Genomic DNA, 121,150 nt, shown 5'->3' with positions numbered 1-121,150 from the left:
GAGAGGTGAGCAGGGTCTGGACTTTGAAGGGTCTGACTGGTACACAAGGAGGGCGGGGCATGATCATACAGGTGCTGGGGGGTCACAGAAGGTGTCTGAGCCGGGAAGGCCCAGGACTATGAATGGCCTAAGGAGACATCCCTCAGTTGGCCAGAGTGTGGATTTAGGGAAGGACTACAGGGGCCTTGGAGAGGAAAGTTGAAGAGGTCCTCAAGGAGAGATGATTATGGGTCAGAGAGTAAGGAGAGGATCAAAGGAGAGGTCCACTCCGTGGTCACAAGCACGTCCTACAAGAAACTGGGGACCTTCGTTTATGTATCTATTTCTCTTCATTTATTTCCTTGGAGAAGGCAATGGCACCCCACTCCAGTACTCTTGCCTGGAAAATCCCATGGACGGAGGAGCCTGGTGGGCTGCAGTCCATGGGGTCACGAAGAGTCGGACACGACTGAGCGACTTCACTTCATTCATTCATTCACTCTTGGCTGTGATGGGCCTTCGCTGCCGCGTGCGGGCGCTCTGGCTGCAGCAAGCAGGAGCTCCTCTCCTTTGAGGTGTGTGTGCTTCTCACGGCGGGGGCTTCTCTTGTTGGCGAGCACAGGCCCCAGGGTACTTGGGCTTCAGCAGTCACAGTGCATGGACTTAGCTACCCTGTGATGGACTTAGCTACCCTGTGGCATGTGAAATCTTCCCAGACCAGGGACTGAACCCATGTTCCCTGCGTTGGCAGGCAGATTCTTAACCACTGGACCACCAGGGAAGTTCCAGTTAAGAAATTTTAGACCAAAAAAAAAGAGAGAGACGATCCAGAAGGGACACAAGAGCTGGCCCCCCTCAATTACTCCTTGAACCCAAACTCTACCTCCCTCACTTACGAGTTGGTGACCCTGGGCAAGTTAGAAATCAACACCTCTGAGCTTCAGTTTCCTCTTTGGGAGGGTAAGGATGCTTTGGGTTACCAGGGGCAGAAACCCAACCCAGACCATCTTAAGCGATAATGGTCTTTAATGGACTCATGAACTGGGAGATCTCAGAGGTGGGGCTGCCTGTAGGCAAGATCCACCATCACAACAGTTTCCAAGGACCCAGTATTTCCATCCTTCCACTTGGCCTCTAAGGCTGACTTGCCTTGCAGTCCTGCAAGAAATGCCTCCGGTTCCTGGGTTGACAGCCTTGCTGGCTCCCAAAGAAAGACTCTGACCCAGCAAATGTTCTGAGAGTCATTCTGATTGGACCAACCCAGGTCACATGTCCTCCCCAGAGCCAATCCCTGCAGCCAAGGGAAGGGTGTGTGTGGATTGGTCGGCCTGGGTCACCCGCTCCGTCCTCCAGAGCCAGGACACAGAATTGGCTTCCCGAGAACCACATAGAGCTCCCTTGGGAGTCCAGGGGCAGCCAGGGAGGGAGGGAGGGAGGAAGGGATGCTGGGAGGTATCAGCAAGTGGCCACCGAGGGTCACTGATACCCATCAGGCAGGGTCATCATGGGGGTTCCAGATAACACGTATGAAGCATGTAACACCCAGCAGGTGCTCCTTCAGAGGCAATCCTTCTTCTTGCTATTACATACAAAAGACCTCCATGAGAAAAAGGAATGAGTCTAATTTGTGGTCCCAAAGGATAAAACTAGCAACCATCGATGTTTTGAAATCCCAGAGAGTTGGGTTTTCATTCACTCTAAGAATTTTCTAATAACTAGCATTGTCCTCAACGGGCCTCCCATCACTGGAGGGGAACAAGCAGGGATTAAGATCTCAGCTTGGGGTCGCTACAGGAGGAGGTGAGCAGCAGATGCCTCTGAGGTCAGTAGGATTCCAGGATTCTCTCTCTAATGGTGGTCTAGAAGGCAGAACCAGGAAAAATGAGGTCATTATCTCTTAGAAGAAGTGTTTAAACTAAAGCATCAGAAGCTTGTGAGAAAAGAGAATTAAGAGCTTAAAACTCCCTGAGCCCCTGACAAGCTGGTCCCCAGGGCGAGAGGCCAAGACACAGACACATCCAGGAACAGACAGCTCAGGGCCCTACGTGGGCTCGACCGAGATGCTGGCTCCCACCGCAGGCGAGTGGCGGGGACAGAGAAGGGATGCTCACGCTGACGGTCCCTCCCTGGGGCTTCTCGCCGCAGTCTCCAGCCCACAAGCTGAGCCCCAGGAATGCGGGGAGAGAAGGCTGGTCACACAGGTGAGGGGCAGCCCCAGGCAGCCTGAGGAGAGGGGAAGCCAGCCCACGCAGGGGACACAGCAGTGGCCAGCAGGGAAGACGAGGTCAGGGTCCCCCACACCTAGCCCCTTCCGCGCCTGGTCCTTACAACCAGCCACCTGTTCCCTTTGCCCGGGCTTTGCTCTGCAGCCTGCCTGCCCCCTCCTGACTCCTCCCCACCCCAACTCAAACTTCCTGCCTTCCCAAGCTTCTCTGTCCTTCAAGGCTCTTTTCAAATGTCAGCTTCCCCCAAGGTCTTCCTTGGTCACTACATTGACCAGCTGTCTCCCTAAACTCTGAAGCCCCCACCCACAGCACACCACAGTGCTCCCAGACCCCAACCTACATGAAATTGTTCCCCTCCACCAGCTTTCCAGGCACAGTGCTCTGGGTCTCACTGCACAGAAGGTCACATTCCAGGGGTGAGCTGTGTGGGGCTGGGGACATTTCATAGTCTCTTTGAGTCTCCTTTATTCCTATCTGGGACCCAGCCCAGCCCAGGGATCAAACTCCAGTCTCTTACATCTCCTGCATTGGCAGGTGGGTTCTTTACCCCTGGCACTACCTGGGAAGCCCATGGACACTGGGGTATAAGAAGGAAACACAGCCTTGTTTTGTCCCTGACAGTTCTGGTGATGCAGATCTGTAATGGTTGGCATTTACTGTGTACCTACTATATGTACTGAGGGCTTCCCGGGGGCTCAGTGATAAAGAACCTGCCTGCCAATCAATGCAGGAGCCGCAAGAGACGCGGGTTCAGTCTCTGGGTTGGGAAGATCCCCTGGAGGAGGGCATGGCAACCCACTCCAGTATTCTTGCCTGGAGAATCCCCATGGACAGAGGGGCCTGGCAGGCTAGAGTCCATGGGGTTGCAAAGAGTCAAACGAGACTGAAGCAACTTAGCACGCACCCACCCACAGTAGCAACGCTGGGATTGAAACCAAGATCTCAGATTCCACATCTGTGTTCTCAGGGGACCTCTGGAAAACAAGGAGGAAACTCATTTGTTTCACCCAAGCAAGGTTTATTCACAAGCATTTATGTGCCTGGCTGTACTCAGAGATAACAGAGAGGCCAGGGACTCAAGTTCCGGGAGAATCTGGGGATGAGACTCTGACACGCGGACAGCGAGTGAGCGAGGCCGGGCGGCACTTTCTGAGCTCCCATCCTCCCCTCGCTGACCCCCACCCAGCCCACCAGCAGGCATCCCTTCACCGGGAGTCAGCAGCCAGCACCTGCAGGAACCCACCGTGACCACCAGATGGCGGCTGCAGGCTGCCAAGCCAGTAGGTCACCTTGGGTCGTTTTCTAGAATGGGGTACGGCACCTGGCAAGCTAAACCGCTCGAGGGAAAGGAACAAAGGGCAAATGTACCTAGGCATCCATCACTAGGTGGGTAAAGATGGCCAGGACGCAGAGAACCTTGGAGGGACAGTCAATCAGAGACCAGGGCCAGGTGGTAACGGGTGAGGGTGGCTTCCCGGCAACCACCTGGAATCCATCTGGAGTTGCACACGCAAGTCCCCTGGCCTCTATCTCCCGACGCTGAGGCCCACGTCCCAGAGGGCAGACAGTGGGGCACTAGTCCTTCCGCATGGTGTAGCCCTGAATCATGCTGTTGAAGTAGGCCGGCGTGTTACGCTCCGGGTAGAAGAGAATCATGTAACACTTGGGACCGAAGTAGCCCAGGCTGATGCCCAGGAGGTTGAGCACGGTGACCAAGAGGTCTAGGATGGTGACCAGCACCCCGTTGTAGACAGCCATGAAGGTACAGAGGAAGACGGAGGAGGAGAAGTAGAAGAACATGCAGAAGGTGATGAACTTGGCCTCGTTGTAGTTGGTGGGCAGCTCCTTGCCCGTGTAGGCGAAGCCGAAGCCCAGCACGGACAGGAGCAGGTCCAGGCTGGTGTTGATCAGCAGCCCCCGGTGGTAGTTGGGGTTGCAGGACAAGATCATGATCTTGGGGTCATCGGGGTCCAGGCGGGTGGTGGGCATGGTGGTCGTGGCCAGCATGTTGCTGGCCACAATGATCATCTTGAGCATCACAACAGACGCCACGAAGACGTAGGGCCCGTGGTAGCGGCCCCAGCAGCTGTAGGCACGTGGGAGGCGTCTGGCCATCTTGAAGACGCAGACAATCTGGAAGGAGCGCACGGTGATGCAGGAGATGCAGATGGTGAAGCAGAGCGTGAAGAAGGCCTGGCGGAAGAGGCAGGAGGACACCGTGGGTGGCCCCACGTACACGGGGACCGCCATGTACGCCAGCAGCAGCGGCGCCAGCATCAGGAAGCACATGGGCCCGCCCGCCGAGCGGACCACGGGCGTCTGAACGTGCCTCCAGAAGATGATCACGATGGCCAGGGTGCTGAGGAAGCCCAGGGCAGCCAGCATGACCACGACGATGGTGGGGGCCTCGTCCCATTCGAGGAAGGCCAGCTTCCGCTTGAAGCAGGAGGTGTCCTTCCTGTGGGACCACTCGGAACTTGGGCAGGGCTGGCAGTCAAATTCATCTGCAAGAGCCCAGGGCAGCTCCGGTCAGCTAAACCCGCCTTCTCAGCGTCCACCTTCTCCAGGGCTGCACCGGGCCAGGTCCGCATCAGAGGGAGACAGAGGTACAGGCCACCAGCGCTCACTGAGTCCCTCACACACCCCGGTTCATCAACCCCTCACAGCAATCCCATTTCACAGATGAGGAAGCTGAGGGTCAGCCAGTTAAAGCCACAGAGCCAGGAAGTTACAGAGGCAGGATTTGAACCAAGGTCTCCCTGACTAGCTCAGTTGGTAAAGAATCCACCTGCAGTGCAGGAGACCCCAGTTCAATTCCTGGGTGGGGAAGATCTGCTGAAGAAGGGATAGGCTACCCACTCCAGTATTCTTGGGCTTCCCTGTTTGCTCAGCTGGTAAAGAATCCGCCTGCAATGCAGGAGACCTGGGTCCGATCCCTGGGTTGGGAAGATCCCCTGGAGAAGGGACAGGCTACCCACTCCAGTATCCTGGCCTGGAGAATTCCATGGACTGTATAGTCTATGGGGTCGCAGAGAGTTGGACACGATTGAGCGACTCTCACTGACTCCTTGACTCAGAGCCTAACTGTAATCCTTTCTTTCCAAGATCTCATCCTCTGGCGGGAAATATATAATCCTCAGTCCTTGGACACTTATGGTCCCCTGGGAGACTGCCAAGACCCTGCAAAGGTGAAAGGCCTGAGGGAGACCCCTTTGGGGCAGGGCAGATGCAGGGCATGCATGTGGGCCCTGGAGTCATACCTAAGGTTTGGTTGAAGAAGGTGCCTGGGAGGCAGTCAATACACTCGAAGCAGCAGGGGTGGAGGCCCACGGGTCTTTTCTTCTGCCCAGGTTGGCAGTTCTTGGAACACATAGACACAGGGATCTGGGAGGAGGAAGACGAAAGACCCTGAGTCCTCTTTCCCGCTCTCTGGGGACCCCTCCTCTCCCCGTCTCATCCCCAGCAGGATGCTCCAAGGGGGGAAACTGGCCCCTGTTGGGGAGGGCAGGCACCAGGACTGCCGTTGGAACTGGACCTTTGTAGAGACGCTCTTAGCTTTGCCCAACAAAGACCTAATCTACCTTCTTCGCGAGACAGCACTCAGCTGTTGAGGTGGAGAACTTCTGAGGTTGCTGAGTGAACAGTGTGTGACTCTGGAGCTCCTAGCAGTCCTCTCATTTCCGGGGGGTTGGGGTGGGGGGTGAGGACACGCCTGAGGAAGGATCTGGGAGATGGAGAGAATGAGACCCTGGATCCAGCCTTGCCTGAAGCCTCATGGACAGCCCTGGAGTCTTCCATGATGTGAGGCAATAAGTTAGCTTTTTATTTCTATCACATTCCGTCACTTGCCACCAGGAGTCCTACTAAACGCAGCCTTTATGGAGGGGCAGGGCTGTCGAGTGAACGAGAGCCAGCAGGCAGTGGCCACGTCTATAGGTTTCACTGCTGTATTCCTTAGACCGGGGAGGCCTCCAGTGACTGTTTATTAAGTGAATGAGTTACAAGTGGAGGAAACAGTAAGAGCAAGGGGGTGGAGGAGAGGCTGGGGATGGCATTTTCAGAAAGAGGGCATGTCTCAGCCTGGCTGAAGCCAGGATGCTCTGGGAGAGGGTGGGGAGGGGGCAGGCTGGACCGAGACACTGGGAATGCGGGGGCAGGGGCCTCAGCATGCACGCTTCTTGAGCGGGGAGCGGCCTGATTAGATTCGGGTCGTATGAAAATTATCCTGATAACCAATCACGGTGGTATCGCAAGAGGAGACAGGTAGGGACATTCCGGCGGTCCGCTGGTTAAGACTCCACACTTCCCCTGCAGGGGACATGGGTCCAATCCCTAGTCAGGGAACTAAGATCCCGCATGAGATCTTTTTTAATTAAAAAAAAAAAAAGAGCACACAGACAAAGGAGCAGGGGCACAGACAACGGGAGCCACAGTACGGCGGCCCGGCCCCAGAGCCCTGTGCCTCTTGCCTCTCGGAGTCTGTCTCCAGCCTTCCCATTCCACTCCTCTCCTCCCTCTTCACAGGCATCAGGTGCTTCCAGATGTCTTATTCTGCTCCCTGAATCTTCTTCATGGAGGAACCTCAGGGACTCTCCAGCAGCCAAAATTAAGTCTGATCCCTTGCCAGCTTTTCCAGGTCCTTTGAGATCTTTTCTGCCTCCCAGGGGACCACACACATGTTCAAGCATGTACACACACACACACACACACACACACGCGCGCGCGCGCCTTGTCCAGACCTACACCCCATCATTCCCTTGCCACGTCTCCTTCTCCCTCCCTCCAAACTCATCTCTTCATGAATCTCAAGCCCCTAAGTAACCAAATTCATCCTACCTCTTACCCATGGAGTCTCAACCTGATGTTCACTCACTGATTCATTCATTCAAAAAGGTAATGCGTAGATTCTGACACCAGGCACTGGAGATATAGCAGTGAACCAAAGGAAGCAAAGTCTCTGATCTTATGAAATGAATGTTTTCATGGGGAAGACTTAGACAACACACATATACATTTGTGATACAAGAGATGATGATAAATATCACGAAGGAAAATAAAGCCATGCAAGGGAGATGGAAAATGATGGAGGAGCTGACCGTCACTTCAGATGCGGTGAGAGGGCAAGGAAGTCCTCACCCAGCAGGTGACATAGGAGCAAAGATGTAAAGGCTGGGAGGGAGAAGGCCACGAAGATATCTGTTCAGGCAGAGGGGGCAGCATGTGCAAAGGCCCTGTGGCTGGGAGACTTGGCATAGCCGAGGAGCCGCAAGGCCACTGTGGCTCAAACAGAATGAGCAAGAGGAAGGATGACGGGTCTGTTTAAAGAGGTGAAGTCAAAACACTCTGGCTTTTACTCTGAGTGAAATGAAACATTGCTGGAGGATCCCAAGCAGAGGAGGGACAGGATCTGACTTTGTTTCGATAAGACTGCCCTGTTTTCTGGGCTGAGTATAGATGGTGAGGGGTAAGGTCACAGCAAGAGATCAGGCAGGATGCCACTCTAAGAGCCCAGCTGAGAAATGGTGATGGTTCTGACTAATGAGAGAGCCATGGAAGAGGTGAGAAGTGGTCACATTCTGTACGTGTTCTGAAGGTAACTGGACAAGGTTTACTGCTGGATTGGATGAGAAACAAAGGCATCAAGGACAATTCTGGTGTTTTGGGTCAAATAACAGAAAGGTGGTGTTGCATTTTACTGGAATGGGAACACCTTGGGAGAGCAAGTTTGAGTAGGTAGGTGAATATTTGAATTAAAGTTGAAGGGAGAAGACCATTCTGAAGATATAAAATTAGAAGTTATAAACCTATGGATGATATCTCCAGCCATGTAGACAGAGAAGAGAATAAGTCCAATGACTGAACTTGGTAACCTCCCAGTTTTAAAAGTCAAAGGGATAAGGAGGGTTGAGGAAAGGAGACCTAAAAGGAATGGTCGTGGTTACAGGCGAGCGAAGATAAGAGATTGGCCCAGAATTTGAGTCAAGGTATTGTTTCCAAAGAGCAGTAGTAGTCAAGGTGTCAGATCTGTTCACGGGCTCACTACGATGCCGACGGCCAGATTGGCAATATCCAGGCATCAGTGACATTTACAAAAGCAACTTCAGAAAAGTGGTGTGGGTGAAACCCTCATTGACACAGGTTCAAGAGAGACTGGGAGACCTCTGGTTTCTGATCTGGCATGTAAGGGACTGTGGAAGTCATCACCTCCAACCTCACAACAATAAACAGCTGAACAAACTAAAAATTAACAACTCTTCTTAGGCCCATCAGAGAAGTGAGGTCATGAGACAAACTACAGATCCCCAGACTGGAGGGACCGGTGAACACAGCATCACAGCTTAGCAAGAGCAGGGAACGCCGCTGGAGGCAGCAACTGGTAGGAGCACCTACAGAGTAAATGACCAGTCGCTGGAGACTGAACCCAGACCAGCTTGGGAGAGACTCCTGTGGAAGGATCCTTAACCTCAGGAGCCCTACCAGCTTCTCAGCGCGAAGGCTGCTCTCCAGCAAGAGGAGAGGAAAAAGTAGCCATTCTGAAATGCACCCAGAGCATTCTGTTCTCCCTAACAAACGCCTGCCCTCAAGGGAAACTGTTTTACCAGAGCTGAACTGGCAGAGGGGAAGGGAGGTACCCAGCTCCAGCCACCTCTAGGCTTCTTGTCTCATCTAAGGGGGGGAGAGCTGAGAGGCACTTGTGAAGGACTCAGCCCAGCGCACAAGCTCACTGAAAGAGTAACAGCTGGTCACAGATCATTCTAGAATGTGTCCCCTCCTCCCACATTTTTGTTGTTGTTGTTGTTGCTCCGTCGCTCAGTCCTGTCCGACCCTCTGCGACCCCGTGGACGGCAGCTCGCCAGGCTCCTCTGTCCTCTGCTGTCTCCCAGAGTTTGCTCAAACTCATGTCCATGGAGTTGGTGACGCTTTCGAGCCATCTATGTCGTCCCCTTCTCCTCTCGCCTTCAATCTTTCCCAGCATCAGGGTCTTTTCCGGTGAATCAGCTCTTTGCATCACGTGGCCAAAGTATTGAAGCTTCAGCTTCAGCATCAGTCCTTCCAATGAGTACCACATCATTCAGGCTCCTGTATCATAACAGGGGCTTGCAACCAAAAGAACCATAAGGCTCGGATTCCATTTAAAAATAAGCCTCTAGGGAAAGCCAAAGCCAGCAGGGATGACCAAAGAGGCGGACCTTAGAAGCCCACGTCCAGTGAATACTGAGCCTATACTCACTAGAACCCACACTTTACAATCAGAGAAGCCCGTATGCCACAACCAGAGAAAGCCTGTGGCCACAACGAAGAGCCATGTGCTGCAACAAAGACTCAGCACATCTCAGCCAAAAAGGATTTTTTTTAATTAATAAGAAAAAGACCACCTTTGTTGAGTTCATCAGTAGACTGGACATGGCTGAGGAAAGAACCAGTGAACTTGAAGATCTATCAATAGAAATATCCCAAACTGAAAAACAAAGAAAAAAAGGTGAGAAAAAAAAACAAAACAGAATACCTAAGAATTAATAGAACAATTGCAAAATATGTAACACATCATAAGAATACGCAAAGGAGGAGACAGAGAGAAAGGGAAGAAAAAAATATTTGAAGGAATAAAGGCTGAGAATTTTCCAATTATTAATGACAGACAGCAAGGCACAGATTCAGGAAGCTCAGAAAACAAAATGGGATAGACACTTTTAAAAAATTTCACTTAGGTATGCAATATTCAGGAGCTCAGCAAGCTCCGAGACTTGGTGAGGGACAGGGAGGCCTGGCGTGCTGCAGTCCATGGGGTCGCAAAGAGTCGGACACTACTGAGCGACTGAACTGAACTGATTCAGGGGCTTCCCTGGTGGCTCAGTGGTAAAGAATCTGCCTGCGATGCACAAGCCACACGGAGACACGGGTTCGATCCCTGGGTCAGGAAGATCCCCTGGAGAAGCACTCCAGGCAACTCACTCAGTTTTCTTGCCTGGAGAATCCCCATGGACAGAGGAGCCTGGCGGGCTACAGTCCACGGGGTCAACAAAGAGTCAGACATGACTGAAGCGACCCAGCGCACACACGCACACATGCAATAGTCAAGCTGCTACATATATTCAAACTACTACAAATATTCAAATAAAAAAGATCAAATCTCCAAGGAAACCAGAGGGGGGAGAATACCAACAAAAATGTTTACTAGGCGACAGAAGGAGATTTATAACAATAAAAGAGTCAATTCATCAAGAAGATATAATAATTATAAACCTAGATGCACCTAACAAGACAGCTGCAAACGACAGGGGCAATAGGACCATCGCAGAGGTGACTGGCTGAGATGACGTCATACTGGAAGAGGGTGGAGATCAACTCCAACATGACTGATGTCTTTACAAAAAGGGGTGACTTGGAGACAGACAGGCCCATGGGGAGAACGCCACCTGAAGACAAAGACAGAGATGGAGGAGGAGCCCATCCGGCAGGAGCCCAGGAAAGCCAGCAGAGACCAGCAAATCACCAGCAGCCAGACGAGAGGCTTGGGACAGAAGGAATCAACCCTCTAACACCTCGATCTGGGACCTCTGGCTTCCGGAACCGGGAGACGACACATTTCTGTGGGTTAAGCCCCTAATTTGTGGTCCTTTGTGATGGCAGTCCCGGCAAGTGAATAAAGACATCAACCCAATGTGCTCCATGAAAATCCCCGAGAAGCTCAGGAACTAGCACCACGCAAAGTCTCTGGAAAGGGGGCCGGGTGGGGGTGGGAGAGTGACGAGGACTCTGCAGAGCTTTTAGATGCCCTCCATCACCCCACAGGGCTCGCCTCTACCCTCTCCACCCTAGCATCGTTCTGACAGCTTCTTATAGAAAGAGGGTAAAACAAAAGAGTTTAGACTGGCAGATGTCAGCCACGGCGGAGAGCAGAACTATCATGGCCAGAAGGTCAGGACTCCTTGATAAGGTGTGACTGACTGCTGTATAGAGAGACACGGGCAAGCTGTGTGGCTTTAGGCAGGTCAGGCAACCACTCTGTGCCTTCAGTTTTCTAACACATAAAACAGAGAAGAGTAGGAGAAGCGGACGACAGAGGATGAGATGGCTGGATGGCGTCACCGACTCAGGGGACATGACTTTGAGCGAGCTCCGGGAGCTGGGGATGGACCGGGAAGCCCGGCGAGCTGCAGTCCATGGGGTCGCGAAGAGTCGGACACGACTGAGCGACTGAACAGCAACAGCATCTATTTTCCGGGGGTGGCGTGAGAGTCGCGGTCTTTAATACACACACGTCCTGAGCCCCTTGGCCCTGAGGAGCCAGAAAGCCCTGAACTTGGGCAGTTCTCCGTCAGGGGAAGAAGGCCAGGACCTCAGACGATACACCCACACATAGGGACGCCCCCACTTATCAATAATGAACCCAGGTCAAAGGGCCCTCCCACGGCAGCACTAGCCCTGGTGCCCAGCCCCAGGACCCCCAGGCCCCGCCCCAGGCCTCGCCCCCAGGCCCCGCCCCAGGCCTCGCCCCCAGGCCCGCCCTAGGCCCCGCCTCCAGGCCCCCTGAGGCTGACCGTGTTGTTGGGGGTGCTCCAGAAGATGTCATGGACGTGCTTCAGCCGCCGCTTGGACGGCTGGTAGGAGGCGACGCTCCGGAAAGGGTTCTGGCTCAGGTCCCATTGCCACTGGATGATCTCCAGGTGCAGGGACAGGTCCCCTTGCTCGTTGAAGAAGATTTGGTGGCCCAGGAGGGTGAAGTTGACCTTCCAGATCTCCGGAAGCAGCTAGAGGGGCCCGAGAGAAGGGAAATGGAGCTGGCATCAGAGGTCAGACCAGACCCGGGAAAAATTCTACCAGCCCGTGGGCCTTGATTCCGTATCTGTAAAATGGGGCTGATAAAACTTTGATAATGTGGCGGTCTGGAGGCAGTGGCTGAGAGATCTGACTTTAGAGCTGGATACACCCGGGTTTTTGCAGCCCATCTACCTCCTGATGTGAGGCCTTGGACTTGTCACTTAACCTCCATAAACCCCAGATTCCTCTCTGGCAAAGCAGGAGTCAGAAAAGCCTGATCTTCCGGGCTCTGAAGCAATCAGTGAGTGAATCTGCATTAGAGGCTCAGAACAGTGCCTGGAAAATAGTCAGCACTCACCTCCTATGAGCCGTCAATAAGATTCCTTTTCCCTGGAAGTCACTTTGGCCATCCCTCTGTGACCCAATACCTGGGGTTCAGAGTCCACTGCCTCTCCCACCTGCCGAGATCTTCCCTGCCTCCCGGGTCCGGCCTGCCACCCCACACTTTGGAGCTAACTCTCGTTTCAGTCTCTCCCTACCCCAACCCCCTTCATTCTCACCGAGCAAAAGCTGGTATGAACTAAATACGCTTTGCACTGGGCATCCTTTGGCCTGAATTCCAGCCCTAACTCTGTCCTCAATTTGCTGTGTGACTTCGAGTTAGTCACTGAACCTCTCTGAGCTGATCCCAATAGGGCTTCCAGCTCAGATATCCCATCCGTCTGGCTCCTAGAGCTTTCTTCCATAAATGAGAGAGTCTATTGGATCACATCTCGGAGTTCACCCCACCTCGGGAATTGCCAGACACATAGCTGAAGGAGTTGGTCCCTAGCCTTCTCCCTGCCCTGCCAGGAGAGTGAGGTCCTGGCTCCGGAAGTCTTAAATATGCACTGGTTGCTGGGCCCAAGGGCAATGGCCCGGGGAACTGAGCAGGGAGGCCTGAGGGTGATGGTCAGGATGGCAGCGGCCCTGGGGAGCCAGCGCAGGGGTCCATGCCCCACCCCTAAGGTGACCTGGCAAAGCTGGGCTGAGCAACCTGGATTCCAGGGGTCCAAGGCGCGGGATCAGAAAGCACTTCCCTGCAATCCTCCTGAGTGGGTGGGGCTTATTGCTGTCAGGGGCCTGGGCCTCTCCGCACTCCCCTTTGGGGCCCGGCCCTTGTATCCCCTGGGGTTTCCCCCATGGCTCAGCAGTAAAGAATCCACCTGCAATGCAGGAGACGTGGGTTCAATCCCTGGGTCGGGAAGATCCTGTGGAGGAGGAAATGGTAACCCACTCCGCTCCAGTATTCTTGCCTGGAAAAAATCCCATGGACGGAGGAGCCTGGCGGGCGACAATCCACAGGGCTCGCAAAGAGTCAGACAGGACTGAGCCTAAGCACTTGTTTCCCCTTCCTCATCTAGCTCCACCCCCAGCCACATCAGTGGGGCTGCCCCAGGCCCCACTCTCTCTCCTAAGGCCAGACCCTAGTGTTAGAAACAGGAGGAGACACTCAGCTTCTACTCTGCACCAAGTAAGGTACATGCATTACTGTTAATCCTTCCAATAACTCAGCAGCAAACATATTACTCCTTGTGTCTAAGAAATGAGAAAACTGGGGCTCAGAGATATCAAATAACTTGCCCATAGTTGCACAGCTAGTGGTGGTAGAGCTGGGACTCGAACTCAGGCCTGCCTGATTCCGAAGCTCTGCTCCGTTCATTACCACCCGCCTCCCCACAGGTGGACTGTATGAGATGTGCCTGAGGGCTGTCAGGAGAGGATAAAGAGGAGTGGCAGGTGGCTGAGCAAGAGTGGGGAGAGATTCCAAACTATGAAAAAGCCAGTGGACTGTTTAAGCAGAGATGTCTGGCAGTGGGCAGAAAGTGTACATCTCTGGTCTATATCTCCTCTGCTCCTCAAGGTCCTCAGTGAAACCTCTGCCTTCCCAAGGGGCAAGGTAGGATGCGCGTATGCGCATGCATAAACCAGGAACGCACAGCTCTCATTTCCAGGTCTGAATCAAAGCGAGATAGATCTGGAACAACAAGAAGATCAATAAACCTGAGAGCTGATGGGACTCTAGGAGCCCAGCCTCAGCGCCTTCACCCTGGTGAGGCTGTGTGGGGAACTGGGGCTCCCGCTGCCTGCAGAGATTCCTGCTAGAGAATTTCACCCAAATCTTGGTCCCAGGACAGATTCTCATGGATGGGGATGATTAAATTAATTCTTAACAAAGGTACTCTGTTTTGTTAGGACTCCTAATGAAGGACTCCTATGTGCCTGGAGGCAGAGCGTGCACCGTCGTCTCCTCCACTTGCTTGCCCAGAACCCACCGAGGGACGGTGAGGCCAGAGCTGAGCGCTGAGCGCTAGGTGGTCTCCATGGCAACCACGGACGCTGTGCCTGCTCCCTGAGGCCCTTGGTACCCCCGCGGGCTGGACCTCACCTGCCAAGGGTAGACCACATCCTTGCGGCAGCCGGTCTGGTTGCAGCCCAGGAGACTGTGTAGCGCGTGCGCCACGGCATAGACCGCGGAGTACACGCTGTAGACCACGCGCTCGCCAGAGAGCGTGAGGATGCTGTTGAAGGACTCGGTGGTGTTCAGACAGGCGTCACACTCCTGGTTGCAGTTGGCCCCCCCGCTGCTCCGGTTGAGCGCGGGCCGGCCGAGCTGGGAGCGGCGCACGCGGAACTCGCTGAAGCCCGGGATGGGCACACTCTGGGTGGTGATGCCCAGGAAGGTACCGGCGCGCTGCAGCTCGGTGAGGTTGTGCAGGACCGGGTCGATGGCCCAGGACTCGGAAGCGATCCACACGGCGCCCGTGAAGTTCTGGCGCAGCACCTCGCGGAAGAAGTTGTGCAGGGCCAGCTCTGGCGAGAACACCACCACGACGCGCGCCGTGCTATGCTGCAGCTTGCCCACGATGGCCTCCAGACGCTCCTGGTCCTGCGGCGTCATCGTCTGGTTGGGCTGCGGTGTGGGCAGCGTCTCCTGGAAGGCGATGCAGATGTCCCGGTGCGCCAGGCGCTGGCTGAGCAGGTGGCTGTTCTCGCGGCCGTAGTCGTCGCTGCTGGCCAGCACGATGATCCAGTTCCAGCGGAAGTGCAGCATCATCTGCACCATGGCCTCCATCTGGTGATCCGCGCCCGCCACGGTGCGCAGCACCGCGGGGAACCTGCCCTTGTTGCCCAACTCGTCGTTGATGGCGCTGTAGGTGATCTGCAGAGCGGAGGGTCCTCGGCATTAGCGGGAGGGGGATGGGGAGTGGGGGGGAGCTCCCCAGGCAAAGCTCCCTTCCTCCTTCACCTCCCTTAAGCCTCCATCCAGTCTCCCCTCCCCCGCTTCACTTGCCACCCCCCCCCCACCATCCCCAACGTGGCCCACCTCCCTTAACTTTGACTTGACTTTCTCTGACTTCCCTGGTGGCTCAGAGGGTAAAGCGTCTGCCTACAATGTGGGAGACCCGGGTTCAATCCCTGGGTGGGGAAGATCTCCTGGAGAAGGAAATGGCAACCCACTCCAGTGTTCTTGCCGGGAAAATCCCATGGACGGAGGAGCCTGGTAGGCTACAGACCATGGGGTCACAAAGAGTCGGATGTGACTGAACGACCAACACCCACACAGTAATTCTATAGCACTTTTCTGAGGACCTGCTATGGGGCAGACTCCATGCTAGGAAACTATGCAGAGTGGTATGGAGCACTCTCTGAGCTTTCATTCTCATGCAAGATGCTTTACACAACAACGGTAGCATTATTGACTACCTACTGCATGCTAGAAATTCTTACCTAGGTTGAATGCTTTAATCTTCAGACAGTCCAAAGATAGGACAAAGATAAGAGTCCTTTCCATGTTAGAGATGCAGAAACTGAGGCTTGGGAGAGTTAAGAGATTGGCTCGGGGTCTCACAATGGCCAAGACTCAGAGGCAAGGTGCACACCCAGGTCTGTCTGCCTTCAAAGCCTGAACTCTTAATCAATAGTCTGGCTGCCTGCCAGGGCTGGGGTGGACGTCTTGACCTTGCTTCCACTCCCCCAGGTATCCCCTCTAGACACTGGTTGGGGCGGTGAGCCCTCTGGACAAGCCCTCCTCCCCAGTCCCTTCTCCCAGGGCCCCGGGGCCTCACCTGTGGAAGGAGGAAGAGGGAGAGGAAGTTGGCCACGGTCTTGGTGGACTCGGAGTTGTCAGGACCTATGATGGCCACCACACGGGGCACATAGTGGCTGTAGTCCTCCTGGATGGGCAGGAAGTAGTCATCCTGTGACAGGAAGTAGAGCGCGGGCTGGACATTGTTGGACATGTAGCAGGTGTCCACCATCTCGTAGCCCAGAAGCACATCGGGGAGCAGGCTGCTGTCATTGTTGATCTCCTCCACCGCAAAGCGCATGGCCTGCATGAGGTTGTAGCCCAGCACCTTCATCTCGTACCTGGAGGGACCGCCGTGGGCAGAGTGGGCAACAGGTCCAGAGTGGGAAGGGGAGGGGAGGACAGTGGTGGGGTGAGCCAGCCTGTCCCTCCTGCCTGCAGTGGGAAAACCAAAGCATCGCCCAAGAAGGAACCACTCCAAAGGGTTCTGGCATTTTTACCACATCATTTTCACCACCCCGCAGTTCTGAGATCACCATCATCCCTATGACCACCTCTGACACTAGGATCTCTGTGGCCACCATCAGTCACTTACCACTGCCACCAGTAACACCATCCCTATGGCCTATATCATCACTCTATCAATGTCCATCAATGTGACCATCATTACCTACCATAGCCTCCATCATCGCCATCACCACCATGACCATCATCACCTACTATTTCTGTTGTGGATATCATCACCATCGCCATCATGGTCACCCCATGTCTGACACCATCATTATCAATACCACTATCATTACCACCATCACCATCACCACCACCATCGCCATCACCATCACCACCACCCACTATCATCACCACCACCCCCTCCATCACCACCACCATCGCCATCACCACCATCACCACCACCCCCTCCATCACCACCACCATCGCCATCACCACCATCACCACCACCCCCTCCATCACCACCACCATCACCATCACCACTATCATCACCATCACCACCACCCACTGTCATCACCACCCTGCCACCACCACTGCTTCCAGCCTTATGCTGGAGACTCACTCTTTGCACTTGGGCACCTTCAGGTAGTTGAGGTGGACAATGCCCTTCACGTTGGCATGGAGGGTGAAGAGGCCACCCAGGAGGTAATCACCAGGCAGGTAGAACTCCGAGTTCTCTGCCGGCTCAGCCAGGGCTTGCAGCAGGAAGAGCAGGGAGCAGGCTGCCCTGACCTGGGGTCCCATGGCTGGGAAATGGAGGTCTCAGAGGTGGCTCTGCCTCCCTGGAGAGCTGACAACCTGACACAGGGGATTTGCACAGACATTTACATACTGGTCCTGTTGCTGTCCATGGGGCAGGAAGGCACCTGGGACAGGCAGAGAGGTGTGTGGGCTCTGGGGAAAGAGGAGGCTGGAATTAGGATGAGCCTTCTGTCACTTGGATGAGGTCACATCTTCCTAATGTTTCAAACATTTGGGAGTGAAGGACATTCAGTTCAGTTCAGTCGCTCAGTTGTGTCCGACTCTCTGTGACCCCATGGACTGCAGCACACCAGGCTTCCCTGTCCATCACCAACTCCCAGAGTTTACTCAAACTCATGTCCATCCAGTCGGTGATGCCATCCAACCATCTCATCCTCTGTCGTCCCCTTCTCCTCCTGCCTTCAATGTTTCCCAGCATCAGGGGCTTTTCTAGTGAGTCAGTTCTTCACATCAGGTGGCCAAAGTATTGGAGCTTCAGCTTCAGCATCAGTCCTTCCAATGAATATTCAAGACTGATTTCCTTTAGAATGGACTGGTTTGATCTTGCAGTCCAGGGGACTCTCAAGAGTCTTCTCCAGCACCACAGTCCAAAGCTGTGAAGGACATAGATGCTCGCATTAGGAGACAGAGCAGGGGGGCGACGGAGCCTGCACCTGAGCCTGGCCCAGCTGGGGGTGGCACGTGGGCATGTGTCCCACATCCAACCCATCGTGGTTGTTCTAAAACAGCAGCCCTGATACCAAGAGTCAGGCACCACCCTGAGAGCTCGTTATCCACCACCTCATTCACTGCTCACAATAACTGGGACCGTTACCAACCCCATTTCACAGATGAGGAAACTGAGGCACAGAGAAGTTAAGAAACTCACTGTCAGTTGCACAACCAAGAGAGCTGGGGTTCAAACCCTAAAGGCCTGGCTCTTAACCGCCATGCCATGTTACATCGAAAGGGCCTTGCTTTAAAAAATATATATATATATATATTTATTTATTTATTTGGTTGTCTTGGGTCTTGGTTGTAGCAGGTGGGACCTTCGCCGAGCCGTGTGCAATCTTTGAATCTTTCCTTGCAGCGCCAGACTCTCTGGTTGCGGTGGGGGGGCTCCGTGTGGCACTCCAGCTTAGTTGCTCTGCGGCATGTGGGATCTGAGATCCCCGACTAGGGATCAAACCCATGTACCCCGTATTGCAAGGTGGATTCTTAACCACTGGACCACCAGGGACATCCTGAGAGCCTGGCTTTTGATAAAAGCAGCACAACAGCAGGCAAGAGATTGGGGGGATGAGGGGGTGGGCCTCTGTCAGCCCAGCAGTCCACCAGTCAGCTCTGCAGAGGGCCCCTCCTGGGGGTCCCCCTCTCCATCCAGCTCCCAGGGGCAGGCATTGTGGCAGAAAGGAAAGTTAAAAATTCCTAACATTGAAGATGACTCCCCTCAAGGAATAAGATGGACAGAGACAGCTCCAGCAAACTGGGAACCTGTTTGGATTAGAGATCCTTGTCTACCGAGTGCTGTTTTGCTCCTTTCTAGTCCCAACAGTGCACAAGTCCCTTAAGGGGCTGCTCTATAATGCCCAGATGGGGCAGGTCTGTCACAGGCCCGAACCCTGCTCCTGGCCCCAGGGTCATGGGGGGAGGAGGCTCCAAGGGACAAAGAGGGGATTGGAGACACAGGACTGTCCCCCTGCGCACCCCTGCCAAGTCCTGCTGCTCCTTCCACAGTCAGTTGGAGCCTCGCCTCCTCCTAGAAGCCTTTCCTGGCTCCCGTTCACAGACACTGCTTCTGCTCTGCCCTGCAGTGCCCCTCCCGTCTGGATCAGCTCTGAGCCCCCAGGAGCAGACCTATGTCCTTGACCAGCTCCTGCTGCTGCACATGTCTACACTCCGGGAACCTTGAGGCAACATGACTCCAGCCGGCCTGGACGGGACATCAGCTCTGTGTGCTGTGTGACTATGGGCAGGTTACTTAACCTCTCTGAGTCTCTGTTTCCTACCGAAATAGGAATGATAATTCTAGCCTAATGAGATCAGTGTGGGAATTAAGTAAAATGGTGTATGTGACCTGCAGGGTGCACAGCAAACCCTGGGGAAAAGTGAACTGGCCAGAAGTGTGAGATTGTCCTTTCTTGTAATGAAGTGAGCTGCCACTGAGCCCAGCTGAAAGAGCCCAAAGCTTGCCGAAGTTACCCTGAAAGATGCTGGCTGTACCTTTAGCGGTTCCAGAGGGACCACCCCCTCCTGCACCCCTGACCTCCCCTGGGGTAGAGTCAACCACAGACATTGAAAACAACAGGAAGAGGCCCCCTGGCGCTGTGGGAAGACGCAGGATTTTCTGGGTGACTTGGGGCCTGTCCCTCACCTTCTCTGGTCAACCCGTGGGCGGAGGGGGAGACCTGAGCCATAGAATGAAAGGAAGAGTCTGGAGGTGTGGGTTCTGGGCCTGGCTCTGCCCTCGTTCTGGCCTCAGCATCCTCGTCTGTATAATGGGGAGGGCCTCTTTGGACTGCCCATATCCACCCTGCACGTCAGCAGCCAAAGCCCCAGCACCCATGCACCCTGTGGATGGCGAAAATGAACCCGAGTTATTTCTGTGGTTAACACGTTTGGAGGGCTCGCTCCACACCAGGGACGGTGCTGAGCCCCCGTGACACTGCCGTTCTGTCTTATTCTCACCACTTTTCAAGGTGTTCCTGTGAGCTCTCCATTTTTCAGAGGAGGAGTCTGAGGTTCAGAGAGGAACAGTAACTTATTCAAAGCCACATGGCAAATTTGTGGATTGGAGGAATCCAGGACCCTCATGGGGCTCATGGGAGTGGTGGTGACCGAGGGGCTCCAGGGAGGAAGGAACGATGGGGTCCCCTTGCTTAGTGTGGGCTGTCGGTCTGGATGGATGATCCTCTCTGAAGACCGAAATCTGCAGAAGGAGCCCTGGACAGAGAGTCAGAATTCCTGGCTTCCGGGTTAGTTCTGCCCCTATCTGGAGGGTACCCTTGGACCAGTGGCTTCCATTCTCTGGGCCTCAGCCTCCTCATCTGTAAAATGGACTCAGTCCTTCTCAATATTTCAGAGGTAAGGATCCTTTTGAGATCCTGATGAAAGTGCTGGACACCAAGGCATATACCCACAAATGCAGCCGTGCACCCAGAATGTCACGTGGCTCAGGCCATGATTCCTGAGATGCCCTGGGCTAGATGATCTCCAAGGTCCCCTCTGACCTTGACATCACCTCAGAGGGGCGAGTGGGTGAGGCTTGGGTGCTGGCTGTCCTGAGGACAAATGCCAGGGAACTCCAAGGCTGCGGTGTTCCTTCAGGACTGCATACACCACACATGCCGCGTGGTGACCCAGGCCACCCTCATGGGCCGGTCCGGGGCCCGCGGTCCCCATGCTCACACCTGTGTGGGCACTGGTTGCCAAAGCGATGGAGAACCATGACCAACTTATGCAAAGTCCACGGGGCAGGGGCCTGCCGTGGAAATGGGGGCCCAGGAGAGGATGCCCATTTGCCTTGCATCTGCTTCCCAGGGTGCTTGCGGAAAGGAATTGGCCGTGCTCACTCTGTGCTGGAGGGGGCTGCCCTGAACTTCCTTCCTCCCCCATCATGGAGGTTGGAGAGGGGCTGGAACACAGGGGGACCCCACAAGGGGCCTGACCCCGGGAACCGGGAGGGCCGCACCGGCTGCTCTCCCCGACCCCACCCTTGCGTATCCTCTGCTTGCTTCTCTGCCCACCTCCCCTCCTTTTCCCTCTGTCTCTCTGCTGTCAGTACGACCTCCTCCAGGACCTAGTGGGGCAGTGGGAAACCTGGCTCCAGTTCAGCTGAGGGTAGGCAGGGGTTGACAGGCAGGGATTCCCCAAGGATCCTCTAAGCCTCTGCTTGGTTCAGAGACACCTTGGAACAGGGCTGCATACACCTGTGCATACTCTGAGCAGGGCCTCAGAGCTGGTTCGCAAAGTGGCCAGCCTCACCAGTCATGCCTCTGAGAGTTCAGATGTCAAAAGTGGAATGGGCAGGATGATCCCTAGAAGCTGGGGACCAAGGAGTCAGCGAAGGCCTGAAGGAGGAATTCTGCTGTGCTGGGGACACCTTCTTGAGTACAGAGATCCATTCAAGCCCCCTTTCTGAACTTTGGTGGGTGACCTCAAGCAGGCTCAATCTCATCCAGAAAACGATCCAAAGATCCCAAATGACCTCAAGCCCACTGAGAGCCAGAAAGGTGGTCGTCACTAGAGGGAGTGTGAAGGGCTGGGGTGGGGAAGAGGGCTGGTCTTGTTCTGTGCTGCTCCAGAGGGCCCAGCCTGCAGCAGCGGGGCCACCCAGCAGGCTCTGATTCCACTCAGCTTCCTCACCTGTGAAATGGGCACAGCCACCCTCCACGGCGGGCGATTAAATGAGATGCATACCAAGCACCTGCTTGGTAAATGATAGTGAATATTACACCGCAGTGTTGATGGCTTTGGTCCTAGCGTGGAGCTGGCATGGGACCCTCGATTCCAGTCCCGATGAAGGCCTGGGGTCTGTGACTCTGTAGGACTCTCCTTCCTAAGACTCAGATCTGACCAACCTGGGTTCCAGTCCTGGCTCTGCCACTTACTGGCGGTGTAACCTCTTCCGGGCATTTCTCTCCCCATGACTCTCCTTCTGATGCCGATTGCCCGGATGCACGTGTACCCCAGCAGAACATCAGCTCCCTCGCTTCACCCCAGCCTCTGTGCCCCAATGCTTGCGAAGCTGAGGGGTGCCTGCCCGTCACCTGAGGCCTGGAGAGAGGGCATGGCAGAGCTCCGGAAGAGAATGCTGATGTACCCCGGGCACCTGAGGGTCATATGGCACCTGCTCCACCATCCAGGGTGGCTGTCATCAACCCCGGGAAGGGGCACAAGACTGGCTGCCTGTCTCTGGAGCCAGCGTCAGCCATGCCTCCTCCCATCCCCTGGCTGGATAGCTCCCGCCCAGAGGCCACTGGATTCCTGTGAGGGGCCAGGACAAGGGGCTGCTGGTATAGCCATTGGGAACAAGTTCTGCTCTAGCCTCTGCCCCTGCCCTTTACTGAGCAGGTCTCCCTGAGCCTCAGTTTCCTCATCTGTGACATGGGGCCAAAATGACACCACCTCCCTCCCAGGCTGGTGTGGTCCAAGATAATTAGCAGGAGCACCGGCCCATGGATAGGGAAGCCCGGCTTCAACTCCTTTCTGAGCACAAGTATCAGGACGATGGTGTTGAGAGAGTGGGTGAGGGTATGTTCTCCTTCACTGAGCGCCTCCCTCTGGGCAGGTCATGGGGCCTGGTGTGCGTGCGTGTTCAGTCGCTTCAGTCGTGTCTGACTCTGCAGCCCTGTTGGCTGTAGCCCCCCAGGCTCCTCTGTCCATGGAATTCTGCAGGCAAGAATACTGGGGTGGGTTGCCATGCCCGCCTCCAGGGGATCTTCCCGACCTGGGGGTTGAACCCTCATCTCCTGCGTTTTCTGCATTGCAGGCAGATTCCTTCTTTACCTGCTGAGCCACTGGGGAAGCCCATGGGACCTGGCACTTGGTTCTAAAACTCGTCCTTTGATCCTCAGCTCCTGGAGAAGCTGGGGATGGAGAGGCCACGGCACAGGTAAGGGGGCTGAGGTGGGACGTTAGCGCTGTGCTCAGCGGCCAGGCAGGCAGAGGTGGGGAACAGCAACCCAGGCGGCCACCTCCTCCGGGTGTCTTAGTTACCTCACCCATCCGTTCCTCAGTCCCCCCATCTGTAAAACAGGACCAGTGGAACACATCTTCAGGGGTTCCACTGAGGATCTGAGCGTCTGATGTCTAGAGCGTTGAGCACAATGCCTGTGTTCAGTAATGACGGCTCTTACTATTTCCTGTGCTGCCTCTAGACAGAGAACATACGTGAACCATGATGATGGATGCAAGGGTGGGTGAATTAATAAAAATGAGGATGTGACTCTGTTGAGAGGGTGGGTCTGCACCCTGCCGCTTCCCCCCAGAGCCCCACTCCCCACAGGGGCTTCAGGCCTGCCCGGTGACCGGGGCACAGGTGGCCCCTAATTTCCTTAGCTTGCACGCCCCGCTGGCAGCCCATGGGCAGCGGTGGTGGGGACATCCGGCCTCAGTCAAATGGTTCACGCCCCAGCCCAGACCTGCGGCAGGGCTCAGGCCGCAGTAGGGAAATGAAGAGGCTCCTTGGGCCACCGTGGACACGGGGACTTAACAGTGGTGAGCATGCAGAGGCCTCGGACACGCGGGTGGGCACCGGGCCCTTGGGAGCCGCCAGCCCCAAGCCTGGGAGACGAGGGCAGAGAAAGCGGAGCGAGCAGCGAGCCACCCCCTGCCCTCATCCAGTGGAGTCAATGGCACTGGGCGGGGAGGAGATAGGACAAAACATCCTTACAGGCACAGCTGGGAGTCAGGGGCCTGACCGACCAGGTGGTAGGGGGATGGGTGTGGCTTCCATAGCCCGGGGTTCAAACTCAGAGCTTTCCCGCCCAGCTGTGTGACCTTGAGCTCCTCATTCTACCCGACGTCCATAGGCCTGCCACAGACTGTTGTTACTAGTTACCTGGTAAGGTCAATGTCAAGGCTCTACTAAAGCTAGATAGGAGAAGTCCTTGGGCAGTGATCAGCCAGCTCTGCAGCTGTCTCAGTGTGCCCTTGAAGAAGTCACTCCATTTGTTCAGAAACCTTAGCAGGGCCTCTGTATTCCCCTCCTAAAAATGCAGCTGCCTCCACTTCCTGAGCTCCAGCTTTGTCCCTGACTCCCCTCCCCCACTCTCCCGACCCCCCTCCCCCCAGTTTCCCCCCGACTCCCCTCCCCCCACTGTTTCCCCCCCCACTCCCCTCCCCCGACTCTCTCCTGACTCCAGCTCCCCTGGTAACAGCCCTGAGTGAGCCAGGGTGGGTGCTCTGCCCAGGGTGGAGTCCCTTCCCCTCCCTCCAGCTCTAAGATCCTGGGACCAACAGAGCCTGGGGGGAGGGCGATGTCTATGAGGTTCAGAAACACCTCCTTTTCCATCATCTAGGGGTGAAGACAGGCCTGGACGCACCCGTCTTACCCTACAAGTCAGCTGGCTCAGGTGGAGTTCGGACCCGTGGATTCCGGGCTCAAGCTGACCGACCACAGTTGCACTCCGTCACATCACCTGGCCAGCAGGTGGATTCTTTCTTTACCTGCTGAGCCATCAGGGAAGCCCATGGGACCTGGTACTTGGTTCTAAAACGTCATTTGATCCTCAGCTCCTGGAGAAGCCTCAGATCTGAGGATGGAGAGGCCACGGCACAGGTAAGGGGGGTTTGGTGGGACGTTAGCGCTGTGCTCAGGGCGTCTGCAGCCATGTGGACAACTGGGTGGAGGGGAGAAGGTGGGTTTTGGAACCAGACAGACCTGGGTTTCCTGCCTGGTGATGCCATACCTTGGCAAGTCCCTTCACTTTTCTGCACCTGTGTCCTCATCTGCAACATGTGGGCAAGGCAGCACTTCTTTCATAAGATGGTTGTGAGTGGAGAACAGATGCACAGGCTTTGGCACATGTGAGTCTGGGTTCTGAAGAAAAGCAGAACCTCTAGGAAGCAGCGCAGAGTCAGACACAGAGAAAGCTTTACTGTAAGGAACGAGCCCACACGATCATGGAGGCTGGAAAGTCCAAAGTGTATTGTTGGCCAGGAGGCCAGAAACATGGGGAGTAGCTGCTGAGTCCAAAGGCAGCCACTGGCAGAATTCCTTCTTGCTCAGGCGAATGTATGCAGGGGGGAGGCCAGTCTTTGTTCTGTTCAGGCCTTCAACTAATTGGATACGGCCCACTCACGTTATGGACAGTAATCTGCTTTCCTCAAAGTCCACAGATTTAAATGTTGTACGTGCGTGCCAAGTCGCTTCAGTCGTGTTTGACTGTGCGACCCCATGGACTGTAGCCTGCCAGGCTCTTCTGTCCATGGGATTCTCCAGGCAGGAATACTGGAGTGGGTTACCACGCTCTCCTCCAGGGGATCTTCCTGACCCAGGGATCAAACCTGTGCCTCTTATATCTCCTGTTAATCTCATCCAAAAAACACCTCCATGGAAACATCCAGAATAATGTTTAAGTAGAGCACTTATTCAAAATTTGGCACTTATTGCCAAATTCAGACTTAAATTGAAGAAAGTAGGGAAAACCACTAGACTATTCAGGTATGACCTAGATCAAATCCCTTATGATTATACAGTGGAAGTGACAAATAGATTTAAGGGACTAGACCTGATAGACAGAGTGCCTGATGAACTATGGACAGAGGTTCGTGACATTGTACAGGAGACAGGGATCAAGAAAATCCCCATGGAAAAGAAATGCAAAAAAGCAAAATGGCTGTCTGAGGAGGCCTTACAGATAGCTGGGAAGAGAAGAGAAGCGAAAAGCAAAGGAGAAAAGGAAAGATATTCTCATCTGAATGCAGAGTTCCAAAGAATAGTAAGGAGAGATAAGAAAGCCTTCCTCAGTGATCAGTGCAAACAAATAGAGGAAAACAACAGATTGGGAAAGACCAGAGACCTCTTCAAGAAAATTAGAGATACCAAAGGAACATTTCATGCAAAGATAGGCTCGATAAAGGACAGAAATGGTATGGACCTAACAGAAGCAGAAGATATTAAGAAGAGGTGGCAAGAATACACAGAAGAACTGTACAAAAAAGATCTTCATGACCCAGATAATCACGATGGTGTGATCACTCACCTAGAGCCAGACATCCTGGAATGTGAAGTCAAGTGGGCCTTAGAAAGCATCACTATGAACAAAGCTAGTGGAGGTGATGGAATTCCAGTTGAGCTATTTCAAATCCTCAAAGGTGATGCTGTGAAAGTGCTGCACTCGAAATGCCAGCAAATCTGGAAAACTCAGCAGTGGCCACAGGACTGGAAAAGGTCAGTTTTCGTTCCAATCCCAAAGAAAGGCAATGCCAAAGAATGCTCAAACTACCGCACAATTGCACTCATCTCACATGCTAGTAAAGTAATGCTCAAAATTCTCCAAGCCAGGCTTCAGCAATACGTGAACCGTGAACTTCCAGATGTTCAAGCTGGTTTTAGAAAAGGCAGAGGAACCAGAGATCAAATTGCCAATATCCGCTGGATCATCGAAAAAGCAAGAGAGTTCCAGAAAAACATCTATTTCTGCTTTATTGACTATGCCAAAGCCTTTGACTGTGTGGATCACAATAAACTGTGGACAATTCTGAAAGAGATGGGAATACCAGACCATCTGACCTGTCTCTTGAGAAACCTGTATGCAGGTCAGGAAGCAACAGTTACAACTGGACATGGAACAACAGACTGGTTCCAAATAGGAAAAGGAGTACATCAAGGCTGTATATTGTCACCCTGCTTATTTAACTTCTATGCAGAGTACATCATGAGAAACACTGGGCTGGAAGAAACACAAGCTGGAATCAAGATTGCCGGGAGAAATATCAATAACCTCAGATATGCGGATGACACCACCCTTATGGCAGAAAGTGAAGAAGAACTAAAGAGCCTCTTGATGAAGGTGAAGGAGGAGAGTGAAAAAGTTGGCTTAAAGCTCAACGTTCAGAAAACTAAGATCATGGCATCTGGTCCCATCACTCCATGGGAAATAGATGGGGAAACAGTGGAAACAGTGTCAGACTTTACTTTTTTGGGCTCCAGAATCACTGCTGATGGTGACTGCAGCCATGAAATTAAAAGACGCTTACTCCTTGGAAGGAAGGTTATGGCCAACCTAGATAGCATGTTTAAAAGCAGAGACATTACTTTGCCAACAAAAGTCCGTCTAGTCAAGGCTATGGTTTTTCCAGTGGTCATGTATGGATGTGAGAGTTGGACGGTGAAGAAAGCTGAGCGCCGCAGAATTGATGCTTTTGAACTGTGGTGTTGGAGAAGACTCTTGAGAGTCCCTTGGACTGCAAGGAGATCCAATCAATCCATCCTAAAAGAGATCAATCCTGGGTGTTCATTGGAAGGACTGATGTTGAAGCTGAAGCTCCAATACTTTGGCCACCTCATGTGAAGGGTTGACTCATTGGAAAAGACCCTAATGCTGGGTAGGATTGGGGGCGGGAGGAGAAGGGGACGACAGAGGATGAGATGGTTGGATGGCATCACCGACTCGATGAACATGGGTTTGGGTAGACTCCGGGAGTTGGTGATGGACAGAGAGGCCTGGTGTGCTACAATTCATGGGGTCGCAGAGAGTCGGACAGGACTGAGCGACTGAACTGAACTGAACTGAGAGCACTTATGTGAATTAACTCATTGAATTCTCAAGACAGTGTGTGTGTGTGTGGTTATTTCCATCTATGAAGAGGCAGAGTCAGAGACGATTGCCCAACTTTTCAGAGTTGGGATTTGAACTCAGGCCCTCTGGTTCCAGGGTTCCCGCCACTCACATAGGACTTCCTGCCGTCAGGGCTCACCCTTCCTTCCATCACATCAGGGGTACTGTGCCCCTGACACCTAGTGACACGTTGGCAATCTCACCGGACTTAGAAGGTGACCAGACCCCACCGCTCCCACCAGAAAGACCAGTTCGGTTAAGGAAGAGGCATTTTATTAGGTGGCATCAGGGCAAATCCCACTGCCACCTCACAGTGCAGAACTAGTAGAACCAGGAACACTTCTGGCCTGCCCACCGCCTGTCCTGGCCCCCCCGTGAGAAACAACCCCATTGGCATCAGGACCACCCCTGACCGCGGGCCACGGTGTGTGACCGTGCACTGGGGGAACGGCCACTCCAGCCCCACGGGGGCACCACACCAGCCGTGCTTGAGGAGGGCCCCCTAAAAACTGTCCCCGGAGTCGCCACTTATAATTCCATGACCACCCAGAATCCACCCAGGATGCATCTGAGTGTCCCCCAATTAGCTGCATCGAGGAACAGGTCTCCAAGGGGCCAGTCCACACACAGCCACGAACGTTCCAAGGAGGGACAATTCTATAGGTAAGCCTCAGCCAGGCCAGACGGGGACCCAAGGTGAAGTGTTGGGGCGCTGGGGAAGGTAGGGGCAACATCAACCTGGGCCAGTGGGCCCTGAGCTCCTGCAGGAAGCCCCAGGCCAACTGAGGCTCTCGAGGCAGGACTCAAGAGCTAAGGAAGTGGCAGGAAAGGCCCCCCAAGGTCTGCCAACCTCACAGGCCCAACAGGAAGGATCGGCACCTTGGCAGGTGGACTGTAGTAGTCCCCCAGTCCCACCACCTGGAGACCGCCAGGAATCTGGGGGCCTCCGTGAGCTCAGGCACTCCGGAGCAAGGCACACGCGGTCTAAGGTGTTTGGTTGGGTGCAGGTACCTGCTGACACAGGCGGGTGCCTGCTGGCACAGGTGGGTCTGGGCAAAGAGCTATTGAGCAGCACGAACCAAGCAAGGCAAGGCCAGCTGGTGCCCCTACGACCTATGACCACAACATGGCAGCCCTGCAGGCCACCCTGGTCACCCCTAACCCTGGAGACCCAGAGAAGCCAGGGGCCCCTGTGGGTGCGGCGTGCCAGGGCACCCAGAGCTGCCTCCTTCTCCTGCAGACCCACGAGCTACTCCACCACCACGCCCCAGGCCCCTGAGCCCCTGGGCCCAGCGGAGAGGAGCGGGAAGGGGACTGATGGAGAACCAGTCAGGCACCAAGGTCACACCCACCAGGCGGAATTTCTGGGACGCTCTTTGGGGGCAGGGGTGGCAGCCCTATCCCTCCCCACAGCGTGATCTCAACCCAGAGCCCCACACCTGACTCTAAGGGGTGGGACAGGCCAGGACACAGGCCGGTGCGGGGCAGGGCGCAGGACTCGGGCCTAGAAAGAGGGTCGCCCCATGGCGAGCAGGCTGGAAGCATGGGGCGCGGTCAGTGCACTGAGGTCAGTCGTCTGGACGGAAGGACAGGCGGACAGCGGAGGCGCCGAGTGGGGCTCACTGCATGTACGGGTAGCGCCAGTCCCCCAGAGGCCCGCGCGTCTCCTTGATGACCTGGGGTGACGTCCACCGCAGGACATAGTGGGGGCCGCCTGGCTTGTCGTTGGTCCCTGTGGAAAAGACAGCTCTGTTTGTTTCCCAAAAGGTACAGCAGCTCTGGGTAGGAGGGGGAAGGGGTGCGGAGGAGCAGATGGAATGAACGGGGCAGCAAACAGCTAAGCAAACCCCGACATGGCTGCCAGGGCTTCCCGAGCGCCTCTGGGCAGAGGGCACTCAGCCGGCGGTCGGGGGGCAGGAGCCGGCGAGCAGACAGGACGCCCAGGCTCCCCAGCTCCCTGCACCCCACCCGCAAGGCGTGTCCGAGAAGCAGGAAAGCACTGTGGAGGGCGCTGGACTGGGAGTGGGGAGGCCTAGGTTCTGGCCCCGGCTCTGCCACCAGGCACCGGGACCTCTGGCAAGTCACTGCCCCTCGCCAAGCCTCAGTTTCCCCATTTGTAGACAGGAGGGGGTTGGACTGCAATGGCCTGGAATACGGTAAGTCGTGTTTAGTTGCTAAGTCGTGTACGACTCTTTCTGACCCCATGGACTAAGAGCTAGCCTCCTCCGTCCATGGGATTTCCCAGGCAAGAATACTGGAACGAGTTGCCGTTTCCTCCTCCAGGGGATCTTCCTGGCCCAGGGATCGAACCCGCATCTCCTGCATTGGCAGGCAGATTCTTTACCACTGAGCCACCCGGGAAGCCAAGATGTGGATGCTGGGACCCAAATCCTGGCTCCACCACTTCCTAGCCACGCGCCCTTGGGCCACTCACTTCAGCTGCCCGGGCCTCAGTTTCCCCCTCTGTAAAGCGGGGAGAGGAAGGCAGCACAAGGGGAGGCTGTCGGTAGGACACCGGGCCTGGCCCTCGGTGCCCTGTCACTGATGCTCCTCCTGTTCCTCTTAACATCCTTGAGACGACGCAGCAAGGGTCTCCTCCAGGAACTCAGCCCCCTTCTAGAAAGGAGGACCCACTCACCCGAGGCTCGGGCCCCCCCAAAGGGCTGCTGGCCCACCACTGAGCCGGTGGACTTGTCGTTGATGTAGAAGTTGCCAGCAGCGTTCCTCAGCATCTCTGTGGCCTCCCGGAGAACATCCCTACAAGGCAAGGCGGCCAGCTCACCCTCGCTCCCGCCCTAGGGCCGATCCTCCAGCAGCCCTCCCCAGCTCACACAGGCCGCCCAGTGAGCGCGGGGCCAGCCGCCAGCCCTGGGCCCCTGCCCTCGGCAACTCAGGAACCCCCAGAGCCCCAGCCTGCTCCTCAGGTTCCAACCCTGCCTTCCCCTCTTAGAGGCAGATGCAGGGAGGCAACCAGTGCCATGGAGAGAAGACAGGGCAAAGCCTCAGGTCCAGTGTCACGGCGCCTAGGGGGGCACCGTGCCTCCGCCAGACAAGTGGAGCCCCTGGGCCCAGACTCCGCCTTCCGCCCTGAGCCCCATCAGACCGGGCAGCGGGTCACAGGCGGTGATTGCCCGGCCCCAACCCTAGAGACCTGGCTTCAGCAGCCAACAGTGCGGCCCCAGAATCAACGCTTTAACAAGGAGCCTGCGGCCTCTGTCTACCTGCCAGCCGGGGCGGAGCTGAAGGGAATGGAGAGCAGCGAGGGCACGTTATTGCCGGGATCTGCGTCCGGGAGGGGGCCGTCTCTGGGGACGGGAGGGCATCAGGACTAGCGTGGAGGGGCCACGGCCACTCACCTATCCTGGGCAAACACTGCCCCCGTGAGGCCGTAGCTGCTGGTGCTGTCCACCAGCCGCAGCGTCTCCTTGTACTCCTCATCCGGGTAGACGTACACGGTCAGCACGGGGCCGAAGATCTCCTGGGGAGAAGCCCCAGGGTTGGGCCCCGCCTGGACCCGTCCCCGAGGCCTCCACTGCCCCCGACCCCCTTCTCAGCCCAACAGCCTGGGCCAGGCCTTGCCTCCTGCGGGGTTCTCTCCGGGACGGCTCCTGCCCTGCCCACCCCACCCCACCCCACCCGGCAGAAGATCCAAGGACCCTCTGGCCTCCCTGCCAGCCAGACCCACCCCCAGAGCCAGGGGTCCAGGCCCTTGGAAGGGGGACACTTCTGGCAACAGCCAGCCAGGGGACTGCCCCGTGACATCGCTCGGGCGGCTGGGGGAAGACCCCCCACCCCTTGCGCTGTCATCCAGGGCAAGTGCCCTGACTTCTCAAACCTCAGTTTCTATCTGTAAAATGGGAACGATATGCCAAACCTCATCTCCACCAACTTGCTGGCCCACACTTAAGACTCTACAGATATTAGGAGCTGAGAGAGCTGTAGGGGCCTCCGGGGCAGCAGGCAGTCCGAGTGCCGTGGTGTCGGCCTGGCCAGCAGCATCAAGGATCTGGAGTCAGGAGGCCTGCGCTCCAGGCCTGGCTCTGCTCCCCCCGGGGGTGAGGCAGTCCCCTGGCAGGACCGCACCGTCCTCAGCTGTGAGATGGGATGATGCCCCGGGAAGCACCTGGGGGATGCTGCCTCCTCCCAGCCCCACCCGCCTCCTGCCGTCACCTCCTTCATGATGGGGTCCTGGGGGTCCTTGCTCTCGACGATGCATGGCTCCACAAAGTAGCCCACGGAGTCGTCACACTGGCCCCCGGCCAGGATGGTGAGGCTGGGCGAGGAGCGCGCGTGCTCCAGCCACTTCCGGATGCGGCCGAAGGACTGTGGGATGGGGCGCGGGGGGTCAAGGGCCGGCTGGAGGCCGTTCCCAGAAGGAGCCCCCAACACATCGGCCCCAGATTCTGAAGGGTGGCTGAGAGCAAAGGCCAGGGCCTGGCTGAGCAGAGCAGAGACAGGAGTGGATGTGCAGGCTCGTGTGTATGTGTGTGTTAGAACACGTACAGAAAGAAAAAGAAAGAAATGGAAGTCGCTCAGCCGCGTCCGACTCTCTGCGACCCCGTGGACTGTAGCCCACCAGGCTCCTCCATCCATGGGATTCTCCAGGCAAGAGCACTGGAGTGGGTTGCCATTTCCTTCTCTAGAGGATCTTCCCGACCCAGGGATCGAACCCGGGTCTCCTGCATTGTAGGCAGATGCTTTACCGTCTGAGCCACCAGGGAAGTCCAACAACATGTATACTTACATGCAAACATACATATATATAAATGAGTCTTTAGGTTTAAGACCATGAGTCTTTAAGTTTAGGGATGTAAGTACACATATGCCTGCATTATATGTTTCTGCAATGCAGACCCACACATGTACCTATACACGTGTGCATACATGTTGCCAGATTTGTCTATGTATGGAGAGGTGTGTGGGGTTGCATGTGTTTACATGGGTGGATCTACGAGCATGACCCCACACAGAGGTCTGCATGCATGAGTGCACGGCTATGCGGATACCTGTATTCAGGTTGTATGCGTGCCGGCGTGCATGCCTATGTGTAAATGTGCGTGTGAACGCGGGCACTTAAACGGGGCCTGGTGGCAGGGTGTGCAGGAGGCAAGCTCCTCTCTGGGTAGGGATGCTTCTATGCCTTCCAGGGCTGGCGGGGGCGGCGGGGCTGTGTGCGTGGCTCTCAGGCTACCCCGCCTAAAGCAGCAGATCTGGGTCGCTCTTCCTGCCCCCCACCCAGCCCAGGCCTGGCACCCCCCGGAACACCCTTACCTTGGCATCAATGACGGCAGAGAAGAAGGTCCCAAAATCCTCTGCAGGCTGGAGGCAAGGGAGACACGGATGGAGAGGCGGCAGCCGACACCGCGGCCCCCCTGCAGCCAAGCCCATCAGCCCCCCGCTGGGCCGCGGCAGGAGGCCGCGCCACTCACGTTGCCCACTTTGATCCCGCGGAGCTCCTCCAGCAGCCGCCCTTTGATCTGCGGCCACAGCGAGCGGGGCGCGTAGAGGCGGGAGCAGGCCGAGCACTTCTGGCCGCCGTACTCGAAGGCCGAGCGCAGGGTCCCGCTCACCACGCTGTCCACGTCGGCCGAGCGGTGCACGAAGTGGAAGTTCTTGCCCCCGCACTCTACGGGGCGGGAAGGGAGGGGGCGTGCGTGGGGGAGCGGGCCCTCGGGCCAGCCCCGGGGCCCAACACACTGCCGACGCCTGCGCACAGGGCCCCGCGACCAACCCCCGGGACGGGCGGACGAGGCCGTGAGAAGCCGCACGTCCTGGACACTGACCAGCCAGGCTTGTCCTCCCACCTACAGACGGGAAAACGGAGGCCCAGGCACGGGCGAAGGGCACCTGGGGGTGTCAGGACCAGCTTTCCCATTTCACAGACGAAAAACTGAGCCTGGGGATGGGCACACTGTCCAACATAAATAAGGCAGAGGGAGGGCCAGAACCCAAGGCTCCCCAAAGCGTGGCCACTCCCAGCAGCGGGCACAGCTTCCTTTGAGCCTTCCCCTGACCCCCACCCGGGTCCACGGCCAGGGCTGTCTCCTCTCCGCTCCCCATGGCGGGGACACCCCTCCCTGGCCCCTTTGGTGTGAGGGAGCCCAGGGAATCACTCCACCATCCAGGCCTTATTAGCTTCTTCATTCAGTTAAACATCAGCCCACAGCAGCTCGTGTTACCAAGCACTCACTACCTGCCAGGCTCAGTTCAAAGCACTCCGTGCCCCTTTTCACTGAAGCCTCACAGCAACCTCCCATTATGATCCCATTTTAAAGACAAGAAAACTGAGGCACATACTCAAGGTTGGGAAGTGGTGGAGTAAGCAGCGGTCTCTCTCCCTCAGGGAGACAGTGGGAAGGGGACTGAACTGACAACCACGGACAGCTGACCCGAGGGACTCACTGTGTCCCGGCTACGCAGGCTGGACTGGGGCGTGCTGAGAGGCTGGGAGTTAGAGATGCTACGGCTGGCCCTGAGAAGACTCACCTACCCTGACACCCCTAACAAAGCTCCACCAGCCTAAGAAGCAAACTATTACATATAGGAAGGATAAGCAACAAGGTCTCCAGCACAGGGAACTATATTCAATATCCCATAACAAGCCACAGTGAAAAAGAGCATGACAATATATATATGTATAACTGAATCATTGTGCTATATAGCTGAAATTAACCCAATACTGTAAATCAACCCAATCTGTAAATATACTGTAGCCCAATACTGTAAATCAACCATACTTCAATAAGAATTCTTTAAAAAGCTCCCACCAGCTAAGGAGTGGGGTCTAGTCTCCCTGTGGGTCCCACTTCACTTCCAGGAGCAAAAAGGCTAAACTGCCAGCCCCAGCTCTGCCATTACTGCACTGCGACCCGTTGGGGCCTCTGTCAAAACAGGGTTCTGTACCCTAAAGAGTTTCAGAAACACTACACATCAACCCTGGCTCTTGAAGATAAGTAATGCCCATTAGCGGATTAAAGGCTCTGAGAAGTCCTGCTAAGGAATCCGTTTTGCTTTAAACACAGTGAACGCCAAATGTCCTTGACCACAAAACTGTGGGAAAATTATTATTTCAAAGAGACCCAACCCTGCTGACCCCTCAGCCCCACCTCCTGCCCCACCCCAGGGGCCTTTCCCAGCTACAAGGGCCTTGTCTCCTCAAACACAAGCTCATTCCCCCATCGTGGTCTCTCCGTTTCCTTGGCCTAGATCTGGGCGATGCAACCTGATGCAACATGGTAGTCACGAGCCCCGTGCGGCCATTTACATTCAAATGAATTAAAACTAAACATTACTTTCACCTCCTCAGTCATGCAAGCCACGTTTCAAGCGCGCTGTGGCCACATGTGGCGAGTGGCTACCCTACGGGACTGCATGGAGCAGCCCACATCCACCATCACGAAAGGTCCGCTGGACAGCGTCCGAACCGGCGATGGTCTGTTCTCCAGGCTCTGCGAGGCCCGTTTCTCTTCACTGTTCAGGTTTCCGCTCGAATGTTCCCTCCTTGAAGAGGCTCCCCACCCTGGAGTCACAGTCGCCCACCACGCCCAGCCTTTGGGCAGCCCTGCCTGTCACCTCTTTGCTCTCCTTTAATTAGCCACAGCCCTCCCCACCCCGCGACATCCTTTATCCAGCTGTTTACTGCCCGCCTCCCACCACTGGAACAGAAGGTGGTGATGGCTGGGTCTCTGGGTCTTATCACCCTTGCATCCCCACTCTCCAAAATGTGCCTCTGCACAAATGGTAATTTGGTTGCTGCATGAGGAATGAAGATATGCGTGCTCTGAGACAGAAGTGCTCTGAACAACCCCCGGGCCCTGCCAGGGCAGGGGCTCCATGCTAGAATGTTCCACCCCTGCAGACCCCCCACCTCTGGGGGCAACCCCTCCGCCACCTCCTCTCCCACGATGGCCAAGGCTGGGGAGGCGGGCCCTTACCTCCGGCCAGGCGGGGGAAGGTTCGGAACCGGTCCAGGTTCTGGGCCACCTGCTTCCACAGGTGTTTGAAGGTGCTGAAAGCAGAGGACAGGGCAGGGATTAGGGCACCTGGTGAGGGGCCCGCTCCCTGCCTGCCCGACCAGAGGCGGGGCGCAGGGTCAGCAGCCCCGCTGGAGGCTGGCAGGGATGACAGCAGCGGCGGTGGAGGTGGTGGGGCACGGAGGAGGAGGGGGCAGCTGGCAACGGGCTGCGTTCAGGGCCTGCGAGGAGGGAGCAGGGGAAGCTTGGCGGCAAGGTAGGGCAGAGAGGGACCATGCTCCGAGGCCAGGGGATGGGGGTTCCAGTCCCGATCTGGGCGCACACAGCTGTGTGATCTTGTGCTCAGTGCTTAACCTCTCTGAGCCTCAAGTTCTACGCCACATCTGGAAGCGGGAAAGAAGAATTCTGCTGGGCAGGGCCTTTTGGGATGGCTCTGATGTGAGTCAAGTGCTGAGGACAGTGTGGGCACACAGCGGGTGCCTGATGGGGTGCAGACACCACTGGGGTCTGCGAGGAGCGCCTCGAGCTCACGCTCGGGCCCTGGGGACCGAGAAGGGTCTGGGGAGAGGCAGCTCAGGCCCCCGCCTCCTCGCCGGGCTCCGAGTGTGACCAACCTCAGCACCACAAAACAATAAAAATGCTAATCACCAGGGAGCTGGCGACACAGTAGCTGATACTAATTTATGACTTTCCCACCTTGGAGCCCGCTGTTCATCAGAGCATGGCAAATGGGGGCTGGGCCCGCTCCGCCTGCTAATAGGCAGGGACCCATGGGGCCCGTGGCTGGCGGAGCGGGCCTTTTGGAAAACCACCCTCCTCAGCAATTCTAATGCTGCCATTGCCACTCGGCAAACCTTGGAAGGGGCGGGTGGGACCCTGAGGTCAGGCAGAGAGGGCACAAAGCCACCACGGGTGAACCCAGGACACCTGGGAGGCCCAGAGTAGAGACCCCGACCTCTCCACCCAGAGGACCCACGGGGACCTCAAACTCGAGGTGACCAGCATCTGGTCCATCTTCTTCCCGAGGCTCCCGGGTGCCCAGCCGTCTGGCGCGCCCACCTTGGTGAAAAATGCCCACCTCCAGCCTCGAGTCTGGATGTTCCCACTGACCCCCCGACCCCACAGACAGGTGATCAAGTCTCCCTGCTACCTCCTCACACGAATCAGCCCATCTCTCCCGGCTCCCACCTCTCCACCCGGGTTCAGGTGTCCGCTCTCCCTCCCCGGATCCTCCTAATCCGTCTCCTGCTCCCAGCCACGAAAGGCTTGTGCTCAGGGCAGCCAGAGCCATCATCTAGGTCACATGCAGGCCCCAGAGGGGTTGAGGTTGTCCAGGCATGCGGAGACCCAAGGCCTGTCGGGATGGCAGGGAACCAGAGACCACCCACCCGCCTCCGGCCAATGGTGACACATGGAAATGCAGGCCCCGTGGGACCGGGTTCTTAAGTGAGGCCCCATTTGTATTTTCACATGAAAATCCCGGTGGTACACGGCCGTCCATCTCTATTAGGAGCCAAAGAACACAGAGCCACTGGTCAGGTCCAACTGGAGAGCGACCATTTCAAACAGAAAAAGGCTGATTAAGCCACTCCCTCTAAAGAATTCGCTTGCAATGCGGGAGACCTGGGATCCATCCCTGTTGGGAAGATCCCCTGGAGAAGGAAAAGGCTACCCATTCCAGCATTCTTGCCTGGAGAGTTCCATGGACAAAAAGCCTGGCGGGCTACAGTCCAAGGGGTTGCAAAGAGTCAGACATGACTGAGCGACGAACGCTGTCACTTTTACTGTCCTGCAAGTAGCCTTCCATGGCTCCTATCACCTTCAGGATAAAGTTCAAACACCTTTGCAGGCTCCCAGGGCCCTACAGTCACAAGTCTAAATCCTTCAAAAGGCATCTTCCTGACGGTCCAGTGATTAAGACTCCACACTCCCAACACAGGGGGCCCGGGCTTGATCCCTGCATGACTCAACTAAGACCCAATGTGGTCAAAACAAAACAAAACAAATCCCCCAGAGGTAGGACCTTGACCACTCCACGTGTTCACTGCCCAGCCTTAGCATCAGCAGAGCCCGGCAAGTACAGCGGCTCAATAAACATCAGCTGAGTGCATGCAAAGGCGGCTGTGATCTAACCACGTCCTGCCCCACCCTCTGACCCTCAGCCCCAAGCTCCACTCCAGCCTCATGGGACTGTGTCCACCTCCCAGAGCACAAGAGCGTCAGCCTTATGCCTCTGCACGTGGGGTTCTCCCTCCTAGACTGCTCTCCTCCACCTCTGCCTGGCTTACTCCTCTGCTTAGATGCCACCTCCTCCAAGAAGCCTTCCTGACTTCAGTTCATTCCAAGCTCCCCTTTGTCCTTTCCAGGGACAGAGGTGGCATCAAACTCCATATCGCCAAATACCTATAGGCTGCTTCCGGCCTGTGAAACTCTTTCCTGTCCACTAACTAGTTTGACCCTCACAATGACTCTGGCAAGGTAGGAATCAGCACCACTGTCATTCAGGTGAAGGCCTGGAGGCTCAGAGAGGTGAAGGGGCTCACCCAAGGGCCACTCAGCGAGGAAGCGGGGCACAGTCAGCGCCTGGCCCGAGTTCACAGCCCCGGTTCCCAGACAGAGGTTGGGAGGCCTGGGGAGCATCCCCAGGCTACCCTGCCCACCCCTCCTCGGGGACTTACGGCACACTGCCTGTGAAGTTGATGCCGCACAGGTGCTCTGAGCTGGTGACAGTGTCCCCAAAGGTAGGCCCGTCGGCTGGCACAAACTGGATGATGTTGGGGGGCAGACCAGCCTCCCTGAGGATGCGGTAGATGGCGTAGCTGGCCAGCATGGCGGTGTCACTGGGCTTCCACAGGACCACGTTGCCCTGTCCGGGAGGCAGGGTGATGGCTCACAAGGCCGGTGGTGGTGGGGGTGCCGCAGACCAATCCCAAACCTCTACCTGTTTCATCATCTATTAGCCATGCAACTCTGACAAATAAGTCACCGGGCACAGAGCAAGCATTCAAAGGTGAGCTGTAATTATCACCATTATTAGCAGCCCCTGCATAATACTAAACCTGCACTGGGCCAGACCTGCCTGGTGTTAAGTCATAACACGGTCTCACTTGCTCTCCCCAACCCTGTAACGTAAACTTTTCTGTTATTTCTATCTTGCAGATGAGGAAATGGCCTCAGAGGAGGGCAGGGGCTCCCCTGGGGTCACCCAGGGAGAGTGGGGCCACGCGGGGACCCAGATCAGCCTCTGACCCCGAAGCGTCTCCACCGCCGCCAGCTGCAGGGCTGGGGCCCAGGGCTCCAACCTGGCCTCCTGACTATTGAGAGGGAAGCGATGACTCGGTCCTGCCACCCCGCAGTCCGCTGTCCACCTCTCACCATCAAGGCCGGAGCCCCTGCCAGGTTGCCGCCGATCGCAGTGAAGTTGAATGGTGAGATGGCCGCCACGAAGCCCTGGGGAAGAAGAGGCGGTGAGGCCAGGCGCAGGGCTTCCCGCGGCTCTCCGCCCGCTCCACCCCGGGGCGGTACCTCCAGCCCCCGGTACTGCACGCTGTTGGTGCTGGGCGGCACGCTGAGGGGCTGCTCGCCTTCCAGCTCCACCGCAAACTTGGCGTTGAAGCGGAAGAAGTCGATGAGTTCGGCCGCGGCGTCGATCTCCGCCTGGATCACCGTCTTCCCCTGCGAGGCGGGAGGGCCCCGGGGTCAGGGGTGGAGGACCGGCCTCCGAGCCCTCTCCCGACGCTGGACCCTGTGCCCGCAGTCACAGGATGTGCACGTGTGTTTGGGAGAAGGAACCAGGGGACCTGTCAGCCGTGCGGAAAGGCCTCCGCGCGGCCGGAGTCGGGCTCTCCGGGACCGGGCGGCCCCTCCCTGCACACGCGGCCTCTGGCGGCTGCCCGCCCTGCCCCGGACGCCCCGCCGGGGAAGCGGGACTGCTCCTGCCTGCCTGTCTGCGCCCTGCTCCGCGCGGCCACCGTGCTTCCTACAAGCTCCTGGGTCTTAGGTCAAATAAAGAGACATCTTCCTTTGGTCCTGGAGTGTGTGTGCCTCTTCCTGCCCAGGCGTGGCTCACCTGGGACCCTCTGGAGACCCAACACCTACTCCAGGGGGCCCGGTTCAATTCGGAGACACTGGGCTGCTAGTGGGGGCGTCGTAGCAGCTCTGTGCAGCAGAGGGCGCTCTCGCTACAGGCTGGCGACCGGGCGGGGCTGTGCGCGGGGCGGGCCGTGGGCGGAGCTGTGGGCGGGGATGCGGGCGGAGCCGGAGCTGTAGGCGGGGCCAAGAGCCTTCCTGTGAAATGAACGCTCTCCCTCGGCTCCTTCCCCGCACTCTGCTCTGAGAGATACCTGCCTGCTCAACAAGCATTCACTCCAAAAGCGCTTATCAGGAGCCTCCGTGACTTCACGCAGACACAGAGCAAGACCCAGAAAGACAGAAAACACTAAATATGTGATTGCTAAGCCCAAAACAGCTGGTAAAGGGGCAGCAAACACATATGACGTCATCACCGCACCCCAAGCGACCTGAGCTGTAACTAAGGAAAGAACAGCATGTCGGGAGGGGCACAAAGGTGGGGCCAATCCTTTTGGACTGGTGAGGTTCTAGAAGTCTCATAGAGGAGGTGTACCTGGGCTAGACCTTGACAGTTAAAAGAGCTCACGGAGTAGGGGATTATTCCTTGGCAGCTCAGTGGTAAAGAATCTGCCTGCCAATGCAGGAGACTCGGGTTGGATCCCTGGTCCGGGAAGATCCCACACGGTGCGGAGCAACTAAGCCCGGGCACCCCAACTACTGAGCCCAGGGCCCTAGAGCCCGTGTACAGAACAAGAGGAGCCACTGCAGTGGGAAGCCTGCGTCCCACAGCTAGAGAGTAGCCCCCGCCCGCTGCAACTGGAGAAAAAGCCCACACGGCAACAAAGAGCCAGCACAGCCAATAAAAAAATAAAATTCAAAAAAAAAAATGTTCACAGGGCAGAGAAGACAGGGAGCATTCTAGCCAGGGGATCTGGGCCAGAGACTGGGGTCGGGATGCCTGCGGTGTCCAGGAGGCTGGCTAGGTCCAGACTGGTGACATCATAGGCAGGATGGCCTGGTGGGGAAGGGCACAGCAGCTAGCCAGCTGGACAGAGGAGGGGATGGAAGGGCTCTGGGGACCGGGCTCAGGACTTGGGACATGACGTCCAGCCAGACAGCGAGGGCTCAGTGGTTCACACACCTGCAGTGACCTGCTGGGGGTGTCACAGAGACCGCTCTGAGGGCTGCAGGGGCCTGACAGCCTGGAGGACCATGTGGGCCACTGTCAGTCCAGGCAAAGCACGACAAGGGCCTGGCCCAGGGCAGGGACAGACGGAGGCGAGGGACTGCTTACAGAGGAGGGCATGCAAGCGCAGTCCAAGTCACCTGGCCTGTAATATATATGGGTCTGTCCTCTCTCCCAGGCCTGGTCCCTCAAGGACACCTCCCAGGCCCCGCACACAGGGTGGGTCCCAGTGACCCACACAGCTGATGTCTGCCGAACTGGACGAGGCGCAACCCCCACAGCCCCCACTGCGCCGGCGGGCGCCTCACCTGCCCCACCATGGTCTTGGCCAGGACCTCGGCCCTGCGCGGCCCACTCAGCAGGTCGGCCGCCTTCAGGAAGACTTGTGCCCGCTCCGCCACAGGCTTCAGGTCCCACTCCTTCCTGGCGGCCAAGGCGGCCCCGATGGCTCTGTGGAGCAGGGCCTGATGAAGAGGGAGAGGTTAGGGGCTTCCTCCCACGGCAGGAAGGGTCCCAGAGACGCGATCTGGAGGTCACTCTCCACCCAGGGAGGACCCCTGCCTCCCTCCCCCCGACAGCGGCAGATGCCGGGTCCCACGGCCAGCTGGGCCGCCCCAGGGACGGGGCCTGCCCCCTCCAGTCAGGAGAATCCCGAGGGGCCTACCAGGTGGGTCCATGTGCCAAGGACTCGCTCCATTTCCCCTCATGGCCTCCCCTGGCTCCTGGAGCCCGGTACTCCCAAACCCACTGTTCGGGGCCTGCACCCCTTGAGGTCAGGACCTGACCTTGTCCTTGTCGGGCCAGAACTGCGGCCAGAGACAGACCCCTGGTGCCGGCACCCCAGCTGCCAACTGCTCTCATCAGCACAGGACGCCAGCACCTCGACCCCGCGCCCTCTCGCTGGCCTTCCCTGATGCCAGGTCTCTGCCTCCCTTTCTCTCTGCGATGCCTCCTGTTTCCCGGGCTCAGCCTTCCAGAATCCCCTCCGTCTCCCCCAATCAGGGCATGCCCCAGCCCTGGCCCAGGCACCTCTCATTAGGCCCACGTGAGCCCTGGAACACCTGGCCTGGCCAAAGATACCTGCCCAGGGACACCCTCAGTGTCAGCACCCACCCCCCAACCCTCCATGGCCCGAGAGGGAAGCAGTAACTGACCTCCACCCCCATGGCAGTAGAGGTCAGCTAACCAGGCAGGTCGCCAGGGACTCACCTTGTCTGCGTAGCAGAACTTGGCCACCTTGTGTCCATGGTTAAAGGGCTGCAAGAAGAGAGCGGGGTGAGGGTGCTGTCCACGAGGCAGGGGCCCTCCACGGCCAGGTGGGGATGGAGCCGGGCTCAGAGCGTGCCTGCCGGGCCAGAGTCCTCCACACACTCGCTCTCTCCCCTCCAATCCCCAGGAGGTCTTCTCCAGTTGCGTGGGGGCAAATGAGGAGCTCACTGACTTGGGCAGACCACTCCCCCACCCCTCAGATGCCCACTGTGCCTCGTGTGGAATCCTCAGGGCTTTGTTCCAAGTGTCCCTGTGGCGTCCTGCATGAGACCTTCCCTGGCCTGCCTGGATACCCACCCGCTGTGGATTCCTCACCATAACCCTCCACCCACCTCCCCATCCCAGCTCCCTGGCGGCCCACAGGCACCTGGCCCTCCCAACCTCTCTGTCCGCACTCACTTCTGCCAAGCCCACACTCTTAACCCCTCCGCCAGCCTAAAATCAGAAAGCATTCTAATAAGCCATGGGCTTTTTCTCAGCTCTCCAGTGGCTTGCTCCTTGGACTCTAGGAAGAAGCTCTGAACCACCACCAAGAATCACACCTGAATGCTCCGGGCCCACCGGCTTCCTCCCTGCTCTGCACCTGTGGACCCCCCGGCTGGCAGGGGGTCCCCAGCCCATCCTCATCCCCGGGGTTCAACTCAGATGTCAGCTCAGAGAGGCCCGTGGACCACCCCACCGTGGTGGCCTTCACATCTCCAGCCCATCACCCGCGCTTCCCACAGCACCTCTCACCGTCTGGAATTCTCTCGTTTGTTCCTTCGCCGACGTGTACACCAACCTCACTCCCCCCAAGGTCGGCTCCGTGAGGGCAGAGCCACCTGTGTTCATCGCTGTGTCCCTGCACCCAGCCCCCTGGGCCGAAGGGGCTTGGATGGATGAATGGGTGGATGGATGGGTTTTATTATCATGATTTATAAGTACCCTCCTGACTCTTTGTGACCCCATGGACTGTAGCCCACCAGGCTCCTCTATCCATGGGATTCTCCAAGCAAAAATACTGGAGTGGGCAGCCATTCCCTTCTCCGGGGGATCTTCCCAACCCAGGGATGGAATCTGGGTCTCTTGCCCTGCAGGCAGATTCTTTACCTAATCTGAGCCACCAGGGAAGCCCCATAAGTACCCTCTCTTCAGTTCAGTTCAGTCGCTCAGTCGTGTCTGACTCTTTGCGACCCCATGAACTGCAGCACGCCAGGCCTCCCTGTCCATCACCAACTCCCGGAGTCTACCCAAATCCATGTCCATCGAGTCGGTGATGGCATCCAACCATCTAATCCTCTGTCGTCCCCTTCTCCTCCTGCCCCCAATACTTCCCAGCATTAGGGTCTTTTCCAATGAGTCAACCCTTCGCATGAGGTGGCCAAAGTATTGGAGCTTCAGCTTCAACATCAGACCTTCCAATGAACACCCAGGACTGATCTCCTTTAGGACGGACTGGTTGGATCTCCTTGCAGTCCAAGGGACTCTCAAGAATCTTCTCCAACACCACAGTTCAAAAGCATCAATTCTTCGGTGCTCAGCTTTCTTTATAGTCCAACTCTCACATCCATACGTGACCGCTGGAAAAACCATAGCCTTGACTAGACGGACCTTTGTTGGCAAAGTAATGTCTCTCCGTTAAATATGCTATCTAGGTTGGTCATAACCTTCCTCCCAAGGAGTAAGCGTCTTTTAATTTCATGGCTGCAATCACCATCAGTAGTGATTTTGGAGCCCAGAAAAATAAAGTCTGACACTGTTTCCACTGTTTCCCCATCTATTTCCCATGAAGTGATGGGACCAGATGCCATGATCTTAGTTTTCTGAACGTTGAGCTTTAAGCCAACTTTTTCACTCTCCTCTTTCACTTTCATCGAGAGGCTCTTTAGTTCTTCTTCACTTTCTGCCATAAGGGTGGTGTCATCCGCATATCTGAGGTTATTGATATTTCTCCCGACGATCTTGATTCCAGCTTGTGTTTCTTCCGGCCCAGCGTTTCTCACGATGTACTCTGCATATAAGTTAAATAAGCAGGGTGACAATACACAGTCTTGCTGCTGCTGCTAAGTCACGTCAGTCATGTCCAACTCTGTGCGACCCCATAGACGGCAGCCCACCAGGCTCCGCGGTCCCTGGGATTCTCCAGGCAAGAACACTGGAGTGGGTTGCCATTTCCTTCTCCAGTGCATGAAAGTGAAAAGTGAAAGTGAAGTCACTCAGTCATGTCTGACTGTTAGCGACCCCATGGATTGCAGCCTACCAGGCTCCTCCATCCATGGGATTTTCCAGGGAAGAGTACTGGAATGGGGTGCCATTGTCTTCTCCATATACAGCCTTGACCTACTCCTTTTCCTATTTGGAACCAGTCTGTTGTTCCATGTCCAGTTCTAACTGTTGCTTCCTGACCTGCATACAGGTTTCTCAAGAGACAGGTCAGATGGTCTGGTATTCCCAACTCTTTCAGAATTTTCCACAGTTTATTGTGATCCACACAGTCAAAGGCTTTGGCATAGTCAATAAAGCAGAAATAGATGTTTTTCTGGAACTCTCTTGCTTTTTCGATGATCCAGTGGATGTTGGCAATTTGATCTCTGGTTCCTCTGCCTTTTCTAAAACCAGCTTGAACATTTGGAAGTTCACGGTTCACGTATTGCTCAAGCCTGGCTTGGAGAATTTTGAGCATTACTTTACTAGCATGTGAGATGAGTGCAATTGTGCGGTAGTTTGAGCATTCTCTGGCATTGCCTTTCTTTGGGATTGGAATGAAAACTGACCTTTTCCAGTCCTGTGGCCACTGCTGAGTTTTCCAGATTTGCTGGCATATCAAGTGCAGCACTTTCACAGCATCGTCTTTCAGGATTTGAAATAGCTCAACTGGAATTCCATCACCTCCACTAGCTTTGTTCGTAGTGATGCTTTCTAAGGCCCACTTGACTTCACATTCCAGGATGTCTGGCTCTAGGTGAGTGATCACACCATCGTGATTATCTGGGTCATGAAGATCTTTTTGGTACAGTTCTTCTGTGTATTCTTGCCACCTCTTCTTAATATCTTCTACTTCTGTTAGGTCCATACCATTTCTGTCTTTTATCGAGCCCATCTTTGCATGAAATGTTCCCTTGGTATCTCTAATTTTCTTGAAGAGATCTCTAAGTCTTTCCCATTCTGTTGTTTTCCTCTTATTTCTTTGCATTGATCGCTGAGGAAGGCTTTCTTATCTCTCCTTGCTATTCTTTGGAACTCTGCATTCAGATGGGAATATCTTTCCTTTTCTCCTTTGCTTTTTGCTTCTCTTCTTTTCACAGCTATTTGTAAGGCCTCCTCAGACAGCCATTTTGCTTTTTTGCATTTCTTTTCCATAGGGATGGTCTTGATCCCTGTCTCCTGTACAATGTCACGAACCTCTGTCCATAGTTCATCAGGCACTCTGTCTATCAGGTCTAGTCCCTTAAATCTATTTGTCACTTCCACTGTATAATCATAAGAGATTTGATTTAGGTCATACCTGAATGGTCTAGTGGTTTTCCCTACTTTCTTCAATTTAAGTCTGAATTTGGCAATAAGGAATTCATGATCTGAGCCACAGTCCGCTCCCAGTCTTGTTTTTGCTGACTGTATAGAGCTTCTCCATCTTTGGCTGCACAGAATATAATCAATCTGATTTCGGTGTTGACCATCTGGTGTTGTCCATGTGTAGAGTCTTCTCTTGTGTTGTTGGAAGAGAGTGTTTGCTATTACCAGTGTGTTCTCTTGGCAAAACTCTATTAGCCTTTGCCCTGCTTGATTCTGTACTCCAAGGCCAAATTTGCCTGTTACTCCAGGTGTTTCCTGACTTCCTACTTTTGCATTCCAGTCCCCTATAATGAAAAGGACATCTTTTTTGGGTGTTAGTTCTAGAAGGTCTTGTAGGTCTTCATAGAACCGTTCAAGTTCAGCTTCTTCAGCGTTACTGGTCAGGGCATAGACTTGGATTACTGTGATATTGAATGGTTTGCCTTGGAAACGAACAGAGATCATTCTGTCATTTTTGAGATTGCATCCAAGTACTGCATTTCGGACTCTTTTGTTGACCACGATGGCTACTCCATTTCTTCTAAGGGATTCCTGCCCACAGTAGTAGATATAATGAGAAAGAGCTAAAGTCACCCTTTTGGAAATTGTCTTCCAGCTTTAAACAGGTTTCTAGCTAATAATGCCAAGGAGTAAACCACTTCATTTACATGCCATGGCACTTTCTTTGCGACTGGCTGCACTGCACAAAGCTGGAACCTCCACGTACACCCATAACATCAAAACGCACATATATGTGTGCTCACATATACACACATTTCACTTTTGTTCGTAGCCAAGGTGGCTATTTGCTTTAAGCCTTTCTGGGCTAAAACTGTCACTGCCGTGGCAAGGGATAAAAATGAACGGAACGGGGCCTCTGCCTGCAGTTGAAGCAGACCCAGGGTTCACCCTTAGGTGAATGCAGACTTCCATTCAGCCATGAATCCTGGGCAAGATCCCAGCTGTCACCAGGGAATGTCATTCTCGCCCTTGAACAGATGGACAGTTGAGGGCACAGTGTGGATGCTATTTCTTAACTGCCAAGCCCAGGGACTTGTTAGCAAGAGCAGGCTGTCTTATCGCAGCCCCGTTTCTAGCAAAATCCCCACTGAGAGGAAGGCTGAAGGAGGGTGCCGGAGGGACATGCAGACCCGCTCCTGCTCTGGCCGGGGCTCCGAGAGGCCCACAAGGGCCAGAGAGGCGAGAGGGCTGAGGGGAGAGGGCTGGGGGTGGTAGGGACCGGGGCGCTGGCGGCTGGGCCCGCACGGAGGCCACTCGTGTGGCCACACCTTCTTTCTCCCAACAGAAGCCAGACGTTTGGATTTATAGACGAAATGGCCCTATCTTTAGGTTTCAGAAACGAAGCTGCCAGCGGCCAACTTGCAGCCAGAGCTCCAGATGGAAAGCGCAGCCCGGTAGTGGACGTGGGGCCTACAGGGTGACCTGTGGGCATGCTCGGGCGCCAGCTTTGATGACGTGCCCGTATGCCAGTGTGCGAGAAGCAGCCCATGAAACATCTGTGCGGGGGATGAGGACGCTGCCCATCACATCACCGTTTCCTTCTGACACCTCCAGGGGAAGTTTCTCTCCGGGCCCAGTCCCAGGAATGGCTGCGCTCCTCCGACTGCACAGCTGGGATGTATTTCAGGGACATTCTGCCTAGGGTTAGTGATGCATTCTCCTCCCCCCTGCGAACCAGGAGGCCTACAAGGAAGTTTGTGGCCATCTCCAGCAAGTGCCCAAGGCCTCACAATTTTGTGACCAGCAGGTCAGAGCAAGAAGACTATCTTGCTGCTGTATATTAATTAGCACGCTGCTTCTAAAGCCCCTTTAGAAACAGTCAGGGTGTGAATGAATTCACGTGAATCAAAATCGAGGGGTTCCGATGGCAGCCCACTGGTTAAGACTCTGCACTTCCACTGCAGGGGACATGGGTTTGATCCCTGGTTGGGGAAAAAGATCCCGCATGCTGTACAGGCATGGCCAAAATATTTTAACAAAAAATGAGTCAAATCAAGGGGATATGGTTCTGGGGAACCTGGATCCATCACCCCCGTTCCATGTCTAACTGTGCCACCCCAGGGCGGCCACTGACGCCGCTGAGCTTCTCCCAATCTGTAACATGGGCGGCTAAGCTCCTGCTCTTCCATCCTCCAAGGGGAATGGCAGGGACTGCAGGAGGAGCTTGCGCACAGAGGACAGGCCCTCACAGGTGTGTCTGTGGATGGAGCCTGGGCTCCAACAGGAGGGCTCCCCGGAGGAGGCAACACGTGGGCATGCCCACGCCCTGGGAGCTCACCTCTGCTGAGCTCATCGTCAGCTAGAACACTGGTTCCCAAAACCAGACCAGGGCTTTGGTGACTGCCTTTCTTTGGAAGCATTATCTTCTTTTTAATTCAAGTATACAGTTTCAGGTGTACAGCAGAGTGATTCAGTTTTATATATGTATATAACTGAATGTATATATACTTTGTCCGATTATTTTCCATTACAGGTTATTACAAGACGCTGAGCATTGTTCCATGTTATACAGTCAATCCTTGTTGCTTGTCTGCTGTAGATATAGTAGCGTGGGTCTGCTGTGTATAGAGTGCGTCTGCTGTACATCGAGTGGCGTGTGTCTGTTGTGTAGCGTAGCGTTGAGTCTGTTGGGTATAGAGCAGCATGTGTCTGCTGTGTATAGAGTGGCGTGTGTCTGCTGTGTATAGAGTAGTGTGTTTTTTGTTCATAGAGTAGCGTGTGTCTGTTAAGTGCAGGATCTGCTTTGATTCTGACTCTGTCCTTGCTTCCTGCTCTCCAGCTGTGGTCAGCTTAGTGGGTCAGCCTTTTAAAGCGAAGCTGGGGGCAGGCGCTGTTTCTAACCTCCCCTTGGCAGGCGTGATGCCGGCACCTTTTATGAGATGCCCGAGGGTGCCTCTGGAAGTTTTACCCCGGTCCACAGAATTCAAAAGCTTGCAGTGGCCTCGAAGCCTCTCTGGAGGCAGAGCCCCCGAGGCGCGTGTTTACATGCCCCGGGAGTCAGGGGAGCGGCCAAGCCCCGCCGGCCCCCGGGACTTACCGACAGCTGGTACCGCACGTCCGAGGTCCACACCTCCTCGTCCCCCACCACGCACGGGATGGCCTCCGTCTGGCCCTTCAGCTCCTTCAGGGCCTGGGGAGAGGATAAGAGGCCAGCGAGCCCTTGCTTCCCTTCTGCTGCCCACCCAAACCCCAAGGCAGGGTCTGCAAAAGTGGCCCCGGAGAGAAGGGGGGGGTGCTGCAAGCAAAGACACGTCCTCCCGACCCGGCCCCCGCCTCGTTACCTCCTGGCCCGCAAGAAGCCAAGGCCAGTGGTGCCAGGTCGTCCCATCAGAGACGAGATTTTAAAAACTGGCTCTGAAATTCACGTGAAATCTCACAATTTTAAAACACTGGCAGTTAGTGGGAGAAATTGTTTTGGCTGTGCCGTGTGGCTGGTGGGATCTCAGTTCCCCAAGCAGGGACGGAACCCACACCTTCAGCAGTGAAAGCACAGTCCTAACCATGGGGCCAGGGGATTCCCCAGAGAATGTTTTCAAGCACAAACTATCTGTAGACTTATGACCCCTGACCTGGGACCCCAGAGGCCCAGGTGGCCACCCTGCCGCTCCCAGGGACCCCCGTCGCCAGTGCACAGCTCTGCCCAGATTCCCGGTTGCTCCCAGGGCTGGGGGCAGGGGCAAGACGGGGTGGGTAGCTCTTGGCACGGACAGGTCTCGTGGGAGCTGCTGAAGGCTGTCTCCACTCGCCCTCCAGCCAGTAGTGGGTGCGCCTCACTGTCCCCCATTACCTTCTGCAGCGCATCTCGCTCGGGACTGCCCCGCGTGAACGCCAAGACGGGCTCGTTGGCCACCTGGAGGGAGGAGACATGCTTCCAACACAGCCTGGTGGGGACAGAGATGCACAGGTCAGCAGTGCCAGCCCCGGCACCCCCACCTCGGACGGGGGGACCTGGCTGGCCCAAAATCTTGAAATGCACACCCGTTATAGAACTGGGGGATGAGAACCAGCCTTGGAGTCCAAAACCAAAGTTCAAGCCCAGGTCCTGTAACTGTGAGTCCTCAGATATTTGACCTGCCTCCTCTGAGCCTAAGTCTCCATCTCCTAAATGAAACTAATCACAGAAACTCACACGGCTGCTCGAAGTTGCAACTCACAGGTGCAGAACCATGCCTTGGTGTTTTGCACGTAGGGGAGGCTTGCTGCTGCTGCTAAGTCGTTTCAATCGTGTCCAACTCTGTGCGACCCCATAGACGGCAGCCCACCAGGCTCCCCCGTCCCTGGGATTCTCCAGGCAAGAATACTGGAGTGGGTGCCATGTCCTTCTCCAGTGCATGAAAGTGAAAAGTGAAAGGGAAGTCGCTCAGTCGTGTCCGACTCTCAGTGACCCCATGGATTGCAGCCTACCAGGCTCCTCCGTCCATGGGATTTTCCAGGCAAGAGTACTGGAGTGGGGTGCCATTGCTTAGTCTCCCTCTATTTCCCCACGAGGCGGACTTTCCCCCAAACAGACCCAAGTTACTTCTTTCTCTAAGTAGAAAAGTCAGCACATCCCACAGCTCAGTCTCATCCTAATGGGGACCAGCTGAGAGTTCCTTGGCACAAAGACCTGAGCTCTGGTGGGGGGCAAGGACATCCGAGAGGAGGGCCGTGAACTTGGAGGGGTGCCCTGAGCTCGGCCTGCAGCCACAGGGAGGGCTGCTGGGGCGTTCAGGGTCGATTCCCGGGGACTGAATGCCAAGAACTCCTTGTTCTGGAGACCCTATTCACTCTCGACCCCCATGACCTCACTGATCGGTGACCACCAGTGGTGCCGTCCCTAATGTGTTTGGGGGTCCCAAGGTAGGTAAGAGGGACAGGTGGGTAAGAGTCAGTCATTCCATTCATGGACCGGAGGACAGGGGGCTAGGGGAGGGCTGAAGAGGGAGGCTGGGGTTAGCAGATGGAGGCTGTTATGTGTGCCTCACGCTCAGCCATTCAGTCGTGTCCGACTCTTTGTGACCCCGTGGACTGTAGCCCACCAGCCTCCTCTAGCCATGGAATTCTCCAGGCAAGAATACTGGAGTGGGGTGCTATTTCCTCCTCCAGGGGATCTTCCTGACCCAGGGATCAACCTAGTATCTCCTGCACAGGCAGGTGGATTCTCTACCACTGAGCCACCAGGAAAGTCCAACCTATTACATATAGAATGGATAAACAAGGTCCTACCGTATAGCACGGGAAACTATATTTAGTATCCTCTGATAAATCATAATGGAAAAGAATATTAAAGAATGTGTATATATATATTATATTGGTGAAAGTGGTATATAAAAAATACCATTTTATATAACATATACTTAAATGAAAAAATATAAACAAAATACATATACAAAATGTTATACAAAATAACATACACTTAAATGAAAAAACTTGGAATAAATACAGCCTTAGAATTTTTCAAAAAAAAAAAAGTCAGTCATTCCAGAGCTGGAGGAACCTCAGCAGCAGGGCTTCCCCCAGGCCTCAGTTTCCCCAGCTGTAAACGAGGACAAGAGTGATGACGAAGGCCTCCGAGGCCACACAGGGTCCGTCAGATTTGGTGACACCATCGTGGCACCGGAAGGCCCTCACCGGTGGCCTGTGACAGAAATACGGTACCTTAGGTCCTAAAGGGAAAAAGACTAGTTCAGGGCCAAGATCAAGAGAAACCTAGATTCGAGTCCAGAAAAACCCAGCTCTGTCGCCCTCTGGGCAACGCCCCACGGGCAGAGCCTGGGAGGAACACGCCTGCAGGTGGACCAGCCGGGTTACCGGTCACACAGGAGGAAGGACAGGAGGAAGGACGCACACGGGAGGGACCGCAGGGGCCACAGGGCCTCCAGGGGTGAGGTGTGAGGGGGAGCCTGTTGCAGGACCGGGGTGACGGCGGCGGCTGATCTGGGGAGGGTTAAGGATGCGGAGGCTGGCTCTGGATCAGCAAGCGCGGCAATTCCACGGTGGGGTGAAAGGTAGCAGTTCCTCCCTGGGCAAGCAGGGGCTGCCTGGTATCAAGGGGTGCATGGAGACCTCTGCTGGACAGTCTGAAGCAGCCTGTCCCGCCCCCCTCACCACAGCTGTCCCCAGGGGCTCCGTCTCTGGAGGGACGGCAGTGACCGGGACAGCGACCCTCTGACTGCACGCAGCCAGCCTCTCGTGCCGGACACGGGCAAGAAGGGAGCACACAGGCTTCCCTGGAGGTCCAGTGGCTAAGACTCGAAGCTCCCACGGCAGAGGGCGCGGCTTCAGTCCTTGGTTGGGGAACGAAGACTCCACATGCCACCTTGGGTGCAGCCAAAGTAATAATAAAAATTTTTAAAAAAGAAGAAACACAACTGTGACTGAAAAAGTAACTCAGCCATGTCTGACTCTTTGTGACCCCGTGGACTGCAGCCCACCAGGCTCCTCTGTTCATGGGATTCTCCAGGCAAGAGGACTGGAGCGGGTAGCCACGCCCTTCTCTAGGGGATCTTCCCAACCCAAGGATCAAACCCAGGTCTCCCACATTGTGGGCAGATTATTTACAGCCTGAGCCACTCAGGAAGCCTGTGACTGAAAGGACAAAAAAATAACTAAGGGGCGGGCTACTTCAGCCGGGGTGGTCAGGTCAGGGAGGGCCTCACAGAGGAGGTGACCTCTGCCGGTGACCTGGAGGAGGTCTGAGAAGAGCTGGGAAGAAAGTTCCAGGCAGGGGGAAGAGCAAGGACAAAGGCCCAGAGCAGTGAGGACAAGTCAGGAAGAGCAGGAAGGGGCCTGTGCAGTGGAAGGCGGGGGGGGGGGGGGGGGGGGGGGGGGGGCTGGTCTCCTAGGACCCCCCCCATGAGCCCTGGGGCTTTCTCCTCCCTCTCCTCCCTGTGAGTCTCAGCTGCAGCCACCACACCCAAGGAAGCTCGAATTCCTCAGGCCCCACCCTGCCCCAAACACAGAAAGAAATTTGATGCAGGGCCAGTTGGGCCTCTGGTGAGCTCTGCAGCCTGGTGCCCGCTCCCTCAGTGTCACGGGGGACCTCCATCTCCTGGGGTTACCCTACAGATCTGGACAGGGAACGGTGCAGAGCTACAGGTCTGCTCCACTAATGGAAATACACTACTGCGTACTGGAAGACTGGAGAGGCTGGAAAATTCCGGCAGCCACAGGCAGGTCTCAACATCCTGGCAGGAAAGAGGAGGGCAGTGTCTCCCCCCTTCCCCACCCTCCACCATCTGGAAGGTTCCAGGCGCCTCTGGGCCTTAGTGGCAGTGTGTGTGCGTGTTAGTCGCTCTTTGTGACCCCATGGACTGTAGACCCCATGGACCGTGGCCCGCCAGGCTCCTCTGTCCATAGGATTCTCCAGGCAAGAATACGGGAGTGGGTTGCAATTTCCTTCTCCAGGGGATCTTCCCAGCCCAGGGATCAAACCCAGGTCTCCTGAATTGCAGGCAGATTCTTTACCGCCTGAGCCACCGGGCACTCAGTAGTAGCAGTGAACCACCACAAAGCAGTGAATCAGATTATCACCTCGTCCTTGTCAAACCAGGAGAGAGCCGCCGTGTGCTGGGCTGGGCACCAGGAGGTGGGCCGCCCAAGCCCTCGTGGAGCCCAGAGCCTGGCGGGTGTGAAAAGCACAGGCTCTGCTGGAGACCTCCCTACACTATTACTCTACATTATAAAAATGCTGCAGGCCTTTGTTTTCTCATCCGAAGAATGGTGACACCATGTTCCTTGCAGGGTCATTGTGAGGATGACAAGCCTTATTTACTCTTCTCGCTGGTGGGTTTTCCTAAGAAACTGTAAAGGTCTTCTAGAATGTTGATTCCACCAGGCCAGGCTTTCTAAGGCAAACTTGTTCCCAGACACTCCCAAGGAGCAGGGGCTGGCCCAGGGGCTCAGCAAACACTGCTGGAGTAAATGTAGCCCTGTGTCCCACCCGGGGCAGAAGCTCAAAAGGTAGCAGCTACCAGTGGTTCCCTCCCTGCTCTCCTGCCCCAGGCAACATCAGAAACAGGGCAAGTCTTCCCCAGGGCAGAGGTCCACGGCAACCTCAGGATCACATGCCCCTGTGGCTTTCTGTCTGTTTGGAAGGTGTCCAGGCCCTGGCCCCACTGTCCATGGGACTGTCCATCCGTCTGAATGTAACGTAGGGAGCAGACACTAGTTCAAAGGTCAGCCTGAGAGCCTGAGTCAACTAAAAGCCAAAAATAATGCAGAGATGCCTGACAAGCCTTTTTTTTTTTCTTGGCTCATGGGCACTTTAGGATAACGTGAGCACCCTTCCACTGGCTCAGGGGAAGGCAGAATGAAGCACTTGTAGGACCCGGGGCTTTTATAAGGATCTGCAAGGCCCTTCCAGGCAAGACTGTGTTCCTCATTTACTCATTCATTCATGCAGTCAGCATACATCTTTCCCACAAGGCAAGAATGCAGAGATAGCTCAGATGAGGTCAAAGGTCTCACCCACCCACATGTTCATCACACCTGGCAGGTGCCTGGCTCTGGGATGCAAAGGCGAGTCCACCCCGACCTTCTTAGAGCAGCTCTCAGCCCTCCCGCTTCAGGAAAGAAACATAAGGCAGAGTCGGGATTTGACTCATTTCCCCTAACCACGTGGGGTGCGCTTCTGCTCACCTGGTGACTTCACGGCCTGGGTCGGAGACCCCAGCTACTCCGACCCACCCTCTGCATGGGATGACCCACCCATCCTTTTAGGATCTGAGCTAAAAAGGCTGCAAGACCAAACATCTCCTGCAACGGGGAATGTTGAGCTCTGAAATTTACAAAGGGAAAATCTGACGGGAATCGGAGGCTTCCAGGTCGCCCCCAGGCCTCCACCCTGGTCCAAGGCACCATGGGCTTCCGCCTGCACAACTGCAATAGCCACTCCGGCTCCACTGACTCCAACCTCCTCTCGAAACCACCGGAATAAACAGCCCTATGTCCCACCCAGGCCAAAAGCTCAAAAGGTGAAAAAAGGCTGTGAAAGTGAAAGTCACTCAGTCGTGTCTGACTCTTTGCGACCGCATGGACTATACAGTCCGTGGAATTCTCCAGGCCAAAATACCAGAGTGGGTAGCCGCTCTGTTTCCCAGGGGACCTTCCCAACTGGGGGATTGAACCCAGGTCTCCCGCATTGCAGGCGGATTCTTTACCAGCTGAGCCACCAGGGAAGCGCAACCAGCCCGTGTCCCACCCAGGGCAGAAGCTCAAAAGGTAGCAGCTACCAGTTTTCATAGTTTTAACATGAAAACATCATCAACACAGAGAGATAACGGGCAAGTGCTCAGCTCAGAACTGCTCACTGGCTTCTTGTTTCTCTACAGTCAAGAATCCAGAGCCCCTACTGAGGCCACCAGGCTCATCCCCCGCCCTGTCAGCCTGCCGTCCCTGCCCTCACCCCCTCTGCAGGGGATACCAGCCTTGCCCAACCTATCAGATGACCTCACAGATGACACCCCTCATTACACAGCTCAGACTGAGTGTGTCCCCACACTGCCCAGACCACAGCGAGCATCTAAGAGACACCCTGAAAACAACGCGCACGCAGGTGGACACCAGGGCCCCAGGACCAGACTCCTGGACGCAGGTCCCCAGGAGCTGGAGTCGGGCGCAGCCAAGGCCAAGCAGAGGACTAGAAAGGAAATCGCCCTTCCTTCCTTCAGCTTCTGGGCTTTTCAGCTGTTATCTGAGACCTGATAAGGCCAATCCTGCTAATCACTGAGATAAGAGGAAGTGCAGAGCCCGGGGGCGGGGGCTGAGCACCTGAAGCTCAGGATCAACTGCCCCGGAAAACTTCAAGGAACTTTTCTGAAGCATTCATGGCATGCCTGGTGTGGTGCCAAGTGACTACCCTACAGATGTATTACCCTGCAAACTATTACTACGTCCATTTGAGGGCGGGTGGAAGGGGTGGGGGGAGGAAGCTGAGGTTCGGAGAGTAACGGCTCGTGGTCACAGCTCACGGACTGACAGTGCAGGACCTGAACCCAGGCTTCCTCCCTCAGGAGACACACCCGGGCAGAAGCGCGCGGGGAGGGCTTCCCTGGCGGCTCAGTGGTAAAGAATCCTCTGCCTGCAGTGCGGGTTGGATTCCTGGCTTGGGAAGATCACCCACTCCAGGATTCTTGGGCTTCCCCTGTGGCTCAGACGGTAAAGAGTCTGCCTGCAGCGCGGGAGACCTGGGTTCAATCCCTGGGTTGGGAAGATCCCCTGGAGGAGGGCACGGCTACCCACTCCAGGATTCTGGCCTGGAGAATCCTATGAACTGAGGAGCCTGGGGGGCTACAGTCCACGGGGTCACAAAAGAGTCGGACACGACTGAGTAAGTTAACAACGACGACGACGTGGACCGTCTCAGAGACCCCTGGGCAGCTGACGGGACAGGTTCCTCCTCTCTCCCCCCTGAGCAAAGAGGCCGCCCCAGGTGGGGAGTGACCTTGGCAAGGTCACACGGGTGTCCACCAGCCCTGCCAGCGCAGCCCAGGGCTTTCAATCCATTGCGATGCCCGCTGGTGGGTGAGGAGATCAAAATAATGCTTGAAGCAACACAAGTGTTCTAGGTGCTGGCACTCTGTTTTTGGCTGTGCCATGTAGCAGGTAGGATCTTAGTTCCCCGAGCAAGGATGGAGCCCAAACCTCCGGCACTGGGAGCACAGAGTCTCAACCACCGGACCACCAGGAAAGTGCCAGGGCTGGCTACTCTTCAAAGTGGGTTTAGCACACGATCACTCACTCTCTAAGACAGTTCTTCAAGGTAGCTGCTATTAATCTTTCTTTTCCACACGAGAACAAGAGACAGCACAGAGAGGTCAAGGAACCTGCCCAGGGCCACACAGCAGCTAACAGGTGGAGCCAGGATCCACCCCGGGCTGCCGAATGGGCCATTCCAAGAGCAACTGTTGAGCACCTGCTGTGTGCCAAGCCAGGTGCAGGAAACCAGAAGCCAAGTCCCCCCAGGTCTGAGTGCTGGTGCTGACTGTGGCCTGAGTGGGGATTTTCACAATTTTAGAAGCAAGTATTCCGATCATTGGAGGTTCCACTTATTCCTTCACTCGATTAATTCACAGAAAACACACTGGGTCCCAGGCCCCCAGCAAGCCGTCTGTCGCTCCATCTCTAATCCTCGGGCTTCGTTGTTGCTGTTCAGGCGCTCAGTCGTGTCAGACTGTTTGCGACTCCATGGACTGCAGCACGCCAGGCCTCCCTGTCCTTCCCTGTCTCCCGGAGTTTGCTCAAACGCATGTCCTTCGCGTCTTGGTGCAACATGGCTGTCAATAGGACCACTCCCGTTTCACAGGCTGGGCAGTGAGCCAAAGGACAGCACGGCCACAAAGCGCTGGGTGAGCGTGGGTTCACCGGAGGAGGACACTCCAGGCAGGAAGCACTGACCTGGGCACTGCTCGGAGAAACGAAAGGGCAGAGTATGTCCAAGGAATGGTGGGAGGTACCAGGCTCCTGGCCAGCACAGCACCGGGCAGGCTGGGACAAGCACTAGGTGGTTTTGAAGTTAGGAAGACTAGGCAGGCAGAAAGGCTGAAAGACAGCCAAAGCCACCAGGATTCCTGCAGGCGAATTCCAGCCTACGAGCCCCCTGACACTGGAGGGCCAGGCTCGAGTCGCCTCTGGACCCCGGCACCCAGTGAGGTCTGAAGCGAGAGTATATAAGGGACAGGTATTCACACTTACTGTAAGCTTCTCAGCTGCCCAGTTTAGTTGTTTTATTTATTAAGTGTACATACAAGTATAAATATGTACCTTGGTTCTTTCCAAAGAGAATTTGCAGAGACTTCCCTAGTGGTCCAGTGGTTAAGAATTCGCCTTCTAATGCAGTGGACGTGGGTTCGATCCCTGGTCAGGGAACGAAGATCCCACAAGGCACAGGGCAACTAAGCCTGAGCACCACAACCAGAAAAGGCCAGAGTGCGCAACGAAGACCCAGCGCAACCAAAACCAAAGCCAAAACTTTACAGCCAAAACCAAAAGTAAAACAAACAGGTTTTGCAGAGGACGCCCGTGACAAAGTTAATGAGAGAGAGAAAAAGGCAGAGAGAAAGGCAGTCAGTTGGGAGCTCTGGTGTTTACCAGCTTAAGACCTTGGACAAGTTTTCCTTAACTGCCGCAGGCCTCAGTTGTTTAGTCTGTGAAATGGGGATAGTAACACATACATCATGGGGCTTCCCTGGTGGCTCAGTCGGTAAAGAACCTGCCTGCCAATGCGGAACACCTGGGTTCGATCCTTGGATTGGGAAAATCCCCTGGTGGGGGCCACTCCAGTGTTCTTGCCCAGAGAATCCCCACAGGCAGAGGAGCCTGGCGGGCTACAGTCCATGGGGTCACAAAGAGTTGGACATGACTGAGTGACGAAGCATAACATCTACATCACAGGTTGCTGAGGAGCTAAATAAAATCATCCACAGAAAAGGTAAATGGTAGCCCTTAGTGACCATCCCTGGCCCATCCGTAAAGGCCAGCTGTCCATTGCGATCATCTCCCAGACTGGTTGTGATACATTTCTGTTGACAAGGAAGGAATCACGTGATCATTCTTTCATTCACCAAATGTTTGCTGAGGGCTTACCAGGTGCCAGTCACAGTTCTAGGGCCTGGGGGCATATAATAAGGGAGGTAAGTCTCAACTGAAAAAGCAAGCTACAAAAAAGTATCTGCAGAGGAGCCCATTTTTATGCTGTTTTTCTAAAGCATATATATTCCTGGACCATGAAAAGGCCAGTCATCGAAGTGACTGCGTGGTTCCCTCTGTGTGGTGAGCTGCCGGGCGACCTCATCACCTTTTTGTTCTTTATCTGTACTTTGTACAGTGGACTCACACTAATTAAATACAAAGAAAATGCACAGTCAAAAGTGTGTATAGGGACTTCCCTGGTGGTCCAGTGGTTAAGAATCTGCCTTGCAATCTAGGGGTCAAAGGTTCAATGCCTGGTCAGGGAACTAAGATCCCACAGGCCACAGAGCAACTAAGCCAGCACACCACAACCAGACAGTCCATGTGCTGCAATGGAAGATCCCGCAGGACACGACTAAGACCCGATGAGCCCAAATCAATAAATAAATATCTTAAAATAACAATAATAATTGATCACCACTTCAAAAGTCCCTTGGACAGCAAGGAGATCAAACCAGTCCATCCTAAAGGAAATCAGTCCTGAATATTCATTGGAAGGACTGATGCTGAAGCTGAAGCTCCAATACTTTGGCTGCCTGATGCGAGGAGCGGACACATTGGAAAAGACCCTGATGCTGGGAAAGATTGAGGGCACGAGGAGAAGGGGGTGACACGGATGAAATGGTTGGATGGCAGCCCTGACTCAATGGTCGTGAGAGTCTGATGTCCGGGAGATAGCAAAGGACAAGGAAGCCTGGCGTGCTGCGGTCCATGGAGTTACAAAGAGTCGGACACGACTAGGTGATTGAACAAATCACTTCAAAAAAAAAAAAAAAGCATGTCTAAAACTTGGTTGAGATTCCTGGCACTCCAGGCAAAAAGGGAAACACTACAGAACATCACCCATCCCAGTTTCCCAAGAGATGGTTTTTGTCAGCACTAGAATTTCATGTGTAGGACACTGAGAGTCATCACTAAAGATGTTCTAAAACTGCTTCTCCATAAATGCAGACATGGCATGCCGCAGGTGTATGCTAAGTATCTGTCAAATAATCAAACAAGTGACCAAACACCAAAACTGTTCTAGAACCGTGGTTCTCAACTAGGAGCGACTGTGCCCCTCAGGTGACATTTGGCAATGCCTGGAAACTTTTCCTGTTGTCATGACTGGGGGATGCTATGGCATCTAGGGAGTAGAGGCCAGGGATGCTGCTAGACACTCCACAATACACAGGCAGCCCCCACAACAAAGGAGTATCAGACTCAAACGTTGATACTGCTGAGGTTGGGACCCTGTCCTGGGGCGCCGAGCCAGCCGCTATATCTCAAGAGGTAACCTGAGCCAGCAGACCTGGTTGCAAAATGCTTTTCCTCCACTCAGGAGGCGCGAGTCTGGGGTCAGACAGAGGGTGATTTTATTGCTATTGTTTAGTCGCTAAGTCATGTCCAACTCTTTGCAACCCCCATGGACTGTAAGCCCACCAGGCTCTTCTGTCCCTGGGATTTCCTGGCAAGAATACTAGAGTAGGTTGCCATTTCCTCCTCCAGGGGATCTTCCCCACCCAGGGATCGAACCCGTATCTCCTGTTTTGGCAAGCAGATTCCTTAACTGCTGAGCCACCAGGGAAGCCCTTAGTCTGAACATTTTTAACAGGCAGATAAGTTTCCCATCAGTAAAATGGTAATAATACAGGGCTTATCTATCTGCACAGGGACAGGCCTATGGTACTTGATTGCTTGATAACTACTGCTGTTATGAGCTCTCCGTCCCCGCCTCAGCCCCCACCTCCCCCAGAATAGAGGGTTTTTTACACCAGGCATTAGAGGGCTTTTTAGTTTGTTTTGTTATGTCTAAGGCTTTCTTCCATTAAACTGAAAACTCTTGGAAGGCTCCCATCCTGGGTACCCCTCCCTACCGTGTTTAGCACACCACGTGCACACGGTAGGTACTCAATAAACACGTGGATCTATGTGGCTTCCATCAGGGTCTGGGAGGGGTGGTCTCAGAATGCAGGGAAAGGCTGCCAATGGGACCACGCTGAGGATGCAATGAGCAGGGGCCCCAACCTCAGTTTGGGAAAAGAGTCCTGATCCTTGTCCTCTTCCCTATCCCACCACCCACCCCCACAGAGCACACACAGCTGCACTGAAACGCATCCGCGCCCAGGGCACCCTGTACCATTCCTTGGGACACTGATTAACTCAGGAAAGGCATAGCTCAGCAGGGGAGACGTAACTGATCAGTCCTAGGGGTTAGGCAAACAAAACTCAAAATGGGGCCAGAGCCGCCCAGCTCTGAAAGGGAGGTGGACAGACACATGGGTCAGTAAGAGTGCAGCCTCCCCCAACTGGGAGCCCCTCTGGGGCAGGATCTGTGTCCTACCCACCTCCTCCCCAAGCCCAGGGGGCGCAGAAAAGGGCTCTGAGGACATGTGTCACTGAGTGGGCGAGGGCCCAGGACTCCCACTCCACACTGGAGGGGTCTGCAAATCTGGGTTTGCAGGGCAGCTCCACTCGGACCACTACCCCTCAGTTTCCTCCTCTGAATTTTGGAATAACAGCTACCCACCGGCGAAGTTTAAAAACGGGTGACAATGACGATCATGATTAATAGCAATGGGCACTGCCTCAGCGCCAGGTACTCTTCAAAGCACTTCACATGCCGTAACTTACGAATCGTCACAATAAGGCACGTAGGCCAAGTGTGCAACACAGGTTTGGCACGTTACACGCACTCCACAATTATTCCACCTATCAGAAGAAAGGAGTCCATTTTTCTGCCCAACACTTAACTTGAAAAAAAGGGGAAGGAGAAAAGAGAAAAACAGAAATGCCAGTCCAGAGGAGAGAGGGAACCCCAGGGAGGGTCCTGCATGTGAAACCAAGGGTGAGGAGGAGAGAGGCGAAATGTGCTTAGAAAAACAGAGGTGCCCTCAGAGGAGGAGGCTGTACACCGGCGGCGGGCAAATTTCTTTACCCATCCGGAGAAAGACAGGTGATTAAGCGGCTCCTTTTTCAGCGTGGGGGAGCCAAGAGGGCACCGAACCACCCCACCCCACCCACTCGCCGGTGGACAGGACCCCTTAGCTGAAAGACCTTTGGGAGACGGGCGGCATCAGAGGAAGTGACCCCCGGCGGAGAGGGGCCTCTGGGAAACCCGGAGGGGGTCCGGCGCGGAGGGAGCCCGGTTCGGGGACGGGGGTAGAGCCCGGTTCGGGGGCGGGGGCTGGGGGGCGCCCAGAGACTCCCGGGGTTCCGGGGCCAGCAGGCGCCCCTCGGCCTGCGCGGCGCTCACTCACCCGGCCGCCCTCCCCCGGCGGGCCAGCAGGGCGCGGCAGAGCGCGGCCGAACGCAGCAGCATCCCGGGATCCCCGCGAGGCCGCTCGCTGGACCGGCCCCGCTTGGAGCCACCGGCCGGCCCCGCCCCGCCCGGAGCGCACCACCTCGGCGGGCGGGGTAGACTGCCGCCTCGGCCGCCCTCCAAGTCGGGTCCGGCCTATACGCCTCTGTGTTTGCCTCCTGCTAATAGAAGAATTCTCCCTCGAGGGCCTGACGAAGGACGCTATCATGTGACGCAGGGAAAAGCAGCCCAAAAGCGCAGCCCCGAAGCGTACGCGTTTCCCCCCTTCTCCCTTTATGGTATGACCCGGCCGCCCTCCGACGGGGGCCGAGGGCAGGAGGGCGTGAGCTCCATCTACCAATCAGAGTGAGCCATAAGAGCTCCCAGACCAATCAGAGGCGCGGTCATGTTGTAACCTGCTTAGGCCGGGATTAGAGGGGCAGAAGCAGCCAATGAGAGAGCGGGGATGGGGCACGTGTGAGGCGGGGCGTAAGGACCTGGGTCTGCTGGTCAGGTGCCGCCGGAGGCCCTACCCGGCCGCTCTCGCTGCCCTTGGCAGGAGGCTGCCGGACTCTTCCACCCTGCAGAGGGCCTCGTCGTGGCCGGGCCCCTGCCTCACCTCGGGGGCTGCAGCCTGGATGTAGCCTCCTGGTAGGGACGCAGCCGCCCTCCACTCCCGACCTGGAGCGGGGCCACCCAGCTTCCTAAGGCATAGCGCTTGGACAAATCAGTCTACTTCCTTGCAGATGACGATCAATGCAAGATAAAACCCGAGCCAGTCTACGCTCGGATTTCCCTTCAAAATCTCTGAACGCGGAACCTGTTTTATTCCTCTGCTTTATTTTGGCGCCCCGGACCAAAATTTGAATTTTCTTTCCGGGAAGTTGTTTGCACGAACGCATGAACTTTATTAACAACTCAGATTCTGAAGTTCTGAGGATGGAATCTTAGGGGCCCGTTCTCTTCTTGAAGTGCTGTTAACAACTTTCCCAACGCCCTCTTCGTCTCTGTTAGTCTTTTCTCCAGCGGTGTGTACCGAGAACCTACTTAGGAGTCGGAGTTCCGATGCTGATCGTGGTTTCTCCCTGTGACGTTGACGAAATATGTAACTTTCCTGGGCCTCAGTTCTGTGTCTGTAAAGTGGGGGTAATAATACCCACCTTAGAACTTCCTCGTTATTTCATTATTACTCCTCTTCATCTGGGAGGCCACACTGCTTAAGGCACTTTGGAGAATTGAAACCAGAGTGGGGAGTGGGAAAGGAGACCAGTCCTCTGATTGGTGGGGGATTGGTCCCCAGAGCCCCTGCAAATACCAAAATCCGCGGGTACTGGTCACTTACATAAGATGGCACAAGACGGCTTGCTCCATCAGAGGATGGAAAACTTGCAGATTCAGAGGGTAATAGGATTAATAGGCCCTCAGTTCCAAACCAGGCTTCGCTGGTTCTTCAGTCTGTGATCTCTCTGGCTCTCTTCCCCTTCTATGAAATATGTGTAATAATTCCTGCTTTAACTACTTCCAAAGATTTTATTGTGAGATGTGAGGTGATGTAAAATTTCCCTATTTGATCACTAATCGGCCAATGACTTTTAGTGTTTACGTGGCCCGTGTCCTCTTGCCCCTCCCCCATCACCACTTTATCCTTAATTAAAAAAAAAAGGATCAATTCTAAGACATTTCACTTTATTTAAAAGAAGCCAATATACAGGATATAAAGGGCATGATATTTACAACAATACAGTAAACAGGTTGGTTTCCGGTAGGGTCAGTAGTCTTTCAATGAGTATAAACCCCCCCTTCCCCTTGACGCTAGACCCAGCTGGCACACAAACAGCAACAGTGGGGTGGGATGGGACTTCGGGATAGAAAGTCTCCCCAGATGGGGCTAAAAATAAGGTAGATGCGAAAATGTCCACGAAGGCGTCTAGGCGGAGGGTGCCTTTACCTCATTGCTTTGAGGGCTTGGCAGGGGGAATGCTGAGGGATTTGCCCGAGACTAACACACAGCCCACCCCGAGCCTGGAAATCTTCCACTCATTTCTCAGCTCTCTCCCAAATACAGCTGACTTGGCAATGGATCTTGGCAGACCAGAGTCAGAGCAACTAATCAAAGCCCACCCTCTGAAGCAGAGCTTGTCCCCCACCCAGAGCCCCCTTTCCCTCCCACCACCCTACTCCATTCTGAATTCCCCACTGCCCATCCACTACCACAAGTGCCCGCCCCCCTGGCCTTCCAATGACCAAGGAGCTGGGGGATCAAGGGTCAGAGAAATGGGGTGAGGGGTGACTTCTGCGCTGCTGAAGCCGCCCATGGGTATGGATGAGCAGATGGTGAGGATGAGGAGAAAAGGTGAGGGGTACTGATTATATTAAATCCAGCAGCAACATGCATCTTGTCCACAGAAAAATGCTGGGCTACCATAACTGCCTACCCTAGATTTTAAAAAAACCTTTCCTTTCATAAAAATAGATGAGAGTCTCTTGCTTTATAAATAGATTACATTTAGCTTAAGTTACACCTTATATGACCCCCTGCCCCACACCCTCTCCCCCTTCCCAAGCCAAAGTGGTTTGATTCTCCAAAGGTCTTCTGAGCTACATCCACGGAGCTAAGTCCATGACGGACAGGCCAGTCAGAGACCGCTAGACATATTGCCACAAGAAACAAAATGTGTTTACTTGTCAGTCATTTTTGTCCCTGTTCAGAATCTCAGAAGTGTGTGTGAGTGTGTGTGTGTGTGTGTGTGTGTGTGTGTGTGTGTGTGTGTGTGTTCCACAATCAGGGAGCCCAAAGGAAGCTACTCTCCCTGCCCCTCCCCAATCCTCTCTTTTTATAAAACCCCCCAAAATAGGAGAGCACAAGAGGGCAGCACAGGAGAACCCATCTGAGAACAATTCTGAAATACCAATGTCAATATGACACTGGGCTAAGAAATAGAAAACCAAAATTAAGTATTTACATCTTTACAAAGGACGGACCAGTTCGTCCCAACTGGACCTGGTGCTGCCCCAGCGAGCGTTGGGGTCTTTCTTGGCAAGCTGTGAGCCCATGGCAAAGGGGGCAAGCGGGGCTCACTGGCAACTAACTCAAAAAAGAACTTGGTGGGGAGGGAGGCAGCCAGGCCAAAGCCCAGGACCACACCCGGGAGGCAAGTCACTAACACTCTTGCTGTCCCCTCATCCACCAGCCCCAAATCCTTGCTCCCCAGGGAAAGCAGCTATTGAAAACCAGCAGGATGGATCTTTCTGGCCAGCATCTGACCCTGGCTCCTGCCACTTCCATACTTCCTAGATAAATTCAGAGTACCCTAGTCCCCAAAGACAAATATCCTATGTATACAAGGGGGGAAGCAAAAATAATACTACTGGACAGCAATCACCATGGTAACCTTAGTTACCCCTAAATACTTACATTGTTGCCTTACTGTCTTACCTTAAAGATAGGTCTGTCACCCCCCCACCACCCTGAGGCAGGCTTCCATTCCGCCCACCTACCCATGGCATTTGATGCCTCCCTTACCCTGGGCAGAGGAGGCCCGGGGGGTGGCTGGTTTCCCACCCTCCCGGAAACGGAAAATCTTTTCAGCAGCTGAGGTCCAAGCCCAACTGGCTCTGATAACCTTTGGTTAAAATAAAAATAAAACAATAACAATAACGACAAAAATAATCTGATATGTTTGAACCCTGTAACCTTTAGAACAAGGGTCAGTGAGAAGGAGAGGAAGTGGGTGATCTCTCCTCCAAAACCTCGTCCCTTCACGTACCTAACGAGGGACTATCTGGCTAAGAGATGCTGGGAATGGAAGACGTTCAGCCAGACTTTTACAGGGAACCAGCAGGAGGTTCCCCCACAAAAACAAAACAGAGGGAAAAAAAAAAAGGAAAAAACTCACAATAAAGGCCACCAAGTTCTGATAAATAAAAATTACACACCATCACTAACACTCTCCTCTCTCCATATATATATATATCTATATAATATGAATATTATATACAATGGTTTAAAGACTGCAAAACAGGTGGGGAAACAGAAGAGAGAGGAGGCCCTTACAGGTCACTGTCCTCTGAGGAGGAAAGATGGGAGGCCTGGTCTACTCAGAGCCCCGCCTCTGCCTGCAGACACAGGCCGTGGGGTAGGAAGGAGCTCCGGTCCTTGGGTATGGTTTGCTCCTCTGACCTCCAGGGGGAGCTCCTGAGCCAACAAAAACAAAAATCCCCACTCATACCAGGGGATTGACAGTAGTGGGTCCAAAAGGAGACTTAAAAAAAAAAGGAAAGCCTGCTCTGCGGGCTCCCATCTGAGACTTGAGGGTGGCGTCCACACAACGCTCTCTGACTCTGGTCCACTCAAGTCTGGAGAGATACTGGCTCAGATTAACTCTCCAACGATCAATCTATCAGTGAATTGCACTAGAGGGGAGCAAATGTCCATGAGAGTGGCTCTCATGCAAGCTCCCGCTCCAGCCACCTCCTCTCTGCCAGCAGCCCCTGCTGCCTCCCTCTGCTTCCCTTTCCAGTGCCCACCGGTAGCCAAACAGTGGGCATCTGGAGCACAGCGGAGAACCAAGATGCTGGCAGGCGGTACTGATCCAGCTCCCTGGAGGAGGCGGTGGACACCAGGCCTGGCCCCCTCCAGGCTTTCTCACAGAGAAATTTCAGATCTATAACCCCTTATTGTTGGCTGGGGGAAAAAAAAAATCAGGGCAATAAAAGACATTCTCCCCCCCCAACCCCCCGCCCCTGGCCAACCTCCCCAACCCACAGAAGTCCCAAGAAAGCAAGCAGTCAGGTGGCTGAGGTCCGCGGGACCCCCGCCTCACCACCAACCTTGACCAAACCCCCTCCCACGTCAGTGCTCACCCGCAGAGGCTGCGAGAGAGAGAAATCACCCTAGCTTCTGCCTCCTTCCCAGCTCCAGGGGAAAACCAAGGAGCTAGTTGGGAGAGGCCCGCCTCCCACAGTGGTATAAGGCAAGCTGCTGCGTTTTGTTTCGTTTTGTTGCATAGTAGTTTAAACACAGTGAGGCTCCACCTTCCCCCACAGTGCCTTCTCCCTCTGCTTTGCCACTCGATCCAAACAGAAAAGAAAAATTTGTCCTTCCCTCCCTCCTCCTATCCTTCTCTCCCCTTGAGTCCATGAAATGCCCTTGGGAAGTTCCCACCCAGGCCTGGAAAGGTGAAGGCAAACAGCGCCTTCCTGGGGGGGAGGTGGACCATCCCAAGTTCAACTCCAGCAGGGGGGGGAAGGCAGAGCTCATGGCCAATCAGAGGAGCAGGTGGGAGGGTAGAAAAAGGCATTGACCACACCTGGGGGGGCTCCCCCGCCCTCACCTTAGAGTTTTGTATAAAAACACCTGCTAGGAATAATTCTTTGGAGCTCAAAGTGGCTCAGCTGAAGGGAAAAGGCACAGTTAACACTGCATCGTCCGGACAGAAGTCTGCATTTGTAACGTGGAGAACAATAGAAATTGACAGCACCATTCCTTGGGTGGGTGGGTGGAGAAGGGGCACTGGTTGGTGGTGGGCGGAGAAAGGAAGGAAGGAAGCAGCGGTCCCTGGGGGCCTCCAGAGAAGGGAGGGCGTAGGAAGTCTGCGTGGTGCGGGCTGGGAGCCCCACTTCCTGGCCCCGTGGGGAGAGGCGTGCAGAGGCCCCATCGCCAAGACCACCAGGCACGGGCTTGGGGGGGGGGGCGCCTCAGTCATCAGCTGACCATGGGCTCCACGTCCGCCTCCCGCTCAAAGTCGTCCTGGATCTCGTCTGTACTTCCTGAGTCGCTGCTGGCCACGGAGCTTGGGGATGGTGAATTCCTGGAAGGGCACAACAGAACAGGAGACTTCAGAGGGCAGCCTGGGGCAGACAGCAGGAAGGATGGAGCAGCCCCTCCTGGAAAACCTAGCCTCCACGGGGGATTCTCGCCGAGACCCACCCTCTCTGCTTTCCTTAGAAGCTTCGAAGCTCAGGGGTCAGACAAGGCTCTCAAGACCTCGTGCGACGCCCTGCACCCGCCTCTCTAGTTTCTCCTGGTGCTGAGCGCTCCATGGGAGCAGGAACCATGGGTCAAGTTCAGTTTCTACACTCCCATCATCTGGGCAATTAACTCAGAGCCCACAGGGAGGCCACATGGAATAGTGGTTTAACGGCACTGGGTTCGAATTCTCACCTTATCACCGCTGAGCTGCGGGGACTGGTGCGAGCTCTCTACCCCGCCCACATGCACACTCCTCTGTCCAAACCACGGAAACAACAGCAGTGGGTTTGGGAATCAGTGAGCTGAAGGTAACATGCAGCCCCAGGCCACACACACACACACAACTTCCCCCTGCTTCTCCGCCTCTTATGGCCCAAACAACAGGCTGCAAGAACACAGTCATAATGAGAGAAACAATTATAATTAGCATATTTGTGCTCCAGGCCAAGCACTGTATTTGTCATTTTATATTAGCATGACTGTCTCCCCTGAGCTCCCCAGGTGGTTCACTGGTAAGGAATCCGCCTGCCAATGCCAGAGATGCAGGTTTGATCCGTGGGTCAGGCAGATCCCCTGGAGAAGGAAATGGCAACCCACTCGAACATTCTTGCCGGGAAAATTCCGTGGACAGAGGAGCCTGGTGGGCTACAGTCCATGGGGTCACAAAGAGTCGGACACAACTGAGCAACTGCAGATGCACACACACTCCCCCAAAAAGCTGCCTGTTCCTTAAGGGCAGGAGCTGTCTTTGTGCTGGTGGGAAAAGCTGTCTTTGTGCTGGCAAGGAAAGAGGCCTGATGAACGTTGGTCTCCTGGGGACAGACTCATGTGGCCTTGGGTTAGAAGATGGGAAAGGAAGGAAAATTGCTTCCTAGGGACCCATGTAAGCTCCGCCCACCTCCTCCACCTACCAGGTCAGCAGGAAGTGGGGCATGAGCTCCTGGAGGGCAGGGGCTGAGGCCTGTTCATGGCTGTATCCCCAGGGCCTTGCACAGAGCAAGCCTTCTCAAAGTAGCCTTCTACAGTCCCACAACAACGGGGACAGGGTTGTTGTGTGAGTCATGTGAGATTAGATGTGTAAGGCACACAGTAGGTGGCTAATGGTCACCTGATGCACGGACAGATGGACAGATGGGTTGGCAGATGAAATCTCCAGGCTGTGAGTTGCAGCCCAACAACCCCCCACACACACACCAGGACATGGGCACTGCATCAGCGGGGAGGATGGGGACAGGGCCGGGTACCTGTCTGCAGAGCCTTTGATGAGCCGGCGGCAGGTCTCCATCTGCACGTCCAGGCCCCGCTTCATGCTGCACATCTCCATGTACTCATGTAAGTGGCGGTTCATGTCGCTCTTGGCCGTGGCCAGCTCCAGCTGAGAAGAGCCGACACGGGAGAAAGGGCAGGTCCCGTCATCCTCACAGCAAGCCTCGCGGCCACCTACCGTCCCCAGTGCCGGTGGCAACTGGGGCCATCCCAGGGCACCACCCCTCAGGGCCCTCCCCCTGGCCTCTGCTTTCTGCAGACTGATCCCTAGAATCGCTTTTGGTGGAAGGAGAATGGTTGCTTAGCAACCATTGGGGTAGCCCTAGCAACTCTGGCCTCGGCACTCCTTCATGCGGACTGCGTTAGAATGTCCTGAGGGTGCTCGTGTTTCTGACCCTTCTCCTTAACCAAGTGCTCCATCCCTGGGGGAGGAGCCGGCCTTCCTTTTCTCCTGCCTGACAACAGTAGTGACTCTCACAGACAGGTGTGCCAAGCACACACACAGGCTCTGGAGCAGGGAGAACCCGGCTTGCAGGCTGTGTCCTGGCTGGGGGGTCCCAGGCAAGGCACTTGGTCTCTTTGACCTCATCTCCTCCTCTGTAAAATGGGGCACACAGTACCCACTGCACAGGGTGGGGGCATCCAGGTCCCCTTTGCGTATATACACAGGGTACGAGAATACCAAGGAAGGTGTGTTTTTAAAGGGCTCAGGGCCCAGTGTCACTTGTTATCATTCAAATGTCAGTTCCCATTATTTTGAGATCACCATGTTAGTCAAATAACTTAAGAAAACACCTCTGTGGGGCAGACAGGTATCACCACTCCCATTTTACAGATTAGGAAACTGAGGCTCTACCCAAGAGAGGGGTGACTTGCCCAGCACCAGGCAGAGAATCAGTGGGTCTCCTGACTCCCAGTCCTGTGTCTGCGTCACTACCCCAGCCCCTGTTCACACGGGCACTTAATCACTGGGGGCCTCGGGGGTCACAACTGGGGAACACGAACAAGCGGGTGCCCCACCTCGATCTGGCCGATCGTCTCCTGGTACTCTTTGTCCCTCGTCTTGAAGAAGGATTCGGTCTCGTGGATCAAGTTGCCCAGGTTTTCCTCCTGCTGGAGAAACAGGACAGAGTGGACAGCTTACCCAGGTGGCGAGGGCCGCCGGGAAAGGACGAAGGACAAGGACGAGGGAGCAGGGAAACAGGCGTGCGCAGGGCCCGCCTGCGGCTCACCTCGCCCTGCAGGTCGAGGCTCGGGTTGCAGTTGGTGAAGTCCTCCCAGAGCAGCAGGGTGTCCTCGTTCTCCTCCCACGTCAGGCTGTCGCAGTCATCGTCGAAGTCAAAGGTCTCCCGCCTGCGGGGGGGCACGGGAGGGCAGGAGGGAACAGTCAGGCTGCAGGGCCCCCCCCCCCCGGGGCGGGAGCACGGGGCTTGGGGTGGGGCCTGCCAGGTGGCTGTCCACACGCAGGAGAGCAGCAGCCAAGCCAGAGGGGACGCGCCTCCTCCACGGAGCCACTCTCCAAACGCAGAACGCATTTACGTATTACGGATACAAGTGAAAATGTGTATTCCTAACGGTGCCAGTCTTTCATTAATGAACACTAAAGATAGCGTCTTGTGAATGGTTTCCATTCATTTAACAACTCATTTCTGCAGCCCCTACTATGCCCGAGATGACTCATATAGTCTTCTCTGAAACTCAGAAAGGTGGGTATTATTATTCCCATTTTACAGATGAGGAAACTGCAGCTCAGAAAGAATAAACCAGGGCTGAAAGCCAGATCTTTCTATTTTCTATGGCTTTTTCCTCCCCATCAAAACACAAGCACCTACTATGTGCTGGGCACAGGACTGATGACCAAGCATATATTAAAGTGCGATTCATTCCATCCTCACAACAGTCCTATGAGGTCAGTATGATTGTTAGTCTCATTTCACAGGTAAGGAAATTGAGGCTCAGAGGGATTAGGTGGAAACTTCTAGAATAATACATGCTGGAAATCGGATTTGAATGCAAATGCTGAGTGATTTCTGGGTTTCCCTATTCTCTAGAACTGGAAATAGGGTGACAGAACAACCATGCAGGTGTATCTGGGACTGAGGGAGTTCTGGAGATGTACTGGTTACCCCACTGCAGAGGACTATTAAAAAAAAAAATCTTTCAGCCCACTACACCCATTATTCAGATGGGAAGGCTGAGGTCTGCAGGAGTAAGTCACTTGAGCCATGAATCAGCTGGAGAGGCAGACGTGGGTTCCAAGTCCCGATTCCCATCCCAGGGCCTCCCCGCTGCCCACGCTCACTCCTTCAACTACTTTCTGGATCCTATGGTGCACTGCTCCCAACCTGCTGGGCCCACTGGGCAGAGGCCAAAAGTCTCAGGAAAAGCGCTGTCCAGAGCGCCCCCTCGAGCCCGGCTTCCCGCCAAAGAGCAGTTCCTGCAGGAGCCTGTAGGTGGCTCCCGGCGTCCAGTGATCAGAGCTGGGACTGGGCTGCCCTGGGAGGCACTGCCCGCGTCTTGGCCAGACAGCTCCAGGCAAGCCCCGGAGTCAAGGGTCGACCCGTCACCGCATCGCATACTGGACTGCTGAGTTCACTTCCTTCCCGGCGGCTGGGACCAGAGGGAAACCCTGGCTGAGTAACGGAGAAGGAGAAAGGACAGGAAGCTGGACAAGAGGAAGGGCTCAGAAGAGGCGTCCCTGTCCCCCCAGATGTGAGGGGCGGGATCGAGGAAGAGGCATGGCCACGGTGCAGAGAAAGGAGCAGATTCCTCCCCTTCTCCTTGATCTGAAGCCCAAGCAATTGATTTTGATAGAAAGAAAACAGCCCTGACGCGGGGCAGTTATTCAAAGACTTCAGGGGAACTGGCCGGTGGCAGCTTCTGGCTTGGGTCTCAGCCCAGAGCCTTCGGAGAGGTCGGTGGGAGGGGGCCAGGGCCCCGCCCAGGGTGCGGTCTGCATGGCTTTGGGCAGAACTGCCAGGGCGGAGGGCTGATCAGAGAATTTTGTTTTGCTTTAACTTAGGCAGCTTGACAACCAGATCAATCTAACTGATCGGTTTAATACTAAACCCAGTTGAGACTTGTCAACACTCAGGTGCCCATTTTTGCAGCATGGCAAAGAAAATACATACACCCAGGAGCACAGCCTTTTTTAGCTCAGTGCACCCGCACCCCCCTCCATTCCACCCCACCTGCTTTCTGGGCACATTGTGGATTCCTGGTGACTTGATGAAGATCTGGGAAAACAGTTTCTTCAAAGAAGCCCTTTAATTCAACCAAATGAGCCCAGCCAGGGTCTCTGAGGCATAAACCCAGCTGGACATTCAAGAATGCCCACAGCAACCTACAGAAAACCTAGACTTGACCAAGGGTTCTCTCCCAAAGCCCCTCTCATCAGTGAAAGATGAGAATATGAGAAGGGAGGGGTGCATGTTTGCGTGCTAAGTAGCTTCAGTCGTGTCCAACTCCTCTGTCCATGGGGATTCTCCAGGCAAAAACACTGGAGTGGGTTGCTGCGCCCTCCTCCAGGGGATCTTCCTGACCCAGGGATCGAACCCACATCTCTTACGTCTCCTGCATTGGTAGGCAGGTTCTTGACCACTCGCGCCACCTGGGAAGCCCATGAGAAGGGTTGGGGGTGGGGGGTGTTGAAAGATGAATCAAGAGTCTAGGAGTCTCCTTGTTACCCTCAAAACAGCAACCCCTGCTCCCTGCAAACGGCGCCATCTCAGTTTTGTTTCAAGGGAACAGAAAGCATAGGGAAGTGTCACGCAAACCCATCCCGCCCGGGTCCGACTCCTATCTTCCTGCCGAGTCACCAGGATGAGGATGGCATGGCAGGAGAGACAGAAAGAGGGAAATCTCTGAGGACATGGACAGCACTGGACCGAGATCCAGGCTCTGTCCTGACTCGCCTGCCCTCTCTGAGCTGTTTCCTCATCTGTGATGAAGGGCTGGGCGGAGTGATCATTGGACTCTATTACCCTGGGCCAGCCCCAAGCACAGCAGGAGGGGTCTGGAGAGGCCCGGGCCCCTGGCTTCTGAAACGAGTATGATGGCAGGGGCACCGGTGACAGGAGAGGCCCTCCTGGAGGGGCCCCATGAGGCTGGTGACGGCTCACCAGAGTCAAGCGCTCAAATCCAGCCCTGTTGTTGGGACACCCAGGACTCCAGGGGAGGGACATCAGGCCAGAAAGTATGCTCGGCAGTGAGACTACAGACCAGGGGGTGGGGGGAGACGGGGGTGGGAGGGAGCATGGAGCCCTGGGCCAGGGCTCAGGGGACCAGCGAAGGGCAGGGGACTCTGGGGAGAGGGCAGGCGAGGGCAGGCGCGTGGGGCAGCAGGAAGTAGACTCAGAGACGCAGCCCCAGCCTGCCATCTGACCACGGCCCTGAGCTGCATCAGCCCGTGCCTGCAGCCGCTCGCCTCCCAGCCCACCCGGGACCCCACGCGGACGCGAACCACAGGAGGGTCAGGACTGCAGGTGTAGCATGGACAAACCAGAGATACAACGGGTCCCTGCCCTAGACAGCCACACCCAGCCAGTGTCCAGTACACCAGCTGTCTGCAGAGGCCAGAGAGGGTTGCCCAGGTGGTGGTACTTATTGTTCTTTGGTCACTAAGGCACAGCCGGCTCTTTTGTGAACCCATGGACTGCAGCCCGTCCAGCTCTCTGTCCATGGGATTTCCCAGGCAAGAATACTGGAGTGGGTTGCCATTTCCTTCTCCAGGGGATCTTCCCGACCCAGGGATCTAACTCATGTCTCCTGCATTGGCAGGCAGATTCTTGAGCCACCAGGGAGGCCCCGCCCAGACTGGTAGCATATGACAGTTTGCCATCGTGGCAGATTTTAAGCGATTAGTGTGCCACTGCTGAACCTGGAGTGGGCAGACATTAGCTTTCACAAGCTGGTACAAACCAGCTCCAGCCCACCACTGACCACACTGGAGCCCAGACTCTGCCACTAACCCAGGCGGCTGCTTAACCCAAGGGAAAAAAAAATTTTAACTTTGGTGATGAATGTTAGGCTTATTGTGGTGAGCATTTCACAATATATACAAATACTGAATCACAATGTTGCTTATCTGAACTAAAGTTACAATGTCAGTTATATCTCAATTTAAGAAAAAAAACTGTCCACAAATATGACCACTATTTGGCTTCCCCAGTGGCTTAGCAGTTAAAAATCTGCCTGACAAGCAAGAGCCGTGGGTTCAACCCCTGGGTTGGGAAGATCCCCTGGAGAGGGCAATGGCAACCCACTCCAGTATTCTTGCCTGAAAAATCCCATGGACAGAGGAGCCTGGTGGGCTACAGTCTATGCGGTCGCAAAGAGTCAGATGCAACTTAGCAACTAAACGATAGAAATGAGCACTATTACTAGTTTGGCCTTTTCTGAAAATGTGAAACTCCCCAAATAATAAATGTTGAATATGAATCCAGATTTTTGCAGAACACCATGCTGGCCAACAAAACATCTGGAGGCTACTTGTTGGCCCAGGGCACCAGTTTGCGCCTCCTACCCTAGCAATCTGGGGAAACAGAGGAGCCCTGGGCGCCAGGGCAGCAAGGATACTCACAGCTGGTTAAACATGCGCTTCATCTCGTCTGTGATGTTCATGGAGCCGACCTCGTCGTCTGAGAACCGGCTCACCTCCCCATCCTGCTCGGAGATGTCGTCATCGGAAGCCACCTTACGCTCTTTCTTTTTGGGGACCACCTGACCCGGGAAGAAAAAGATCAAGGTCACTGTGCGGCTCTGCCAGCATGGAGGGCGGGGTGGGCTGGGAAGGGAGGTGGCGTCCTGAGGGGTAGATGGAGCGTGGCTGGGGCAGCCACTGCCAGGAAGGATGCAGGTCCTCTAAGAAGCAGGTGGCGTTAGCAGGAAGCGTGAGGTGGGGAGGCATGCGGGACGGAGGAACAGACGGCCTGGCCCCTTCCCTGCCCTGGGAGGCCTGGTGATTCGGCCGGCCGGATGTCTCAGAGCTCCCCGGAGAGACAGAAGCCCTTACACAGGTCAGATGGGTCCATGCTTCCCAGAGCCCTCCTGCTCCCATGCAAAGGCGACAGGTAGGCAGCCCCGGTCCAATGAGCTTCCTCCACTCCAAGCAGACAAGACGCGACAAACCAGACAAGGGCTGAGTGGCCCCTTGCTTCCCCACAGAGGGGCAGGAAGAAGGCACGCAGGGGAGCCCAGGCCTCACCCCACTACATCCAGAGTCACACGCTTAAAGCCAACGACACGCTCTTCTGCCCTGGGCTCAAGCCAAAGCCAAACCACAACCCCAAACTCAAGAAGCAGCCTTTGGAGAATGACAGACGCCCTTTGGGCAGCTGGACCGGCCCCCAAGCCCTCCCTGGAGGACACTCGCCAGTGCTAACCCATCACCTTCACTCCGGACACAGACGCTTGCTCATTGGGGGTAGGGAAGTGAGGGTACTGAATGAGTCTCAATGTGGGAATGAAAAAAGAGTCAACGGGTCAACAGTTCCCCTTCTGAATTCTGAGGCTCGAGGCTAGGGCTCAGGCCGGTTTGCCCAGGGCTCCCCGACCATGGCCCTGGTCCCTGGCTCCTGCTCCCAGAAGGAAAGACAGGAAGCAGGGCAGGGGGCCCAAGGTGGACAGATGGACTGAGCCCTGGAGGGTCCGGAGACCTGAGTCCTCGTCCCAGCTCTGCCATGTTCTTCCGGGAGCCCGTCACGTCCCCCCTCCCACCCACCGGGTGAGTGGTGTCCTCGGACTTAGGATGAAGCGGTCAGCCTCGATGATGGCGTCACACGTGCCTATGAGTCTATGCAGTCCCTGATTCTACACTTCCCTGGGAGGCCAGAGGGCTGGGCAAAGGCTACCTGGGGGTGGGTCGGGGAGGCGGGGAGGGCCATGGGCGGGGTGTGAGGGGCCTGGGGCAGGGTGGCCGGGCGGAGGTAGCCGTGCAGGCGGCGGGCAGTGCCGGCTGGTGAGCAGGACGGCCCTCATCACCTGGAAGATCTTGGACACGTCTTCCGAGTTCCGCTGCTGTGCGACATCGCACAGCTTGGCCGTGATATCGATTCGGCGGCAGATGTCCATGTCCACCTTCATGGCCTTCTCTTGGATCTTTGTGTCCAGGTCTGTCATGGGCTGCAGGGAGGACAGCAGGGGGTTACGTGAGTGGGGAGTGGGGGGCACCCCCAGGCTCCGGCTGGACGGGGGCGGGGGAGACCCCCGGGTGCTGGGCAGGAGGTCCCCGCAGTCCGAGAGGGGTCCTGCAGCCTTTGCTGGGTGTGAAGGGTCGGGCCAGTGGCTCGGGTTCGGGGCAAGGGGCGGGGGGATGTGGGCGCCATGGGGACCGAGGGGACTGTGTTTGCCGGTCTCCCTAAGGGCCAGAAGGCATCCTCTCAGCGGACACAGCGTCAGTGTTTGTTTTGTCGGAACAAGAGAAAAAGGAAGACGCGTCCCACCGCTGAAAGGCAGCCCTGCTCCCGCACCTGTCCCCCGCAAAGATTCCTCCCAGGCTGACGGCGGGGGCTGACCAGGATGGGTGGGGGTCCCCCAGACCCCAGTAAAGGAAGCCTCCTGGCCTCTTCCAGCCACCCTACCTCACACTGCCCAGGGCCAAAAGCCACAGCCGGCGGAGGCACCTGTCCTGGGCTCCGTATCCCTCCTACAGTCCTTCTCTACATACTGCCCACGGCTCAAAGGTGGCAGGAAACCAGGTCCCCAGCAGGAAGGAAGCCCTTGCTGCTCTGCCAACAGCTACCCCCCGCCCACAGTGACTCAGAGGGGCTCCAACTGTCCCAAGGACGCGCACACCGGCCAGTCCCGACTCAACAGAGCAACCTCCGGGAGGCTGCTGGCCTGGGTGGCCTCTCGGGCTGGCGCAGACCAGACCCAGGGTCCCCTTCAGCCTGCCATCGGCCCCCACTGTGCCCAGACATGGAGGCCCAGAGCCACCCCCGCCCCCACGCTGGTGAGCTGGCGCAGTTGGAGCGAGCGCACACAGGCCGTCAGAGGAGCCCGGGGCGGGCGGATGGGTTAAGCAGCTGATTAATGCATCTCTACTCAGACCACGGGAAGCGGAGGTGGGGGGGCCGGGGAGGGGGGCCTGATCTCCGATGCATCCGTCATCCTCACGGGTCAAACGCAGCCAGCCAGGACTCTAACTAGAAGCCGAGCTCTGGAGCCTCGGAGTGAATGAAGCGTTCTGCATGATGGGGGGGGGGGGGAGGGAGGTTCATGACGCCGGGGGTGCTGGCCAGAGGCACTTACGTCACTCATGAGCCCCTTAAACACCACCAGCTCAGCCTTGAGACGCTCAATCTTCTCATTCATCTCCTCCTGGATGGCTTCCGCCTCCTGCGCTGCCTACGGGGGACGGAGACCGAGGAGGGGTCAGGGGGGGCTGGGTGGGCTCCCCGATGAGGGGCAGAGAGGCCGGACACCTGGGTTTAGAGCCCCAGATGGACATCTGACATCCAACCAAGCCAGGTGCCTTTGTGCCCCAGGGGAGAGGTGCCGAGACTTGACCCAGCCTGGCTCCCCACTCAGCCTTCACTTCACCCCTCGGCCTAAAACAGCTCTTTTCCAAGAACTGCTCACTGGATGGAAAAATCCATGGCAGGTGTTGAGAGAAAAAGTGGATATAAAAGTGATTCCAGTGGGTCAACCCAGCAGGTCAATGTATGTCAAACTGCCAATAAGTGACCATCTCCGATCTCCAAAATGGCACTCTCACGTGTGCCAACCTGACTGAGCGTGCACTGAGCGTGCACACCCAGGGCTTCTGCGTGTGCGCAGAGAAGACCAGAAGGTCACGCAGCAGCCCAGCGACAGTGGAGCAGGGAGAACCAGGGGGAGGTTTCAGTTCCTTCTCTGCGCTTTTCTGAACTTTCCAAATGTTGGACCATGAACGTGCCACGTTTGTAAAGTAGAAAGTCCTTTTCTCACAAAAGAAAGCAAGGGTGGCAGGGGGAACGTTCATCCTTTTCCTTCTACACGTTATTTTAACCAGTCCTTGGCAGTGATGTCTTTTAATGTCTCCTTGACATTATTTTAATCTCTCTCTAACTTCCTTAGAAGATCAATGCTTATTTTCTTTCTTTCTTCTTTGGTTATTTATTTATGTAGATGATCAATGCTTGAACTATCAGAGGGTGATTTTTTTCAATGTTAAAAAGAGCTGTCCATGGCTCCCCACGGGGTTGCCACTCTTGTGCCCATTTGGCTGAGAGGAAAACAGAGCTGAGAAGGCAAGTCTGCTGCCCAGGGTGCACCGTCGGCCAGTGTGAAGCAGGGTCCAGAACACCGAGCCACCAAGCCAGAGAAGCCAGAGGCCATCCTCCCACCTGCCACAGAACGCCCACAGGGGCTGGGGGCCACCTGGCGGCAAGCCCACCCGCCCCTTCCAAGGCCCTCGGCCCCGAGTCCAGTCCTGCGTGGCTGAGATGGCGACGGGACTCCTGTGCCCCGGCCTTTCTGCAACTGTATCCTGGACCCGAAGCAGAGGAGGCGGGAGAGGCCCCCGGCTCCACGGAGGAGAGGCTGTGCTGGAAACTGTCCCCCAGCCTCGCCCCTCGACCGCGTGGCTCGCCCCCCAGCCTCTCCCGGTCAGGACCTCTTACCTCCTGCAGCGTGTCCACCATGGTCTGCAGGTTCACGCGCTTGGCGAGCTCCTCCTCCCATCTGCAACAGCCAAGAGGGGCAGGTGGTTAGAGGGCGGCGTCCCCCAGGAAGTCCACCCCCAGGCACAACGCCAGCACCCACCCTGGATCGCCCCCGCGCTGGCTGAGCAAGGTGCAGCAGGGACTCCACCCCTGCCTGTGTCCCGGAGCTCCCAGGCTGGGGGTGGTGGGTTGAGGCATGATACCAGGGGACGAGTGCCAGGCTCCGGGCATGAGCGCAGCACCACTGGGAGACGGGGACGGGCGGGACGGGCGGGACCACCCCGCCCCTGTGCACACGCAGCGTGAGGTGCGGCACAAATGCTGCTGCTCCTTCCGTTTCTGTGAGACGCGGTATCAAGGCTGTTCTCAGCTGCCAGGCTATAGCCAGCACCACAGTCAGGCTCTCCTTTGCACCCACAAGAAACAAACTTTTTTGTGTGCCAACCATTGCAATCTCAGAGTCAATCTGTCCTGCAACCTACCCTACCCAACAAAAACATCTCCCACGTAGCTGTTATCATCCCTTTCTTACAGATGAGGAAACTGAGGCTCAGAGAGGTTAAATATCTTGCCCAAAGACACACAGCTAGTTAGGGGATGCGCCTGGACTTCAAACCCAGGTCTGTTTTATCACATTAAAGCAAAAAAGAAATATAAGTCTCACTTATTTAATGCCTGGGCTTCACTGGCGGCTCGGATGGTAAAGAACCGGCCTGCAATGAGGGAGATCTGGGTTCGATCCCTGGGTAGGGAAGATCCCCTGGAGGAGGGGAGGGCAACCACTCCAGTATTCTCGCCTGGAGAATCCCCATAGACAGAAGAGCCTGGTGGGCTACAGTCCATGGGGTCGCAGAGTCAGACACAAGCACATTTAATGCCTAAGAGAGGGTGAGGGCAGGCGAGGCCAAGACTCAGACTCAGGCTGGGGGCTCCAGGTTGGGTGCTGGTGACCCTGCCGGGCTCCCCGTGGACCGTGTACCCCGGGGGAGCTCTGACCCCCGTCCACACCCAGACAGCCCTGCTGCCCCAGAGGGCCGGGCCCTTCTCCACCCCGGGACAGACAGACTGGGGACTTCTCTCTTTCTTCACCCCGGGGCTGCCTCCCTACATGGCCTCAGAGCGGGCAGGTCTGGAAGCCTTGAGGATGCTGTCGGGGCCAGCTAAAAATAGGCCAGAGGGGAGGGATGGCTGAAGAGCGGGTTACGTCACTGGCTTTTGGAAACAAGAGAAAACGGATACTGTTTGCACACAGAGGAAAATTCCTCCTCTTTCCCACACGGGACACAGACGGCCCGGGCAGGCCCCCCAGAGGACACACATGCTCCTCCCTCCCGGCTTCACCAGCCCCAGCGGTGGCGGCCAGGCCTCGATTGGCCGGGGGCGGCAGAGTTCAGAACCCCGTGGGCAGCGGGGCTGGGTGGGCGTTCTGGTGTGGATAAGAGATACAGAGGAACCCAAGGAGGGGCAGGAAGAGAGTCTAAGAGCCTGACCTGGGTAGGATCGTCTCACAGAACCCTCCCATGGTACAAACGGAGACACCGAGGCCCTGTGTGTGAAAGGAATCTGCCCAGGGTCGCCCAGCATGTCGTGGGTGGGGCCCAGAGTCCAGGCCCAGGCACAGCTGGGGAACAGGAACCCCAGGTGGGAAGAAGCTCAAGGCTGCCCCAGCTCGCCCAGCCGCACAGGGCGTCTGGGGCTCCCCTCAAGGGAGGCCGAGGCCCGTAATACAGGGCCCGAGCTGAATCATCCCTCCTGGCCACGCTGTCCCGAGGCGGGCAGGGGACTGGCTTCCAAAGCCGCTGAGCAGAGCAGGGCCAAGGGAGGGCGCTGGCCGCAGCCTGGCCCCCAGGGCCGGCCTCGCTACTGCGTCCCTGCAGCAACAGCAAGATAAAGGGGGCGGCGAGGGATGAGATGCGAGCACCCAGGGGCATCTCACCCCCACACACACCAGCTTCTCAGAGGAGCCTCTGGGATGAGGCCAGCCCCCTCTCACTTTTCCTTTTCCTGGCAGCAACCTTCTCATGAGGAAGGTGGGGCAGCGGGTCAACAGACCCATTGAACAGACAGGAAAGGTGAGGCCCAGCAATTTGTCTCAGGTCAACCCAGAGCGAGAACACAAGCCACATCTTTGGATCCTGAGACACAGGAGTTGCAGTGGCAGCAACCACTGATTGGCGAGCACCACTCGAGTCCCCTGAGCTGGGCTCAGTGCCTTGGACACATCTCATTGGCTTTCATCTGACTTCTTAACCCTCTCCTGTAAAGACATTTTCCCCAAACCCATTTTGCAGATGAGAGAGCCAAGGTTCAGAGAGGTGTGACCTGTCCAAGGCCACACAACCAGTCAGCACGGATGGGACTCAAGTCAAGCCCACGCTCTCAAGCCTCCAGTTGCCAACTGGGATGAGCGTGGGTGTCACCTGGGACCGTGCACACGTGCAGAGTCGGTTCAGCAGGTCTGGGGTGGGGCTCGCTTCTCATGAGCTCCCCAGCAGAAGGCGCTTTGGTGACCCCCTTGCCTCGCTAAGCTGCACCCCAGGTGAGCTTGCACAAATGATTTCATTGGCCTTTCATTTCCAGAGCTGGATGGGTGGACGGCCGGTGCACCTGCCCCCAGGAGACCCAGGAAGGACCCCTGTGTGTTGACAGCAGCCGGCTTGACAGACTGAGCCCGCTGCCCATGCTGACCTCCCCTCCTGGCCCTCGGCGGGAAAGCTTGGCTGTGCCCGCTTCCATGTTGACAGTGCAGAAGAGCTTCGCCCTTCAGCTGCTCTGGCTGACGGGAGTGAGAGGATGGATGAGTGATGTTTCTTAAGGAGCCCCAGATGCCCTGCGTTCACAGCAACTCAGCCTAGGGGGAGAGAGCGCGAAGCTGAGCCAGGAACTGGTCAACCAAGTTGTGGGCTCTAGGACATTCCAAAACCGGCTTCCCAGGCCCGTCCCCTACCCTGACCTGGATCTGCCCACAGGAGCTCGGTTTCAGCAGGAGGGGAGTTTCAGGCATCGAGACCAACATAAGCAAAGACAGGCCAGCAGGAAGCCAGGGAGAAGCCAGCTGCCACCAAGAGGGGACACACCTACTGTGGGTCGGGGGCTGCTGAGCACACAGTGGGCTGTGACGCTGCAGAGAAACTGCCTCTCCATTTTACAGGTGGGAAAATGAAGGCCCAGCACACCCAGATAACTCTAGCCAAGGCCAGGACAGTCTGAATCACTTGGATCCATCCCTGCCCGCCCTGACCCACCAGCTCATAAAACTTCCAAACTCTTTTTTCTCTTGAAGGGAGTGGAGAGAAAGACATTTATTGGTCACTTTCTGGGTGGTGAACACCACGTCGGGCCTTCACATACACATAAAAGATAAACTATTACTTAATCCTCCCCTAAGGGTGGTCCCCACTTTGAGAACAGAAGAGACAGAATCAGATGTTCTTTCCCTCCACTTCAGCCTCCTGAAATCTATCCATTCTCCCAGGTCTGTCTCACATGTCATCTCTCCTCCAAACCAAGGCAGCCACTCCACTGTTTCCCCCTTGAGCCCAGGCTTGACCTGGCAGGCAGCAGGATGCCATCGGCCCCGGGCCGCTGGGCAGCGGCATCTCCCCCACAGAGCCAGCCCACGATGCCAGGGACAGTGGCAGGCCACCCTCCGTCTCCTCCACGCCGAGGCGTGCTCAGGCCCAGGTCTGGCTCACACCCCCACCAGCCCACGGGGACCTTCTCTGGCCCCCCGCATCCTCTCGCTCTCTCCCCACCTGCGGACGCCCTCCAGCCACAGCTCTCAAAGCGTTCTAGGCTGTGGATGCTCACGAAGCAGGCAGGATGGATGACGGCAGCGCTGCTGCTGGTGTGACCAGGCGGATAGGGCGCTGACAGTGCGCCCGGCACCACCCCCAGCTGCTCCACCGGCAGAGCCTGCCTGCAGCTTCACAGGAACCTCTAGGCCGGGTGAGATGATCTCCATGGGACTGATGAAAACACTGAAGTCCACAAGCATGAGGCACCTCCCCCCAAATCACACAGCGGGCCGGGGCGGGTGGGAAGGGGGAGGGTTCTATTTCATAGAAACAAGAGACTCAGAGAATTTCCAGAAATGAAGGCTGAAAGGGACCAGAGCCCACCTGGACCACACCTCTGAGCACACAGATAAGGAAAGTGAGGTGCAGGGTCACCCAGGACGTGGACAGCGGGGCACCCTCCCCTGCCCCGGTCAAAGGGCTTGGGTCTGAACCCAGCATCTGCTTCCAGCGCTCAGAGCCTCAGTCTTTCCATCTTTAAAGGAGACGGAGTGTGAGCCCAGCGTGCCCCAGGGACGCTCAAGAAGAGCCATTCTGGCCCCACATCTGGGCTCAGACCAGGGAGCCCACAGGTGTAGACGTGCGGGCAGACAGCACAGCCAGGGTCCTGCAGCATCCGCCTCCAGAGGCCTTGGGCACCCTGCGCCCGGCCTGTCAGGGCCCAGAGAGGGGAGATGCAGGTTCTAGGTGGGGAAGGGGGCACAGAGGACGCTGCAGGAGTCGGGTCTAAAGCGGGGGTCTGGCCCCTCCCCAGCCGTTCATGATGCCTATGCTCACTGCACTAAGCCCAGCCCCACTTGTAAGGAATCAGACAGCTGTTGAATGGATTTGTTGAATGAATGGATGGGCGACCCAAGTGGCAAGCGCCCTTCCCAGCCTCCTCAGTCTGAGCCCCAGCCTGGGGGCCTCGCCACTCAGCTCTGACCGTCCGCTTGGCTCCAGAGCCTCCCCCGGGAGAGGCCTCCCCCGCAGGGTGGCCGGCCAGGGCGGAAGCCAGCCGGGAGAAGGAGAAAGCATGTCTGTTCTGCTCCCCGCAGCTCCAGGCCGGGGCAAGAGAGCTGGGAGGTCAGGGTGGCGAGTGGAGGGAAGAGATGCCTCCCCCCAGGGTCCACACGGGCTCGGCCACCGTCTTAGCAGAAGGAGCGCACGTGTGCGGAGGGGGGCCGGGAGGGGGAGGCAGCCGCCCCCCCCCACCGAGCCTCCCCAGCCCCGGCCAGATGCGGTCGCCCGCATTCCCGCATTCCTGAGGAGCCACCGCTGGACCACGTGATGGACGGGAAGTCCTGGAAGGCCGCTGGGGGGAGGGGAGGCGCCACAGGGCCAGCCCCCCGCCCCCACCCCCCGCCAACAACAGGGCCAGGGTCTCTCCGCCCCCACGGGCTCAGGGTGACACACGGACCCTCAGGAAAGGGGCCACAAAGCCTGGCTTCGGAGGGGCGGAAGGCCGAGCTGAAGTCACCGGCAGAGGGACTGACTCACAGCTGCTTCACTTCCTGTTGGTCACAGAAAGAGGCTCCGGGGCTCCAGCTCCAGAGGAAAGCGGGTGCAGCCCCCACAAAACCATTGCAGTCCCGGGGACAGCCCAGGGGGGTTTCTGGGGAGAAAGTCCTGGAGACCCCGGGGCGGGGGGCGGCGGGAGACCGGGTTAGCATGCTGCCCCTGCTGCTCGCCAGCTGTGTCACTCTGGGCAAGCGAGCCACCCTCTCTGGGCCTGCGTTGCCTCGTCTGTGAGATGGGAAGCGCGGCGCTCTCTCTGAGGCTGTGAGAACACACGGGGTCCAGGGGTGTGGGTGCAAACGCCCAGCCCCTCCCCTGGCACACAGCACACCGCAGACACTCCGAGGCTCAACTCCCGACTGCAGGATCCCACGGCTGGCTCCAGCAGCCAGGCCTCCGGGGAGCTGGGAGGCGCCGCAGGAATGGTCCACACCTTGCCAGGGAGGGCGAGCCAGCGGCACGCCCGAGCCAGCTCACTCAGGTGATGGGAAGCAAGCTCAGGTGAGGCTGGGCCGGAGCCATCAGTGGAAAACTTCATTCGGGGCCAAGCGTGGGCCCTGCCTCCGGCGGTGGGCAGGTGGGCGGAAGGCAGTTTGCACCCAGGACCGGAGAGCTCACCCCAAAGCAGCTGGGTGCAGGCTGCCACGCAACTCTGGCCGGGGGCCTGCTGGAGCCATGCTGCCCACCTGCCCACCTGGCTGTGGGGCTCTGCACTGCCCACTCGCCCACAGACGTAGAGAGGCGCCCCTGCCCTCCCCACGCGGGGGTGCCTTGCCCCAGCCTTGCCGTGGAGCCAGGGCTCGACTGCCAGCTCCTCCTCTAGACTAACGTCTGAGCTGGAGGACCAGGCAGACCAGGGTGACCCTTCCTCAAATGCAGTTTTGCAGAAGCCAGTGGGCAACAGACCAGAGTGGGCGCTCAGCAGGCCCCTACCCACTGACTTCTACTGAGTCCCCTAGAGAGCTGGAAATTCACAACCGGGTCAACTGCCCCCTTCCGCGCCATGCTCCTTGTCCAAGACCACAAACAGTTCACGGCTGAGGCACAGAAAGAAATACAGGCGAGCAAGTGGGCGGCGAGAGCAGGGTGGGCAGCCCAGCACAGAGCGCTCGGGCCTCTGAGCCCGACTCCCTGCTCTCATCGCTGGACTACACCTTCTCTCTCCAGTAACCAGAGGGGCTGGCCCCCAGCCTGTGAGTGGACAGGCCCTCTGGCCCCCCGAGCCCTGCGCGCATGGGTACCTCCCAGCCCTGACGCGCCCACGCTCACCATCTCCTTCCCCGTGGACTCTGGCACGCCCATCGGCACCCAGCCCCTGATTCAGGGGAAGGGACGCCTCCCAGACGTGCCCATCGGAGGCCCAGCTGCCCAGCTGTACTCTGCTGCTCAGAGGAAACACAAATTAAATGCCAACTGATTGTCTCCGCGGAGGAGGTATTAATTTAATGTGAACACTTAACCAGGGCGGCCGATTCCATTACAGGCGGGCGGTAATGGCCCAGGAAGGCCGGAGCACAGGCTGTGAGCTGGTGATAGGCTGGGCTGAGCAGCCACGTTATCAAGTGTGTGCCTCTTCCCAGCAAGCTGGCACCACACACACGCGTGTGTGCGTGCACACAGACATACACACACGTGCATGCACTCGCTCTCAGCCTGAAACGGCAGCTGTCCCCAGGGCTTCCCAACAGAGCGGTCTGTGCAAGGCTACTCAGGGTGGGTGGGGGTCCAAGGTGCACTCGGGAGCACCCTGTGGAGGAGAGGGTTCTGGGCTAAAGGGGGCGGGAGATCCTAGTTCAAGTCCAGTTCTGTCGCTAATTCACTGCACGAACGCAGCAAGCCCTCCCTCCGCCAGGGCCTCTGGTCCATAATACGATCTCTGAGTCCCTCTAGATATGACACTCAGATGTGGCCCTTCCTCGGAGCCGGAAAGAGGAGACAGTCTCAGGGACATCGCCGCCACCCAGAGTTACCCTGGGTGATGGCATCAGGCCACTGGCCCCTGCCCTCAGCACCAGTGACCAGCAAGCCAGGAGTGGGGCGGCAGCATGCATTTTTAGAATTAATTTTTCTTGGAGAATAGCTGCTTTACAACGTCATGTTAGTGTCTCCCGCACAGCAGAGCGATTCAGCTGTCTGCATACAGAGGTCCCCTCCCTCCTGGACCTCCTTCCCATTCAGGTCACCACAGAGCGTTAAGCAGAGTTCCCTGCGCTGTATACACACTACCTCCTCATTAGTTATCTGTTTCACTCATAGCGTCAGTAGTGTTTGGGCTTCCCTGGTGGCTCAGGGATAAAGAATCCGGGAGGCCCGGGTTCCATCCCTGGGTGGGGAAGATCCCCTGGAGGAGGAAATGGCAACCCACTCCAGTATTCTTGCCTGGAGAATCCCATGGGCAGAGGAGCCCGGCGGGCTCCAGTCTGTGGGGTCACAAAGAGCCGGACACGACTGAGTGACTGAGCCCTTAGCACATGCACACACAGATACTGCATACGTGTGGATCCCAGTCTCCCAGTTCCTCCCACCCCCCTTTTCCCCTTTGGTATCCATATATTTGTTCTATGTGTGCCTATTTCTGCCTTGCAAATAAGATCATTTATACCATTTTTCTAGAGTCCACATATATGTGCTAATATACAATACTTGTTTCTCTTTCTGTGCATTGATTCAGCCTTTGTCCACTCATTCGTTCCATGATCGGTTCTGGAGTGTGTGCCATGAGCTGCTCAGGCCCAGTAGAATCAAAGGTGACATGAGTCTCCGAGATTCAATCTCTGACCAGGCCCTCTGAGAAGGGCAGCAAACTGAGAAAGCCGCCTGCCCCTGCAGGGTCCCCAGAGGGCCCGCTCATCCCTAGCTGGAAACCTCAGTCTCCTCCTCTGTGAAAAGGCGGCAGCAACCCTACCTTGCAGGATTCATGGATGTTAAAAGCGCTCAATTGGAGGTACACAGGCGCCCTTGCTGGACGAGGGCCATTCTCACCACTGGCGTGGCCCAGCCTGCCCCTGTCTGGGACAGGCAGCGACAGGTGGGTGTGTAAGGCCCGGACCACCCAAGCAGGGACACATCTCCCTCCTGCCCTGACCCTCTGCGGATCTAGAAGCAACTGAGAGGGGCTGGCAAGTGCATTTTCCCAGCCAGGCGGTGAAAGCAAGCCCGGCCAACAGACTGCAGGGCCGAGCTGCGTGGAGTCATTCCCACTCTCCCTGCCTGTTCTGGTGACCACGGCCACCCTTTACCGGGTGGCCAGCAGGCCTCCGGGGTGCTCCATGGGGAGTCACCGGGCCTTGAGAAGGGGGGAGGAAAACAGCCCCTCGGGCAACGAGGCAGCCAGTGTCACTGCAAGCAACCGGGTACCTGGTCCTTTCTCTCTCTTTAAAAAAAAAAAAATTTATTTATTTGATTGCACCAGGTCTTAGTTGTAACATGCAGGATGTTCAGTTTCAGCACGTGAACTCGGAGTTGCAGCACATGAGATCTAGTTCCCTGGCCAGGGATCGAACCCAGGCCCCCTGCATTGGGAGCACGGAGTCTTAGCCACTGGACCCCCAGGAAAGTCCCAGTGTATCGGCCCTGTCTCTGCCCAGACTTACTGTGTGATCTTGGGCAAGTCCCTTCTCTAGAATACTTTCCCATTCTTAATGCAATGGTGTCAGATTGGATAAGTTCAAAGGGCCCCCCAGTCAGGCCAAGAAACAACTTCCACAGTGCCCAGACAGACATCCCATGCCATCAGGAAAGCTATCTGATGAACCACAGAGAGTTCATCTGGGACATGATGGGACAGCTGGGACGTCAGCCTTTTGCTTCAAACCAGTGTGTGCGGCAGAGAGGGAGGCAGGGGTCCTGCAATCAGAGGTCCTGGGTCAAACCCCAGCTATATACACACCTCACCCCTCTGTGACCTGGCACAGGCTGCCAACCCTCTCTGAGCTTTGCTAAGACCACTCACCTCACAGGGCTTTTTGCGACTAGTCAACGGACCCGTGACAACAGGTGCAGTCAGCGGCTTCACCCTCGTGACCTCCCAGCTGCCAGTGGTCAGAAAGACTGGGAGCATGGTCCCAGGCCACACTGCAAGTGACAGGGCCGGACCCGAATCCCAGACTGGCTGACCCCACAGCCTCTATGCCGCCGTAATCATCACGTGGATGCGATGGGGAGAATGAGCTAGACGCCGCCGTCACCTGGCTGGGGAACGGGGACACACAGGGGGAGGGGCGGCCGAGGGAATAGAGCCAGATGCTGACACCGCTGCTTCCACGGCCAGCAAAACCCAGCCAGCGTCCTGCTCCTGCCCTCCTCACCCCTCCACGGGCCCCAGGAAGGAACAGGTACTGCTCAGGCTTAGAGGTCTGTCCTGACAAGGACCACCATGTCAGCAGGCAAGGCTAAGGCAGGAGGGGTCCTCTGGTCTCGTGGGGTCACCCCGGCAGGCACTGAAGGTCATTCTCCCAGGCCCAGACACCCCTGCTCATGTGCCCCCAAGCCCGTCTCAGGCTCCAGCTGTTTACCCCAGCCTTCCGTTCCAGTTACCCGGCGTGGCCAGTTACCCAGTGGCCAGCGTCACTCCTGCTTTGGTGCCATTTATTGAGAGCCCCTTTGGAGACCCAGCAGCTCTGTGGATGCCCATCACCCAGAGCTGGGGGTTTGGAGGCAGTGCCCTCCTTCCAGCACCTCTGTCTACAAACCACACCAAGTGGCACCGACCCCCTCCCCCAAACCAAGCAGGTTGCTATGAGAGTGGCTCAGTGAGCATCTCTTGGGGAGGAGGAATCTGCTTCCCAAATCGCAGGCCACCGTCAAGTTTCTGGGACACCATTTCCAGCCTCTTCCAGGCTTGCAACACCTTCATCACCTCCTCCAGGAAGCCCTTCAGGACTTCCCCAGAATGAGTCGCTACACCCATCTAAGTGTCTCCAGCCCTGGCACGTGCCTTCCTCACAACATCTGGGGTATTGTAAGTGTTCACTTCTCTGCCTGTCTCATCAGACTCTGTTCTCCTGGAGAAAGGGAGGACTGGCTTTCACTGTAAAATGCTTATTTTGTGCTAGACTAGTCACTTTCCTCCCACCCTAGCTCTGTGAGGCAGGCGTTACCCTTCCCACTCTACAGGTGAGTAAACTGAGGCCCAGGGGAACTGCCTTGCTCCAGCTCAGGCCCCGGTCCATCTGACTCCCATGTCTGAGCAGCCTGGCAGTGGTAAGAATGTTCCACTGGTTCTATAAACCCCACTCCCTACCGTGTCCCCCAGCACACTGCTCGGGAGACACCCCCAAATGACCTTGCCCTGGTCAGCACTGGTGTGCAACCCTGGGTCACGGCTACTGACTTGGAAGCCGGCCGCTTAGCCTGTTGACCCACTTCCTGGGCCCCCGGGTGGAGAAAGGCCCACCTCCACCGGCCAAGACAGACCTGCCCACAGCCTGCCGCCCATCCCACCCCCACAGCCGGCTGGAGCAAAGCCCCGAACCTGCCGTGCGCCTGGTTCCCGTCTTTAAGGCAGGGGCTAGCGGGAGCAGCTGACTTGCGGGAATGGTATATTAAATGAGTCAGCATCCGCTACGCGCTTAGCCCAGAGCTCTGCTCCCACTAAATGCTCAATGGATGGACACTGATTAGCCGCGGAACGTGGTCTCTACGTTGTCTCTCCTGCCGTGGAGAATGGCCGGCTCAGCCCGGGGTGGCACGTCTGCTGGGTGGGGGTGGCCAGGGCCCCGGGCACCAGGCAGGATCCCCAGGCACCAAACCAGACTCCCCGCTCTCAACGCCCGGTGACATGCGGCACCGTCAAACAAGCCTTTGGGGCCTTGCCTCATCTCAGAAGGATGTCTCACTGCCCTCGTGCCCAAGCTAGTGCCACACCCTTGTGCTGGCACGAGACAGGCACCGAGGACGCCCCGGCGAGCGGGTGTGGGTGCTTCTGTGAAGCCCAACACGGCAGCCTCAGCGTCTGCTGCAGCCCAACCCCTCCCGCTGTTGGCTTAGATTCCATCTCCTTTTCCCCACGACAGATTCAACAAACACTTCCCAAGTGCCCACTTAGGAGCACAGGACTGAATTAAAAGGACCCTCCTCCCCCTGCAAGAGGAGCGAGGAGTCTCGGGGCTCCCCCCAGGCGGGACCTCAGTCCCGACCCCCAGTCGTGGGTCCTCAGTCCCCCCCAACCCATCAGGGCTGGAAGATCTGGGCACTGCTGCCTCATGCCCTGAGAGAGGGGACGGAAGGGGGTGCGCATCCCGGGCTCTTGGAGAGGCATCTTCGCTCTGCCCGTGAGTGAAGGGGCCCCATCTGGGTGGCCCCTGCCCACTGGTACCCAGGGCAGGAGGGAGGAAGGCAAGGGTCCCCACACACTGAAGACACCAGTGGTCTCTCGAGAGACAGAGACTTGCAGCTGGGGACAGGGATGGGAGGGAGACGTGTCCCTACCCCCTTCCATACCTTTTTCTTTAACCATAGTAAAATGCTCAGGAAATTTACCATCCTAACCATTTTCTAAAATTGTATTTCTTTCTTTCGGCTGCTCTGGGTCTTGGCCGCGGCGTGGGCTTTTCTCTAGCTGCAGTGAGTGGGGACTACTCTCCAGCTGTGGTGCTCCGCCTTCTCACTGCAGTGGCTTCTCTTGGTGTGGAGCACGGGCTTATCTGCTCTGAGGCAGGTGGGGTCTTCCCGGACTAGGGATCGAACCCGTGTCTCCTGTATTGGCAGGCGAGTTCTTTACCACTGAGCCACCAGGGAAGCCCCCATCTTAATCACTGTTCAGTGAACAGTTCAGTGGCATTAAGCGCATTCCCACTGCAGTGTACCAATCACCCTCACCCCTCTCCAGACCTCTTCATCTTGCAAAATCGAAATTCTGCCCCCATCAAACAATAACTCCCCGGCCCCCTCCCCCAGCCCCTGGCAACCACCATTCTCCTTCCTGTCTCCAGGAGTCTGACGGCCCTAAGTCCTTCACGTAAGTGGAATCATACGGTATTTCTTTCGTGACCAGCTTATTGCACTTAGCATAATGTCCTCAAGGTTCATCTCTGCTGTAGCATGGGTCTGAATTTCTTCTCCTGTATCTTTTAAACTTTCAATCACGTAATGCGTCAACTGGTCAAGAAAATCAAAGTCACTAAGACAAAAATACCTGCTTGTTTTCCCTTTGTTTTAAATTGCCCAAGTATTTTACAATGACTACACAAGAAACTGGAGAAGGAAATGGCAGCCCACTCCAGTGTTCTTGCCTGGAGAATCCCAGGGACGGCGAAGCCTGGTGGGCTGCCGTCTATGGGGTCGCACAGAGTCGGACACGACTGACGCGACTTAGCAGCAGCAGCAGCACACAAGAAACAGAAGGAAAAAAAAATCAGGTAAGCCAACCGACAAAAAGCCAAGAAATGTATGCTTTTCCCACTTAACAACATACAGCAAGCACCCTTCTCAGCAGGTAATACAGTGGGTGACTGTGTACCTCCTGGGTCCTGCATCTTGGTACACACATATTTGCATATTTGTCCAGTTATCTCCATGGAGTGGGTTGCTGGGTCAAGGGTTCCAGTGCAGAAAACACTTCTCTGCCCCTCAAAAGTGCCGGGTGTGACAAGGCTGTTCTCTCACGGGGCTCAGCAGCTGCCCATGGAGCCAAGGAAAAGCTGGGTCCTCACCCCAGCTCAGCAGCAAGACTGTTTTGTGCCTCAGTTTCCTGATTAGTCAGATAGTCCAAAGGTTGCCTCTCCACTGGATGGAGGAAGACGTCATCGTAGATACTGTCCTTCCTCACCCTCATTGGGGTGGTACCCTGCCTTCACCAAGGAGCAAGGGCTGGGCGATCAGGCTTGTATGAGAAACAGGCCCCATCACCTCTCTTCCAAAAGGGCAGACGTTCCAACCTCGTGTGTGATGAGCCCCGGAGCAAGTGGCCACATGCTAGGGTGGGGCAAGACATGCCCCCTGGCGCCTCCAGCCCCAGGCGTGCCATGCTGCATCATACCGCAAAGCCTTTCCTGTGCCCTGTGCCCTCTGCCGGGAAGCCTCCCTCTACACGCCCACCTCGTCATTTGCCAACTTCAGGACTCAGTTTATATACCCCCTCCTCCAGGAAGCCTTCCTTGGCTCCTTGGTCAGGATCAAGTGCCCCTCATCTGTGTTCCAGAGACACTGGTCACTCGCTACTGAGGTTGTCTCTCTACCTGTTGGTTTCCCCTACTGAACTCAGCCTTTGTAAGATGAGAGTCATCTCTGGCTCCCAGCTGCAAGCCCAGAGTGCAGCATGGAGCCCGGCACACAGCAGGCAGCAGATAAATGTTTGCTGGATAAAGGGCCCCCGGAAAGGTCACCTCCAGGGCCTTCCCTAAGAGGCCCACTCTGGAGTCGGTGCAGCACCTACTCAGTGGGGCCCTGGACACAACTGCCCTGCCCGCCCCCCACCCCCCAGCCTCAGTTTCCCCACACAATTCCGCAGTCCCCCCACTCTCCTGCTCTCCCCCAGCGGTCCTCCTCCCTCGCCGGGACGCCGGGCCCACCTCTCACGGGGCAGACGGCGGGCAGGTTAGCGCTCACAGCTCTCCATCCCTAGGACTTGGCCTCTCTGCCCGGGCCTGGCAGGGCGGACCCCCACCCAGCCCCCTTCCCTAGGGTCAGCAGCTCTCAACCTCGGGGACTCCATCTCTTGTTCAAGTCCAGGAGCCAGGAGGGGATCCGGGCACCCAGACCAAGGAGGGGGAGGCCTCGGGGGTCTGTGACCGGGAGGCTAGGGGAGCCCCACCCAAGGACGTGTTTATAGCTTGGAGGGAAAACAGCAACTCCCAAGGCTATTTTGGAAACCTAATGTGCACTTTGGGTCTCTCTGTTGTTTATGTCGGGTGACCGTGCCGCCCTGCAGGTAAATGCACGGCCCCGCGGGTCTGCAGCTCAAGGCCATCACCCCGCCAGGCCCACATCACTACTCACTCCACGCCGAGCACACTCGTACCGGCGAGGGGCTGGCAGCCCAGCGGAGCGCAGGAGGCAGAGGCTGGCACACACCCCATTCTGGGTTCAAACCAAGGCCTTGCAGCCGTGAGCAAGCTGCCCCTCTGGGCCTCGGTGCCCTCTTCTGTGAAACGGGAAGGAATGACCCCCTCTTGGATAAAATGAGGGCTGGAAAGCATGAACAGGCTCCGGGTGTGATCAAAAAACACAAATGAAGAGCATGGTCCCCAGGACTCAGAACGGGAACGTACAGAAGCCCAGGCCATGTGCACATGAGGAGCCCGAAGCTCAGAGGGGTGCAGCGGCGTACCCAAGGTCACACTGCCAGGCAGTGGCGGGAGGGTGCTGGAACCCAGAACCTGCGCTTCCTGCCAGGGCCCTGCTGAGGGGAGGACAGTCCCGAGTAGTCCCCAGGGAGGGAGGAAGGACGAGTGACAAGGACCCAGGGAACCAAGCACAGGCACTCGTGTGGCTGGCGCAATAGTGGACGGAGTGCGGCCCACCACCCGGCCCTCCCTGCGGGGCGGTGTCCTCGTCACAGCTGCCCAGGAAGGCTGCGAGCACAAGCGGGACAGGCGATGAGACCGGGGCCCCTGCGCCGCGCGGGATCAGTGACTACACACAGCTCCAGGGGACGGACTCCCGACTTAACACCAGCCGCCAGCCACCATGCAGCCCTGACATTCAGCTGGTTTTCTTTTGACTGCCCTGTTCAGCATAAGAGATCTCAGTTCCCCGGACAGAGACTGAATCTCCTGCAGGAGAAGCTCGGAGTCTTAACCACTGGGCCACCAGGGAAGTCCCCCTGACATTCAACTTGATGCGAACCAGTGTGTAGGACACTGGGGCTCCCCCAACACACACACACACACAGACACACACAGAGCATTCCTCCCACCCATCCACAGGGCTGGGGTTTGCCTCTCAGAGGAGAGAGAGAGGTCAAAAAGAGCGGAGAAGCTTCTGCGACAGTAACACCCCAGCTCAGCACCTTATAGGAGCCGCCAGCTTCCTCATCCCCATTCTGCCGATGGGGACACTGAGGCTCAGAGAGGTAAGGTGACTTGTCCAGGTCTCATAATCGTAATAGTTAGCAATACGAAGTGTTAGGATGTGACGGGCACTATCAACCCATATAATCCTCACAAGAGCCTTATGAGGTAGATACTACTAAGTATGCCCATTTTACAGATGAGGAAACTGAGGCACAGGGAAGTGAAGCCAGGTGTGCAAGGTCACAGAGCTCAGAAGTGCTCCAGGCAGTCTGGCTCCAGCCCAAACTCATACCCACCAGACGCACCCGCCTCTGCTCGCATGTGGAGCAGCAGATGCTGGGAGAGAACACAGGTCTCTCTGATCCCAGGGTCCAGGTGCCCTTCTCTGGGCCACATGGCCTCATGATGAGAAGGAGACGGGCCGGCAGTGGTACCTCCATCTCTCAGGGGTCAGTGAGTGAGTGTGAGCGCTCAGTCATGGCCGACTCTTTGTGACCCCGCGGACTGTGGCCCACCAGGCTGCTCTGTCCCTGGAATTCTCCAGGCAAGAATACTGGAGTGGGTTGCCATGCCTTCCTCCAGGGGATCTCCCCAACCCTGGGATTGAACTCGCATCTCTTGTGTCTCCTTCATTGGCAGGTGGGTCCTCTACCGCTAGTGGGAAGGCCCCCCAGGAGTCAGAATGGATCCTAAATGGCATCCCCTCCAAACTGTAAGAGCGAAGCAGAGGCCCCCACCCTGGGCCCCGCTGGGTCCTGACAGAGTGGCCCCTGAAGTAAGGGTCTCCTAGACCTAGCCCAGCCCCCAGGACCCTCAGATGGGCAGGGCTAAAGAGCCTCCAGTCCCCCAAGCTGCCCAAATCCTGCCTGGTGCCCAGCCCAGCGGGGAGGCAGAGGGTCACCAATCCCAGCCCTACCAAGGGACCAGCAGAGATTCCGTTCTCAACTCAAACCCATCTGGGGCGTCTGTTCCCCCCAAGACTTGGTCCTCCAGCCACACGATGCCTGGACTCAATAAGAAGCCAAGAAGGAGATGGTCCAAGGCTGAGGGACGGGAAACAGCAGCCTGGGGGTGGGGTGGAGAGGAGACCCCTCACACAGCCGCACTGCTGCCCCTTATCTCAAACCCTGATGTCAACAGACAGACTCAGCCACGCCCCAGCGGGTGGCCTGGTGAAAGTGACTCTGCTTCTTGGAGCCTCAGTTTCCTCATCTATAAAATGGGGTAACAACAGTGCCTCCCTCACCGGGTTGTGAAGATATACAAGATCATCAACACCACATCTCAAGCTACTTCTCACCTTAGCAAGCAGACCTCCATTCCAGCTGCTGGGGATGGTGGAGGGGGGTTGTTATTTCAGGGTCCAGGGTTCTGGGCTTGACTGAGATGCACCATTCTGCCCCTCAGAGGCTTCATTCTCTGGGTCCTTCTCCCCAGTGCTGGGGCTGGGGCACCGTCTGGTATCCAAGTACCCACCACATGCAGGCCCTCAACCCCTGTTTACACGCTGGATGAACGAAGAAGCCTGTGGGCTGGGGCCCCACGGGCAGCAGCACCCAGGCCTGGGTGTGCAGGCCTGCATCCCGCTCCACCTGCATCCCAGACGGTCCCGGGACCCATTTGCACAAGGAAGCTCTGACCACCCGTGGGTGCTCAGGCTCTGCCACCGCCCCCCCACCCCCCGGGGCAGCCTGCCAGGGGTGGGCCCTTTCCCAACCTGCCGGCCTCCCAGGGACAGACGGCAGGTCCACGCCCACCCCAGCAGGCCCACAAAGGCAGCAGGCGGCTTCCTCCTGGTGACTTGGCCTTGGGACAGATGGATCTTGGTGTGACGTCTGCCAAGCCAGATGGCCTGGCTGCTTTAAGGGGCCAGGACATCAGCTGAGAGTCCTGCCCCAGCAGGCAGGGCTCTTAACCCCTTCCTGCCCCGGCCACGGGAGTCAGCGTCCCCCTGACCCCTAATCACTGTCCATAACAGTCAGGGCTCCTGCCCTCCACCCTCAGAGGTGAGGGGCCTCCCAGGAAGAGGCTCACTTAACGGGAGTCAGAGAGGCCGTGGAGTGAAAGGGAGCCACAGGGCAGATGGCAACGAAGGAGGTCCCACCGCTCGGCTCAGAGGCAGGCCTGGCCCACCAGGAGTCTGCCAACCCAGAGGGCGGGCAGAAGGGTGCTGGATCCTGGCTGGGGAGCCCTGTGGAGCCAGCTGCCATGCTTCCAGGACGCCCATCCGGGCAGAGACTGCGAGGTCCGAAGGCTGTCAGCTACCTTTATCAGGTGGAAAAACCCACTCCCCAACCCAATCGCCTAGAAACAGCACTAGTCTGAGAAGGAGGAGACTTGACCCCAGCAGTCTGACCGAACGGCTGCAGATATGCTGCTCAGCCTCTCTGAGACTCAGTCTCCCCATCAGGAAAGGTGGGCCTGGGAGATCCCTGGGCTCCAGGGCCACTTTCCGCTCAGAGGGCTCGATGACTCCAGGAGAAGGAATGTGCCTCCTCCCCTCCCCACCCCCAGGAACTCATGGACTCCTAGAGGGACCAGTCAGATCCTTTCTCCACCAAGAGCATGTCCCAACCACGACGGGAGCACGGGGATGAGTCAAGAGGACTTCAGGCAGCAAGAAGGGAAGCTTCTGGGATTCAGAGGGGGACTGATGCTGCCTGCAGAAGGTGGGGAGGGTCTTCACTAGGCAGTGCCCCACCCAATCCCCTACTAGACAGAAGGCTAAACAAGGGGAAATGCAGCACACAGGATCAGGGCCAGAGACCAGGAAGGGTTTCCCAACGGAAGAGGCTACAAGGATGCTACAAGGATGCGATTTCAGAAGATGCCTCGAGGGGAAGGCTCTGGAATGTCCTTCCCAGGCAGTAAAATCTCTAATGGCGTTTGCAGAGGTCCTACCCTCAAGGCAAGAGAGGAACAGATGACCGCTAGCGACCCTCTACAGACAGCAAGCCAGTCTCCACAGCAAAACAGGGCCTCAGAGTCTCTACACTTGGGTACCCAGCCAACCTGATGTTCCAAATGGACAACAGAGTCATCTCAGGGCACGGCACAGCCAGGTTCAGCTGCGGCCTGGGGTCTGCATGCCAGTCCAATGAGCATCTCAAGACAGAGGCTGCAGACGACTTGAGAAAAGCCCAAGAACCCATCAAAACAACTGAGGAGGGAAGGACAGGGCCAGAGGGCTGCCAGCCAGGAGTGGGGCCATCTGTCAGCACAGCAGAGATGCAAGAGCATGGGACTGGGGCCCACAGATGAGGCTCTGAGTCCCAAGTCTGCCACCAACGTTGGGTATAACTTTCAGCAAGTGACTACCCCTCTGAAAAGTGCGTGTTGGGCAGAAATCGAACATCTCTAAGGACTCTTGCTGCTGCTGCTGCTGCTGCTAAGTCGCTTCAGTCGTGTCTGAATCTGTGCGACCCCATAGACGGCAGCCCACCAGGCTCCCCCGTCCCTGGGATTCTCCAGGCAAGAACACTGGAGTGGGCTGCCATTTCCTTCTCCAATGCATGAAAGTGAAAAGTGAAAGTGAAGTTGCTCAGTCGTGTCCAACTCTTCGCGACCCCATGGGCTGTAGCCTACCAGGCCCTTCCATCCATGGGATTTTCCAGGCAAGAGTACTGGAGTGGGGTGCCATTGAACTCTTGCAGCTCTGACTTAACAGTCATTTAGTGAACTCCCTAGGGATAGGAGCCTGCCATCATCCCCAGGAGCCAAGCATACGGCCAAAAGCACAAGCACTCTAAAAATAGTGGATGGATGGATGAAGGGATGGATAAATAGAGAGGTAGATGGATGGAGGGAGGGAAGAAGGGATGTATGGATGAATGCAAGGATGGATGGATGGATGGATGGATGGATGAATAGAAAGACAGATGATGGATGGATGGATGGGAAAATATGGATGGATGGATGGAAGGGTGGGTGGATAGATGATGCAGTGGAGGAGTTCCTGAAAAAGAAGAGCAGAAGGTCTTCGGCGTCTGCTGGAACGATTCCTTTCTCTTGCCCTCAAGGCCTTCCTGGAACCACCTTCCCATGATACAGACCTCCCAGCATCCAACCCACCTTCTCTAATTTGTACACAGATGTACACACACCTACATACACACTTAAATATGCAACAGGCTCCAAGCACTGTGACCCAACTCTGAATCCTGAGAATAGAGGCTCTGGTTCCCAAAAGCCGTGAGACCTATCTGTTCCAGTGTTCCCCCGGGGGCGCCTCCACTTCCTGAAGCACCCTCCCAAAGCTGGGTCTGAAACAAGACTGGACAGTGGTGGAACCCCAGTGACAATCTTCTAAGACCCAAGTTCACATGCCGCCTCTGCCCCTTTTCTGGCCATGGCAAGTAACAAGTTGCTTCACCTGGCGAGACTTGGTTTCTCCATCTGTACAGTGGGCATAACCACATCTACCCTTCTAGAGTCTTGTGAGGTTTAAGAATCTCATGCAGTAAAAAAAAATGGCTCCGAAGTTTTAAACTGTATCAACCACACGGGATGCTCTCAGGGAACCATGAGGGGAATATTATGGGTTACGAGATCCTGGCTTCCTTCTGGGAGGAGGTGAGGATGAGCCGAGCCTCCCAGGGCCTCTCTGCTTGGGCCCTGTGACCCCTTCCACCTCGTTTCCCACCTTGGGGGTGGGTGATAGCAGGACTTAAACCAAGCAGAAGCCACAAAGCAGCCTTTGTCTCAGAGAAGAAACCCTAAACCGGCTGCCTTGACGTCAACCCTGGGAAACCAATGCCAGGACAGCCTTCAACATCACCCCTCTGCCAAGGTCTGGGAGTGAGGGCTTCACCCACAAGCCCTTGCAGAGATAGCCTAGAAACCATCTTCCCGTGGCTTTAAGAAAGAACAGCTGCCCCAGTGACCCCTGAGGTGCAAGACAGGACTTGACCCCTGCCCCCCGTATCTCAGGCCAAGGGCCGGGGCCAGGAACGTGTACCCATTCCTCAGCCTGGGAGACTGAGTCTGGGAGTCAGAGGCGGGAAGTATTCTAGAAGAGTCCACCAGGTTCAGGTTCAAATACTAGCTCTGCCCCCCACACGACGAGACCTCAGGACAGGGCTGAGACCTCCTGAGGCCGCCTCCGCATCAAGGGTGCTGGGACTTAGGAGGCAGGGACAGAGACAAACTCCCCGTTCAAGACCACCCTCTGACAAGGCCCCTGGGAGCCACAGGGTTCAGGCGACAGACCACACCGGCCGCAGCCTCAAGGGCCAGGTCTTGCCCTACAGTGACCCTCCGCCGACAGCCTGCTGGGGAGGACAGGGGATGTGACCTCCTCCTGGTCGGTCAAGCGGGCGGCTGGGCTGGGGAAGGAAGTGCTCTGAACACAAAGGCCATTCTGCAGCCGGAAGCGGGAGGGATGAGTCTGTGCTCATTGTGTGGGGCCCGGGGCTGGGGAGGCAGGGCCAGGTCAAGACAGAGGCACAGAGCGACAGCAGCTCAGGGGTCTGCGCCACACTTGGCCCTCGGTGTGCCCCATCTCACTGAAGCTTCATTACAACCATAAGCTAAGGCTGACAGCCCCATTTTACAGATGAGAAACCTGAGGCCTGGGGTGGTGATGCAAAACCCAGGTGGTCTCACTCCAGGACCAGAGCTCCCACCCAAGTGAAAGCCCTGATCGCAGGCTGACAGTATAACCAAGTAAGAGGGAACAAATCATTTCTTTTTAAATCCCCATGGATCAACCCTGAATATTCATCGGAAGGACTAATGCTAAAGCTGAAGCTCCAATACTTTGGTGGCCTGATAGAAGAGCCGACTCACAGGAAAAGATCCTGATGCTGGGAAAGATTGACGGTGGGAGGAGAAGGGGACGACAGAGGATGAGATGGTTGGATGGCATCACTGAGCAAACTCCAGGAGATAGTGAAGGACAGGGAAGCCTGGCATGCTGCAGTCCATGGGGTCACAAGGACTCAGACATGACTTAACAACTGAACGACAACAACAACAATGGATGTATTATGCCTTAAGGCCCAGAAAGGGACAACCTATAAATTAGGGATCCCCTGAACTCAGCAATAGGTTAATCCTGGCTTGTCTGTAGCCTGGTGAGCGGCAGCCTGTCTCCCAACATGAATGAATCCTAATGTTGTAAACATCAGTATTTTATTTAAAGGCAAGTGCAAAACCAGTTGCAATGTAATATTGAGATTTTGCATGGAAAATTGTATAAACGTCCAAACATACTACTTGTCAGGGCACAGCCCCAGACTGCGGACTCAAGAAGCATGGTCTTTGTGGGGACTGGGGGATCAGCCTTTATAGTTCACCCAGTTCCTCACTGTGGACAAAGTCCTCAGACCTCCAACTCCAGGGCTCACCCCAGAGAAGAGGGGATGGGAATGGCCCTCACTGGGCCAGGCTCATCAACAATGCTGTGGGTCTCGCCATCCCATTTTATACCAGAGGAAACTGAGGCAGAGAGAAATGCACGGCTGAGCACACAGCTGGCAGACAGGGTCGGTGGGTCAGTCCCCATCCCAGGACGCCAGCGTCAGGCCGAGTTTAGGGAAGTGCGCCCAGGAGACGAACCCAAGATGACCTCAGATGTCTCCTCTGCAGCTCTGCAGCGCTGGGGATCCAGCTGTCTGGCCAAGGGGCAGGGTTCATTGTGTCTCTGTGGGCGCCACCTCGACAGGCTGCAAGACCTCTTCACTCTAAGCTCTCTGACCTCTGGGAGCTCTCCAAACCCCTCCTTAAAGGACCACAGCCTCCAGAAGGATCCCTTAGCCCAAGGGTTTCAAAGGAACCCTGTTTAGGGGAGCTGGGTTCTAGCCCCTACTGTGCTGTGTGACCTCAGGAGAGCTGCTCTCCTTCTCTGGGCCTCAGTTTTCTCATCTGTAAAATGGCCATGGGTATTTAAGTGGGAGTAGAGAGAAAAAGATAAAACACTGAGGGATGAACTCGCAGAAGGTCTTCTTCAAAGACAGCCGGCACATCTAGTTATCTGGGATGACAGGAGAGCAACGTCTCCTGGAAGCAGAGGGACTAGAAGATCTCAGAGAGAGCCTCAAACCCTCTGGGCCCACCAGGAGGTAAGACGAAGGCACAGGTGTGAGGGAGGGCGGTCAGCTGGGAGAGTTCCGTGAGCTGCCTAGTCTCTGCAGCCGACTTCCCGAACTGCGTCTAATCTGAGGCCTGGACCTTGATGGTGGCGGAGGAAGCTGAGGCCCCCAGGACAGCACTGACCTCTAATCTGGCAGCTACCTCTCTCATTAAGCTCCTCTGCCCCCCACCAGGATGTCAAGACCCTAGCCCCATAGTGCAAGGGGTGGGGGTAAACGGAGATGGGGTCCTAACTCCAGGGTGCTCCACGTCCACAGGGGAAAGACACGGGCCCCAGCTCACAGACACACGAGCTCATGAAGCCTCGCAGGAGGCAAAGAGCCCCTACCCAGGCCTGGCATCGGGCCAGGGTGGGGGCAGTGGCCCTCACAGCCCTCCCCTGACTCCCTCGGGAGATGGGGCAGGGGTAAGAGACCAAAACAAGGAAGAGGAGAGAGGGGAGAGACCGCAAAACAGAACAAAGAGAGCCCAGAAGGCCCCGAGCAGGGAGGGAGGAGAGGAAGGGGGAGGGACCGAGCAGGCAGGCCTAGCTGTGTCCCGTGTCCAGCCGCCCCGGCCGCCCGGGAGCCACCAGCCCGGCCCTCTCAGCTCCAGGCCTCGGCACAAACTGCTCTCTCCACCTGCAGCACCCGTCCCCCCTCTCTTCCACTCTTACTCGATCTTCCAAACATAACTCAGCTGCTGTCTCCTCCAGGAAGCCTTCCTTGACTGGCCTTAAGCTGGCTCAGCTGCCTTCCAGAATCCTCGGGTTTCAGGCACTACAAAGTCCCACCAGGGTCCTCTCTGGTCCAGCGTTCTGACTTTGCAACGCGCTTTCCCCAAATTGATTCCGGTCTCAGTCTCCTCCCCTTCCCCAATGGCCTTCTACCCATTACTACAGCTGGCCAGGGCAAATTGGGGGGTGCGCACGGGTCCTGGGAAGATGTCCCAACCCTGCCCAGAGAGGAGCCTGTCTGCCGGGGAATCTCACAAGGTCCACTGAGACCAGCAGCTCTGCCCCTCCCCCCAGACAGCCAACAGGCGGCGAGCCAGGAAGCTTCTTAAATAACCCAAGCAATAAAAGTGGCCAATTAAGAGGGTGGAAGGCAGTGTCTCCACTGCGGGGGCGTCTCTCCATTCAGCAGCAGATGAGCGGGGGGCTGTGTGCAGGAGCACATTCCGCAGTCGGAGCACGCAGGCCAGAGAGCGCTGAGCAAGCATCTCGGAGCCAGCTCGGAGGCAGCACCCGCCCGGCGCGGCCCAGGCCAGCACCCCAGTGCCCCCCGAGGGCCCCCCACTCCTCTCCATAGAACCCCCGGCCTCATTGAGAATCATCACGACAGCTGCCCGTGTCTCAACGCTGGCACCTCCTTCCCTTTCTCTCGCCACTCATGCAATAGGACTGGTGGTCCCCATTTTGCAGATAAGAAATCAAGGTCTCCCTCAAGGTCACGGGGCTGATAAGCAATGGAAACACTTTTGGACTCCTCCGTCCCCGACCTCCAAGTCACGCACAAAGGCTCTGCTCCGAGCTATTTTGTCTCAAAGGTTTTGTCCAGCACCGCATCCCAGCTTGACTTGCGACCTAGGGAAGATGTGCTGTTAAGGCAAGGGGACGACAAGACCTCTCATGGAACTTCAAGTGGCCCCTGGTTGCCCAGGGAGCTGGAGAAGACACAGCAGTGTGGGTTTGGGCCCAGGGCCTCCGATCAGTCATCACAGGCACAGCAGGCAACAATTTATAAAATGCTGCCACAGGTATCACTTGGTTTAATCTGCCAAACAGCCTCATGAAGCCAGATTTATCACCCCCATTTCACAGCAGGGAAAACTGAGGCTCAGAGCAGGAAAGCTGCCTGTAATTATTGATATGCCCCTTCCTGGGTACCACAAAGGGTAAGAGGTTGGGTCTGGAGCCTCACTTCCTGGGTTTGAATCTTGGCTTGCCGCTTCCTGTCTTGGCCCTCAGGGTCTCAGTTTCAGCATCCCTAAAATGGGCCACTGATAGTACGCAACTCATTGGGTTATTAAGAGGTTCCACGAATTAAACTGCTTTGAATAGAGCCTGGCAACGTGTAAACAGTATAGAAACATTTTTTAATTAATTCATTGCTGTTAACTGTGCCCATGGTCTGCACAGGCACTATTTGGGCAGGTATTTGTCATGTGGTATTGTCCCATTTGCCTGGTTCCCCAGACCCTGGGCTCCTGAGAACAGGGGCTGTGTATGTGTCACCCCAGTGCCCAGCACGGGGCCTGGCACACGGTGAGTGCCCAGCCACTGTCCAGAGAACAGAACTCCGGCTTCTTGGACACCCATGCCCAGCAGTCTCATCTTCCCCACCAAGAGACATGGCATGTCTGTAACAAGTTCCCCATTCCCTGGAGAAGTTCACAGCACCAACAGAGAAAGCAGAAGTCAGACCTGAGCCGAGGGCGGAGGCTGGCTTCCCTCCGGCCACCGGAATGCCCTCTGCCCTCTCCTGCTTGTCATCAGGCAGGGAGGGCCCCTGAGCACTGCCTGGGGAGCCCTCAGGTGCTGGGCATGACGGAGCATTAACTTAGAGTGTGAGGCCCACATCCTGCCCTGGCTCCCGGCAAGTAAATTTTCCTCTCTGATCCTCAGGTTCCATCATGGAGGGTGGTCGCAAGGTTTAAATCAGATCTCATGGAAAGTGCTCGGCAGGTAACGATTCATGTTCCCTGCTCACTCACCCGCCCTCCTTCCCCACCCACCTGGATATGCCAACTAGGAACTCTCCCCTACCCAGAGCCCCGTTCTCAGTGAGCAGGGAGGCTGGACCGCCCTCTAAGGCCACCCGGAGGCTCATTTGCTTGCCCCTGGCAGTGATTCATTGGCTTCGCAAGAAATAATTACTCTAAATTCACAGCAGGAAGTCTTCCCCGCGTGGCAGCCACCTCCTGTTCTGCCACCCGCCGCGGCAATATTGTGTCAGGCGCCGGGGAGACCCACACCTCAGCCTGCCTCCTGCCTGCCTCTGCCACCCTTTGCCAGCTTCACCAGCTTTCAGGCGGCATCTTCCAGCCTGCATCTTCCCCGGGGAGGAGCCTGAACTTGGGGTCTGGAGACCCAGGCTGCCCTCCTTTGAGATCTGGAGCAGGTGTCTTCACCCTTCTGAACCTCTCATCCATAAAATGAACAATAATCAATTCTCACTTCTTGGGATGGCTCTAATAAATAAATCTCACTTATTTAAACAATTCATTACAAGGCTTAGCACATAGTAGGTACTCAGTCAATGATGGCAATTAACTCATCATGACTTATTTTAAACCTTTTGGCCAATGTTTCCACATCCCACGGTTTCAACTGATTTTTATATGAACCCTGGGAAGCAGAACTCATAAGAAACCTTATCCCCATTTTACAGAGCGACTCATCAAAGTACAGGAGACTAAACTGCACACACAGAATCCAGGTCACTCTAGGAAAGTTACAGAGACACCAGTCTTTCCATGGTCCCCATTGCCAGGTGGGCAACGGGAAGCTTAGGCCACAGCACAGGCAAACCAGGACCAGGACCAGGGTGCCCCCTGGACCCCTGGGCAGCTCTAGCTGCCCCCTGCCACACCCTAGGGGGCTCAGCCAGGCCACAGCCCCTGGAGGGAATCAGAGGCATTTGCCAGGTTTAGTATTGAATAACAACTACTCTTATACCAGGAACTACAGGAAAAAAAACCACATCCTCCCCAGGAAGCCAAGCATGGGTGCCCATTGGGGGTGGGAGGGCACTGCCCTGGCAGGCAGGTAGCAACATCAGCAACCTTCACCAGCCTCCTTTCTGGCCTAGAATCTTCTAAGCACCTCACGGCCAGTCACGCCCAGAGGCTGCACCACCCCCAGATGCTGCCAGCAAGCTCATGGACCACCCTCTCCCCAGGGCCCAGCCTGGTTCTTGACTTTTGCCCACCTCACAAAGCTGGCATTACCCACCCCTTAGGGCGCCCACCCTTCCGCCCTGTGAAATCTGGCCATGTACCTCTTGGAACGCCACGGTCTGCAACGTGCTGTAGCCATGCGAACCCGTGGACTGTCCTGCAGCGTCGGGACCCTGACACACTTGGTCAGCAGCCCCCTTTTCTGGATGAGAAAACTGAGACTCAGGGAGGCAAAGGGGTAGCCTAGTTTTTAACTTCTGCGCTGGGGGCCTAGCATTTGGCATCAGAAGATGGGTTTTCATTCAAACTTGTTGAGATGATGTGTCGGGACCAGAGTCCTGATCTCCTGACTCCAGGTCCAGACCTTTTGCTCCACAAGCTGCAAGTATGCCAGACACAGAGGCCATGTGTGTCGGTCACCCGCGTCCACGCAGACCCACCGGGGCCTACTAGCACGCAGCAGCCAGGCACAGAGCCTCCCTCCCCGCACAAATCTGTGCGCAGCATGGACTCTGGCCGGACCCTGGCTGGGCTCTGTGAGTACAAGATGAAGAAGGCAGACCCGGAGCCGGCCCCGCAGAGCTTCCAGTTGCCGGAAGGGGCAGACACGTGCCAGGCAACTAGAGTTCAGGGCGGGGGGTGCTGTGCCAGGGGAGGCAGTGGGCGCTCAGGAATGCCCGACGGAAGGTCGGGGGAGCACGGGGAACAACAGGGCCGCCTCCCTCCCTGCCGGGCGCCTGCAGCCACCTATGACCCGGGAAGTCACCCGAGCGCCTGGCCACAGCGTATCGATGGAATCAAAAGCCAGGACTCCGCGGGCAACGTCCACGGCCTCTGGGATTACTGACTCATGGCACAGTTCAAATCAATTCCCCTGGAAGTCCACGCATCTCCTAGCGGCAAAAGACATGTGCAAGCTCTGGGTCTACCCTTCTGTGTCCTTCAAATACCGGCACGTGTGCAGATGCAGGCATGGGCTTGGAGAGAGAGCCTGACAGCGCATGTGTGCATGAGGGTGCGCACACGTGTGTGTGTGTGTGCGCGCGCGCGCGTGCTGCTGAGGCTCAGGGGCCCCGCATCCGGTGGCCAAGGAAAAAGCCCCGCCTCGAATTCCTGGGAGAAGGAATCTTCAGCGTCAGCTGTCTCCCTGCTTCCTGCTTCCTTTACTTTTCTGGGACCTCATTCCCTTCCTTCTAGCGCAAGGCTCTGAAAATCCCTCCCAAATTTGTCCCCAGAGAGCCTGTCAGCCAAACCAAGAGATTGGAAGACTAAGGAGCTAAATGGAGGGGGGTCTGTGTGCTTCTTTTAAAGGAGGATGGGAGACAGGGCAGGGGGGTGGCCAGAGATTTCCGGAGACACAAATCAACCACTAAGAGTAGGAAGAACAGCCTCCTTAGATGCTGGACAAAGCAGCAGCCCTTTCTTCCTCCGCCCCCAGCACCATCTCTGGCGCCTTCCAGGGGACAGAGAGCAGCGACGTGTCCTGAAATGGATGTGCCCGGCGTCCAGCGCCGTGCTGAGAAACCCTCCTAAAATGAAAGGAACAGATATTGCGGGGGCGGGGGGGTGGTGCTCTGGGATGGGGGATGTCCCAGGGGCCTCAAGTGCTTAACCCAGGAGCTGACTTACCCCGCTCCGACCCCTAGGGGACTTAGTCTCCCTCTTTCACAGATAGCCGTGGGCCAGGCAGCTCAGAGAGGCCAAGCAACTGCCCACAGTCACCCAGAGGCTTGGAGAGCTGGGATTCGATCCATGCTTCCTCCAGCCAAAGCTGCCCCCTCCCCCACGGGAACAATCAGAAATAAAGAAGCTGTATCCGCAGCGGCTTCAGAAACAATGGAAGTGCAGGGAAAGAAGCCCTCTGAGCAGCTTTCCAGGGCAGTCTTGTGGCTTTGGGGCACTTGGGGGCCAGAACCCTCCTGCCCAAGGGCCTCCCAGGGCATGATGGCAAAGAGTCAAGGGACAGTCCAGCGGGCCCACCCCAGCCCCTTTCTGGAGCTCTTCATTCGGGCTGGCAGCCCAGCCCCTTCCGGCTCATGATCAGAAATAGCTGTTAGAAAAGTCCCTCCCATCCCCGAAAGTGGCTTTTTAAAAAATGCTTAAAGGCAGACACATAAAAAGGTGGAGAGAATTCTGCCAAGCCCAACAGAAGGCAAATGGTGCCGGCATCGCCTCGGGGCAGGAAACAAAGCTTTCCATGACAGACGGAGGTTCTGCCCGGCCCATCTTTGTGGGTCAGCTCCCTCTGGGCCTCAGTTTCTCCGTCTCTAAAATACGAAAGTATTCCACTGAATCAGCAATTTCTTTCTTTTCTGCTAAACTGCAAAACCCTAGATTTCCAAACGAATCTCCCACTGAATATCAATTTGAGAGCCATGAAAATGGAGCTGCTGTGGTTGAAGGGGGCCAAATCCTAGGTGGTCTGCTCCCAACTGTTCCCCAAATGGCCTCACAGCTCCCTGCTCTAGATCCCAGGGCTCCAAAGAGCCCACCTGAAAACCACCGGGCTAAGGAGCACCGTGGTCCTCCAGGACCTCAAACAAAGCTCCAGTGAAAACAAACCAAGACTTCCAGGCAGACTGGAGTCAGGGGCACAGACACTCAGCAACGTGCAAGAGCTGGGAACAAAACCAGCCCAGTCCAAACCACGCTGGGCCTGGGGCCAGAGAGGGGGCGCCCCGGAACAGAGAAAGGCCCCCCTGCCACCCCAGGAGGCAGAAAGAGCAGCCCTGACTTGGACCCCTCCAAGTCACAGTCCGAAACGCAGAGGGAGCTGGGAGGGATCGCCTACAGGAAGCCTGTTGGGTACAGGAAGACCACGGCTCAAAAAGAGCAGCGACTGGCCCGAGGTGACACAATGCCTCCCGGCAGAGTGGGGTCTGGAGACTCCGGGCACTGAGGTCTGGGTCCCGAGGATGCCCTTTCTGAAAACCCTCCGCCCGTCTAAAGTTCAGCTAGATTCAGCAGGAATCTCCCAGGGAAAGGCCCCCAGCCTGCAAACTCGGAACAGGATATTTCGGTGACAGTGCACGGCGACAGGGTACCCGTGTTTGTTTTGGTTTCCAATCAACGCTTGACAACCTTGTCAGCTACGGTTTCAGCAGCCACACTTCCCTCATGGTAAAGAGCTCGGAGCTGACTGGGCCAAGGGGAAAGCAAAGTAAGACTGAACAGGGTGAGCCCAGGCGTCCCAGGCCAGGGGCTCTGGTTTGGGTAGGCGTTTCCAAAACACAGATCCTGCACCACTGACGCACACGAGATGACGTGCGGTGGGACACAAAAGGTGACTTTTTAAATTTACATTTTACTGACTATGTGAGTGGGTAAACAAAATGGGGTCTACCCATACAGAGGAATATTATTCAGCATTACAAAGGAACGTACTGCTGGTATAAGCTACAACATGGATGAATCTCACAAACATCATCTAAGTGAAAGCAGCCAGGCACAAAAGACGACATACTGCCTGACCCCATTCATATGAAAAGTCTACAGAAATAGAAAGCAGATCGGTGGTTGCCTGGTCTGGAGTAGAAGTGGGGATTCACTGCAGATGTGCAAGAAAGATCTTTTTGAGATGATGCAAGTATTCTAAAACTGGACTGTGCTGATAGTAGCACAGATCAATGGATTGACTAAAAATCATTGAACTGTATGTGTAAAATGGGAGAATTTTGTGATATGTAAATTATACCTCAGTAAAGCCGGCTGAAAATTTAACATTCAAAAAACTAAGATCACAGCATCTCTGGTCCCATCATTTCATGACAAACAGAAGAGGAAAAAGTGGAAGCAATGGCAGATTTTATTTTCCTAGGGTCCAAAATCACTGCAGACAGTGACTGCAGCCATGAAATTAAAAGACATTTGCTCCTTGGAAGAAAAGCTATGACAAACCTAGACAGCATATTAAAAAGCAAAGACATCACTTTGCCGACAAAGGTCCATCTAGTCAAAGCTATGGTTTTTCCAGTAGTCATGTATGGATGTGAGAGTTGGACCATAAAGAAGGCTGAGCACTGAAGAATTGATGCTTTTGAACCGTGGTGTTGGAGAAGACTCTTGAGAGTCCCTTGGACTGCAAGGAGACCCAAACTAGTTAATCTTAAAAGAAATCAATTCTGAATATTCATTAGAAGGACTGATGCTAAAGCTGGAGCTCCAATACTTTGGCCACCTGATGGGAAAAGCCAACTCATTGGAAAAGACCCTGATTCTGTGAAAGACTGAAGGCAAAAGGAGAAGGGGATGACAGAGGATGAGATGGTTGGATGGCATCACCGACTCAATGGACATGAATCTGAGCCAATTCCAGGAGATAGTGAAGGCCAGGGAAACCTGGCAGGCTGCAGTCCGTGGGGTCGCAAAGAGTCAGAAACGACTGAGCAACTGAACAACAACAACAAAGCTGTTTAAAAGATTTTACAAAAATAATAATATAGATGATGATACATGACTATGGCTGCAGTTCATGGAGGTAGAACCCCAAAGTTCCCAGCTTGGAAAACACTGAGCTACACAACCCAGGTTGCCCTTTGGAGAGGCAGAAGAGCATCTATCTCCAAGGCTACGAGTTCCTCCAGGTGGGCAGGGGAAACTCTGGAAACTTTCCTTCTCCAGGATAGGCTCTTTCTTTTGGTCACCTCTTGGGACCCCATGCTAGACATCTTGGAAGGATCTGAAGCCTTCAGTGGCCAAAAGCCCAGGTAAACACCGTGGTCTCATTCTCTTATGAACAAGAGATCAGAAGTGGGCTAGGAGTTCAAACTCAGATTTACATATTGTCAAGGCTGGGAAGACTCTTTGAGATCATCTAGTCCAGTGGTTCTTACGCTTTTCAAAAAGGTTGATCATATGCCTGCCCTCTTCGCAAAAGAAAATCCTTATGAGAAACCCAAATAAAGAAACAAATAAATACAGAATGTTATTTGTATGAATCTGTGCTGTAGGCTCAGTGAGAAAACAGTTACCAGTCCTTGAGGTTGATGAGCCCATTTTGGTCTGTTAACACTTAGAACTAGGATTATAGTTGACAGGTCTACCTTCGGTTTAATTCTATCTCTGGTTTGGGCTGCAGAGTATCAGGAAAATCCTGACTCACACAGATTAGTAGCTACAAATGGGACCAGCTTTTAGCAGTTTGCTGTGTGATCTCAGAATATTTTTCCGATGAAGAGAAGGCAGGGGTGGCTCTAACTTGACGCTGAACCAACAAATCAATGTTAAGTCGACTTCCAAGAGTTACCAGTAAGAACTCAAAAGTGAGTGAGCATATTTTCATGACCATTTGACATTTTTTTAAATATGAATTTTTATTTAACATTCAAGGAATGCCTAATGCATCTCTGAGGCAGCCTGGGGCTTCAGGAACAGTTCTAGCCCACCCTCTTCTCACCTTTACAGACAGGGAAACTGAGGCTTGCTCAAAGGAGGAGGCAGACGTGCTTTGGCAAAAATCCAACTTGAGCCCTGAATCAACTTCAGAAAAGATGCATCTCCCCAATTCACCAAAAAAAAAAAAAAAAAAAAAGGCAGGGGGAAAGAGAAGGTGCCCGCGCCCCCTACAAGGGCGGGAAGAGAGACACACTCACCCTCCACCTGTCTCAGCAGTGCCCATGTCATTCCAGGGCAGCACTAGAAGCTGACATCACACCCCACACCCTGGGTGCAACTTGAACTGGGCATTGCTCAATGCCAATCCATCTCCCTCTAGGACTGGGCACGGTGTTCCCATCTCCTTAGTAGCCAGGTCCGAAAAGCACACACACACACAATAAAACAAACACCCCACAAGCCTGGGGCATGACGACACCATCAACAGTGGCAGACCAAAGGGCCCTCCCAGTTTCACCATCAAGAGCAAGCGCCTGTTTCCCTGCCCCACCCCAACGAAGCTGCCCACACAGGGCAAAGAGGTGGCCTCCCCATGGCAAGGCACCAGGCCATTCTCAAGCCCTGCAGAGAGACAATCAGCCCAGGAGAGTAGCCTGTCTCCCCAAGGGGGCCAAGACGTTTCCCCAGGAAGCCAGGCCCCGCATGGGAGACCTGAGACTCTGGGCAACTGCCCCCTCACAGCTTGACAAAGAGTCTCTCATCTTTAATAACATCAATCTGATTACTTCATACCTTCCAAAAAGCATCACCAGCCTACTCACCCCTTGTACGGCTGTGGCCGTTTGTCTGATAAGTAAACAGGCTTCCGAGTAGTTCAATGATCACTCAGTTCAGCCGGGGGTTCTCACTGGCAGGTGCTGGAGGTGGCACTTGAATCCAGCCCAGTGGCCAGCCCACCCAGGTGAGATGAAAAGGGAGGAGACCCATGGCCAGCTCTCTGTGCTCTTGTGAGCACCAGGACACAGGAGTGGAAGGGAAGATGCTTCTTAGGGCATCCTCCAAGCCCTGGGGGTCAGAGCCACAGTTCCCAACATAGAGTTGCCCATGCCTGGGACAGCAGAGGGCCCTGCTCCCTTCCTGAGATGCTACAGACAAACCCCTCTCCTCTTATCAGAAGGCTGATTAGGTAAAACTGTCAGCCAGGTTGCAGGCAGGAGGCAATGTCAGTTTCCCAGCTGGGAATCTGGGCTGGGCAGAAATGTGCTAGCCAGTTCAGCAGGCAGTCTGCGCCGCACTCCAGCCAGATCTGGTGGTCTGCGTCCATTCAGTGTCCAGTCTTCCAGCCTAAGGTTATCTTTGCTTGTGTAGATAACTCAGTCTTTAGGGCTGAGTTTGTTGGGGGTCCAAAAAAACCATGAGAATTGAGGGTAGGGAGAAGAGAGGTGAAGAAGGGAGGTGTTTCTAAAACTCGTGGCCAGTCTGATGTAGGTCTGGTTATCCAGTCCAGCCAACTGGACATGACAGAGCTGGAGCAAGACAGCAAACCCTGGCCTCAGTGGACAGACCCCAGCACTCTGAAACACTTGATTTTTTTTTTTTTTAATTCAAGGAAAAACAGAAAGTTAGTGGATTACTTAAGAGTTGTTTCTTTTCACCCATTGACAGAGGGGAGCTCACTTTGTACATCCTTGAGGAAAACACCTAAGTTAGAAGACAGACTAGCCAGGAGTATCTCACATCCCAGCTTCACCACCTATTAGCCAAGCCACCTTAGGCAAGTCACTTGCATCCGTGCCTCGGTTTTCTCATCTACAGAATGAGGATAAGAATGCCCCACACTTTGTGTTGCCATGAAGATTAGGTGACATCACATAAAACACCTACGGCCATTATGTCACCTAGAAAACAACGTGCCTAATCCAGTGACGGAGCGGAGGTGTCCCCCACGGTAGTCAGCGCCGGTCCCCATCCTTGGAACTAGAAAACCGAGTTTTCCAAGTCTGCAAACACAGCTTCCAGCCCACCTGCCAGGACCAGCTGGCCGCCCACCCGCTACCCCGGCCCCTCTGGAACGCACACATTCCGGGGCTGCCAGACCGGAACGACCCCCAGCCCCCAACCCGGGAGTGCGGGGGGACAGGGCGGGGTCCCACTCACCTCCGCTTGTACTCGTCGCGCTCGCGCTTCACCTTGGCGAGCACGTTGTAGAGCGCGCGGATCTCGGGCGTGATGGTGTCGATCTGCACGCCCACGCCGTCGGGGTGCACCCAGGACACTCCGGGGCCCTGCACGGTCTCCACGCCGCCGCCGCCCGTGCGCCGCACCTGCGTGTAGCTCCAGATGGTCCCGGGCAGGCGGCCGTAGTACTGCGGGTGCGAGCCACCACCGGGGGGCAGGCCGCCCAGGGCCGCGGCGTGGTTGGCGTTGGCGCCGGCGCCGGCCGCCGCGCCGCTGCCCGGCACGCCGCCGGGCGCGGGGGGCCGCAGCAGCTCCGGCCCGGTCTGCACGGCCTGCTCGCGGGAGAAGGTCTTGTAGCGCAGCCGCCGATCGCGCTCGCTCTGCTGCTGCTCCAGCTGCTTCTCCAGCAGCCGGTTGCGCCGCTCCAGTTCGTGCACCTTGGCCAGGAAGCAGCGGAAGCGCACGTTGAGCCCCTTGAGGAGGTGGATGTTGGAGCCCAGGTCGTCCCGCAGCGCCGCCGTCACCGGCGACGGCCCGGGCCCAGCCCCGCCGCCGCCGCCGCCGCCCCCGCCGGGGCAACCCCCGGGCCCGCCGCCGCCGACGACGACCGGCGGGCAGCCGAAGGCCAAGGCCATCTCCCCGAACAGCAGCGAGTTCACCATGCGCCGGCCGCGCGGCTCAGGGCCCAGGGCCCGCGGATCCAGGTGCGGCTCCAGCTCCGGGCAGGGCTCCCGGCGCGGCCGGGCCAGGGAGGGCGCGGGATCCAGCGCGGCCGGCCGGGCGGTTCCAGATGCGCTCCAGACGCGGCCTCCGCGGCTACGGCGAGCCGGGCCGCCCCCGGGTGTGGGCTCCGCGGCGAAGGACGGGACTCCGGCCGCAGAGGAGGCCGCGGCGGCTAGCACGGGGCGGCGAGGGTCGCGAGTCCCGGCGCCGGGGGCTGTCGGAGACGCTGTGGAGGCGCAGCGGCAGCCGCGCTCCGAGGACTCTCCGCGGGCACTGCCCCTCTGCGGCGGGCCCCGCCCACTGCAGACATAGGCCCCGCCCCCGGTAACGCCCCGCCCACCGCGCCTTCCGCCGCGGCGCTCCCGGCGCCGAAGGCCCCGCCCCAGGACTCGCCCCGCCCACCCCGCCTTCCTCTGCGGCGCTCCCGGAGCTGGGCCACGCCCCTGTCCCCGCCCCGCCCACCGCGCCCTCCACTGCGGCGCTCCCGGAGCTGGAGACCCCGCCCACCCTGGCCTCGCCCCGCCCACCGCGCCTTCCTCTGCGGCGCTCCCGGAGCCGGAGGCCTCGCCCAGCTCCGGACTGGACCCCTCCCTCCCCTGCGCCGGGTCCAGTGGCCCGGCCCGGCTCCGATCCTTCGCCCGGGGACACGGCCCGCAGAACTGCACCAGGCAGATGGTCAGGTGGGATCGCCGCAGAGCCAGCCCGGCCTCTTAAAGGGACCGGCGGCCTCGACAGCGCTCGCTTCCCCCGCCAGGGAGTCTCCTCCCCCGGTCTTTGCCAAGGAAGCTACCCTTTTCTTCCAGCCACCCCAGCTCCCGCGGTCCCCGATTCCCGCGGAGTGAGGGGGACCTCGGTCTGGAAGGGCTGGGGACCAGAGCATCCGAAGGTGCATCCGCACCCCACCCCCAGTCTGGCGTGGCGCGGCCTCGATCGCCCTTCCCCGGATGTGGCCGCGCTTGCGCCGGCACGTCGCCCACGCGGTGGACCCAGGAGGGCTCCTCCACCGCTTGCCCCAGCCTCTCGTCCAGAGATCGGCCTGGACTATGCCGAGCCGGCTGGTCCTCGGGCCCAAAGATGCGCCACGCGGATGCGGGGGACCGGCGTAGGGAAACTGAGCTGAGATCCTCCGGCATGTGACACCTGCAAGCTCAGCTTGGGGTGCTACCACTCCCCGGCCCCGAATGATCCCCTCCCCACCACCGCACAGGCTGCGATGCAGCTGGCCCCAGAATGAGGGTCTATTTCATCAACCGCGTGGGGGGCAGCTTGAGGGCAGAACAGGTCTAGAGGGCGGCGCCGACTGTTTTCAGATTTACCACCCTAAAAAGACAAGTTCTCCAATCTCCTGGTGTCTCTTAATGTGTTAGTCGCTCAGTCGTGTCCGACTCTCTGCGACCCCATGGACTGTAGTCTGCCAGGCTCCTCTGTCCGTGGGATTCTGCAGGCAAGGATACTGGAGTGGGTTGCCCCTCCCTTCTCCAGGGGATCTTCCCTTCCCAGGGATCGAACCCGGTCTCCTGCATTGCAGGCAGATGCTTTACCACTGAGCCACCAGGGAAACCTGGTGTCTCTTAAACCAGCTTGCAAACATCTCTGATTATTTTTTGAATACTGGTAATAGTTCCCGTTATTGAATGTTAAGTATATATCAGGTGCCATACTTGTTATCCCGATATTACAGAGGTTGCTGGGACCAGAGGAGCAGTGATCCACCCCTAAACACACACTCTAACCCGCCTACCCAATGCTGCTGGCCTCTTGTCCATTTCCCCAGTCGATTCTCACCACAAACCTCAGGGGGAGGTGACCCCCACCTTTGAACGCCTGTGGCTGGCACTGTGTGCATTTAACCAGGTATGTGGCATGTTCCACATTCTTTCGGCTGCATTTTTTGAATTGCAATTTAATTTTTGTCTTATTAACTTAATGTGTTTGTTCCCTCTCTTTGTGTGTAAGCTTGAGGGCAGGTACCCTTTCTCAGAAGGACAAAGGCTTTGTGTTTTCAGTGCCAGAAGAGACATAAAGGAGGCACGGGCATGCTCTGGGGTGAGGTCGTGGCTGTGATCTTAGTTGGCTATTTTTGATTCAGGCACAAGAGCAAACCCTCCCCAGGTTTCCTTCCTTCAACCCCAGCTCCTTGCTCCCTTTCAAAAATAGGCTCACCTTTCCAACACCCCCAGCAGAAACTCACCTGTCTTAAAATCTTTCTCTGCCTCACCCAACCAGATGTGGTCATTGCTCTTCAGTCTTTCTTCTCTCCTCTCTTGGTAATTTTCTTGTTTATCTAACCTAAAGAATCAAAGCCCTTTGCCTTACAGCAGGAGTTCACAAATTCCCCAGGGTGGGATGGGGATATCTAAGGACAGAATTCCGCAAAGTCCATGATATGGACAAAAGTTACATTTTTATTTTCACTAGTACCTGAATCAGTTCAGTTCAGTCACTCAGTCATGTCCAACCCTTTGCCTGAATGGTATCTAGTATTTCCCTTGATCATGAATGCAGGCAACAAGAAGTCCCTGTGATGTTATTACTGATAGAAATCACGGGTGTTTTCACATCACCTTCAGTTTTTACATATCTCAAAGTATCATTTAAACCACCACACTCTTAAGATCATATTCAACTCACCACTAAATCTTACTTAATGTATTAATAAACATGTTACTATATCACAAATTTTGTTACTATTTTGATAGTTGTATTTTAGTAAAATTGTCACTGGTGTCTGAATGCAATATTTTAAAAATTATTATGAGATGGATTTACAGGCTTCTCCAGGCTTCTCCCAAAGGGCCTTAACCCACAGAAAGGGTTAAGAAGCCACACCTGGGGAGTGGTTCCCTGCCACCTTTTCTCAGACAGATCTGTTCTGCTAACAGCGTTGCCCTGGAATCAGGGTGTGAAGCCCTCCTGGAGGGGCCGGGTGGGTTGGGGGCACCCAACTCTGTTCTGGGCCTGGAGAGACCCAAACATTCCAAGATCATTTACTGACCTCCTGCTTCAGCACAGACCTTGCACTAATTCTGGGGAAACAGCCATGAACAATGCAAGAGCTCCAGGAACCCTAGGGGAGCTAGCGGAGACAGACAACCACCTCACCCCCAACAGCTGCTAGTCCACAACTTCCATCAGGTCAGGGGTCTTATGCCAATACTAGGTCAAGTTCACCACTGTACCTCCATATCCCAGCATGATGCCTAGCACATAATAGGTGTTCAACAAAGATGGGTTTATGTAAATGACTGAATGAGCTGTTGGCATTGGAAAAATCCCTGTAAAGTGCCTAAGAGGTATTCAATAAATATTAGGTTTTCATATTTTAATTACATTTCTTTGTCTGATAACTTTATCGAGGCATTTTTTACATATCATGTGATCCACCCACTTCAGTGGTATTTAGTACATTAACCAAATTGCACAACTGCCACTATAAATCAGCTTTAGACGATGTCATCTCTCCCGGTGAGATCTCTCGTGCCATTTAGTGTTACTGTTTCACCTCCTGCCCCAGGCAACCACTAATCGTCTTTCCGTCTCTATAGATTTGCCTTTTATGGACATTTCCTATAAAGGGAATCATACAATATGTGATCCTCATGCCTGGCTTCTTTCACTAAGTATCATGTTTTTCAAATTCACATTATAGCATCAGTAGGACCTTCCTTTCTGTTGCCAGCCTCTTCTAAAATTTGGTAGTTTGAATTTTGCATTTGCCCTGTTTACTTTTCTGCACGTCAGTTCCTCATCTGGAAATGGGACTAATAAAAACATCTACCCCGGGGACTTCACTGGTCCAGAGGTTAAGGCCTCACCTTCCAATGCAGGGGTGCAGGTTCAGTTCCTGGTCAGGGAGTTAAGACCCCACATGCCTTGGGCCACAAAAACAAAACATAAAGTGAGCAATATTATAACAAAAATTCAACAAAGACTTTAAAAAAAAGAATATCTATCAGGAGGGTGGTTAAGGGTTAAATGACTTAATGCATATAAAGTCAGCATGCAGTAAATGCTCAGTAAAATGTTAGCTATTATCACCATTATTCTTTTTCATTCTTTTTGCTTATGCCAGTGTGAAAAGCCCATAAATGTCTCAAGAAGCCGGGCAAAAAATAAGCCTCTCCCATGATCCCACACCCAGTGGCCCTCCCCATTGTCTGAGCCCAGTTCTGCTGCCAGGAAGAATGAACTGCCCTCTCCCTTACGCCCCCCATCCTCCCTCCAGGCTGCAGTTTCTAGAACATTCCCATCAGGTGTCTTCATGGCAAAATGAAAGACAGCAGTAAAACATGATGGCACAGAGGAAAGGGAGTGGTTATTAGTCCCACATGATGCTCCAGGTGAAAATTAATCCTTTAAAAGGCACAGGTAAATTCTTAAGAGGGCCCATCTCTCCTCCCCCCAAAACAATGACAATAATAACAGCCAAAAAAAGAAAAGAGAGCTGGCAGAAAGGGTGACTCTCGCCCATCCCAGCAGCGACGGCATGCTGCCCAGCCTCGTCCCTCCTGGGCACCTCCAGGCTTACAGGCGGCTTAAGCTACCTGTTGGCTCAACAATTACTCTAAGTGGGTTTGCCTTCCTCGAAAAGGGCGTGGGTTTCACCGACGTCAGGGCGCCAGAGTGTCCCACTGGCTGCCCAGACAGCCCTCTTCCTGGTCAGCAGAACCCTGGTTGCTTCCAGCACCTTCTCCGGGCCTCTCTCACGCAGGCCAGCCGGGCGGTATGGCAGTGTGGTTACGAGCGGGGGATGCAGGGCCAGGCTCCATCGGTTTACTGTGTGACTGTGGGCGAGTTACTAAACTGTTCTGTCTCAGCTTCCCCCTCAGTGAAATGAGATGGTAGTAGTTTATGGGGTTACCGTGACGATGTAACAAGTCCACAGAGCTGAGAGCAGTGTCTGGCATGTTTTAAGTGCCAGTTATCATGAATCAACATTCCTCAACCCCCTGCCAGGCACCGTTTGGGGGGGGGGGAGCGCGGTCTTTGAGCTCCACGTGACAGCAAGTAAAGGCCGAGGGTTGCAGAAGCCTAACCAGGGGCAGCCACAAATTTGGAGAGGCCCTTGCTTTTAGGCCTTCTTCCGTCATTTCCAAATGACTGCATCAGTTAAACATCTTCTTTGCATGTGTGCCAAGTTGCTTCATTTGTGTCTGATGCTTTGCAACGACATGGACTGTAGCCCGCCAGGCTCCTCCATCCATGGGGATTCTCCAGGCAAGAACACTGGAGTGGGTTGCCGTGCCCTCCTCCGGGGGATCTTCCTGACCCAGGTATCAAACTCATATCTCTCATGTCTCCTGCGTTGGCAGGTGGGTTCTTTACTACCTGGGAAGCCCAATATCTTCTTTACCCCGACTTGATCACTAAACCTCTGCATGTTAAAGACCCATCTTACAGATGGGAGCCTGAGGCTCAGGGGGTGAGGAGCCTATCCCCAAACACACAATTCACAGCACAGTTGAACTCTGAACCCAACTTTGAACTCCAAGTTCCATCCATTCTGCTCCAGCTCTAGCCTCTTCCTCGACCACCCAAAGATGGGACATCCAGACGCTGATCTGAGAAGTGAGCCTTTGAAGTGATTTCTGCCATCCTCTTCCATGCTGTTGGCCTTCAAGTGAGGAGAACTGGGCACGGAGAAGCAACAGGCAGGGGCGTCGCAGATGAGCCCAGAGCCGCGACGAGAAGCCTCACCGTGGCCTCCGGGTCTTTACACACGCTGGTCCAGCTCCAGGGACGCTGGCCCCCTTCTCGCCGGCTCTCACTCACCCTCCAGATCCTGGCTTTAGCAGCAGTTCCTCGTTTGCTGTCTTGTCTGACTTTGCATTGAGGGATGATGTACATTCAACAAATATGTGTACAGCTCGATGAATTTCCACACATGCACACCCTAGGGTACTCCACGCCCAGTTCATTTCCCGCAAACGGAAATCTCTCTGGTGACCCCTCCAGTGACACATCCCAAACGTGATTGGGCTCTGACGTTTCTCACCGTGGATTCCTTTCTAGCCTCACGTACAACGGAATCGGACAGTAGGTTTTTTTACTTCTTTCGCTCAGTCTTGTCCATAGGAGATCCATCCAGGTAGTTGAGTGTGGCAGCATTTTGTTCTTCTTTGCTGGGTCACATCACGTGCTATGAACATGTCACAGTGTATCTGTCCATTCTACCACGGGTGGACATTTGGGTGGTTTCTGGTTTGGGGCTATTTGAAGTAAAGCTGCTAAGAGCCTTCTCATCTCTGTCTTTAGGTGAACATAAGCATTTGTTCTTCTTGAGTGGAAACTGAGGGATGGGATTGCTGTGTGGGAGGGTTTGTGTATGTTTAGAGTTAGTAGATACAGCCAGACAGTTTCCAACCTGGCCATATAAACGTATACCCCCAGCAGCATACGAGAGTTCAGTTCAGTTCAGTTCAGTTCAGTCGCTCAGTCGTGTCTGACTCTTTGTGACCCCGTGAACTGCAGCACGCCAGGCCTCCCTGTCCCTCACCATCTCCCAGGGTTTGCTCAAACCCATGTCCATTGTGTTGGTCATGCCATCCGGCCATCTCATCCTCTGTCGCCCCCTTCTCCTCCTACCCTCAATCTTTCCCAGCATCAAGGTCTTTTCCAGTGAGTCACTGGAGCTTCAGCTTCAGCACCATTCCTTCCAATGAATATTCAGGGTTGACCAGGGAAGCCCATTATTTAGAATAGTCAGAGATAAACAACTAGGATTTACTGTATAACATAGGGAACTATATTCAATATCTTGTAATAACCTATAATAGAAAATAATCTGAAAAAATATATCAAAAAATCACTTTTCTGTATACCTGAAACTAACACAGTCTTGTAAATCAACTCTACTTCCATAAACATATTTAGCATAATCACTGCTTTTTTATTTAAGGGTAGCACTTCCCCTAGAACCACTCTGCACCCTCAAAACCAGGGTAGGTAGGGACCTCTTGTTGTTCTTCTCATTGTAGATTCATTTGTCCATAGCGTTCCCACTAATTCCTTGTCTCCCTCATGTCAGGAAGCGAGGGCTCCTTAAGGGAGGGAAGGATACCACCTATCTCCTTGGAAGGGAGAAGCCAGGCCCTGTCACCCCAGCCCCAGGCCGCTCGCCCTCTGCCAGTGCAGCAGAAGTCCAGCCCCGAGGATGCAGGGCCCCTCTCTTTGAGGTGCCCTAATCAATTTCAAGCCCGGAGCTTGATGAGACGGCTCCTCACTGGCTGTGTGATGCGGGACCCTCCCAGCCTCAGTCTCTCTGTCTATAAAACAGTGATGATGCCTCTGCATAGGGCTGTGCTGAGTGTTGTGTGTGGTCAGTCTGTCGGACTCTCTGCAACCCCATGGACTGTAACCCACCGGGCTTCTCCATCCACGGAAATTTTCCAAACAAGGATATTGAACTGGGGTGCCATTTCCTCCTCCAGGGGATCTTTTGAATCCAGGGATCGAACCCACATCTCCTGAAGCTCCTGCATTGCAGGTAGATTCTTTACCCACCGAGCCATTTGGGGGAACCCCAATGAGGTTGTGGTAGGGGCTAAATGAAACACTATTAAGTTCCTGGAAGGGAGCCTGACAGAGGCACGTGGTTCTTTGCGGTCACTCGAAAGCCTGTCGCCCTCTCTCCGAGATGACCTCCCAGGCTTCCTTCTTCTCGTTGTCAGAAAGCTCTACAAAGTGCCTGCCCGAAGACACAGGCCTCTGACCGCAAGAACCAACAGGTACTTCTCTCTGCTCCGTGCACAGCATTTTGCTCATTCCTCATGTTGTCCTTCTCAGATCCGTCCCAGTAGAAATAGTCTATGGGCCAGACATCACTTCACATGGATCACCTCATTCTCTCCAAACCACATCAATCTGAAAAAAGACTCTCGTTCCCCTTTTACAGATGGAGAAACTGAGGCTTGGAGATGAGAAGCTGGATTCTTTCCCTCCTTCCAGGGCCTGGCGATCTTAGATCTGAAACCTTAAGCCAGGTCCTGCCTGGATACTGCAATGTCCACACCAACCTCAGGATGAGCAAGGACCCCGTGGCTGCAGAGTGTGTGGGTTGTGGCAGGGAGGCCCTGGGAGTTTCAGAAGCAAGATGGGGCAGGACAGGGGCGTCTTCACCCCGTGGGGACCGTCCTGTCTCCTCCACTGGCTTGCTTTGCTCCCATTAAGAGATGAGCTGGGTAAATTCCCACATAACCCACCTCTGATTTCTGATTTGCAAACAGCTTTTCACTTGCCAGGGAA

At 55.8% G+C, this 121,150-nt stretch overlaps 3 protein-coding genes and 1 long non-coding RNA gene across 7 annotated transcripts; all 4 read right to left on the bottom strand.

Moving 5' to 3' along the window:
• Positions 1 to 3,779: 3,779 nt before the first annotated feature.
• Positions 3,780 to 17,286, bottom strand: TAS1R2 (taste 1 receptor member 2). Its single transcript, XM_081574944.1, has 6 exons — positions 17,105 to 17,286; positions 16,076 to 16,376; positions 14,395 to 15,168; positions 11,747 to 11,956; positions 5,465 to 5,588; positions 3,780 to 4,708 (listed from the first exon to the last, which is right to left on the bottom strand). The coding sequence occupies exons 1-6, from the start codon at positions 17,284 to 17,286 to the stop codon at positions 3,780 to 3,782; spliced, it is 2,520 nt and encodes an 839-aa protein (XP_081431070.1).
• Positions 17,287 to 27,828: 10,542 nt separating this feature from the next.
• On the bottom strand, positions 27,829 to 61,625 carry ALDH4A1 (aldehyde dehydrogenase 4 family member A1). Of its 2 annotated transcripts, XM_081574945.1 has the most exons (15): positions 61,532 to 61,625; positions 49,411 to 49,504; positions 48,661 to 48,753; positions 42,012 to 42,059; positions 41,111 to 41,266; positions 39,071 to 39,220; positions 38,921 to 38,995; positions 38,224 to 38,411; positions 35,507 to 35,580; positions 33,002 to 33,198; positions 32,844 to 32,891; positions 31,743 to 31,895; positions 30,929 to 31,050; positions 30,211 to 30,329; positions 27,829 to 29,304 (listed from the first exon to the last, which is right to left on the bottom strand). In XM_081574945.1, exons 1-15 carry the CDS (start codon positions 61,591 to 61,593, stop codon positions 29,192 to 29,194), a joined length of 1,692 nt encoding a protein of 563 aa, XP_081431071.1. In that variant the 5' UTR covers positions 61,594 to 61,625; the 3' UTR covers positions 27,829 to 29,191. The 2 variants fall into 2 exon arrangements, with proteins under 2 accessions (XP_081431071.1, XP_081431072.1); XM_081574946.1 differs by lacking the exon at positions 31,743 to 31,895.
• Positions 61,626 to 66,998: 5,373 nt separating this feature from the next.
• Positions 66,999 to 113,181, bottom strand: IFFO2 (intermediate filament family orphan 2). Of its 3 annotated transcripts, none has more exons than XM_081574947.1 (9): positions 112,163 to 113,181; positions 78,412 to 78,472; positions 77,060 to 77,155; positions 75,791 to 75,931; positions 74,391 to 74,530; positions 70,042 to 70,162; positions 69,830 to 69,922; positions 68,788 to 68,918; positions 66,999 to 67,382 (listed from the first exon to the last, which is right to left on the bottom strand). In XM_081574947.1, the coding sequence occupies exons 1-9, from the start codon at positions 112,843 to 112,845 to the stop codon at positions 67,277 to 67,279; spliced, it is 1,572 nt and encodes a 523-aa protein (XP_081431073.1). In that variant the 5' UTR covers positions 112,846 to 113,181; the 3' UTR covers positions 66,999 to 67,276. The 3 variants fall into 3 exon arrangements, with proteins under 3 accessions (XP_081431073.1, XP_081431075.1, XP_081431076.1); XM_081574949.1 differs by having other exon boundaries at positions 69,830 to 69,919; XM_081574950.1 differs by lacking the exon at positions 75,791 to 75,931.
• On the bottom strand, positions 90,254 to 99,327 carry LOC145541529 (uncharacterized). Its single transcript, XR_014079089.1, has 2 exons — positions 97,182 to 99,327; positions 90,254 to 91,005 (listed from the first exon to the last, which is right to left on the bottom strand). It is a non-coding gene; the product is annotated as an uncharacterized LOC145541529 (long non-coding RNA).
• Positions 113,182 to 121,150: the final 7,969 nt, after the last annotated feature.

The sequence above is a fragment of the Giraffa tippelskirchi genome, chromosome 3 (genome assembly GCF_054371585.1).
Source record: "Giraffa tippelskirchi isolate mGirTip1 chromosome 3, T2T-mGirTip1v1.2.pri, whole genome shotgun sequence".
NCBI classification, from domain to species: Eukaryota; Metazoa; Chordata; class Mammalia; order Artiodactyla; family Giraffidae; genus Giraffa; species Giraffa tippelskirchi.
This window is presented reverse-complemented; position numbering and strand designations above follow the sequence as displayed.

Excerpts from the sequence above, each read along its gene's own strand:
- TAS1R2 (XM_081574944.1), bottom strand. The coding sequence starts at position 17,286 with ATGGGACCCCAGGTCAGGGCAGCCTGCTCCCTGCTCTTCCTGCTGCAA. Across the intron at positions 16,377-17,104 it reads AAGGTGCCCAAGTGCAAAGA|GTACGAGATGAAGGTGCTGG; the intron begins GTGAGTCTCCAG and ends CGGTCCCTCCAG. Across the intron at positions 5,589-11,746 it reads GGAGCACCCCCAACAACACG|ATCCCTGTGTCTATGTGTTC; the intron begins GTCAGCCTCAGG and ends TCCTCCTCCCAG.
- ALDH4A1 (XM_081574945.1), bottom strand. The coding sequence starts at position 61,593 with ATGCTGCTGCGTTCGGCCGCGCTCTGCCGCGCCCTGCTGGCCCGCCGG. Across the intron at positions 41,267-42,011 it reads AGTTCTGCTACGCAGACAAG|GCCCTGCTCCACAGAGCCAT; the intron begins GTGAGTCCCTGG and ends CCTCTTCATCAG. Across the intron at positions 30,330-30,928 it reads GCAGTGTTTGCCCAGGATAG|GGATGTTCTCCGGGAGGCCA; the intron begins GTGAGTGGCCGT and ends CTTGCCTTGTAG.
- IFFO2 (XM_081574947.1), bottom strand. The coding sequence starts at position 112,845 with ATGGTGAACTCGCTGCTGTTCGGGGAGATGGCCTTGGCCTTCGGCTGC. Across the intron at positions 75,932-77,059 it reads TTAAGGGGCTCATGAGTGAC|CCCATGACAGACCTGGACAC; the intron begins GTAAGTGCCTCT and ends TCCTCCCTGCAG. Across the intron at positions 69,923-70,041 it reads GCCTCGACCTGCAGGGCGAG|CAGGAGGAAAACCTGGGCAA; the intron begins GTGAGCCGCAGG and ends CTGTTTCTCCAG.